Below are 144179 nucleotides of genomic sequence, written 5' to 3'. Positions count from 1 at the left end.
GTATACCCAATAACCGCAAGAGCTCACGGATTAATCGGCTCTCGAAGTCTCGTCCTTGGTCAGAATGTATTCTGGCAGGCAATCCATAGTGCACAAAATATTTGTCCACCAACACTTTGGCAACCGTGGTGGCTTTTTGGTTTTTGGTGGGGAAAGCCTGTGCGTACCGGGTAAAATGGTCAGTTACCACCAAAACATTACCTATCCCCTTGGAGTCTGGCTCCATAGACAGAAAATCCATGCAAACCAAGTCCATGGGACCCTTCCTGCTGATCTGGTGCAAAAACGCTGCTCTCTTGTAGGGTATTTTATGGGTGACACATACCCCACAGTTTTTGACATACTGCTCCACATCATTTGCCATTTTCGGCCAATAAAACCTATCTCTCAGAAGGTCAGTGGCTCTTTCTATTCCTAAATGTCCCATATCATCATGAGCAGACCGCAATACCTGTTCTCTGTATTGAGAAGGCAACACAAGCTGGTACAGCTCATCCCCGGACTGCTTCCGGGTTGTCCTGTAAAGTAACCCATCTCTCATGACAAGTTTGCTGGCCTCCCGCCTCATTAACACAAACTCTGGGTCAGATTGGGTACCTTTTGGCCAAGTACCAGTGTTCAACGCATCAATCACTCTGCCTAGGGCATGGTCTGTTCTTTGAGCTTGTCGCAACTCTGGCCTTGACACCTGCCCTACTGCTGGCAGACTTAACTGAGTAGCATACACAGCTGGAACACACTTGGGAGGTGCCCCCAACTGATCGATGTATCTCGCATTGGTCTCAGTTGCATCATCAAAGCATATTCTCTTACAAATAGACTTTACGCCACTTTGAGAGACCTGATCCCATTCAGTCTCCTTCAAGTCATCAACCATGTTTCTCGATAGCAAATCAGCATCTATATTAGTCTTGCCAGACCGATACTGAAGATCAAAGTCATAACTAGCTAGAGCCGCGAGCCATCGGTGCCCTGTTGCATTTAGCTTTGCGGTGGTAAGGACATACGTCAGCGGGTTGTTATCAGTGCGCACTGTAAACTTTGTGCCATACAAATAGTCATGGAATTTGTCTACGACGGCCCACTTCAAAGCCAGGAAATCTAACTGGTGCACTGGGTACCGCTGTTCGGAGCAGCTCAATTTCCGGCTGGCAAAAGCCACGGGCCGCAGCCCCTGGGGGTGCTCTTGGTACAACACGGCCCCAAGACCTTTCAGACTGGCATCCACATGAAGGGTGTATGGCTTGTTTACCTCTGCAAAGGCTAGCACAGGGGCAGTGGTCAGACACTGAATGATGTGGTGAAAAGCATCAACACACGACTGATCCCATCTACTCCCAAAGGGCTCTGATTCCTTCAAGTAGGTCTTTCCCTGTCCTGCCTGGCCTTTCTTACTGCGCTGCGTAGGGGCATAGCCTTTGGTGAGTTCGGTGAGTGGCCTTACGATGGAAGCATAGTTAGCTATGAAGCGGCGATAGTAGCCGCAGAACCCCAGGAAAGATCGCAAGGATTTCAAATCTGTGGGCACCGGCCATTTAGTAACCGCTTCTACTTTACTCGGATCAGGGGCAACACCCTCCGCAGACACAATGTGTCCCACGTACTTCACCTTCGGCTGACAGAACTGGCACTTATCCAATGAGAGTTTTAATCCCACTTCTTCCAGTCTGTCTAGCACCTTCAGAAGTCACTCCTCATGTTCCTCCAGTGACCTGCCAAAGACTATTAGGTCATCGAGGTACACTAGTACCTGCAGGAGGTTCATGTCCCCCACCGCCTTCTCCATCAATCTCTGGAAAGTGGCGGGTGCCCCTGTGATACCTTGGGGCATTCTCTCGAACTGATAGAAACCCAACGGACAAATGAATGCGGTCTTTTCTTTGTCCTCCTCCGCCATGGGTATCTGGTAATAGCCACTGCGAAGGTCCAGGACAGAGAACCACTTACTCCCTGACAAACAATCAAGCGCATCATCGATGCGGGGAGTGGTGTACTGGTCAGGAATGGTACGTCGATTTAGTGTTCGATAGTCAATGCACATCCTGATACTGCCATTTTTCTGACTGCGAGATTCCTTAATAATGCCAGCTTGTAATAGGTCTTGTATATGTCTACGCACATCGTCAATGTCAGATGGTGCAAGACGCCGTGACCGTTCGCGGAAAGGTCTGGAGTCTGACATCCGAATGTGATGCTCTACCCCCTTTTTCCAGACCGACATCCCACTCACTGAGGGAAAACACATTAGCCCTCTTGGACAACTTCTGTTGGAGCCGCTCTTTCCATTCATTTGGCAAAGGTGAGTCACCAAAATTTATGAGAAGGAGATCTAGCTCTCTCTGATCTTTCCCCTTTTGTGGACAAACTTCAACTGTTGCAGTTACAGTATCAACCATACACAACTGACCCATAACGGTCCCTTCCGGGAGAATGATATCCCGGGAGGACTGATTTTGCACTGCCACAACAAAATGGTCTACCTCCAAAGCAGAGCTAGGCAACACCATGGGCTGCAGCAGCACGCCAGCTGGCAACGGAATGGTTGGGGATGCTCCCACCATTAATATGCCTTTGCTGAGTGGTTCTTCTAGCTCCACCCGGCATATAGCATGGCAGCTTCGCCCTGCCGGGAGTGACAAGGAGCTGGGCCCAACCCACTTCACCCAGCCTACTCCACCCTCATCCTCTACAGGGATCTCCACAGGGGCTGGTGGGGTTAAAACTCCAGCTGTTTGGCTTACAGTCTGCACGCTACTCACCCCTACGGTTTCCTGGCACAAGGTGGCCAATCTCTGGAAAAGGGAGGCATTGGTGCCTATGATCATGGGGGTCTGGTCCGGACCTCTGGAGTCAGGACAAATCAAAGCTAAGACCGAAATGGTCTCGTGACCTCCTTTGACTTGCTCAGGAAATTCCACATCCACAACGACATAGCCGAGATAAGGGTAACTAGAATCACTCAAACCCCAGATGGCCAGACCTGAAACTGGGTAAATTGGGACACCTGATAAGTGCTCCTTATACCAGTTCTCAAAAATGATGGTTACTCTTGACCCACTGTCTAACAAAGCATTGCACGGTTCACCGTTCACTCTGACTTGCTTTACATTAGATGGACCTATCAAACCTTTAGGGATCCCTCTGTCCTCTAGCATGACTACTTCACTCCTCTTAACTGAACACACGGTATCACCTCCATCAGTGGGTTTGGGATATGACTCCCGTCGTTTGGGTTTTTTCCGTGACTGAATGAACCTCTGGATAACCTTGGCCTGGTTTGCGGCATTTCCACACTCACTAGCAAAATGCCCATTTTCTCCGCAGCGGTAACAAAAGTTGCTTTCTTTATCACTGGGGCTACCTGTCTGTGCAGAGTTCTGATCAGACCTGGACGGCTCCACTCTCAAAACTGGAGAGGACACAACAGACCTTTGCTCTCTAGCATCCAGCTTCTGCTGCAACCTTTTAACCCGTTTTCTCAGAGCGACCACTTCGCCATCTGCAGAACTCTCTACACCGCTCTATCAACACGGTGGGCTTCAATTCCACCACAATTGGTGGAATTAGAGCGACTGCTCTAATCGCCTCAGAAAGTCGGATAGTTTTTCCTGCGGTTGCTGTTGTAGTAACCGAAAAGCAAAGTACAAATCCTCACCCGTCGCAGCACTGCCAAAAGCTTTTTAACAGCTTCTAGACATTGTTCTGGGCTAATATCAGGGTCAGCTGTCCTCAAAGCTTTCAACACAGCTAGTGCTGGACCTTTAAGACTCTCAATGATTCTGCGCCTCTTTTCTTTAGCAGAACTGTCACTCTCCTCCACCATTAGGTGTGCTTGTTCAACCCACTGTTCGAATGCCTCTTCTCCAACCGGGGTTGGTACTGTGCCTGAGAACATTCTGAGTCTATGATAACTACTGCCTTCACTGGAGGGTCTCTCCATCTTTGCCAACAAATCCCCTACAGCACGGATTATCGACTCCGCAGAGTTACCATTCTCCTGTGCCTCTGCCCCGCGTTTCGATTTACTCTGGGAAAAATCCTCACGAGGCGAAGCTTCAGCTGTCACTATGATGGACCATGGCTCACCAGCCCCCATAGGATACACTTCAGGTGGGATTCTTGTGGCATCTACTTTCTCTTTGGTTTCACACAGGACAGTTAGCCTATCAAGCGCTTTGTTGTATCTCCGGCCTCTCACCCAGACTCGACCCAAAGCTTTAACACTCTCTAGCGTTTGTTCTATTTGGTCTATTTCCACTCCTTCGGGAGTAAGCACCATCAATGTGTGAGCCTCATCTAAGGTCTCTCCACGACTCCATTCCTGAAGCTCCTCGACCAACTCAGAGTGCATAGCTTGAATATCCATGACCAAACGATATCAAAGTTACTGCTTTTATCTCAAAATACACGTGCTTGGGAACTTCAGACTGAAACAACAAAATATCCCAGCGGTGCCTCCATTTTATGTAGCGCCCCGGACTGTGTACTCCACTATAGCCGGGTGCGCCCTGAGTTCTAATTATCATCGACAAGAAAACAAAATGGTGCTCCTACCTGGAAACCTTAGTCTTTTGTCCACAATACACTCACGGCACGCCGAGAGGTCCGTCCCTTAGGTCACCGAGCTGCACGCTTACTCCTTTTAAGCAGCAAACCTGATCGGCCCGCCTTGGCAGTCAGTAGCCTCCCACTCCGTGCAGGTCAGGTGACGCCCAGCGAAGTTTTGGTGATCGGCCCGAGTTTGGCCTTCATCGTGCGTCGTGCATCGTGTAGTATACGTGGGGTAACGAGAAGCGATTAACACCTCACGACCAGCTCCCGATCATAAATCGCTTGGTCGACCGTCGTGAGGGTGTCACCGCAGCCGCTCACACTGCGCACGCGCAAACACACAAACGTCGGTGAAAAAGACGGAGTAGCACAGCAGTGCAGCGTGTGAGCTGGACACAAGCAATGGAGGCACTTGTAGAACTTTGGAAAGCTCATCCGAGCCTTTTCGATGTGGCCTCACAAAATTATCACGACCACAACAACCGTGAAAATAGTTGGATTTACATTCCTGCTCAGTCACAGCTGCCTGATCAGTGTTTTTCTTTAGCAATTTAGCAAAGTTGATGGTGGTGGTGTGCGTGTCTGTGTGAGTGAAAGACAGAGAGGGAGAGCGAGCGTACGGTGTACATTTTAGGACATCGTCAGGTCTCAGGAAAAAAGTTGTCAGGTATCAGGTCTCAGACAAAAAAATGTCAGTTATCAGGAAAAAAGTCGCCAGGTATCAGGCAAAAAAATGCCAGGTGTCAGTCTCAGACAAAAAAATGTCAGGTGTCAGTCTCAGACAAAAAAATATCAGGTGTCAGTCTCAGACAAAAAAATGTCAGGTCTCAGTTCTCAGGAAAAAAAGTCGTCAGGTCTCAGAACACAAGGTATCAGACAGAGAGAAAATCTTCCTGCAGGTGGCGCTGTTGTCATGTCCCACCCAATGACTGTAGTGACAGCTGCAGTCATGGAGAAACTTGCGTATCTCTGTTCGGGAATAGCAGATAGAGCGTAGGCTCTGAGAGGAGGGCCAGCGTTTACGCTATGAAAACACGACCGAGTGTTTTAACCTGACAGCCTGAGGTGTTCTTCAGTAAACTGGACTATCTGACAGAAGGACCCAAGGCCCCGCTGCACTTTTTCGGTAAGTTAAACGTGTTTGTAAGCTAATCCGTAACTACCGTCCTTAGCTAGGTCCTGAGACCTAGCTAGATAAAATGAGCACTCGGCTGTCAGGGTTCGTTTAGCTAATCTGTGCAGGTGAATGAATTTACTAAAGAAATCAAGAGAAACGCCCCGGGCTACTCAGTCACTAATTACTGTTACTGTACTTTTATTACAAGTATTATACTGTAAAAGCAACAGGCTGCACCCTGCTTCAGCTCCTGTGCAGAGCTGAATATTAAATATGTGCAAACAACAGCATGTTTTCAGTCTCTTGCCACATCTGTAAAGACAGTAACATCTTTTTTAAAAGCTTGTACTTCAGTAACTCCTCATTAATCAGGAACTATGGATTGAAGTACTGTAGTGTACTGTAATACTGAAAAAATGTAAGAAAAGAACTTCAGATCCTGAGTGTGTGAGGACAGAAGAATCAGCTTTATTTCAATTTTGAGGGATAAAATTTATATCAGAGTTTGATGGTTCTGTTCTCTTTGTGATTACAGGGGCTGCCCTCAGATTCAGACCTCAGCCCCATCGAGTGACAGCAGACAGATCATCCAACATGTTCACATGTTAACTGCAAAATGAACTGATGAAAACAGTACAAAGGTTAAAGTACCACATGTGCTGTAGTGAAGGCTGCAGCTTTATTGATAAAGTTAAAGACAAAAAAACAAAGGGATTAATCACTCATGTAACTGTGTCACTATATATCAGCATTAACAGGACCTCAGTTTGTATCTCAGACCTGCACAGCTTCCGTTTTAAACACTTGATGTACTCAGCTGCATGAAGAGCATATGAGATTTTGTCTAACACAATTAAATAAAACCTGATGAAGGTCAAAGGTCGTCACTTGTATGTTGAACTACAAACTTGTCATCTGGAATTCTTTCACAGTTTTTTGCAGATAGTGTGTTATTTACCATAAAGTGATTCAGAGTTATTCATACCAGAGTAACCAGAGAGGATCATATCTTTTTAAATATATAACTTTCTACAGGACTGAATATAATATCTTTATGTAAAAGTCTGGAGCCTCTGGGGAGTATCCGAGTACTTATAACATTACACAAAGCAAAGGTCTCCATCACAGTGTTCATGAAATGCTGGGTTTATCCATCTCCTGGGGTGGGCCTACGGAGGAGTGCTGAAGATTTCCCTGTGAGGGAGCTGCTGGTGAAGATCATGAGTCCTGCTTGATCAATGCGATGAGCTTCAGTGTTCCTGGTGTTTCTTAAATGATGCCTTTTTGAGTGGGTCAACAGAACTTCTGGCACAGGACAGCTGTGATGAAAGAAAGGGAAGAAGTTTCTCCAAACCTCTGGACCCAGGAAACCCAGCTTGGTCCTGATGGTCTCCCTCACTAGTTTCTCTCCAGGGTGTATGTAGCTGTGGATATAATATGGACTCTATTATTAAATGAAAAGAACAAATTAGACTGCATTACTGAAACGTTCTGCTGATGTTTTTAAAGTTTCCATGTTACCAGGATGTAGAGGGCTCTGAAGATGTAAACAGTTTTAGATCCATTACACTCACAGTCTTATGTTAAAATCTCAAAGGACAGCATTATATTTTTGATATTAACAGTAACTCTGGGCTTCTGTAGAGTGTGCAGATGATCTCATCCCTGTCTAAAAATGGATAAAAAAAAACATAAGAAGTGCTGAATCCTTCAATAACACAGACTATTAGAGTAGCAGGTGTGTAGCATCGCTAACTAGCTAGCAACAAGCCTCCAACACAGTGCGTATGCTAGCGGCTAATCTAGCTAACGAATTAACAACAGAGTGATTTTAGAACTATAAGATGATAAGCTGTGTGTCTTTTTTTATAACAGTGACATGGTTGTATTTACCTTAATTAAACGAGTCGTCAGTCGTGGTAAACCAGCAAAAAAACTCGAGCAGCCGGGCTACGTAAAAAGTGTAGGGGGGCGTGTTTGCGGTCACGTCCAGCGGGTGTGTGGGCAGGAGCGTTACACAGTCGCTCCACCTCAAGTCACTACTGCGCAGACTCTGGCTCCAAATTTGCAAGATGGCAGCCTCCACAAGCGGGATATTTTGGCTTCATTTTTGCACAATGGGAGGAGGCGGTGTGGCGTCGTCCATCTTTTATACAGTCATTGGTGGGACATGACAACAGCGCCACCTGCAGGAATATTTTCTCTCTGTCTGATACCTTGTGTTCTGAGACCTGACGACTTTTTTCCTGAGAACTGAGACCTGACATTTTTTTGTCTGAGACTGACACCTGACATTTTTTTGTCTGAGACTGACACCTGGCATTTTTTTGCCTGATACCTGACGACTTTTTTCCTGATAACTGACATTTTTTTGTCTGAGACCTGATACCTGACAACTTTTTTCCTGAGACCTGACGATGTCCTAAAATGTACACCGTACGAGCGACAGGTTTTCTGTTATAACCTTCATTTTTATGGACGCACAGTGTGAGCTCTCGGGTCGCATCAGAGCATCGGGCCGTATAGTGTGACACCCTGCATCGTGACCTACGAACTTCTAACCCCTGTGACTCAATCGTGCAGTTTGAGCAGAAGCTGAATAATATGGGCTCAAAATGTGGTCATAAATATTTTGTACTCGTAAATCAGTTTTGTACTTGTAAATCAGGATTTGTATGTGTAAAAAGAATTTGTGTGTGTAAAAAAGATGTGTGTGTAAAAAAGATTTGTATGTGTAAAAAAGATTTGTGTGTGTGTAAAAAAGATTTGTATGTGTAAAAAGAATTTGTGTGTGCGTAAAAAAGATTTGTATGTGTAAAAAAGATTTGTGTGTGTAAAAAGAATTTGTGTGTGCGTAAAAACGATTTGTGTGTGAACTTAGCCAAAAAAAACCCCTGCAAGTTACAAGTACGAGTTTTGACCCTATTTTTCTTCCTTTCATCTGATTGGTCAATGTCATGTCAATCACAAATGTAACAATCCAATCAGAGAACAGATGGGTTTGGCTGTCGGAGGGGCGCTTTTTTGAACTGCAGGTCCTTGAAGGGTAATACAGTTTGAAGCTGGAGGATCTCTATAGAAATATCCGATAGCAGCTAGGTCCCCTAACTTTCAGCAGCTGTTGAAAGGATAAAGTTGTGGTATGTCAGTGGTTAGAAATACCATTATTACTTTAGGATTAGTTTAACACAAAGTCAGGGCTGACCCGGGACCATTGCTGTGAGTCACAGTGCGCAGCATAAAAGTCCTTTCACATCGGACGCAGGATGTGCTGCTAATGCTAACTAAAAGCAAAGGATCCAGAATTTGTTGCACTGGCTGCTGGGCTCTGTGGGTTTTTGCAGCAGCTCTACCTGTACTAGATGCACCTGCTCCTTGTCGTTTCTATCTCTGACTTTATGTCCTCTACAAGAGTTTCTGTTTTTTTTGCTAGTTCTTCAAATGTTCAATAAAAACATGTACGCTAATTCATAACGAAGAAAGCTTTGTAATGAAGACTATCATTTCCAAAACACTGCCTGCACTGCACTGTTGAAAAGGCTGTGGAAGTCCCTGTATTAAACACGTAGACCTGTGACACAAAAATCACCAAACTCGGACGACCACAGACTGTTTTCCTTCGTGGTGATGAAGGAAAACGCTGGGTTGGCATGTAAAAGGGCATTTATTCCCTTCAAAGACCTGCAGTTCAAAAAAAGCGCCCCTCCGACAGCCAAACCCATCTGTTCTCTGATTGGATTGTTACATTTGTGATTGACATGACATTGACCAATCAGATGAAAGGAAGAAAAATAGGGTCAAAATTCGTACTTGTAACAAGTACGAATTTTGACCAGGGTTTTTTTTTGGCTAAGTCCACACACAAATCTTTTTTACGCACACACAAATTCTTTTTACACATACAAATCTTTTTTACACACACACACAAATCTTTTTTACACATACAAATCTTTTTTACGCACACACAAATTCTTTTTACACATACAAATCTTTTTTTACACACACACACACAAATCTTTTTTACGCACACACAAAAATCTTTTTTACGCACACACAAATTCTTTTTACACACACACACAAATCTTTTTTTACACATACAAATCTTTTTTACACATACAAATCTTTTTTACGCACACACAAATTCTTTTTACACATACAAATCTTTTTTACACACACACAAATCTTTTTACACACACACAAATTCTTTTTACACATACAAATCCTGATTTACAAGTACAAAACTGATTTACAAGTACAAAATATTTATGACCACATTTTGAACCCATAGAATAACGCAACTGAAAAAATCGCACAGTCTATGCCCAGCTTTAGGGCTAATTCCGATTAGCCAAGTTAGCACGCCGCCAACTAGGGATATTTCGAGGCAACAGTGCAAACCAGTCCGGGCCGCACCACCTCACAGTCACGCTTTGTTACTCAGCCGTCGGCGTGGGATGTTTTATCCTCGCTGTCCATTGGGAAAAGTCTCTGTAGACCAGGGGTGTCAAACTCATTTTGGTCTGGGGGCCGCATACAGCTTAATCTGATCTCAAGGGGGCCAGACCAGTAAACTCATTCCAAAATTACATAGAACTAACAGTAAGTCCACTTTTTTTTCTTTGTATTAGTGCAATGAAATAAATTATAAAAATCTTTACATTAAATTAATTGTCCTTTTACACTTTTACTCAGTTTAACATTTATTTAAGTGCATTATACATAAAAATCTGATCACAGTGATTGTACAATGTTTTAAAACATTTAGTCAACAAACAGTTTTGTGGAACTTAAAAACACTGCCCTGCATTTAAAATACATCAAACACATCTAAATTGAGAAATGAATGAATTTAAAATCCATTTACTGTCACGGCGAGTGAGATGAGCCGTGTGGAAAATAAGGGAGGATCCAAATGCAGGCACTTGTACAGGTGAGAGGGTGGTTTATTAAACACAAAATGAAATGGACAAAACAGCAACACGGGACCGAAACTAACTAAACTGAGAACAACTAGACTACAGACAAAAACCAGGACCTGAACATGAAGGAAGATGAGCGGAGGTGGCAAGCGACGGACAGCAGGGAGACACACAGAATGGAGCAGGGTGGATACACAGACGGACCAGCAACTACAATGACTGAAGACATGACTTAAATACACAGAGAAACACAGGGAGATTACACACAGGTGGTGGACACAGCTGGGAGTAATTAATGAGACGAGACAAGAGGTAAAACTGAACACACTCACATGACGCAGACCTTCACAATAAAACAGGAAACAAGAACACTACACCAAGACGCAGACCTGACACTGAGAACAGAAAATGACACATGGAACTAAACCCACACAAAACATGAGAACACAAATCCTAAATACCAATAAACAGAAACATGGAACTCAACAATAATCATCATCACCATCATCACAAATTGAGGAAACAATCCAACACCAAGATAACTGAAACACAAAGTGCCAGAGAAACATAAAGAACAATCCATAATGCAAAAGTAAACCAAAACATAATAAACTCAAAATACTGGGTCCAACGGACCCAGAACCGTGACAGTACCCCCCCTCTAAGGGCTGGCTCCCGACAGCCACAAACAAAAAAACAGAACGAAACATGAGCACCAAACCAGGGCGGGCGGAGGGGGTCCAGGAAGGAGGGACAGAAACCAAACAAAAAACAAGGAGCACAAGAGTCCAAACAGCACAGGGAAACACATCAAAACCAGAAACCAAACAAGAGCTCAACAAGAGTCCACAAACAGTTCAGGGGGTCGACCCGGAGGTCGGCCATACAGGAGCCAAAACAGGTCAGGGGGCCGGCCATGCACACGGCAACGGGCAAACAGTTCAGGGGGCCGACCGTGCACACAGCAACGGCGGCGACGGGCAAACAGGTCTGGTGGCCGACCGTGCACACGGCAACGGCGGCGACGGGCAAACAGGTCTGGTGGCCGGCCACGTGGAAGGCAGTGGCGGCCACTGAGCAGATCCGGAGGTCGGCTGCGATGCCAGCAGCGGCGACGATCCCTCCCAGGAGGCCGGCCACGACGGCCACGACGGCCACGACGCCCAATTAGAGGCCTGGAATGCGGCCGGCAGAGGCGAAGCGGAACAGGAGGGGTCGGGTTACATGACGGCTTGGCAACCGCAGGGCCAGACGATGGCGGGCCAGGCGTGGACGAAGACACAGAGGCCGGGCCAGGCGTGGACGAAGACACAGAGGCCGGGCCAGGCGTGGACGAAGACACACAGGCCGGGCCAGGCGTGGACGAAGACACACAGGCCGGGCCAGGCGTGGACGAAGACACACAGGCCGGGCCAGGCGTGGACGAAGGCGGAGCCGAAGCCGGACCAGGCGTAGGCGGAGCGGCTGCGGAACCAGAGGGCAGCGAGACGGCTGCGGAACCAGAGGGCAGCGAGACGGCTGCGGAACCAGAGGGCAGCGGGACGGCTGCGGAACCTGACGGCAGCGGGACGGCTGCGGAACCTGACGGCAGCGGGACGGCTGCGGAACCTGACGGCAGCGGGACGGCTGCAGGCGTGGATGAAGCTGCGGATGCTGCAGGCGTGGATGAAGCTGCGGCTGCTGCAGGCGTGGATGAAGCTGCGGCTGCTGCAGGCGTGGATGAAGCTGCGGCTGCTGCAGGCGTGGATGAAGCTGCGGCTGCTGCAGGCGTGGATGAAGCTGCGGCTGCTGCAGGCGTGGATGAAGCTGCAGGCGGCGATGATGATGATGATGTGGGTGACGGCTGGACAGCCCTCCCCGGACCGCCAGCAGACGGAAGGGTGTGCTGTCTGGGACCTCCAGGACCCTCAGCTAAAGAGGTGTGGTGCTGGGTGGGCTCCTCGGACCCACCAGCAGACGTGGCATAAGGCTGGACGGGCGACTCGGGCCCACCAGCAGACGTGGCATAAGGCTGGACGGGCGACTCGGGCCCACCAGCAGACGTGGCATAAGGCTGGACGGGCGACTCGGGCCCTCCAGCTGACGACACTTGAGGCTGGCTGGGTTCTCCCGAACCCCCAGCTGACGACACTTGAGGCTGGCTGGGTTCTCCCGAACCCCCAGCTGACGACACTTGAGGCTGGCTGGGTTCTCCCGAACCCCCAGCTGACGACACTTGAGGCTGGCTGGGTTCTCCCGAACCCCCAGCTGACGACACTTGAGGCTGGACGGGCTCCTCGGGCCCTCCAGCTGACGAAACCTGAGGCTGGCTGGGTTCACCTGAACCCCCAGCTGACGACACTTGAAGCTGGCTGGGCTCCTCCGAACCCCCAGCTGACGACACTTGAAGCTGGCTGGGTTCTCCCGAACCCCCAGCAGACGACACTTGAAGCTGGTTGGGCTCCTCCGAACCCCCAGCTAACGTGGCTTGAGACTGGACGGGCTCCTCGGGCCCTCCAGTGGAAACAGACACTGAGGCAGCAGGTACGCAGACCTCTGCCGGTGTGGACACTGGTTGGAACTGAGCAGCACAGTGGCTAGACTCAGGCAGCAGCAGTGGGATGCAGTCCTCAGAGGGCTGAAAGTGTTCCCCAACACACTCAGCAGAGGACGGAGGCGGACGGGTGAACTCACTTGAGCTCTCAGGGGGTGCTGAGAGCTGAGACTGCTCTGGTGAGTTCCCCGGTGAAACTGCTGGAGCTGGCGTCTTGACCTCTAGGGGTCCAGAGTCAGCTGGTGAACGACACCCAGCCTCTGGGGAGGCCCTAGAGGGAGTAACGGTCTCTGAGGTGGCCAGCTTAAGAGAACCAGCAGATGTTGTGGTGAAGTGTGTTCCCTGCTTAGAATGAGACGGTGAGGATGGTGACTGAATGAACGGGTGGGTAGGCTGCTGAACTGGTGGTAACTGAGCTACAAGTAGCGAAGTTGTAACAGGTGGTGGAGTGGCAGACTGAACTGAGGGCAGCGCGGCTGCTGACTGAACTGAGGGCAGCGCGGCTGCTGACTGAACTGAGGGCAGCGCGGCTGCTGACTGAACTGCTAACTGTCCTGCTAGCTGTGTTACAGACCCCACATTAGACTGTGGTGAAAGTGTGGATGGGAAAACATGGTCAGGAAGCACTGTTCCAGTGAGGTTTACAGCTTCCCCTGAATAGACCAGTGCAGATGAAAAAGAGTCCAAAACATTTTCCTTCTCTACACTCATAGTCTTAAACTCAGTAACCCCAGGCTTAGAAACAACAGTGTGAACACAGTCATTAACACAAAACGTAGGCTCAGAAAAGGCGGTCTGTGGCACAATGGCCATGGGTGAGACAGAAAAATCATTGTTAGCGTCAGAAGGCACACAAAAAATAGCTCCAGAAAACACAGTCACTGAATCTGACGCAGCAGAAAAAGTGTCCCTTTCACTCACCACAGCCGACTGCTTACATGTCCTTACATCCGGCTGTGGGGTGCCGCGCCGGAGGCGCGAACGTCGCTTCCTTCTTGGAGACTGCTCCGACGGACCGGGTAATTCCTCGTCCGGCCGGTCGGACGGCACGTCCTCCATTGAAGCGAGTGGGCGAGCGGCAGCGGCGGGAGGGTGAAGGTGAAGCTCGTAAAGAACAAAATTCTGTACGAGCGGGTGCAATGAGTCCAATAACCAGGGGTAACTGGAAATAAGGTGTTGTAGGTCGGCTTCCACAGTGTAAAGAGAGGCTTCTCCCTCATGCTCTAACAACTGGTAAATTAATATAGAAGCAGAGTTGATAACGGCCTCCTGAAGCTCCCTCGGTGGACTGAATGCCGCTGGATCCATATCTGGCTGGTCCGTACTGTCACGGCGAGTGAGATGAGCCGTGTGGAAAATAAGGGAGGATCCAAATGCAGGCACTTGTACAGGTGAGAGGGTGGTTTATTAAACACAAAATGAAATGGACAAAACAGCAACACGGGACCGAAACTAACTAAACTGAGAACAACTAGACTACAGACAAAAACCAGGACCTGAACATGAAGGAAGATGAGCGGAGGTGGCAAGCGACGGACAGCAGGGAGACACACAGAATGGAGCAGGGTGGATACACAGACGGACCAGCAACTACAATGACTGAAGACATGACTTAAATACACAGAGAAACACAGGGAGATTACACACAGGTGGTGGACACAGCTGGGAGTAATTAATGAGACGAGACAAGAGGTAAAACTGAACACACTCACATGACGCAGACCTTCACAATAAAACAGGAAACAAGAACACTACACCAAGACGCAGACCTGACACTGAGAACAGAAAATGACACATGGAACTAAACCCACACAAAACATGAGAACACAAATCCTAAATACCAATAAACAGAAACATGGAACTCAACAATAATCATCATCACCATCATCACAAAATGAGGAAACAATCCAACACCAAGATAACTGAAACACAAAGTGCCAGAGAAACATAAAGAACAATCCATAATGCAAAAGTAAACCAAAACATAATAAACTCAAAATACTGGGTCCAACGGACCCAGAACCGTGACATTTTCCACATCTAGGAAGCAATTCTGAACACATAAATTGAGGCCACACACTTGAAATCTTAAGTGGTAGCTGTTTTAAACAGACATTTGATGAAGTAAATTTGGCCCCTTCCTTGTTAATGCATAAAATGTAAACAAAAAAAAAAAACTCACATAGATAACATATGTGGCATGCATAAGACATAATAATTTACTTAACAATAGTCTTCTCTTGTAAATCTGTTTCTGACTACCACTGACTTTCACAGCAATTACTAGAGCAAATATTCACATTTGTTTATGTAATACTCTGATAAATATCAGTGGTATTTATTTTGTATTTTTTTTCCATGGGAATAAGTTAAAGATAAAATTACAGTTCCTGGTGAAGCTAAAATTTGCATAAATATTTGATATAAATAAATGTGTTAAAATGCATAAATAGTTGTGTTTAAAATCAGTTACTTTAAAACATAATTTCATGGAATGTGAATGTCTTTAAAAAGAGAAGAGGTTTAAAAAATTATTTTCTTACGCTATGTTACAGGAGTTCATGACCTTGAGGTTTTTTTCACTTCCGGGGGAAGACTCGAAAACAAGAGAGGAGAAAAGGAGTAATGTGAAAAATGGCGTAGACAGAGCAAAGACTCCGGGACTGCGTATGTCGCCAATGTTGAGGTTGTTCAGCAACAACAAAACAACAGACTGTGGACTCTCTGGTAACTATTCGGAGCGTTTGAGTTGGATTTTCCGTATCCATTTGTGTTTGGTGAACACGAGGCACGCTTGGTTACGTTAGCTAGCCGGAGCTAGGCTAACGCCCCGGTCCTTGCTGAAGGAGATGCCGCCTGAACGGACGGAAGGAGTTTTTTTGAGAGTCGTCTCGGGAGAGAGTCGTTGACGGAGGACGATTCGCTACTACCGAGGGAACCGGAGATTCGTTGCCAGCTGCTGCGAGCGGAGACGGTTGCTACCGCAACGAGCGAGTGATTCATCGGATGCGGCTGAGACTTGCGGGGGTTCTATTTTATTTTCTATATTCGTTCTTCTTCATAAACAAAGGGTTTGAATGTGAGTTTCCTGCAAATGTTTAATATCGTGTTGGTTTTATTGCATGGTGTTTTAACATTTAAGTATTCAGATACATAAGCGTTTACAGGTCAAGTGTATTTCTCATAGCCTGCAACTGATTATTTAAACGTGAGAATCATACGATACCCTAGACTGATATTTACTTTTCGAGATGTATCTTTTATCACAGAATGTTTAACCAGGGTTAAGACTTCACCCGAAGGCATAAGGTGGGTTTTATTACACGAGCCGGTGGTAAAAGTGTTACATTTTTGGGGGCTCGTCCGGGATTGATGTATTTTTGTTATGACTGACCTGGTTTTCCTTTATTCAACAAAGAGAGGGAATTAATTTCTAATTTTTTTTTTGAGATTGCTAAGGAAATTATTTTCATTGCTAATAACAGGGAATTGTCAAGTGTGGTTACATTTATTGTGAGATCTTTTACTGTTCGAGCTAAAAAGAAAAATGGAAGCCGTTGAAATTGAAGCCTGGTGCAAAAAGAAGCAGTTAGCTTATGAACATGCAGTTGTCTTGAGTGATGTGGACCCAGATGTCATAGATGCAGTTCTGCTATCAGCTTTGAGTCAGGTCAAAGTATTTGGGAAATCTGAGATAGTTGACCGTTGTCTTGACGTAGCTTCTAAGACACAGTTTGTACTGATAAAGACTTCAACTGACTTGACCAATCAAACCTTACCTGGTGTTGTTGGACTTCCTGGGGAGGCCGGTCCATGGCCAGCTCATGTGCTCACTGTTCCTACAGATAATGACGGGTTTCAGTCTAAGCTAATGTTATTCCTGAAGACTGAAGGTAAAACTCTTACTGATGTTAGTGGCTTACTTCAGCCCTCACCCCTTGACATGAACACTGCCCTGATACATGCCATCAGTTCCTTAGTGGATAAATGTAACACCACATCTGTTGATTCTCAGAGCTATCGTAAGCTGCGCATGTTCTCTGGTGTGAAACCTACGCCCAACGGGGAGGAAGAGTATGATGCCTGGGCAGAGCAGACAACACATCTGCTAGAAGAGTGGCAGTGCAGTGACAATATAAAGAAACAGAGGATAGTGGAAAGTCTGAAAGGTCCAGCTGCTGACATTGTAAGATTCCTAAGAGTGCAGAAGCCCACTGCAACTTCATATGACTACATGCAAGTTTTGGAGACAGCTTTTGGAACAACTGAGAGTGCATCTGATCTTCTGGTGAAGTTTAGACATACATACCAAAATGTTGGCGAAAGACTGTCTACTTACCTGTTGAGGCTGGATAAACTGCTGCACTGTATTTTCAGAAAAGGAGGCGTGGCACTGTCTGACATGAATCGATTACGGATGGAGCAGGTTGTGAGAGGAGCACTGCAACAAGACATGATTGCACTTCGTCTTCGTATGACTCACAAGCTGCGAGAACCCCCTTCTTTCAGTGAGTTGCTAAAAGAAGTAAGGGAGGAAGAGGATATGCTCCAAAGCAGAAACGATATTAAGAACCCAGTAATGTCACAGTCTGTAACTCCTGTTTCTAAGTCGGCACCTGAACAAGAAGTCGATCCTGAAGTAGCAAAGCTGAAAAAAGAGATAAGTGTCATGAAAGCTGAGATGCTTAGTCTTAAAGCTGCTACAGTTGCATCACATCCAGACACCCAGATTCCACATCTAGAAATCCCTGCCAAGACACCTTACAAAAAAATGCTACCCCACAAAGGTCTGGCTATCAGGAGGATAAACCCGGAATATTTTGCTATAGATGTGGGGAGGATGGACATTTTAAGAGAGAATGTGAAGGTGAAGAAAACCTACTCAAAGTCAATAAGCGCCTCATTAAACTGACAAAGAAATCGGGAAACTACCGCGGGATCCAGTAGAGGAACGACCTGGCATCCCGGTGGTTGTAAAGCGTTCCACCAAGTGCAGCAACTTAGATGGAAAAGTGAACGACACTGTACCTGCAGGCTTAGTGGGCCCTAGCTCTGTAGTGTCAGTACAGATCGAAGGCATCTACTCTAAAGCCATACTCGATTCTGGTTCTCAAGTAACCCTGCTGTACAGATCCTTCTACGACAGATATTTGACACACCTGCCATTGACGTCTATCGACACTTTGGCGATATGGGGTCTTAGTTCTGCCGAGTACCCTTATGATGGCTATTTGTCACTTAGGCTGGAGTTTTTGGAAGCAGACGTAGGCGTGAGTGAGACCATTGATGCACTTGTGTTGGTATGTCCCGACCCAGTTGTGAGAGGTGAAGCTTCCCTGCTTGCTGGCACAAACACACCCACTGTGAGGCGATTGCTTAGCCACTGCAGGGAAAAGGGAGGAGAAAACTTTGTGAGATCCATGCACATTCACCCAGTCTTCAGAAAAGTTTTCAGTGAGATCTCAGTTCTACCACCTGATACTGACAATGACCAGAGAGGAACTGTGTGGTTCACTCAAACCAAACCTGTCACCATACGGCCTGGGGGAGTCGCCAAAGTGACTGGGGCACCAAAGTTTCAGGGAGCGCTGAGCACTCAGACAATCCTTGTAGACTCACCTGATGACCCTGCGAATGAGTCACGGTTTCCTGATGGACTCCTGGTGAGACCAGAGTTGCAGACCTCCGCTGGTGTGACGGCTAAAAGAATCACTGTTCTAGTTAGAAACATGTCAGCGCGGGAAATTACCTTGACCAGAGGTACGCCAGTAGCTCATCTGTTTCCCGTCGACGTTGTGTCATCTCCACCTGGGAAGGAAGAGTCTGAAGTTGAGTCACCTGGAAAGTTGAGCTCCTCTTCTTTCAACTTTGGAGACTCACCAGTTCCTAAGGAGTGGAAAGAAAGATTGGTGACAAAAATGATGGAACGGAGTGAGGTTTTCTCTCTGCATGAGTTTGATGTAGGATGCAGTAAGAGCACCCAGCACACTATCAAAACCACAGAGGACAAACCATTTCGTGAGAGGTCTCGTCGGCTGCCGCCAGCAGACGTGGAGGCATTGAGACAGCATCTATCGCAGCTAAAAAACGCTGGTGTTGTTACAGAGTCACGCAGTCCTTATGCCTCACCCATTGTGGTCGTGAGAAAAAAGAATGGGAAAATAAGGATGTGTGTGGATTTCCGGACTCTAAACCGCCGCACTGTCCCAGACCAATACACGGTGCCAAGAATTGAAGATGCTTTGGCCTGTCTCAGTGGAAGCAAGTGGTTTAGTGTGCTTGATCTTCGGAGTGGATATTATCAAGTGCCTATGGCAGACTCCGACAAAGACAAGACAGCATTCATTTGCCCGGCTGGATTCTTCCAATTTGAAAGAATGCCACAGGGAGTGACAGGGGCTCCTGCTACGTTTCAGCGGGTAATGGAACAGACTGTTGGAGACATGAACTTGCTTGAGGTATTGGTTTATCTCGATGATCTCATCGTGTTTGGAGCAACGCTTGAGGAGCATGAGACCAGGTTGCTAAAGGTGCTTGACCGTTTAAGGGACGAAGGACTGAAGCTGTCACTGGATAAGTGCCAGTTTTGTCAGCCATCAGTAACTTATGTTGGACACATTATATCTCAAGATGGGGTATCTACCGATCCAAAGAAGACTGAAGCTGTAACCACATGGCCGAGACCCAACACTGTGACTGCATTGCGGTCATTTCTTGGATTCTGTGGGTACTACAGGCGCTTCGTGAAGGATTATTCCAAGGTAGCTCACCCATTGAACCAACTGTTGTCCGGTTACCCCCCAGCTGCAAAGAAGAAAGCACAGGAAAAGCGGGATAGCACTTACCTTAACCCCTCAGAGCCTTTTGGTAGTCGATGGAGTGAAGAATGTGAAGCAGCCTTCGAGGAGCTGAAGCGACGACTTACCCAAGCTCCTGTGTTGGCTTTTGCGAATCCTCAGCTACCTTATGTGCTACATGTAGACGCTAGCCGGGAAGGGCTAGGAGGAGTGTTGTACCAGGATCAAGGTGAAGGATTGAGACCTGTGGCTTTCGTCAGTCGGAGTTTGACTCCTTCAGAGAAGAATTACCCAGCCCATAAATTGGAATTTTTGGCGCTGAAGTGGGCGGTAGTGGACAAACTGCATGACTATCTGTATGGGACCAAGTTTGAGGTGAGGACAGACAACAACCCTCTGACATATGTGCTAACGTCTGCCAAGCTAGACGCGACGGGTCACCGTTGGCTTGCTGCCCTATCTACATATGACTTCAGTCTCAAGTACAGATCAGGAGTCCAAAACATTGATGCCGACGCTCTCTTTCGCCGCCCACATCCGAGTTCAATAAACAAGTCAGAGTGGAACGACATTCCTGCAGCAGGCGTGAGAGCCATGTGTCAAATGTCTGTGGTGATAAAGCACAGAAATCCACACTCTGGAAGAGCCATTGACCCTTTGGGCACTTCTCCACAAGCTATCCCACAAGCTTATTGCAATCTGGCTTCTTTGAGTGTTAAAAATATGCCCTTTGTGAGTCTTACTGAGTTGTCAACCGTTCAGCGGGAAGATCCTGGCATAGGACAAGTGTGGTCAGCTCTGAGTAATGGCGATAGCAACCAAGTTGACAAGACCAAGCATCCAACTTGCTCTTTGCTGTTGAGAGAGTGGGACAGGTTAAAGATGCAGAAAGGAGTGATGTATCGCATTGTAACTCCTCCAGGTAAATCACGCTGTTCTCAGTTGGTACTACCAGAAAAGTACAGAACCACTGTACTGAAATCACTGCACGATGACTCAGGTCATTTGGGCCTCGACAAGACATACGGCCTGATTAAAGATCGGTTTTACTGGCCTCGGATGAAGTCAGAGATTGAAGAGTATTGCAAGTATTGTGAGAGGTGCATAAAAAGAAAGACTCTACCCAAGAGAGTTGCACCTTTGTCGCATTTGCAAAGTGATGGACCGTTTGACCTCGTTTGTATGGACTTTCTGTCCATTGAACCTGATTCGAGCAACACAGAAAATGTTCTGGTCATTACTGATCACTACACTCGCTATGCTCAAGCTTTTCCAACAAAAGACCAGAAAGCCTCTACAGTTGCAAAAGTGTTGCTGGAGAAGTATTTTGTTCATTATGGATTGCCACAGAGGATGCACAGTGATCAGGGCAGAGATTTTGAAAGTCGTCTTGTCCATGAAGTTTTGAGTTCACTGGGAGTTGAAAAATCAAGAACGACGCCCTATCATCCTCAAGGAGACCCCCAACCTGAGAGGTTTAATAGGACATTGTTGGACATGTTAGGGACTCTGGAACCGAACAAAAAGAAAAAATGGAGTCAGCACATTGTTCATTTGGTACATGCTTATAATTGCACTCCTAATGAAGCTACAGGATTCTCTCCCTATTTTCTTATGTTTGGGCGTGAAGCCAGATTACCTGTGGATCTATGTTTTGAGACTTCCAGTGATGGCACACAACAGAAAACTTACCTCAAGTACGTTTCTGACATGAGGAAGGAGTTAAAGGCTGCCTATGAACTAGCAGAGTCCGTTGCTGCCAAGCAAAATGATAACAATAAGCAGAGGTATGACAAAAGAATCAGATTCACACAGTTGTTACCTGGAGACAGAGTCTTGCTACGAAACCTCGGCTTACAAGGGAAGCATAAACTGGCCGATCGCTGGGCGTCAAGACCATATGTTGTGGAAAGCAAGATGCCGAACCTACCAGTGTTCCGGCTGAAACCTGAAGATGGTGGTGGACCAATCAAGATCCTCCATCGAAATCACCTACTGCCTCTTGGGAAGAGGATATGTCTAGATCCTGAATCCCATACGGATCTTACACCTACAAGGAGAGTTCTTCGACGGAGTAAACAGAAAGAACGCACAGACAAGCCTGAAAAGGAAAAGACATTATCACAGAAAACGCCAGATAAAGACTCTGAAAGGGAAGGAGTTACACCCCGTGATCAAGTCGGAAAAGAGTACACTGACTCAGAGGATGAAGACTATGGACTTTGGTATGATTCAACTGTTGAACCTCTCAGAAACAACATGGATGATGATACTCTGGAACCATTCAGTCTGGATTTGGATATTTCCTTAAGCGGCTTGACTGAACGACCAAAGACAGTTGAGCTGGGAGTAACGCAGGAATGTGTGGAGGAACCTGAGATGGACAGTGTAAATGAATTTGAGTCTACTGAGACAACCAAAACTGAACTACCAGAGACTTGCGAGAATCACGAAGAGACTGACAAAGACAAAACACTGACTGAAGACATTCTCTTACCAGAAGAAGACACTGAACTTAACTCTGAGACTAATCCTGACTTTGACATTAAGGCCAGACCTCAGAGGTTAAGGAGGGCTCCTTTAAGGTTAACTTATGATGAACCAGGTCATTCCAGTGTTGTAGCAGCCCCTACAGTGAAATATGTCTCTTGTATTTACAAATGGATAGGTACACCCATCTTTGCTTAGTTGTGTGTTTTACTCACCAGTTGTGCCATAATGGTTTATGTTTTCAAGGTGCAAAGTCATGAGGGCATGCTTTTATTTGGTGGGGGGAGAGTGTAATACTCTGATAAATATCAGTGGTATTTATTTTGTATTTTTTTTCCATGGGAATAAGTTAAAGATAAAATTACAGTTCCTGGTGAAGCTAAAATTTGCATAAATATTTGATATAAATAAATGTGTTAAAATGCATAAATAGTTGTGTTTAAAATCAGTTACTTTAAAACATAATTTCATGGAATGTGAATGTCTTTAAAAAGAGAAGAGGTTTAAAAAATTATTTTCTTACGCTATGTTACGGGAGTTCATGACCTTGAGTTTTTTTTCACTTCCGGGGGAAGACTCGAAAACAAGAGAGGAGAAAAGGAGTAATGTGAAAAATGGCGTAGACAGAGCAAAGACTCCGGGACTGTGTATGTCGCCAATGTTGAGGTTGTTCAGCAACAACAAAACAACAGACTGTGGACTCTCTGGTAACTATTCGGAGCGTTTGAGTTGGATTTTCCGTATCCATTTGTGTTTGGTGAACACGAGGCAAGCTTGGTTACGTTAGCTAGCCGGAGCTAGGCTAACGCCCCGGTCCTTGCTGAAGGAGATGCCGCCTGAACGGACGGAAGGAGTTTTTTTGAGAGTCGTCTCGGGAGAGAGTCGTTGACGGAGGACGATTCGCTACTACCGAGGGAACCGGAGATTCGTTGCCAGCTGCTGCGAGCGGAGACGGTTGCTACCGCAACGAGCAAGTGATTCATCGGATGCGGCTGAGACTTCATGGATACACGGAGGTATCGTTATTAAAAAGAGCTCCAACTAAAGCGCGCCAACCAAAAATAGACTAAGAGTGCACTCAAAATAACATTAGACAGTTTGAAAAAGAAAGACTAAAACCTATCCCCCGGGGGTTCTATTTTATTTTCTATATTCGTTCTTCTTCATAAACAAAGGGTTTGAATGTGAGTTTCCTGCAAATGTTTAATACATTTTTCTAAAACTGAGATCTCGTGTTGGTTTTATTGCATGGTGTTTTAACATTTAAGTATTCAGATTGTTACGGGCCCCAGGAATGGTGCCACAATAACAAAGAAGAAATCCCTGCAAATACAGGTAAAGTTCAGGAGCAATGAAGACAGTGCACTCGGTTTGCCTCTCAGATTGCATCTCTTATTCAAGTTTCAATAAACATGAACAACATTAACAATATTCATGTGTGCATGACTCTTTCAGTCCCAGTGTCCATATCTGTCCATTTTCCAAAGTCACAAGCATAAACATAAATGGATTCACACTCTACACGTTCCAGCATTTTTCATGTACTTCATAGGATCGCTCAGTGAAAGCAAAACAAAAAGTACACACACGCTCTAGCTTAAGCGATTAAAAGCCACTGTAATCTACAGTGAATTTACAGCAATATTCAACTGTATCTAAAGCAAACCACACTCTTATCTGGCTGAAATTAAAGTGGACAACTGTACCGGTTCTGAATACTGAAACTGAGCAAAAATAAACACACATCATTTACAGCACACTGAAGATGAAACTCACTTTTGCATAACATGGGCAACTTCCTTCTACTTCCCCTGTCATTAACACTCACATATTAAACAGCTTTATACTTTTCAAACATCAATGACACTTAAGCAATAAAACATCTTTGTATCATAAACTTTATATAAAATAGTAAAGTGTGCGGGAGTACCAACCTTCATATTGAAAAGAAAATAAATCTATATGAATGACCTTCCTTCAAGACAATGCTCTGGGCGCTACGACCCACAATAACAAAACATTACCGCGACGTTTCTGCTAGCGGCCTGCGCAGCCTGACCCCGCTGTCTCAGACTGATGCGAGCCAAACGCGCGGCTGTGCCCATAAGTGTTACAGGTAACGTCTTACTTCCCTAAAACTTAGCATGGAGATGAAACATTTCTATGTAACAAACAGTGGTAGTATTTTTACCAGGTACTAACCTGCAAATACAGGTAAAGTTCAGGAGCAATGAAGACAGTGCACTCGGTTTGCCTCTCAGATTGCATCTGAATAGTGGGCGGAAGTCCATCCCCCTAAAGCAACTGGGGTGCACCGGCCTTGAAATAATAGTTCCACCTGAGGTGTTGCTCCATTTTTTCCTGTCCTTCTGTACAGTCCATGTGACAAAATAATATACTGCATAAATTGGTCATGTTTCCAAAATCATTTTGAATATTCATAGTCACAGAAAATAAATAAACAAATTCAATTAGATGATTAACACAAAAGTGGTCACACATTTTGGGTGTGCCACACATTCCCCTACAAACAAAAGTGGCTCCCGACACTTGCAATCAACAGTCCACACTTGCATTAAGTTTCAACTCTTCACTCAATATACACACATATTACAAATACATATGGGTGTGCTCCAATTTTGTCCATTTTCCGCATACCCAACACTATATAAGCACAAGGTCTGTCCGATGTCTGTCTTAAACTTAACAGCAGACAGGGTAAGTGACAGCTGAGTGTACACCAGGCATCATATGGATGGGTTGGACTGAATGCCAGTACGATTGTGGATACTGGTGCATATAAAACACTGGCCGTACACCTATAGAACTAACAGCAAGACGTGGCTGATACGTTGGCTGACCAAGGGAAGCATAGGTCAGTATCTGGCCAGGTCTTCTCTCCCTTGTAGATCTCCTTAGTGCAGGCTGAGGTTCAGGTTGAAACCCCTGAATGTTTTCACTGGAGTCACTGGTCTGGGGCGCCAGCTGCTCTTCGCAAAACTCTGGTTCCTCAACAGAGGGTGAAATGTCATTCTCTCTCTCTTGCTCCATCTCTCCTACACTCACTCGGTCAGACTCTGATCCCATAGGAACATCTCCACCCGGCATGCCTCCAGGTGTTTCAGGACTAACCAGTGGCCCACTCACTGGAACCTGATTAGAAATGTCCCGATTGGTCCTTGATGGCTCCCTGGGTACCCGCAGCCAGTAACAAGGTGCCTCCTCATCTGTTTCAGATCCACTCACATCACCATTCTCTCTTTGCTCGACCGTTTCACAGGGCTGATTTGACTTTCCTTTTGCCCTTGGTGGCCTATCAGGCATGGAAACATCTGGAATGTCTACTGGTAGATCATTAACTTGAAGCAACAAATTTCTGTGGAGGGTGCGAGTGTGGTGACTTCTGTTCTCAGGGCTGACTTTATAAACTGGGTTGTCACCAACCTGCTCTCTGACAATGTAGATGGTTTTCTCCCAATAGGGTTTTAGTTTGCAAGGACCTCCCCTTTCTGCAAGGTTGCGAACAAGAACCCTGTCACCTGGTTGTAGGGTTACACCCCTGTTTCGTTTGTCATAATAGTGCTTGCCTTTGGCACTCGAATGTTGGCTGTTCGTGCTGGCTATCTTGTATGCTTCGATCATTTTCTCCTTCCATCGTTTTACATATCCACTTGGAGTGTCGGCCTCGTCCTCAGCTACCAATCCAAAGAGGAGATCAACGGGGAGACGTGGATGGCGACCATAAAGGAGGTAATATGGAGAAAACCCAGTAGACTCATGTTTGGTGCAATTGTATGCATGAACAACGTGAGACAGGTGATCTTTCCAGTTCTCTCTCTCTTTCTCGCCCAACGTCCTGAGCATTTGTAGCAAAGTTCGATTGAACCTCTCGGCAGGGTTGCCCTGTGGATGGTATGGGGAAGTTCTAGAATGGTTTACACCGGACAGTTGTCTGAGAGCCCTAAACAACTCATTCTCAAACTCCCGGCCTTGATCATGGTGAAGCTTAGCTGGATACCCAAACCGCAGGATGAAGTCACCGAAGATTCGATCTGCAGCCGTCTTTCCAGCCTTGTTTTTAGTGGGATATGCCTGTGCGAATCTGGTGAAGTGGTCGACTACAACCAGTATATATTCATACCCCCCCCGGCTGGTCTCAAGGTGCAGAAAGTCAATGCATACGAGCTCTAGGGGTGAGCTCGATGTAAGGCTCCCCATAGGTGCTCTGTCAGGTAAGGCTGGCTTTTTTTGCTTAATACAACGACATCGTCTGGTGATATATTCCTCAACCTCTCTCTTCATAAAGGGCCAATAAAAGCGATCTCTTACTAGGCTAAGGACTCTTTCCACGCCAACATGCCCCATGTTGTCATGTAGGTGTGAGAGGACAGTTTGTTTGTAAATGGCAGGCAGGACTAGCTGCTTTCGGCTGGGAGTCTTCCTATAGAGTAGGCCATTTTCCACCTGCAGCCTGCTCCATTCTCGTGACAATTTCCTTGTGGGCTTGTCAAATGTTCTACGAACCTCATCAGTTAGATCTCTGTTATTCTCCTTTAACTCTAACAACTTCCTGATAACAGGATCTTTCTGCTGCTCATCTGAAAGCTCTTTGCGGCTGATGACTGAAAATGCTTCAGTGTCTGCATGTGTCTGGTGTTGTGATGTTATGTTGAGGGCCGCCACCCATGCCACATCCCCTTTTTTGGCCGTCCTGGTTCCCTCCCAAGTGGCACACACTGCCTCTTCTGGTAGTCTTTCTGAGCACTTATCCATAAAGGCACTGATGTCAAGTGGACAGCGTGAAAGGGTGTCTGCATCAATGTTCTGTTTGCCTGGCCGATATCTGATTTCAAAATGGAAGTCGGCGAGCTGCCCCACCCAACGATGACCTACAGCATTGAGCTTGGCTGTGCTCATAATGTAGGTCAGGGGATTGTTGTCTGTGAAGACCGTGAAATGGGGCGCATAGTATAAGTAATCGACAAATTTGTCACATACTGCCCATTTCAAGGCCAAAAACTCCAGTTTCCCACTATGGAGGTGGTAATTCTGTTCTGCTGGAGTCAGTGTGCGTGACCCATAACCTATCACCCTCATCTTATCATCTTGCTTTTGGTACAGGACCGCCCCCAGACCCTGTTGGGACGCGTCTGTGTGCAGTATAAAAGGGCAATCAAAGTCTGGGTAGGCTAGCACTGGTGGGCTAGTTAGAATGTCTATGAGACGCTCAAGGATCTGTTGGTGTTGACTGCTCCATTCTACTGGGGTCCGTGAAGATAACTGCGGCCCCTTCTTTTTGTCTCTTACAAGTTTAATTAGAGGTGGGCTGGGGTTTGTCTGGAGCAATTCGTAAAGTGGTCTGGCTATGCGGGAAAAGTCCTGCACATAAGCCCGGTAGTAGCTCAGAAAACCCAATAGCCGCCTGACATCCCCGACTGTTTGGGGGGTTTTCTGCTTTAGTGCCTGTACTGCCTCAAGGTCCTTCGGATCTATCCTCACTCCATCTGCAGACACCAAGCGGCCTACATACCTGACCTCTTTGCGGAGAATCTCACATTTCTCAGGTCGGAGCTTAACTCCATGACGTTGCAGAGCTTGAAGTACACGCCGCAAGACCTCAACGTGTTCTTCAAAAGACCTGGAGAAACACAGCACATCATCCAGATAAGGGATGCAACACTCATCTCTGAGTGTGTCCAGCATTTCCTCCATGCTTCTTTGGAATGCTGCTGGCGCATTAGAAAGGCCAAACGGGATCCTGACCCATTCATATAAGCCCCATGGGGTGTTGAATGCAGTCAGGTGCCTGCACCCCTCCGCGATAAAGCCTTGGTGGTAAGCCTTACCCTGATCTAAGATGGAAAACCATCTGTAGCCTCCGAGCGAGTCAATCAGGTCCTGTATGCGGGGGAGGGGGTGCCGATCTGGCACAGTCTTTTTGTTGAGGAGCCGGTAATCAATGCACAGGCGCAATGATCCGTCTTTTTTCCTCACACAAACAATAGGGGCAGCATATGGTGAGTGTGATTTTACAATCCACCCCTTCACAAGCAGCTCCTGTATATATTCTTTCACCTCCCTGTACAATGGCTTCGGGACTGACGCATAAGCTTTTTGGACCGGGGTGTCATCTTTGAGTCTAATTGACATTTGGAGAGAGGGAATACAGCCAATGTCACTACTGTCCCTTGCAAAAGCAGCCGATTCCTCATTCAGCATCTTCTCGACTATTCTCTGTTGTTCCAAACTAAGGTGACTGAGGTCAACCGGTGGCTGCCACGAGTCAGCACAGGGAGTACCAGGAGAGGCCACATTAACTTTAGCCTTCACTACACTAGCTTGTGTTGGACTCCCTTCTCCAATGTCCTGCTCACCTAGGTCAAGAACTTTGGCAACATGCTGAATGCAGCCAAGTTGGGACCTCTTTGGCAGAGTGATTACTTGGTTAGTGTGGTTGGAAATTGGCACTCTAACAAATGGTTGCTTGTTGTTACTGACTTCTAGCAATCCTTCTCCCACACTAAGCTGCTCTAGCGTGGCACTATCCTCTAGTGGCTCATACAGGACAACAGGGTTGGAAATGTCAAAGGTAGATGGTACTTTACATCGCACATTTACTGTTTTACCAGGTGGAACATAAACATTTTCCTTCCCTACCCTAATGGTGGTTATACTGTGGTGTGACTCTTTCTGTAGATTGATAAAGTTGACCATCGCTCTTGCCTGTTCTTCCTCCACTCCTAGGGCTTTACGGAGAAGGCTGAGGATCATAGTGTGTGCATCTGCGTCACACTTATGACTATTAAACATCCCTTGGAGGACATTGGCTCCCAGTAGTGGCTGGGGGAGGGGGAGCTGGCTGATTAGGAAGGGTACTTCCATTGTAAGGTTGGGATCGGTGTTCCCCGGGAGATTAACTGTTAGCTCCACCCACCCATCATATGGGATTGGCTGTCCATTTGCTGCACACAGGTCAAGGCTTTCCCCAGGATCAAGAAGTTCTTGTAAGGGCCTCACTGCATATTGGGGAATGAACGTCTCCTTCCAGGATCTATCAATGATGCTCACTTGCGAGCCAGTATCAAATAGTACTGTCACAGCATAGCCGTTGACAAAACAATTTAGAAGGCTCTTTTTACCAATCAATGGCACTGTTCGGGCTGTACTGTCAGTAACTGCTTGGCTTTTTGGTGGGGAGGGCTGGCTTTCTTTCTTGCGGCGTTTTTTTCCCTTCCCCTTCAGATGTCTCAGTTTGCTAGTGGGCACTACTGAGTGGGACTGGGGATTTGGGATGGTCTCTGTCTGTCCCTCAACAGAGACCGGCTCCCGTTTCCCGGCTGGTTGGTTCGTTTTAAACAGCCAATTGCCCTATGCCCGGCATCCCCACACACAAAGCAGTGATTACAGTTTTCTGAGCCTTGCTGCATACATTTGGTGCAACTGGGTATTTTACCTCTCCTTGCAGCTGAAGGTTGACTTGGTGGAGTAGTGGGTGCCTGGTTAACAAGAGGTTGGGTGCCATGGAATTGGTCCTGGCCTGGCGTTTGGACAGGTGCAGTCTTTGATTGGGTTGTTTGAATAACTGCCGCTTGTTGGCCCATTAAAGTCGCAACCATGTTAGTCAAAGCCTCTACTTGTACACTAAGCTGTTGGATCGCATCATTATCCCCACTGTTTGCACTCACATCTCCTCCTTCCACCTGGACACTATGTGTATGTGTTGTTTTTTGACGGGGGGCATGACCTAGCCTACGCTGGTGTTCATTTTCATCGCTAATCATCTTCATAACCTGGCTGAGAATCTCCTCATCAGTGACGTCGCTGTTTGAAAGGAGTGGCCTTAGTTGCTGTCTGATGTCAGTATGTTTTGTGCCCAGACCTTGGTAGATACTGTGAAGAAAGACTTCCTGAATAGTTTTGGGTTCATAACGAATGTCTGTACTGACCTGTTTTGATTGGAACAGGATCTTCTGTTTGAGTCCAATCATGCGGTACAAGAACTGTTGTGGGGTTTCTTGTTCACTCTGTCTTGCACACATAAGCTCTTGGAACAATTCAGTGCTGGCCTTTTCACCCAGGTGTGATCTGAGAAAGCCCTTGAGTTCATTCACAGTGATTTCATCTTTGTTGATGAGCATATCCTTGAAGACACCTGGCTTTACAATTCTCAATACACCCCGGATAACCTCAGTCTCTGTGAAACCCTCTTTAATGCCTTCATCTATCTGTTTACACATGCTGCTATAAGTTATGTCAGCATTGTGGTCCCCAATCTGGCCACCATGTACCTTAAATTCCCTCCTTTGAAGGTAAGACAGGTCCTTTAAGGAAACCATTCTCTCAGCGGTTACATGTGATGAGGGGTGAGATATTGCTGCATGTGTTACTGTAGTGCGCTCGACTGTCTTAGCACTAACAACTGGTGGCTCCAGTGGCTGCGCCACCCCATTAGCAGTGTTCAATAGGCCACGATTCTCAACCATACTGCATGCAAGATCATTTAGCACCAGCAACTGACTCATTCCCTCATCCTCAGAATTTAACAGAGCATCTGACTGCATATAGTTGATAATGCAATCCACACAACCTTCTTCATCAGTGGACTCTAATTCACTACTCTGGCTGTCTGTGACTAGGTCCCTTGCGAGCTGATAGGCTTCTGCACCTGAAAGCTTATACAGGTTCTTTTTGATGCTCCAAACCAGCTCCTTGCGCGCTGCTGCCATGACGAGCTTCGACTAATGAGACACAGAGGTGCAGTTCCGTTGGTGGAGTGAAGACCCTCGTACAGATCTTGACTTCTCTTTGTGGACACCCACCAGCTGTCGTCTCGGCTACAGCGATGCCATCTCGCGTTGACTTTATGGTTCTAGTATACTGGACCCTCTTCCTTAGAAGATTCAACAGGAAGTGGATCCCGGACGAGCCCCCACAATTTGTTACGGGCCCCAGGAATGGTGCCACAATAACAAAGAAGAAATCCCTGCAAATACAGGTAAAGTTCAGGAGCAATGAAGACAGTGCACTCGGTTTGCCTCTCAGATTGCATCTCTTATTCAAGTTTCAATAAACATGAACAACATTAACAATATTCATGTGTGCATGACTCTTTCAGTCCCAGTGTCCATATCTGTCCATTTTCCAAAGTCACAAGCATAAACATAAATGGATTCACACTCTACACGTTCCAGCATTTTTCATGTACTTCATAGGATCGCTCAGTGAAAGCAAAACAAAAAGTACACACACGCTCTAGCTTAAGCGATTAAAAGCCACTGTAATCTACAGTGAATTTACAGCAATATTCAACTGTATCTAAAGCAAACCACACTCTTATCTGGTTGAAATTAAAGTGGACAACTGTACCGGTTCTGAATACTGAAACTGAGCAAAAATAAACACACATCATTTACAGCACACTGAAGATGAAACTCACTTTTGCATAACATGGGCAACTTCCTTCTACTTCCCCTGTCATTAACACTCACATATTAAACAGCTTTATACTTTTCAAACATCAATGACACTTAAGCAATAAAACATCTTTGTATCATAAACTTTATATAAAATAGTAAAGTGTGCGGGAGTACCAACCTTCATATTGAAAAGAAAATAAATCTATATGAATGACCTTCCTTCAAGACAATGCTCTGGGCGCTACGACCCACAATAACAAAACATTACCGCGACGTTTCTGCTAGCGGCCTGCGCAGCCTGACCCCGCTGTCTCAGACTGATGCGAGCCAAACGCGCGGCTGTGCCCATAAGTGTTACAGGTAACGTCTTACTTCCCTAAAACTTAGCATGGAGATGAAACATTGCTATGTAACAAACAGTGGTAGTATTTTTACCAGGTACTAACCTGCAAATACAGGTAAAGTTCAGGAGCAATGAAGACAGTGCACTCGGTTTGCCTCTCAGATTGCATCTGAATAGTGGGCGGAAGTCCATCCCCCTAAAGCAACTGGGGTGCACCGGCCTTGAAATAATAGTTCCACCTGAGGTGTTGCTCCATTTTTTCCTGTCCTTCTGTACAGTCCATGTGACAAAATAATATACTGCATAAATTGGTCATGTTTCCAAAATCATTTTGAATATTCATAGTCACAGAAAATAAATAAACAAATTCAATTAGATGATTAACACAAAAGTGGTCACACATTTTGGGTGTGCCACAAGATACATAAGCGTTTACAGGTCAAGTGTATTTCTCATAGCCTCCAACTGATTATTTAAACGTGAGAATCATACGATACCCTAGACTGATATTTACTTTTCGAGATGTATCTTTTATCACAGAATGTTTAACCAGGGTTAAGACTTCACCCGAAGGCATAAGGTGGGTTTTATTACACGAGCCGGTGGTAAAAGTGTTACATTTATTTTATAGTGCAACGTTCAAAGCAGCATTCCATAGAATTTAGTCTTGCTCAGTATTTGCCCCTGAAACTTGGCATCTTTTAGCCTGCACAAGTGCATCAATATCAGGCATCATATCCTGAGTAGCAGCCAGTTTCAGAATCTCATTTAAGTGCTTATGTGTGAGCTTTGAGCGTAGCTTAGTTTTATTACTGGTCATGAGTGAGAAAACTTGCTCACAAAGGTAGGTAGTCCCAAACATGGACAACATTTTTGCAGCCAGTGCTGTCACTTTAGGATAGCGTGGTAGGAGATACTTGTAAAATGTGTCCAAGCCCACAGAGGCAAATTTGTCCTTCAATTCTACATCACACTGCAAATCAATGATTTCAAGTTGCATGTCAACAGGCACATCAGAAGCTCTGACTGTGAATGGTGAGCGAAAAACTGCGAATTCTGTCTCGAGTTCGCTAAAGACCTGAAATCGTTTCTCAAATTCCCTCAGCAGCCCTGAAATCTTGTCTTTGTACTGTTTCACGTCAGGATTAACACTTGCTGCGCACACATCTCGGAGACAGGGAAAATGAGCAGGGTCTCCGCTTGCTATCTGCGTCTCCCATAACGTGAGCTTTAACTTGAATGCATGTATGCTGTCATAATACTGTGTTACAATTTTTTTGCGTCCCTGCAACATTCTGTTCAGATTATTCAAGTGCTCTGTAATATCAACCATAAATGCAAGGTCCTGCAGCCAAAGTGGGCACTGTAATTCCTTAACAGGTTTTCCTTTTTTCTCCATAAATTGTCCGATTTCCCCACGTAGATCAAAGAAGCGCTTCAGCACAGCACCTCTGCTTAACCATCTTACCTCAGTGTGGTATGGCAGACCATGGGTAATGTTACAGTCACTGAGAAGGCTGTCAAACTGACGATGATTGAGACCTCTGGCTCGGATGAAATTAACAGTTCGGACAACCACCTCCATGACGTGATCCATTTTTAAGGACTTGCAGCATAATGTCTCCTGATGCAAAATGCAATGAAATGTCCAAAAATCACCCCCTCTGTTTGCAGGTTGTACTTTCTCTCTGAACTTGGTCACAACACCTGCTTTTTTCCCCATCATTGACGGCGCACCATCAGTGGCCACGCTTACGGCGCGGGACCAGTCCGCCCCGACCCTGTCCAGTGCTCCAACTATGGAGCGGAAAATGTCCTCAGCTGTTGTGGTGTCGGTCATAGGCACCAACTCGAGAAACTCCTCTGTGACAGTCAAAGTATCATCAACTCCACGAATAAATATGGCCAGTTGAGCGACGTCTGTAATATCAGTACTCTCATCAATTGCAACAGAAAATGCCAGAAATGACTCCACTTTGCGTTTCAGTTGGCTGTCCAAATCTGCCGATTGTTCCGAAATCCTGTCTGCCACGGTATTTCTCGTCAAGCTAATATTGGCAAAAGCTTGTCGCTTCTCAGGACACACAATTTCAGCAGCCTTCAGCATGCAGTTTTTGACGAACTCCCCCTCAGAGTACGGCTTTGATGCTAATGCTACTTGGCTAGCAATTACGTAGCTGGCTTTCACCGCAGCATCACTGACCTCTCGGCTCCGGGTGAAAACAGATTGCTGTTTCCTCAGACCAACCAACATTTCATTTACCTTCTGTTTTCTCAGTTCTCCGTGCAAGCTGTTGTATTTTTCACCATGTTGAGTTTCATAGTGGCGCCGAATATTGTACTCCTTAAGCACCGAAACTTGCCGCATGCACACTAGGCACACGGGTTTCCCATTCACCTCCGTGAACATATAGGAAGAAGTCCATTTTTCTTGAAAAATCCGACACTCTGTGTCCACTTTTCTCTTTTTTGATAAAGACATTTCGCTGATGAGGGTGCCGATTCAAAGAGAAAAAGCGGGTAAAGCGATTGAACTGACTAAAACACAGCGCCCCTAGCGAACAACATAGGAACTGCAGATTTTAAAGAAAATGAAGTTTATTCTTTTTTTTTTTTTAATAATGCAAATTTATCCCCGGGCCAGACTAAACCCCCTGGCGGGCCGGTTCCGGCCCGCGGGCCGTATGTTTGACACCCCTGCTGTAGACGCTAGCTGCATCTCGCGCACGCTTTTCTCTCTGCTCTCTCGTGGCTGCACTCCGCTCCTCCGTCTCTCCTTCCGCTCCCCTCCTTTCAAAGTAAAAGCACCTAAACACACTTCCTTACCACTACTACCAACACAGTAAAATAAACAACAGAACTATTCAGATATATCCAACTGGAAATAAAACTTAGCCCCATAAAATATACCCGGGCTACATAAGCAAAAGAAACCTAGTTTGGACCCGGGAGGGTACAGAAATCCTTTTGGGGTTGTAAGGTAAAAAATCGACAAGCTCAATCATGTGGAGCTACGCACTGTGGTGACCCCTTGTGTATGATGGAGCAGTTGCTTTAATAACAATAAAATTGTCATTGGAGAGCCCTTGCAACTAATGTAATGTAACAGTTTCTAGACTGTGCACATTGAAACATGGCCTGTAGTTTATTTTCTGCACTGGTATTAAGCTTTTTTTTTTTATCCTTTTGGTTTGTCACATTGGGAAAATTGTACCCCATTCAAATTACCTAAGGAATATCAAGACCTTGAAATTAAAACATTCAAAGGGAATTCTCCCATCACCATTACAGCTTTCCCACTGTGATGTGTCAAGCAGCAGATGAATCTGCTGTGAAGTTTTCCTTTTGGGAGATATGACTTCCAAATTAGAAAGTGAACTGGCCCGCTGTGGCATACAAGGCTTAGTATTAAATCCTTCACGCAGAAATACTGGGGAATCATCCCTCTATGTGTCTCTCTCGCTTACTCAGTGCGCTTGGCTCCATGCTGCAGTGGCTCCTCCGGACTCATAGAGAGCGCTGTGCTGCAGGCAGGGTCTGACAAGCGCAGTGTAGGGGTTTTGTTCCCAGAGCTCCTTGGTGCGCTGTCCACTTCAGCACCACAAAGCCGAGCGGAGGCAGCGGGCTAGCTAACACGGGTGGGACTGAAGATACGGCTCAACATCAGCACCAGCGCCAACCCGAGTCCCAGATACAGAAAATACTGAAAATTAGCCAGCGATATTCGACAGAAACACCGACAGCAAGGAGGCAAGCGACTACAAAAAAGGTAAGAGTTTTCGAAGAAGCTCAAATAAGATCAAGTTGGTGGATAATAACGGGCATCCCAGAAGAAAAACACGCTCCCCTTCCCTTCCTGCTTCATAAATACTGCATGACCTTATTAAGGCGGTGTTTACGTTAGCTTCTAGTCCTGTTTGCACAGCACATATTCGTCTTATTGCGAGTTTGTTAGACACAAAGAGGGACACTTCAGTGGTATAAAGCTGTAGGGTGACCGTGTGGGCAGCCTCTCCTCGCTTTGCAGATGGTGCTGTTTTATAACTCGTCGATTTCCGCCCGCTTGCTACCCTGTGACCAGCTGCTGTTTTCCTTTTATTCCCCTCTGTCCTGGCTGCGGGACATTTAATATCTCCGCTACCGTTTTGTGAACCGAGTGGCGTGTTATGTGGTTAAACCGCCTCCGTCAGTATTACCGCTGTTCTACCGCTGTTCATTTGCGGAATTAGCCAAGATTGACACAGCAGCAAATTTATCTGTCAAGCTCTGGTTACATATGTGCATTTGGGTTAAAGGAAATATGTGTAAGAGTGTATGTTTTACTAGTGGATACTTAAAGCTTTCCTATGGGACACCTTATCAGTGATTGTGAATACTTTATGAAAGATATCTATCTATCTATCTATCTATCTATCTATCTATCTATCTATCTATCTATCTATAGCACTGTAAAGCTAACGTGTATTGCTGTGCTATATGTGTGCAAATGAACTGTGCGGTAGGAAAGACCTAGAGAAGAATCAGAGTTGAAGCAGATCCCATAGGGATTAGTGTTTGGTTTTTTTTTTTTTTTTTTTTAAAAACATGTTTTAAAAGCATTTATATAATATAAAAGACAGTATTGTGAATATCATTATACATTTTAATGTATGATGGTTTCATCACCTTTTCCAGGTGATGTCAAATCCCCCTGTGTAATGGAGCAAATGTCACAACAGTTCTTCTTCATAATAGTGATATATGTTTAGATATTACAGAGTGAATACAGCATAATATACTCTCACTGAAATCCCTTCCGTGATAGTCTGGTGACTGTTGCAGAATTTCCCCCTCCTGCTTCCTTAATCCATGAAATTGAAATGTTATAATGTGACACTGGAAATGAGCCAAAGACTTGGTGGTTCCAGCTTTAAATGTGTGGACGTGTTGCTTTTCTCTTATACATGGTTGTAAATTCTATATTTTACAACTGCTTGTCAGACAAAATCATCTCTCTGAAGATGTCCCCTTGGGCTTTGGAAAAATGTCACAGACATCTTTCTGTGCTTGCTAAACCAAACAATTAAATAATTGAGGAATATGATCTAATGGCAAAAACTTACAATCCATCATACTGCTGCTTAATTACATTGCGATATGCAGCTCCTGGGCAAAACTCACAAATCCCTCTGCTCTCCGTGCCCACATGGCAAATCACTGTTTGCCTCAGTCCTTATGAAAACCCCATGAATCAGTAATTAGTGCTCTCTTCGTGATCGGGCGAAAAGAAAAAGCCAGCAGGAGTCGAGTGAGTGACAGGACATTGGCGGTGCTGACCTGATACTCCGTTACATAGGACTTGGAGCGGCGCCTTGCTGGCCCGGCCAAACAAAAATACTGACTGTATCTCTGAAAGCAGGAGGCTTCCATTTTGCCACAGTGCTGCCGTCGGTGAGATAGGCCCAGGTGAGGTAAGAGGCTGATAGAGGGATTAGCTAGTATTAGGATGTGGCTGCTCATAGTGGTGTGAGAGAAATGTCACTCACTCGCGCTCTATCTTCCCCTGCCGTCTGTCTCTCTGCCTCCTCTGTCTCCACAAAGCATCTGTCTCCTGCTTGCTCTACATTCACATTGATCCTAGATGAGCAGTGATACCCCACCGCTGTCGTCCCCACCTACCCTCTCTCCGCCAGCACCACAACCACTCTGCAGCATCTCAGTGGTTCTCCTCACTGTCCCTCATCGCCACATGCCGCTTCATGCCTCCCTGCACTCTCCTCTCATGGAGACACACACACACGCCTGCTGCTGTCCTGATTCCTCCTCCTCTTTCTGCTCTCCCGAAGAGCCAAAACTCTGAGAGTAGAAACAGGATAGGGTAAGTAGCATTGAAGCAAAACAACCAGACTTTGTCTCACGCAGTCATCTGATGATATTTATAAAGAGACTTAAAGCACAACTGGAGGCATGCCAAATAATTTTTAGTCAGAAGAAGCAGGAAAAATCAGCCCGATACGTCACTCTCTGATTCTCCTTGAATCTGCTTATCCTGCTTTAGTTGGCGGATAAGGGCCTGGCAGTGTGACTGCAGGTGGTAACGCTTAATGTTTTATTTAAAAGCCTCATCAGTCTTAGTTACTGTCTTAAATCTGCATCCACTTATTTGTAGCTAAAGAGTTCACTTTCACAGCCTCACTATGTGGGCATGGTGAATGCTAAGACACCTCTTTAAAAAAACTTATGTTTTCTTCTGAGCACGTGAAGCTAGCTTACATAATCTGTAAAGTTCTGATGAAATGAGTGGTTGATCAAATGGTGGAAAAATTAGACCCACCCACCATATCACCACTTATCACAAAGATATCATAGGCAGCTCATTACTCAGAAGAGGCTTAAATGGTGCAATTACATGACACCGCATTGGTTTTCATTCCATCACTATCTTCATTCACTGTGTGTTGACCCTTCTCACTATTCTGCAGCTTTCCATTTTCTCCTTAGTTAGTGTGTTCATAATGACAAGCTGTAAAAGATGCAACAGATGTGTGAACAAAGCAAATAAAGTGCTGGTAACAAATTGAATCCCTGCTATTATCCCTCTTTAGAGTAACTAAGACAATGCACAAATCTAACAAAAGTACCAGACAGCCATGGCTTGAAGTAAACGCTGCATAATTTGAGAAGTTTTTGCCACACAGAAAATCTGCATGTGAATTTGGAATGGTTTAATTTTATTCTGATTATTTAATTAAAGTAGAGCAATACTTTAATGTGCTTCCTTTGGGAGATAAAAGCCACATTCCCTATCCTATGTTAAGTTTTTTTTTAATTCAGTATTTAATATGGGGCTTCAGCACTTTCAGTTAGTGGATATTTTCCAAAGTATGGTCCCACTTTTTGTTTCCCCAGACGGTGTTTAATTGCTGAGGTGTAGTGGAAGGAAAGTAGCCCACTTGACTTATTTAACACGGACTGCTGAAGCCTCAGATCAGCATCAGATAAACTTTGGAATTCACTTTTACTCAGAACGAGGCTAGTTGGTAAATTACTACTTGCAAAGAGGGGAGGTTTCATACAGTGACCAGCATACACAAGCGGAATCCTTACATCAAGCAACAATGCTCACGTGGCCGCATGGATACTGTTTGAAGACAGGCTTGAAAAGCTGAAACCTTTTATTTGTCTAATGATTACAGAAACTCTGTATGTGTGTCCATCAGCCTGTCTGTCCATCTGTGCTCCATAGTGATTAATCCAGTCCACTTTACATTTGCTATCAGTGGCTCCCCTTAACTGACTGCTGTTTGTGCCACTCAATGTGTGTGTGTAAAGGTGTGGAGCACAGACACACACACACAAGGATTCCCAAACCTCTGAACCCAAAGTTTCACATTACATCCTAAATTGGTCCATTGTACTCACTGTATCGGTCTTGTTATACCCAAAAACTGACGTTACCACAGCTCCATAGTGTTTATACCCACACAGGGCGCAAGTATTGGCTACAGTATGATAGGTGTCACCAGGTAGATAGGTGCCTGCGTGAGATGGGGTAAGTCGATAGCGTGGGTTTTCAGGCAACTCACAATCTTACAGGTTAATACAGACAAAACAGTTTGTATGAAAAATAAATTATACATTTGACTTCTTCTTGTGTTTGAAGAAGAATCTGATATGATAGCCAGTATACGCTACACTGGCTGCAGTCCTTGAAAGGCTATCATCGACTTGATGCGGTGTGTTGTTGCCATCATGAAAGCCTGCAGTAGCCCACTGGTAAGCAGAATGCAGCACCTTCCTCACTTCTGTTAAGATTACCTGAGATTAATTCTCCCCCGTAAGCAAATCCCCTCTCCCGCCCTCTGGCCTCGCAGCAGGGCCTATGCCACGGCGCTCAGGTTGACAAAATAGCATGCCGCTCTTCCCACGTTAAAAGCACATCCATTTTTAATCCTCCCCCTCTGAGTACACACACACCCAAACAGATACATTATCTCCCTGTCTGTGTGACTGATTCTTCCAGGAGTTTGCTTTTGATATTTTATCTCTTTCTCTTTACAATGTTGCAGCAGAGCACATGTACCATCATGTGCAGTTTGTTTTGTATATTTCCAATGCTACTCTCTATGGGAGATTGTATTATTTTTGTTCCATTCTGCTTCCTCTAAGGTAGCTCGCACTGCATCCACAACAACAACAACAACAATCTTTATTTATAGAGCACATTTAAAAACCAACGGTATACCAAAGTGCTTAACATAAAACAAGGAAATAACACGAGTATTATAAGGCCTTAATAAAAGTGTGAAATTATGTTCACAAGAAAATGCCACCAATACACAATGGTAATATAACATACACATCACAAATAAAAGCATAATAAAACACCAGTCAAAAAATGAGTAGGAAAATTAAAAGAATAAATCTATGCAACAAATGCAAGCATTAACAGGTAGAAAAGGCAAGATTAAACAAATACGTTTTAAGCCGTGATTTAAAAGATTGAATAGAATCAGACACCCGGATCCCAATCGGAAGGTTGTTCCACAACTCTGGTGCAGCCAGGGCAAACGCCCGGTCACCTCTAGACTTCAGCCGAGATCTAGGCTGCACCAATAGTAACTGAGTAGATGATCTTAATATTGGAGCAGGCTTGTGCAGATATAGAGTGTGACTCACACTGACAACAAAATCAGAATGGGAATCTCTTGTGTATTGCTGAAGATGCCGAGGTTAGGCTTACAGCATCAGTTTGCAGTTCTTTCTCTTGTAATGTTCTCTTGAAATCACACTTGACATTGAGAAGTGATTAAGTTTTCCGTGTAGTGGTTTGGATTCAAAATCAGTATGTCTGCAATGTAACTTCAGGTTTGAGGTCAGCCTCCCACTGTGAAAAGCATTTAGGTAACTTGGAAGATCAAGAGAACGCCTGCTTCATCTTCCTGATCGAAGAGAACTTAGCACCAGATTCATCCTCATCAAGAAGCAAAAAAACACTGGATACAATTTAAATCAAGGAGTAAAATCTGAATCTGAATAATTCAACCCAGGCTTCTTTTTTTCTGTGAAAATTGAGAGGGGTTTGGGGTGGGGGTGTATTTCCCAGTGCTTCCTGCAGAAGTTCTCTGATGACTCTGCTATAGTCGGCCTCATCACTGATGGGGACGACAAGGAGTACAGAGGACTGACTCAGGAGTTTGTGGACTGGTGCCAGCTGAACTACCTCCAGATCAATGCCAGTAAAACAAAGGAGCTGGTGGTAGACTTCCGCAGGCACAAACATCCTCCACTGCAACCACTGAACATCCAAGGTATGGACATTGAGGCTGTGGACAGCTACAGGTACCTTGGTGTTCATCTGAACAGCAAACTGGACTGGACTCATAACTCAGACGCCCTCTACAGGAAAGGGCAGAGCAGACTGTACCTGCTGCGGAGACTCAGGTCGTTTGGAGTGGAGGGCCCACTCCTGAAGACCTTCTATGACTCTGTGGTGGCCTCAGCCATCTTTTATGGTGTGGTCTGCTGGGGCGGCAGCATCTCTTCTGGGGACAGGAAGAGACTGAACAGGTTGATCCGAAGGGCCAGCTCTGTTCTAGGATGCCCTCTGGACCCAGTGGAGGTGGTGAGTGACAGGAGAATGGTGGCTAAGCTGTCATCCCTGTTGGACAACATCTCCCACCCCATGCATGAGACTGTGACAGCACTGAGCAGCTCCTTCAGTGGGAGACTGCGGCACCCACGGTGTGGGACGGAGAGATTTCGCAGGTCTTTCCTCCCCACTGCTGTCAGACTGCACAACAAAGACTCCAACTGATCAACACACACATCCACAAATGTGCAATAACACAAATGTGCAATAATCTTTTCCGGCATCGTTGTATTTTTACACAGTTGTATATAGCATTTTTATTTTATCTTATTGTATATTTTATTCTATTTTATTCTAGTGTATATAGTATTCTATTTTATTCTATTCTGTACAGTTGTGTACTGTATTTATTCTTATTTTATTTTATTCTAATTTTTGCTTCATAACTTTTGCACTGTCCACTTCCTGCTGTGACAAAACAAATTTCCCACGTGTGGGACTAATAAAGGTTATCTTATCTTATCTTATCTTATCTTATCTTATCTTATATTATCTTATCTAATGAACTTGGTCCCTCACAGAGTGATAACTGCTGAATAAGAGAATGTTTTATTTATTAGTTTCCATCTGAAGTATTGCTAATAAATTTAGAAATTAGCAGGATTATTATCCATAAGAATCAGTGCATTCTTTTGCACCAGATTTTGAGAGCGGGCATGTACATGTCAGCATTTGTGTGAGAGACACAGAGAGATGTGATAAAACAGGCACATGAAACTGGATTATTGAAGTCAATACTGTCTTGAAAAATGGCCACACTCTTTTCGATTCGGGCCCGTTTGAGGTTGTCACACGCTAACTGCTCAAAGGGCACTATGTGACTGCTTGTTAGCCATCTTTGGGCTCTCTCTGTGTGAACTCTGTGTGTGTGTGTGTGTGCGCGCGTCGGGGGGGGGGGGGTTCTGTCCCCTAGGGATCCCCTTCCTCTATCCCACTGACTTCAGAGCTGCTTTGAAGTTCCTTCTCAGAGGAGAGGTGAAGGGGAGAGAAGTGAGACAGGCAGTGAGGGGGGAGAGCCTGACACAAAGATGGTCACTGGGAGGGGAGAGTAGTTAAAAATGCTTCATTTTTATTTCTGCACTCGCTCTGCTCGTCGCTTAGCCCTTTATTCCTTTCGTAATTTGAGAATGATGTCATCGTCCACATGGCGCTCTTTGTATGACAAACTAGAACTGTGTTGCAGAGGCGAGTGCAAAACCAGAACTCAGTTAGAAAGCGAGTAAAGCCAGGGTAGCACTGTGTTAGGAATTTACAGCATATTAGGGTGGTCATGTAGCTGCACTCAGTCAGCCGATGAATAATGGAGGGGATCAGTGTCTAGTTCCGTCAGGTGATCCTGGTGTATTTTTCAGGAGCACTGTATGTGTTTATGTGCATGTGTGTGTGTTTGTGTGTGTGTTTGTGTGTGTGGGTGGGTGTGATGGTGAGAAGAATGGAAAGAGGCGCAGTGAGAGCAGCTGCTGCTCTCCCAGCACACCCTCCACACAAAACCATCTGCCGTGCTGACTCCAGAGAAAACACACACACACACACACACACACACACACACACACACACACACACACACACACACACACACACACACACACATACACACACACACACGCACGCCTTATTGTCTTCACTAAACACAAACTACACATACAAAGAAAAGTACACTCTATCTGTCTAATATTTTATTATTGTAGATCAGATTCATTTCAGATTATTTTTATTATGATTTTTTTTACTATTACTATTTTACAAACTCACTATTTCTTGCACAGTGTATGCATAGTGTAGATGACAAAGAAAGATTTCCTAGTTATCCTCCGATGCGTGAAAAATATTGATTGAACTTTGAACATGTAAATTAGCACACCAAAGCTACACCTCAGCTATTTAGCTCTGCTACATGTCACTCAATTCAAAACACACACACACACTGTAAATGTGCTATTGATGATGATGTTTTACTGCACACAGCCCATGCAGTGACAGCATGTAATTGTTTGTATTTCTTAGTGTTCCTCAGAAGGCTCACTAAACCCAACCTCTGTGATAGATAATGTAGATAACACATAAGTGCGAGTGGGAGAAATTATCCTCTCAGCAGCCCATCCAGTGCTGTCATAATCCTGAGTGGATAAATCGGTGGAGAGGATCGGGCAAAGATAAGATGATGACTCAGGGAGAAGCCATCACTTGAGGAAATGACACAGAGCCTCAATAATGGCTCGTTTGGCAAATTGCTAACCTCCGTGTCTCACCCATTAAAAAACAGTATTTACAAGGGTAAACTAATAAACCCCCCCACTAGACCCAGCTTGCGGTTCATATAGTTTATTTACATAATATTGTATCCTGGTAATAATTATTTGCATCATGTACAGGCCTTTTTAATAAACACGAGTTTAATTGCTCTGGAGAAACAGCATTATGAGCGTGTGCAATGAGTGACAGTGGTTTACTGTGAGTGAAAGCAGCAGACCGCAGCGGATGACAAAATGTCATCAGCGCTGAGCTGCACAGTGTGGCAGAATTCCATTTATTTACCCCAGAGAGACAAGAAAAAGGCCAAGGACGTGGAGGAATAAAAGCAGGAAAAGGTGATGCTGCGAGCAAAAACTGTGCTGAAAAGATGAATGCAGGCTCTGACCTTTCCTATCTTTTCGTTCAGAGCATACTGGGAATTCATATCGATGCTGCCTGCTGCAGTCACCGTGCTGCTTTCGCTATTTAGAGCAGGTCACACCTAAAATAACTGTGATTCCTTTATCCTCAACTTATAGCTGGTGTACACTGCTAGAAGTGAATAGTAGATTGACCTCAGTGTAAAATGAGCCCCAGCTCAGTTTAGAGCTGGATTGCTTACTTTGTGTCCTGGTCATAGTGGTGTGTGTTCACTGCATATTCACTGCAGCTCATAAGATTACTCGTCTATATAGCTGTAATGGGGGAGGGGTGAATCACTCTTTGATGATGTGAAACTGTGTGTATGTGTCTAAGGTAAGACTAAAACTAAGTTACTTTTTTTAGAAATCAATCCTGTTTCTCCCTCCAAGTGAGAAAACACTTGCACCTGCACCCGCACCTGCCCACTACCTAAAGAGGTTGGATACTGTCTACCATTGTGCTTTACGTTTTATTACTGGCTATGGAAATCATGTACATCATTGTTCTTTGTATGCTGCTGGTAAATGTCCATCTTTGTATATTCGCAGACTTTCCCATTGGTTGGTCTTTATCTATAAATCTCTCCTTGGGCTGGTTCCCTCTTATTTATGTGTTTATATGTGTAAAAACCACAACCAATACATTCTCACAATATCATACAAATGATTATCCCAAAAATCAGAACAGAATTAGGGAAAAAGGCTTTTAAATATGCTGCCCCTGCTTCCTGCAGAGGGAACTGAAATGATCAGAATTGGTTACCTTGGGGGAGTTTAAGTCCATCTTAAAGGAACGAGAGAATAACTCTTTTACTCAGTGTGATTGTTTTTAATGTCGCTCTCAATTGATCTGTTATTGTATAGTTTTCACATGTTCGTACGGGATATTGTATTTGTTTTAAATGTACTTATGTGGTACATGTATTTTGACTTTTGTTGCCATGATGCCAGGTCTCTCTTGGAAATGAGATTTTTAATCTCAATGAGATTTTTTTACCTGGATAAAAAAAGGACTAATAATTTTTTTTTAAATGTGTGTGCATATATGCATGCAGTGGAAAATACATAGTTGTGCATGTGTGAGACTGAATGATCATCTGTAGTCAGACTAACAAGCAAATGGCTCTTGTAAATAATAAATAGCCTGTTTAACAGAAAGGTCTGCATGTGCATGTGTGTGTATTATTCAGAGCTACTTCCCAGCAGCTTTTCTTTTTGATTGCTTTCATAACTCGGATTACAGGTTACTTAATGAAACCTGGTCACTATTTATTTATTTTTTATCTACACACAGGGGTTAAAGTGGTAAACCGTGTTTGAGCACGTTCAGTTACTCAATAATAAAATTTGATAGACAAATTAATGCTTAGTGCCGAATGAGTTCATATTTTGTGACGGCATTAAGAGGCTCAGAAATAAGAAAATAAGTGCATCCTTACACTTCGACTCTCAGCACATCCTTTTTTCCTCTCATCCTTGCGATGCATTCATGGTGAAGATGTAAAATTGCTGTCGGTGTTTCAACATCTAGCTAGTGCTACAGAAGAGCAGCAGGCATAAACAGTAACAGTTTTTTAAGTGGGAGGTAATTTAAAATGCAGCTTTTAGAGAAGTTTAACAAATATCAGTAAACATACAGACTCTTTCTATGCAGTTTGCCACAACATGTGTCTCCATCTTTACAGTTGTTTTATTTGTTAATGTTCAACACTTAGAGAGATATGTGTGTGTATATATAAGAATGATCAACAAACAAAATTTACAATCCTTTAAAGCCCCCAAAAAGTTGGGAAGCTGTATAAACTGTAAACAGAATGCATTCATTCACATATATATATTTGTCTTTATGCATGACAGAAGCAATGCGCAGAATTGCCAATAGGTAATAGTTCAGCACCCGGCGTCTTCTTCTATGGAGCCATGTTGTTGTAATAGCTGCAGATTGTATTTCAGTATTGTATTCATTGTATTCATGAAAAGGCATTATCTGGATCGGAGCATATGTTGCTCTAAAACCTGTGTACACCTTTCAGCGCTTGTGGTGGTTTTCTAGATGTGAAACCTTGCATTTTCATAAGCACTGATATATCACTATACAATCAGAATTACAGGCTTTTGAAAGCTCAATAAGAAAAGCCCTATCCTTGTTAGTCCAGAGAATGCAGTGTTCATGGTTTCCAAAGAGATTTTCAAATTTGAATTCATCTGACCACCAAACAATTTTGCGCATTTCCTCAGTCTATTTTAAATGAACTAGAATGATGGCATTTCTGGATCATGTTCACATGTGGTTACGTCTTTGCATGATAGCGCATTCACAAACAATGATATCTGAATTCCTGAGCCTATGCAGTGATTTCAGTGACTGTCCTGATTAAGAGCCTGAAGATCACAGGCATTGATTTTGGGGTTTGTCCCTTAAGATAAGATAAGATAAGATAAGATAAGATAAGATAAGATAAGATAACCTTTATTAGTCCCACATGTGGGAAATTTGTTTTGTCACAGCAGGAAGTGGACAGTGCAAAAGTTATGAAGCAAAAATTAGAATACAATAAGAATAAATACAGTACACAACTGTACAGAATAGAATAAAATAAAATACTATATACAGTAGAATAAAATAGAATAAAATATACAATAAGATAAAAATAGAATACAAATGCTATATACAACTGAGTAAAAATACAATGATGCCAGAAAAGATTATTGCACACTTACGTGCAGAGACAACTCCAAATTGTCAGAATGTTTTCATCATATTAAACATTGTGTGATGTGTGATAGGGCTGTTTGATATAACGATATATATCGGATGACGATATAAAAACATCTATCGTTTCATTTTACGCTATCGTTTGTTTCGTGGTGTGGCAAAATAAACTGTTTATGGCAATCTCCAAAGGTTGATTCTGTTCATCTGGACGTAGCGTTTTGTGGGAGAAACGTTTCGGGAGGTCAGTTCCTTAATCTTAATTATGCAAATTCTCATGACCATTGATCAACAACCACTGACCAAAACCCACTGATCAAAGACCACTGCTCAATGGCCATGAGTACCATTCACAGAGAGTTGGGGAACTGCTGCATTGTAAGATGGCGAAAGATGTACCCTTAGGCCCCCTCCTCGATTCAGAGATGGTCTTTCCCTTTTCACGTAAATGGCCCCCTTGACTGTGTTTGTGTGTGTGTTTGTGTGAGATGAAGGCCTAAGAAGGCTAACCTGCCACTTTTCATATCCTCCCTGGTGAATTTGTTGTGTTGGTCCACCGAGTTAATGTGATCCGTGAAATGTGGTACGTCCTGAGATTTGATTTTCACCCAGGTGTCATCCACATATCTGAACCAATGGCTTGGTGGTGTTCCAGGGTAGGATAGCAAAGCCCTCTTTTCCACTTCTTCCATGTACAAATTGGCCACGATGGGTGAAACTGGGGAGCCCATGGCACACCCATGTTTCTGCCTGAAGAACTGACCTTTGTATGTGAAGTAGGTGGAATGAAGACACAGTTCCAAAAGCAAACACACTTGGTCGAAACGTTTCTCCCACAAAACGCTACGTCCAGATGAACAGAATCAACCTTTGGAGATTTACTTACCTGGATGATTGAGCATGCATCAAGATGTTTATGGCAATATTTTTTCAGCGTTTTGATGGTGGCTGTAGTGGCTATATTAATTTCTTAAAGTTCTCTCTTTCTCTTATATTTAATATAACCACACTACGGACGGACAAGCACCTGTTTTTATGTGTTGTTGTTAACAACAATGACGGTAAAACCATTGCTTGTCCGCTTGTTTATTTTCCACATAAACCTTTCACAATAAAGCTCAAGATCCTGTTGAGACTTTTCAAAATAAACTGAATCATGTGAAAAAGTATGTAGAGTATTTACGGATGAGAAGCAATAAAGAGCCGGCAGGTGCTAAAAAATAAACCTTAGACTCAAACGTTAGAACAGGCTTTTCCCCGCAGCACGCCGTATAACACTCGACTCCAGGTACACGACGTCCAGCTGGAAGATACGATAGATAGATGTCTTATGTCGGGATATGAGATTTTGGTCATATCGCACAGCCCTAATGTGTGATATTGTGTGTGATGAAATATTCAATGTGTTCACAATTTTACATTGAGAACTTTTTCTGAAATTGTTCTATTTACTGTTTATAAACAGTTTTCTTTTTAAATTATTAAACCTCTGCCCAGTTTTACCTCTGAGAAACTCTACCTCTCTTTTTATACCCAGTCATGTTACTAACCTGGCAATTAACCTGAAGTATTCCTCCAGCTTATTTTTGGTACTACACCAGCCTTTTGAGACCTGTTGGTGAGATCAAATTCAAAATGAGCTGATATTGTCTATGAAATAATAATTTGAGATATTTGATTTATTTACTAAGTTCTGTTATGACTAATATGGGTTTATGATATTTAGAAATTTGCACATTCTGTTTTTATTTACATTTTTATATATATAAATGTGTGTGTGTATATATATATATATATATATATATATATATACATACACACACACACTACTGGTCAAAAGTTTAAGAGCACACAAATTTTTCAATTTTATTATTGCAGTTTAATTCCTTGTTGCACTCTGAAATGAAAGCATTGTACAAATAAGCAATTGGAATTGAAAAAGAAATCATGGAGTCAATTTGTAGACCAAAATGTATTCTAAACTTTTGAGTCATCAAAGTAGCCACCTTTGGCAGATATAAGAGTTGAACACACTCCTGGCAGTCTTCCTACAATAGAAATCAAATATTCTTCAGAAAGTTCTTCCCATACCTGTCGCAGAAGTTCCGATAAATATGCGTCACTTGTAGGTTGCTTTGCTTTCACTCTTCTGTTCAGTTCATCCCAAACCAGGTCAATGGGGTTTAAGTCTGGAGACTGTGCTGCCACTACATGTTTTCAAGCTTACCATCTTGTTCTTTTTTCCTGAGGTAGTTCTGGAATAGCTTGGACTTATGTTTTGGGTTATTATCTTCCTGTAGGATGAACCCCTGACCAACTAGGCGCATACCAACTATGGCATGTAGGCTGTATCCCAATTCAGGGTCTGTAGCCTTAAAGTACGCAGCCTTAATGGTTCACAAGGGCCGCGTACTCAAAGACCGCTAAGGCCGGAAGTGCGAGGCTTGTAGGTTTGTGAAATGGGACGGTCTAGCCTCCGTTGCGCTGCCTAGGTTGCCTAGCAACCATGATACTATCCGCTGGAAAAGTTTCATACAGCATTGTTTGACAGAAATGAAGGAGAAAATATTTTGTTCATTTGTTTGTTTGTTTTTACATGAGCTCTGATTGATTTGTTGAGTATCTGAGGCTGAGACCACGTGACTGTAAAAACATGATTGTTGGGCTTCATTTCTGTACTGAACAGTCATTTTAAGATTAGCTAGTAAATAACAATTAGCTAATGTTGTTCATGAGACTAAAGTCATCTCACTTTGGTAATGTAAATATAATATGGCCAATATTAAAGTTATTATTATATTAATTATGATTTATTACAGCAGTGAGCTTGAACTGTGTCACATACTGAGCTTCAGTAAAGATTCAAGTTCCAGTTATTTATATTTCCTATCACCTTAAATCGTCACTCAAAGACAAGTATCTTTGACAGTGTATATGTAGATGTATTATATATAAGAGACAAATATTGTTCTTTTAATATGTTGGGATTACTAAATTTAGCTCAGTGCTTACAAATGTGTGTATTAAGAAAATGTACGAGCTATGATAACTGTTTCTGATAAAATGAAGAGTAGACTGATATATTAAATATTCCTTTATTGGATGAGAAAATCATACCATGTCATAACTCCTTATGTCATACAGAATAGATATCAGAGCCTTAAACAGGCTGACTTCTGCTAAAAGGGACAAACTGGGCAGAAAGTATACAAACACATAACATCCTTATAGAATATGATGTAACACTATAGATCAACTTACCTCAGAATATATTAAGCATATAAACAATTACAGCAATATGATACAACAAACACAGCAGTACTACTAATCCAAAAATACTCAAAGCTTCATAGAACTGAAACAAACATGGACATTTATTTTTAGGTCCATTCTGCTGCTGATACATACTTTAGGTTTCTGAATATTAAACTTGTTGCTGCCTTTCATATTATTTAACTTGAAGGCCCTGAGTACCACACTGAAAACACTGGAATGATAAAAATTATTTGAACATTACCTAATAAGACTGATTCAGGAGAGACAATTAGTTATTTTAAACTTTTCTAGTAGTCCTTCACAAACAGGGAATAGTCTGTCTATTCTCTCCATCTGTCAGCTAGTGCTGGCTCCTCCTCCTCCGCTTCCTCACACACTGCTGAGTTTGTCCTGGTGGATCATCAGGGGTGCAAAGCCTCACAGATGATGTGCAGCAGTGGGTCCCTCAGTCTGTCCTCACTCTGGACACTTGCAGTTGTCACACATGGAAATCAAATGTGTGATAAGCTACAGGAGTCAACCACAAGTGTAACTTATAAATACATGTTCATACTTTTATTACACAATCAGAGAGAAAGAAAAAGAGAGAGAGTGCAATACAGACAGACAGGTGACAGTCTCAGGTGTATACACTGCTACAAAACAGCACAGGAGAAGGAGGATTTAGTGTTTGTGTTATTACGAGTGCTAAACCAGAAGAGTTCCCAGATGGTACAGTGGACACATGTGTGACTCCTGTGATTAAAGCATCTTTCTTTCAGCTTAACGAGTGAACCGTCAGCTCATTCAAATAAACGTTAAAGTCCGTCTGGCTCGACACCACCGAACAGAGGCAGCAATATAACATAGCTAACATTAACAGTGCAGTGAATCCTGCTTGTGCCGTGATATTCAGGACTGCAAACCGAGCAGCATTCACTGACTTTCAGCTTGTTGTGTTTGTGGATATTTTACCGACTTTAATTATCCATAAAATCATCACATTCTCTGTAAGATTAAGGTCAACTATTGAACGGCGTATATTTTAAAGTAAAGGTTTTAAAACCAAGTCATCGCTGAAAGTACTAACATCACTAATGTCACATAACTTTGCTGACATGTGACCAACAGTCATGTTTTAATGTTCTTCGTTATTAAACATTTGCACATAAATAAGTGGCATAATATTCAGTACTTACTTTTAAAAGTTTACTCTTCAGCCGTCCGCCGTTTTTCGGCAAAATTATCCACACCCACCGCCGCTCTATGAATTGTGGGATAGGTTGGGCCATGGAGGATACACCGACCCATCCTTAAAATTCAGGGAAATGAAGGATGCATTTGAGGACCGCATTTCGAGCAGCCTTTGAATTGGGACAGCCTTCGTCACGTCGCTTTGACGTAATCGGCCTTAAAATGCGGCCTTTAAGGCTGCAGACCCTGAATTGGGATACAGCCGTAGAATGCTGTGGCAGCCATTTTGGTTCAGGGTGCCTCTCACTCTGTATAAGGCTGTGTCCCAATTCAGGGTATGCACGCTTGAAGTACGCATTTCAAGTGCGAATACGTCACCGCCACGCGACGACGGCTGTCCCAATTCAAAGTGTACTTCAAATGCATACTTGATGGGACAAGATGGCGGCGCGCACGGGTGCAGCGGCTCTTAGCTCTCCAGTTTGGTGCTCGTTTTTACTTTTACTGTGTGTATTTTTAAATGTTTGCAACGCCGCCATCTCTTACAGTCGCCAGAACCTAATTGACCTAGGTTTCAAATATAGTTTGTCTGTTTCTGGCGATTATCAGCGAACACACAACATCCTGGAAGAGATAGCGAGACCGCCAGGGTCACCGTGGATGGTCTGCCCGCCCAGCAAGCGTAGGAGGCGACGGAGGGAGAGAAAGCAGAAGAGGGGATGCCGGTCGGGCTCAGATGCTAGGCTACGCAAACAACCACACTGGCCAGCACTTCCGAGCCTTTTCGTATCGAACGCCAGATCCATCACCCACAAATTGGACGAATTGGAGCTACAGATAGCCACCACGAGCTTTGCACGCAACTGCAGCATTATTCTTATCACGGAGTCGTGGCTTCACCCGCTGATTCCCGACGCTGCAGTCGAGTTAGCAGGCCGCACGCTACACCGGCACGACAGAACCAGCAACTCAGGTAAAAGCAGAGGAGGGGGGCTATGTGTTTACGTGCATAACGAGTGGTGTTGTAACAGCAGGATCATTCACACACACTGTTCTCCTGATTTGGAGGTTCTGGCAGTCTCGTGCAGACCTTTTTATATCCCGAGGGAGTTTACTGTAGTGATTGTGATAGCTGTTTACATACCGCCGGATGCTAACGTTAGCACGGCTCTCAGCCTCTTGCTTAACACCATTAACAAACAACAGCTTGCCCACCCCGATGGGGTTTTTATTGTCGCCGGCGACTTTAACAAAGCGTGCCTAAAGACTGTGCTTCCTAAATTTGTCCAGTTTGTGGACTTTGCTACGAGAGGTGAACACACTTTGGACCGTGTCTATTCAAACATCAGGCATGCTTTCAGAGCGACACCCCTCCCCCACCTGGCTGGATCTGACCACCTCTGCATGTCCCTCACCCCCACCTACACCCCCCTGCTGAGAAAAACAAAGCCCCAGACAAAGACAATAAAAACCTGGCCTGAAGGAGCCCTCTCTCAACTGCAGGACTGCTTCTCATCTACTGTATGGGATTTATTCTCCAGCCACAACCTCCAGGAGTACACGGACACTGTACTCTCCTACATCAGGAACTGTGTTGATAATGTCACCGTCAACAAAAGGGTCAGGGTGTTTCCAAACCAAAAACCCTGGATGAACAGCGAAGTGCAGTCCCTCCTAAAAAGCCGCAACACTGCCTTCAAGTCAGGGGACAGGGCAGCGTACAGGGCGGCCAGGGCAGACCTGAGCAGAGGGATCAGGAAAGCTAAGGCTGCCTATAGAAGGAGGATTGAAGATCACTTTGCTGACAACGACCCCAGAAAAATGTGGCAGGGGATCAATCACATTACCAACTACAGAAGCAATAACCAGGCGACAGCTAGGACTGATGCCTCGCTGGCTGAGGATCTAAATCGTTTCTTCGCCCGCTTTGAGACGACCAGGCCCTCAGCTGTCACACCACTTCCACCCGCCCCCAGCACCGGCACACTAACACTTAGGGAACATCAAGTGAGGTGTGTTCTAAGGTCAGTGAATCCCAGGAAGGCGGCAGGTCCTGATGGAATACATGGAAAGGTTCTCAGAGCATGTGCTGACGAACTGACCGGAGTCTTCACTAAAATCTTCAACCTTTCCTTGTCATTAAACACCGTCCCGCCCTGCCTCAAAACCTCCACCATCATCCCCATCGCCAAGAAGACAGCTGTGGTCAGCCCAAATGACTACAGGCCTGTTGCACTTACGCCTGTAGTGATGAAGTGCTTTGAGAGACTGATCTGTCAGCACATCAGGGCCAGTCTGCCTCCCACTTTGGACCCCCACCAATTTGCCTACAGGACTAATCGATCCACCGAGGACGCTATCACCATAGCGCTCCACACTGCGCTGAGTCACCTGGAGCACAGAGGAAGCTATGTAAGAATGCTCTTTCTGGACTTCAGCTCAGCATTCAATCATATCATCCCGGAGATCCTGGTCCAGAAACTGTCTCACCTGGGACTCTCCACCCCCATCTGCCTCTGGATCAAGGACTTCCTGACAAACAGACCTCAGTCTGTCAGACTCGGCCCCCACCTGTCCAGCACCATCACACTCAGCACCGGGTCTCCACAAGGATGCGTTCTGAGTCCCCTCCTGTTTACACTCTACACATCCGACTGCTCCCCTACCCATCTCTCAAACACCATCATAAAGTTTGCGGATGACACCACTGTGGTTGGACTCATCTCAAGGGGGGATGAGTCAGACTACAGAGATGAGGTCAACAGACTGACTGAGTGGTGTTCAGTTAACAACCTCCAACTGAACACCACAAAAACTAAAGAACTCATCTTGGACTTTAGGCAGGGAAGAGCAGACCCGGCCCCACTTTACATTCACGGGAACTGTGTGGAGAGGGTACACTCCATGAGGTTTCTGGGCGTGCAGATCTCTGATGATCTCTCCTGGACTGCAAATACCACGGCGGTGGTAAAAAAGGCCCAGCAGCGTCTCCACTTTCTGAGAGTGCTCAGGAGGAACAACCTGGAGGAGAGGCTGCTGGTGACATTCTACAGAGCCACCATAGAGAGCATCCTAACGTACAGCATAACAACATGGTATGCAGGGTGCTCAGCTGCAGACAGGAAAGCACTGCAGAGGGTCATCAACACAGCCCAGAAGATCACTGGCTGCTCTCTGCCCAGCCTGGAGGTCATTGCAAACTCTCGATACCTCAGCAGAGCTGGCAATATCATCAAGGACCATTCTCACCCCAGCAATCAACTGTTTGAACTACTACCGTCAGGCAGACGGTACAGGTCACATAAAACCAGAACAAACAGATTCAGGGATAGCTTCTTTCCCAGAGCTATCACCATTGCAAATAAGCACAAAAACAATTGAACCTGATTAGCCATACCATATTGTCACTGCCATTATATTATGCTATTATTATTATGCTGCTATTCATACTGTCATACTGTCATTATATTAATGCTGCTATCCTGTAAATATCATACTTACTTTTGTTTGAGTACTTATGTTTGTTTTATTGTACCTTTTATATCTTACTATTTTTTTATTATATTTATTATTGCATTTTGCACCAAGGGAGTGGCACTCCAATTTCGTTGTACCCTGTACAATGACAATAAAGGCTATTCTATTCTAAATGCGCCGTCAATTTCCCCAAATATCAAGCGTGGTCCGGTGCACGCTTCGTGGTCCCATATATCCCACAATTCATAGCACAACGGTGGGTGTGGATAATTTTGCCGCAAAATACGGCAGAAGGGAGCGGCTGAAGAGTGAACTGGCAAAAGTAAGTACTGAATATTATGTCACTTATTTATGTGCGAATGTTGAATAATGAAGAACATTAAAACATTACTGTTGGCCACATGTCGGCAAAGTTATGTGACATTAGTGATGTTTGTACTAACTTGGTTTTAAAGTCTTTACTTTCAAATATACGGCGTTCAATAGTCGACCTTAATCTTACAGAGAATGTGATGATTTTATGGATAATTAAAGTCAGTCATATATCCACAAACACAACAAGCTGAAAGTCAGTGAATGCTGCTCGGTTTGCAGTCCTGAATATCACGGCACAAGCAGGATTCACTGCACTGTTAATGTTAGCTATGTTATATTGCTGCCTCTGTTCGGTGGTGTCGAGCCAAACGGACTTTAACGTGTGTTTGAACGAGCTGACGGTTCACTCGTTAAGCTGAAAGAAAGATGCTTTAATCACAGGAGTCACACATGTGTCCACTGTACCATCTGGGAACTCTTCTTGTTTAGCACTCGTAATAACACAAACACTAAATCCTCCTTCTCTTGTGCTGTTTTGTAGCAGTGTGTACACCTGAGACTGTCACCTGTCTGTCTGTATTGCACTCTCTCTCTTTTTCTTTCTCTCTGATTGTGTAATAAAAGTATGAACATGTATTTATAAGTTACACTTGTGGTTGACTCCTGCAGCTTATCACACATTTGATTTCCATGTGTGACAACTGCAAGTGTCAAGAGTGAGGACAGACTGAGGGACCCACTGCTGCACATCATCTGTGAGGCTTTGCACCCCTGATGATCCACCAGGACAAACTCAGCAGTGTGTGAGGAAGAGGAGGAGGAAGAGCCAGCAGCAGCTGACAGATGGAGAGAATAGACAGACTGTTCCCTGTTTGTGAAGGACTGCTAGGAAATTTTTAAATAACTAATTGTCTGTCCTGAATCAGTCTTATTAGGTAATGTTCAAATAATTTTTATCATTCCAGTGTTTTCAGTGTGGGAGAAAGTACTCAGGGCCTTCAAGTTACACACTATGAAAGGCAGCAACAAGTTTAATATTCAGAAACCTAAAGTATGTATCAGCAGCAGAATGGAGCTAAAAATAAATGTTTGTTTCAGTTCTATGAAGCTTTGAGTATTTTGGATTAGTAGTACTGCTGTGTTTGTTGCATCATATTGCTGTAATTGTTTATATGCTTAATATATTCTGAGGTAAGTTGCTCTATAGTGTTACATCATATTCTATAAGGATGTTATGTGTTTGTATACTTTCTGCCCAGTTTGACCCATTTAGCAGAAGTCAGCCTGTTTAAGGCTCTGATATCTATTCTGTATGACTTAAAGCAGTTATGACATGGTCTGATTTTCTCACCCAATAAAGGAATATTTAATATATCAGTCTACTCTTCATTCTATCAGCAACAGTTATCACAGCTCGTACATTTTGTTTTTACACATATATGTAAGCATTGAGCTTATATATATATATATATATATATATATATATATATATATATATATATATATATATATATATATATATATATATAAATATATATATATGTACCATAATAATCTGACAATACATATAATATTGGCCATATTATATTTACATTACCACAGTGAGATGATTTTAGTCTCATGAACAACATTAGCTGATTGTTATTTACTAACTAATATTGAAATGACTGTTCAGTACAGAAATGAAGCCCAACAATCATGTTTTACAGTCCTGTGGTCTCAGCCTCAGATACTCAACTAATCAAAGTGATGTCATGACAAAAATGTAGGACCAACAGAACATTTTTTCTCCTTCATTTCTGTCACACAAAGCTGTATGACACGTTTCTCGCGGTTAGTATCATGGTTGCTAGGCAACCTGAACAGCGCGACGAAGGCTAGACCGTCCCATTTCACAAGCCTCTCACTTCCGCACTTCCCGTACTTATAGTACGCACCGTCCGTAGTACGCGTAGTGTGCGTACTTCAAGCGTGCAGACCCTGAATTGGGATACAGCCGTAGAATGCTGTGGCAGCCATTTTGGTTCAGGGTGCCTCTCACTCTGTATAAGTCACCGACCCTGGATCCAGCAAAACAGCCCCAGACCATCACACTTCTCCTCCATGATTGACAGTTAATGCCACACACTGTGGAACCTTCCTTTCGCCTTGCTTGACGGTGTATAAAGCTCCTGCGTGATTTCAAATTTTGATTCATCAGTTGATAACACCTTCTTCCAGTATTCAGTAGTCCAGTGGCAGTGTTTGAAAAATCATAGTGGCACATTATACAAAATCATTGTGGACTTGTGTTAGATTAAGAACACAGTCTTTTCTCTCCATCCTTAACCCAAGAAACCTGCCAGGTATGTGAGTTAACAGCATTTTCTCATTATATGTTGATGGAAAAAACAAGCCCCGGTTTCGTGAAAAAAAATAAAAATTCTTAGAAATGTCATTTCTAAGAAATGTGCATCAGCTCATAGAGTTTCATTGAGCCTGTGATTGTACAGCTACTAAAAACAAGATGAAAACAAGCCACAGTTTCTGTGTTATATTGTTCAAACAACTGCGGTTTCACAGTTGCGTGCTTGTTTGCGCAAGTCAGTTGCTTTAAACTACAAGGTGCCATGCTGTGTGTGAATAATCATATAGGATCCAAACTTATTCTTACAATAGCATCCTTAGACAGACTGTCAGCAGTGTAGAATTAAACTAGACAAAAAAGAAAAAGAAAAAAGAAATCATTCACAACAGATACATAAAAAGGAAGGACAACAAACAGCAAAGAACTTGCTCATAACCCATGTCTGTAAAGGTAAACAGTAAGAGCCCAATAAGTCTGTGTAGCTCAAACAGAAAGAAAACCTGCTTGTGTCTGTGGTAACTACCCTCTTCTGAGAAAGAGTTTACACGTAATTTCCATCGATAGTGGATCGTAAATTATTTAAGAGCTCTATCAGACAGGTTCTGCCAGACGTAGTCCCAGGCTGTGAATTCAAACCTGATACAGGACTGATATGTGAGGAAAGAGATATGTAAGGTGTAAGCCCCCACCGAGCCCTCTATCTGCTGTTCAGCAGACACCCTGAGTGGAAAATCCACAAGTTATTTTTGTGACTGAGTAGTAAGAACGGATCAGTTTGAAGTAACATGCACTGTTTATTAGAAATATTGTAAAGAATGTTATCTTTTAAGAAAATTGTTTACTGTCATTTATAGCCAGTCTTCCACACAATGGAACCTCGTGGTTACAGTCTTTTATTGCAGTGATTGGGAATCATTGGGAATCGGGCCCTGAATTAAAATCTGTGGGCATTTACATGTAGTGTGACGGGTTGAGTGAGGGCTATGATATCAGATGTGCTGTCAGTACTCTGCAGGCATGTTTGAGCTTCTAAGTGGTACATAGCATGCCGAAGTAAGACATTACTGCTGCCAACAATGGTCATCTTCCTAACACCTCACACTGTCAACTCCATTTATGTCTCCAAGCCTATGTGTCACTTTGATCAGGCAACCACAAGCAATTACTTAGACTAATTGTAATTAATTTACAGAATGAAAATGTTGGTCACACAGGAGGCGTCTTTATTAGACATTAGAAAAGCCCATATCACCTAGTATCACATTTTACGGATAGAAAGTACCTGTGAATGTGCAATTCTGAGTTACTTGTCAGTAACTCAGAATTGCACAGAATGTATTTACATTTATTTGACACATAGTAATTTTAGTATAAGTAAGAATATAAGTAGGGATGGATGAGCCTCAAAATGTGCACAATCATGATATGTCAAGGAAATCTGCAATAACGATATTTATGTTAAAATAAAAATATATATACTAACATTTTATTTTCCCTGGAAATTTTAAGTAAAAGTGTAACATAACTTCTTAACAGATGAAGAAAAAACTAACTTTAACAGTAACAGCTTGCGCAGTATTATCACATAAAAACAATTAAATGTAATTTGCTCACACTGCCTTGCTTATCGCTAATACATTCATTAAATTGCAAGATTTCACCCGTTTACTGTGAGAAGGTACCTGATGTTTCTTTATTAAAGGCATTAATGCATGGCAGTGTGGGGAAGTTACATTTAGGAAATATAAAAGCACGACATCTCTGTATCGGCAATAACATGATACGACATTTTTATGTCACGTACAAGTTTTTACTGGTATTATTGTGAATGACACAATATTGTGCAGCCCTGTTACTAAGCTTGTGTCGTATTGTTACAGATTTTGCAGTCCTAAAAGTCAGTGTCCTTGGATGACTGAATCAGTATTTCACAGTAAAAGTGAAAACTGGGGAAAACATTTGTATTGCATCAACCGTAAAAACACTTTTGCAAAAGTGTCCTCGCCAAGAAAAGCTGCAGCTCAGTCAGCAGTGGGTACACATATTATATAATTAAATATTAACATATAAATATAATTAAGTTAATCATTCCATTTCAACAAGGAGATATCTTTAGTATTGAAGTATTTGAACATGATTTACTGATATACAGAATTCAGTTACGCTATTTGGCGATTAGACTCTGAAGGCCCATCACAGCCAAATAAAATCCCAACATTGACAGGAATTAGGGCAGGACCCTCCAGAGTCTAAATGCTGGTGGTTGTGATGAACATAAGCTGGAGGCTTGGATGAAGTGACTTGCGTGAGGCAGAGATGAGGAGGAGGTAGGTCGCACAAAGGCATCTGCAAGGGGAATGAAAGAAGAGCAGTGCAGAGGCTGATTGGCTTGAAGAAGGTGGGGCGATAGATGATTGGTTTGCAGCGATTATCTCTGCATTGAGTTTTACAGTGTGCCAAAGTGGAAGGGATGTAATGAGTAGACTACCAGCCAAACACTTGGGAAACCAGGCAAATGAGTGAATATAGACCTTCATATTGAGTGTATGCGCACGCTTCATATATGATAATATACCAGCTGTTTCTTGATTTTAACAGAATGAGTATTTACCTGTAATATCTGTTAAATTGGCTATAATACTTGATAGCAGAATGTGGTTCTTCTGTCTTTTAATTTGCGTTTTTATTACATTACCTCAGGATGTGACGGTGCAATTGGAGTAACTACGCAACGCCAGAAGTGTTGTCAGACCTGGGCAGGTGTTGCTTAAACTGGAATCTAGCCGGCGGATCATTCTGTTTATTTCTTTTTGTTTTCCCATGTGTGTACCCTCATAAACAAAGGACTTAATTGTATTGTTTCAGCTCTGGGCTTACAGCTTTACAAACAAAGCAAACATAAAAACTATTTCTTATATTTGCAGATGAAAAAAAGCTATCCTGAAAACCATTATGTGATCTGAATTCGCAAAATGTAACAACTGAATTTTGCTATTGGATCACATTTCATTTCTCTTCTCGATTGCCCAAAGTATTTATAGTAGTCATTCCATATTACATTATTGATTTGTAACCTTTTGATTTCTAATCAATGCTGAGTAGTGAACTAATAAACACTTTTAATAAGCACAGATTTTAGCACAGCCAATGCAACAGTTAAACAATATAAGATTTCTTCAGAATTAGACCAGCAGGTTGTATTTCCTTTAATTTTCCAGTTATGATTCTGCTTATACAATACATTCTTACGTCCAAATAAAATGAACATTAGCTGAATTGTATGCTCCTTTGTAGTGATTTTTGTGCCATGGTCTAGTCAAAGTTTCTTACTTTTGGCAGCGTTTTAAACTTCTGCAATCAGTGGAATTTCCACTTCAGTCATAAGCGAAATTATGCCATTTCCAGTGCTTTATGCTAATAAGGCGTATTATGCCAGATGAAATACATTTCTGGTAGAAATTCTTTCTGTATTGTTAAAATGGAGCTGAATAAAGTTCAGCTTTATCTACATACATTAGACCCAAGAGAGTACAAGGCAAAAAGAAAAGAGAGGTCATAATGAGCTAGCCAACTGCAGAGTCTTACACAAAGACACTGCAGTTGAAATAATGAAGACAAAAACACCTGTACAGTAGAGCAGAGCAGTGAGGCCAAACACGAACAGCAGACTGCAGCAATTCATGCAGCAGAGAGCCCGGGAACATCTATGGATCCTGGCTGACAGTTTCTTTTTGGAGGGAATGTTTGGCTTCATTTCTCCCCTGTGGATCTTTCCTGGTAGAATTAGAAATGGGTATGTTTTTGTCAGCGCCAGACGCAGAGGTACGAGGCAGGAGGATGTCGGCGACACTGCGCTCCTCTGAGGCTGCCACTTCACCCTTGTTAAGTTATGCAGGCCATGAAAGCAGAAGGGGGCTTCAGCAAAGAAGATGGAGATAAAGTGGGACATTTTACTACTGCTGTAGTGTTTGAGTCAGAGCATTTGACTCTGGCAATACTTGGCTGCTATTTACCACAGGGACCCACTTATATTAGCCAATCTGATAAAAGAGACACACTGACAGCTCTTCTATCTCTCAGGCTCCTGGTAGCCATAAAAGGGCTTTTGTTGACTCACATTTTGAGCAGGTGTTATTGTGAAGACTGGCTTTCTCAGCAGTTGGACCTTACAGGCTTTATAGTGTTCTCACATCAGCAGCATAGACCTTATGGTCCTTTGATACTCTGTAGTGCTGTTATTGGCTGATAATTGTTTTGTAGAAGAGAGAATGTGAGGCTGGTACCACCGAAGACACCGAGTTCATCGATTCAAGAGGGGGATCAGAAAGAAATCTATCTGTGTGTCTGAGAGAAGCTATTAATTATTTCTTAAAGAACTATCTATCGCGTTGATGGCAGGGTTTAGTGGGAATGGGTAGGGTTAGGATTTTCTCATAACAATTTAGCTTATAGCCAGTGCCGATACTGATGGGGTTTTTTCAGTTTTATTGCATTTGTTGTAATTTATTTTGAGGGAAATAAGTAATTTTTTGAAATGATATTGAATAGCACAACGTTTTAGATGTTTTTTTCTAGCTCTTCATCACATTGAACACAAGCATTTGCCTGTATCACTAAATAAGGCCTAATATCAGTGAATCTCTATAAATGATGATTTTCTGTAGCCTTTTCTTCCAGCAGAAAAAACTGAATGCAAACAGTCGAGTATGTTTCATATAGTTTATAATGCAAATACGGTTTCTCTCTCTTTCTTTGATACAATGCCATCCTCTGGGGCTGCACTGCAGGAAGTGTCTGACCTTTACTCGCTCAGTGAGGGCAAGTGACTGGTGGGTGCCAGACATAGTGCTGAATGAATGCCAGTGCCCACCAAACAGCATGCTTTTTCTTTTGCTCGTTTTTTTTTCTTTTTGTCTGTTTCCTCAAAAAGAAAACTTGCAATTCCAGAGACAATGCCAATGAGCAGATCTCGCAGCCAGGAAAAACAGGCATGAAGCACAAAATGAAAATTAGGTTTTTCAGAGAGCTGTCAGATGGTGGAGGTGGAGGAGTTGGGCTTCTCATGTCTCTTTCCTCTTCCTTACATCTGACTCTCATCTGTATTCTAGCATCCGTCCTCCAGCCTTACTGATTAACCCTACAGTGTAGAATAGATCTTTTGCCGGGTTTAAAGGAATTAGGTGTCAAGGCAAATTTCATGCCCTAGCCTTTTCCATTAGGGAGAAACTGGAGAATCCACCTCCTTGGGGGCATGCATCTAAAAGTTATGGACCATGAATGCTCTAGGCCCTTTTAAAAGATCACATTATGAATCAGAACTCAAGCAAGGGGGTGCAGCTCACTAGAGGCAGATAGAAAGGAACATAAGGTTCTGTGTTCCCCACATCTGGAACTCAGTGATGAAAATATAGTCCAAGGTGCTTTAACGAACTAAAGGCTTTCTAGGAGCCCTTTAGATGTTAAAACGGTAGGGTTTCCGAAGATGTCAGCCATTTATTCAGTGGCAGCAAATATGATTACTCGACAGAAAGTGGGAAATTTGAGAAGGACAAAATTAAAGTGAGTGAAGTGAAGAAAGAAATGTATGTGTGATCCAGTTATTGTCAGGGTAAATGTGTTAGAATCGGACACTGAATACATGCTGCAGGTTGACTGCAACAAGGGAAAGTGAGCATTGACTTGATTGGTTGGTGATATTACACCACCGTGTGGACTAGATTGACATTTTAAGGATGTTAAAATGACAGTTTACTATTTTACAGGGAATCATTTTCCTGACTATTTCTAGCTGACATTCCAGTTTTTCTCTTACTACTGCCCTCCCATCCCCACCCCAAAAAAGCAAACATAACATTGCCTTACACCATGTATGTGCCACTGTTTCTTTTCAGCTCAGTCAAGTGCATGCGGTCATTTATTTAAATATTAGTTTTTCTAATAGTCTGTCTCCTTTGTGCCTCATTGCATGAGTTAGAGGGATTTGTTTGGCCTCAGAAACCAGTCACTCGGCAAACTCTGGTCACTAGCAGATTGCTGTGGTTGCCCATAGCTTACATGGAAAAACTAACAACTGTATTTAAACTGGAAAAAGGTTTACTTTGATGCAAATGATGCCCGTTTCCAGCTTGCATCACACTCTTCACATTTTCACAACTACTTAGCAAGTAGTTGGTGAGTGTTTGCGGAGAAGTTGACTTCTGACATGCAAACTACTGGTGAAGGATGCTACATCATTATGCACTTGGCAAGTGTGCACTGTAGCTGAGAGAACATTCAAATAAAAAAATGTATTAATAATTCGACACAGATCTACAAATCCACAGCTGAGCTTCACACCTCTACAAGCACGAGGGGGACAGCCACTGTAACTGCAGTATTATATGCTAAGTATAGAGATTGTGTATAAATGTCCCCCATGCAAAGCAGTCCAATACATTCATTAATCATTTGTGTATAAATAGCATCTAATATCTCACATATAATTTTGATGTGTTTCAGTTGCATTATATAAAAATAGCTCTGCGTGTACAGCTTGTGCCTCACGACGCAGTTATCCTAGGGGAAAGCCTACATTAAAGGAATTTATTTATATATCCCTCCACAAATTCACCACTTAGTTTGTTGACATACAGTGTTGTATTTAGAGGAGTTATTAGGCTAGCTATTTTCCCACTTATTCCAGTCTGTGCACCAAGTTAAAAAGATGGAAAAAAGCTACTTATGTCACTTCTGTTGCTTTAATTAACTGCAAGAACCACATCTTGCTTGTCAGTGCTTTCTCAAACACTAAAGCCTGTTCCCAAAACACAAGTAACATGGGCTGGAGGATTTACTGAAATATGTACTTCACTGCAGAGGAGAGCTGAGGGGAAAGCCATGAGTTGAGATTAGAGGATATGCAGTGTGCTAGTTTCAAAGCCTGGAATCTGAAATGACCAGAGCACAGCCCGCTGTGATGGAGTGGACCAAAAGAAGTATGGGGAGAAAGAGAGGGGAATTATTTGCATTCAAGGAGCAAACCTACAAACTTTCCTCAATTTCTAAGGAAATACTTACAACAAAGACTTGTAAATGTTATAAAGCTGATTTGATTGTGACATGAAAACCATTTTTTTAAACTAACATTTTATAACTAACACTAAAAATTGAACTGAGTCACTAAGCACAACTTTCATTTATCCTAGAGTTTCATATTCTGACCTGAGGATTTTACATTTAGATGTCACAGAGGCTGATTGGATGAAAATAGGAGAGACAGAGGCTCAGGGAGGATTTAAGCCAGAGTGCTTGGCAGGGGACAGATGGTGCTGGTGGAGGCACTGGGGATGGGCAGTGTGCAGATAAACAGAGAGCCAGGCCAGAGGATATTACAACTAGCCTGGGAACACTCATCCTCTGTCCCATGCCTCCCAGAGGATTAATAATCCCTTCATACTGCTGCACATACAGGGAGCCTCAGAGGGGATGTGACACAGAGGGGGTGATTCTGTACCTAGTTAGCCATTTTGTTTTCTAAGGTTTTGTAGCCATTTTTCTGATGCAGATGTTGCAGTCACTTTGCTTATAATAGACGACAGGAAGAGAGCCAGACAGAGGTGAGGGCTTTGTCTTGGCACACTGAGAACACTCATTTGGGTTATTTTTACACCAGCTAATCCAAACAGGTGGCCATGCTTATTACTGGCAGAAAAACAAGAAAGGCCATTCCTTATTACTTGTATAACAGGGGCTTCGCAGAAGGCCTGCAAGTTGACCGAAATGACTTTGTAGCAAATACTCTTTCTGTGTAGCTGCTGCTGTTTGAGTATTGACTTTCTCTGGAGCTCTGTTGGTGTGGGTGACATTTATTGTATTCTCACTTCACCTCTGGTGCGGCCGAGGGCTCTTTCTAACCTTTGAGGTGCCACTGGAAGAACGGATACCAGCTCACCTGACCTTTATATGTGCTCCCTCCTCTTTTTGTGTCTTTCTAGCTAGCTCTCAGTGCGCTGGCTCCACCACACCCTGTTTTCTGATGCTGACAAGCGGGATTTGCTGCTGTCCTCATCTCCCCAGAGATCTGGCTGGCCTCCATAGCCTGTCTCTAGGTATAGCTTTGCAGACGAGGACGGTAAAGGAGAGCAGACAGTGCAACTCGACTTCCAGACAGGGAAGATGGCGTTACTGCAAATAGACCAGGGACTCCTCTCCACTGGGCTGTGCTCCATATCACTGACACATTGTGTGTCTGTGTGAGTTTGTGTGCGCATAACCCATCAAAACTACTCTCAAACATTTGTCTTGATGAGGTAGCAATCATTTTAATAAGCTATGAATTCCTAGATTTGCACTGTGACAACATTTTTTTGTAAAAAAGGATCTTCATCATAGCATGGACGGTACCGGTTGTTACTCAATTGAACTGTCAAATTAGTCTCAAAAAAAAGGTGACCTTTGGTCACAGCCATCACTGCATATCATGGTACTGGGTCGCTGACCCAGTGTTCTGTGTTTTGGACCTTTTGAGTCTTGTTAAATTCATTTTTTGATTTTGAGAAGTGGACCTATTTTCTGCATTTCCTTATTTTGGGGTTTTCTTGTTTAGTTCGTGTGACCAGAAATGATAGAGTTTGGTAATCCCTGGTAATTTCCCTGCTGTATTATTAGAGGTCTCTAGTTTAGTTTGAAGTTAATTTAGGGTTATCAGTTTATGTTCCCGCTCCCTTGGTTTGGTCTCTGTGTTTTGTTCCTTGCCGCCCCCTTCTGTTGGTCATGTCTCTCACCCTCTCTCTCTGTCCCCCGTTATCTCTCTGTACTCTGTCTCCATGTTCTTCTCCCTGTGTTTCATCCTTTATCTCCCCCGGTCTGTCGTGTGTTTCCATGTTCGCGTATGCCTGTTTTGGTGTCAAGCCTGAGTGTCCTTGTCTTAGTGTGCGTGCACAGTGGTTAGTTTTGTCCAGTTCAGTTAGTATAGTCTGAGTCTCTTTTTGCCTTTTGCTTTGTATTCTTGTTTGGTTTTTTCTCCCGGCCTAAATAAATGTATCGCTTTTCATTAAGTCCAGTTGTGTCTACACGTCTGCTTTTGGGCCTTTCCCCAACACGATCTGCGCCTGCAGAGCATGACACGCAGGGTCCTGTGGATGGGATGAAAATCCACAATAATGATAAATAACAGCCTCACAGCTTGCCAACTGAATAAACTTTTAACAATTAACAACCCCATGACGGAGGATCCAGTAAATTCGCTTCATTAGGACGTGAATGGCCGATAAAAATGCTCTCTGATTTTCCTGGAAAGAAATTTTTGAACCTCACTCCACATCACACCCATAACAAAGAAGGCTTTAATATTATTCCGATAAATTCTTTGGAGGGAATGTTTCCTACAGATTTACTTTCACCGCTCCTTCCACTTTTTTCTTCACTTTGCATCAGTTCATGTCATCCACAGAAATCATCCACAACACACTTCTTAGCCTGTGTATGAATATACAAACTGTTGTTTATGTTGAGGTTGTGGATTAGAGTAGTGCGCCTCCCCTGAAAGGTGCCGTAATCATGCTCCCAGCTTGCAGATTAGAAGCGTCTCCCTTTTGAAGATTTTGCCCAATACCAGCAGGCATGTAAACACATTTTAACACTGATTAGGCCTCAAACAGAGCTTTGGACACCCCCCCCCCCCCGCCAACCCTTTTAGATATCAAAGGAATTATCACACTCATACATGCATGTATCTTCTCTGGGGCGGTGCAGCGGAGCCTGCATTAATACTGGAATGTCTTCATGCCGCTTCATAGCCCACTAGCACGTAGCCCTTTCTGACAGATGGCCAGGGGAGATTTGAAATCTGAGCAAGCAGAGAGAGGTGGGATGTCCATTATGGCATCATGGTTTGTCTCATGTTATCTCCCTTCTGCCATGACCCGGGCGTTTCACGCGCTGTCTCCGATGCAGAAACACTGCGGATTGAAATGTAAAAGAAAAACCCAGACACGGGTAGGTGGGTGTGGTGACCGATCTGACCTTGACAGTTTGAGGGAAGCTGCTGAAATATGTTTTTTTTACTGATCCCTCTCTGGCTGCACAGTGCGTATGTGCATGCACGTACGACCCATCGGCATGTCTCTCCACAGGGCAGTTAGGTGTGCGAGCAGCTGATGACAGAAGGTCATCATCACTGTCACCAACATGTCTGTCAGCATGTCCTACTTTCCGCCTCGATCATCCTCTCATGGGTGCTGTTTTTTTCTATCTACCTCTCTATGACCTTTCTTTTTTTCTTTTTTCTTTTTAAGGATGGGTTTGAGGTCACAGATCAGAGATGATAGGGGTGACCTCTCTGTTGTCTCAGTCCTTCGTCACTCAGTGTGTTTCTTTTTCGCAGCTCCCTCCCTGTTTGACATTCTCTCTAAGCCTTTCTCTTTCTGGCTTCTACAGTTCCAGCTTTCAACCAGTCAATATCAGTGCCAGATAAATTTTGTCCTCATCCATCCTTGCCTTCAGTGGCTGTTTTGTGTGTAGTTTTTTTCTTTTCTTTTCTTTTCTTTTCTGTTTTTTTTTTTTTTTTTTTTGCCTGGACTGTCCACAGCTTGTCAGCGCAAGTGATAAGTCCTGTCAAAACGGGGTTTTTTGCAGTGACCTTGATTTAGTGGAAGCTATCTGTCCTCTGTTGTTAGTTAATCACTGTGCTTCTTCTCGCTATGAAAAGATTGCTTCCTTATTGTGACAGCCAGCGGATCTCTCAATGATTGTACATAGAAAAAATAAAAACAAAAAAACAACTAAGGCCCAAAAATATCAGGAAAAATGACAGAACTTCACCTAATCTCTTTCCTGTGGTGCAGCGCGAGACAGCATTTGTATGCCGGCAATCTCAAGTGCGGTCCCAGTGGATGTGCTCCACCCTCCACCTCCTCACATGCATAGGAGATATGCATGTACACAACACAACAGCAGAGAACACACGAGGGCTGTTATTTGTGTTTTTCTGTGTCATGATGAGTAGAGGGCAACACGGCATACTGCCGCTGAAACCCCCCCCCCAGTGACACCTGTTTCTCTCTCATATCTCGTCTGGTCCATTGTTGTCATAAAAGCTGGACTTTATTCACAATATCACCAGCCATCATCTCTAATTGGAGTGTGCAATGCAAATTAAACCCCTGTTTATTCTTATAGGCGATTACATCCATATGCATCCAAGCGTGAAATACAAACCTTTCTGCTACAAGGTCAAGCTAGTCATCTTGGGAGAATTTCAGTGGATAGGTGTCACTCTGTGTTTATTACACAGTGTATGACCAACACACAGGCAAGGTGTACCTGTTCACACAGAGATACTACTACAGCAGAGGAGGAAAGAACTGCAGCAGGTACTACACAAGTATTTTTTTTTTGCCATCATCATCAAACAACCACAATCAAATAAATGAGAGCCGCAGCCACATTCAGATGAGCCCCTCGTGATTTCAAGAGGCACACAGTGTAGCACCCTCTCTAACAGGCTGACATTTTTGTCCTGTGTCTTTCTCACTGCCTTTGAGATGGAATGAAGCCGCTGCTGTGGGCTCGATTTATAAAAGTGCTACTGTCCAAATTAATTTGAAATAGAACATCAGGGTTGCCTTGGAGACACACTCAGGTGGATGCTTGCCATTGTAACTTACATGGGCGGTCGCGGGAAAAGGCCACCTCTGCATTTTAAGAAACAAAATAGTGATTTTATTGTTGGTTGCAGTGGCGGGGGTGAATAATAATGGGAAGTGGTTTGGATTTGTGGTTGGCATTGATTTGTCAAGGTCCGTGTGCGTTCGCAGCTTCTGCTGCGCAAAGCACAGAGGCTACACACCTACTCAGACACACACCTTCTGCAGTTTAACAAAACACATCATTAGACTGTGTTTAAAGACCTTGAAAACTTAGTCTATCAGTTGATTTTCTTTTTTTTACTGTGACGTCTACATCATCAGATTTCTTCTTAATGGTTAGAAGAGGGCAGGTATCAGTCAGAAAAAGATGACATACTCTGATATTCACCAATCAGCAACATTTCAGTCAGAATCACCTGATAGGTTGTTTATTTTCTTTGCCAGTTATAACATTACAGGTTCTCATAGTACATGATGATTTCATTAAATGTATCATTTTATCCATGCTGTTATTTGAAATTCAACAAACCATGCGATGATAGACCATATGAGGCAGAGCCCATTTAGCTCTGTTCTCCACTATGGAATACTAACTGGACTGGTTCTTATATATTGCTTGTCTACTCCACATGAGCTCTTTTTAATTAGCACTGCAGCCTGTGCTTTCTATCTAACATACACTCACACTAATGGCTGAATATAGCTGAATACTGAAATCAAGTTTTACCCCTCAAAAGCCTATGAGGAGAAACCCCTGACGCTCTTTTCTGAACTCAGTGGTTTCTGTCATATTTCAAGCCTGCTTATAGAACACAATGACTGGGTGTGCATCGGAAGTTAGTGAGGGTGGTCTCTGCCTGTGCAGAAAAACCCAGAATTTGTTCTAATGATATTGAAACCACATCTTTATTAATAAACTCCTCATTAAGGGTACAGGAGAGGTCATCAAATGCCATCTCCATGCATATCTTTCAGAATTACTGGTATGTTTCAACTGACACTTAGTGCTATACCATCCTGTTCCTGATCCTGGCACAAGATGAAGTTATAGAATCCTTAAGATCGGCATTAATTATTTCAGCATCACAATTTTAACATCTTTCTGGAATTTAAGCACTGTACTTGCAGTTTGGGCCGGTCAACATCTGATGAGAAACTGCTGAAAGTTACAGATCTGCTTTAGGTATGGATGAATCGGGTTATGCTAGCAAGAAGCAACTGTTTCTATATCAAAAACTTCATACTGCTGTTTACAGACATGCTTAATATATGTAGCTCGCCCAACTGAAGCTCTCCATCTAAGCTATCTGATGTGTTGAGCTTTTTCTGGTTGTTTTTTATAACAACTAAAACCATGCTAATGCTGTCTAAGTTTTTGACACTTTTTCATTGATAATATGAATAGAAGCCAACAGCCACATACTAGAAATGTAAACAATCTGTAAGCATTTAGTTCTTTAAGAAGCTAAATGAATTCATTTGGGCTTCCCTTGTCCAATGTGCTGATCAAGGAGGTCTGCCTTATGAATCATATAGCTCATTCCAATGAGCTTACTTAGCAGCACTGTTTTTCTTTAGCCTACTATTTTCTCAAGTTTTGTGCTGAAAAACCCCCCAAAACTTTCTTCTCATTAAGGGGAAATGTGAGTTCAGCAAGAAAGAAAGAAAGCACCAGTCCCGTTCTTTCTATAGCAGCTAGCTGGTGTTCTAGATGTCACTGGTGCTTTTCCAACCTTACCTTGACATGCTGAGCATTTTGTGTGTAGCTGTCCCTGCCTTACTGGCTTGTCTCACTGTTACCCAATTAACTAGCTGTCAAGGCAACACCACTAGTGCTCGACATGTTAGCTTTAGCGCTGACAGCTGCTGGTTAATTGTAAAAGGCATTATGTGAACTTTGCCTGTCAATACAAGAGAGCAGCAATTGGGCTCTCTGAAGGGATTCCAGTTAAAAACAATGGCCTTTACTTGATTCACTCTTTTGCTTCAATTGACAATTCTGCTTTCTTTCTTTTGCTATTAAATTGTTCCATCTTGTGCAGGAAAATCTGGTAGAGCCAACTTTTCTTTTCGCTCTCTCTCACTTGCGGTCATTTAGGAACTCGTCCAGTCTCTTCTGTTTCTAGAAAAGCCTAGAAGACCATTTAATTTCCAGCTTTGTGTTTCTAGCCAGTGTCACCCTAACCTTTGAAATACCCACTTTTATCTCCTGCTTTTTTTGGTTGCATTTTTGGTTTCAAAGATGGTAGCCACCTTTACATACAAACCAGAGGAGTGACCACTGCATCTGATTTGTGTGCATTTTCATGGTCCAAGAGCCCTTGGCTAGCAGCTGTGAATGCAATGACTCAGAGGACAAGGCAGCAGCTCATGAGTGTCATGTCATCCGATGTTACCCAGCACCAGGGTGTGTGTGTGCCTGTAATGAAATGAATGGTGTTTCAGTAATAGAATAGACCATTAATGTTAATAATGTTGATTGAAATGGTCTTTCCCTCAGTACCACTTACTACATTGTTTACTGTATTTCTGCAAAACACCATGATGGCCTTGGGGGGAAAATGTATTTACAGCAAAAGCAAACATGAAAATATTTGAAAAGAAAAATCCACTCGTGCAGTTGTAGTGCTTTGCACATGCTTTATATTGACACTAATTATTTTATTACCATAGAAACTGATGCACAGAATTTAATTTCAAAGCATTGTCGGATCCTTGTCGAATCCTTTCATCACTCCTCAGTTAAGAAAAAAAATCAATTAATCAAATCTGTTCTTTTCTTCACCACCTGTCTGTCTACTTAGTCTGTCTTTTTCATACTAAAGTGGAGATATAGTCCTTTCTCTTTTAAAATTTGGCAGTACAAGCATCCAGAAAAGCACTTTCTTAACCTTCACAGACTGTCTGGTGATAAATGGTGTGTGGTTGCCCCTGTCTAACCTGAAATCTACCATCCATATTTCTTTCTTTTCCCTCTGACTCTTATTTTGTTGTTGTGGAGCACTGTTGTGGCTTGTTTTTGTGCCTTATGGACCCAATGACTACAAAGCAGAACCAGATGAATTTTATATGTAGTTCATAGTGTGGCTATAGAAGGAGTAAATAACAATGCAACCACTTGATATTCCCCACTGTGTATATTTTAGGTTCAGTACTGATCAACAACAAACCAATGGACATCATGGGCCTCACACATGCAGTAAATTGTCAAGGATGAATTAAAACACTCTGCAATAGCCTTACAGTGAATGGGTCCCCTTCTCAACCCAGTGAACTAAATTGGTATCCTGCTTGCTAACCATGTTTCCTAGTATGAGCTGATAACTTAAAACTCAACCCCCTCATGATTGAGGTAACATCTGGGTCCAAAAAAACCCCAATATGGCATTGCCCAAAAAAGTAATGTTGAAGTTTCAGAATGGGTGACATGGTAATGGTAATAACAGGAATTTTTTCTAAATACAGTGGGTAGCACAACACAGATCTATGACCATAACTGTAATGTTACTGTCTAGAACTGAAACTACTAAAAAAATATTTATCATGTAAGTTACATTTCAAAAACACAAAAACAGCAGCACTGCTAAGACTTAACAGGTGACTAAATTTATATAAAGGTAATAAGGCAACTGAATAAAGTCATTTTATTGAAGCATGGAACAGTCTGATAAATGGCTAATTTTACACTGGTAAACAAGAAATGTGAGGGATCGGCATTTAGTTTAACTAAAACAAACAAAAATGGGTGTTATCACGTCAGGAACTAATAACAAGATCTTTTGGTTCATTTGCCAGCAGCTAAATGAGCCTAAGTCCAAAGCGTAATTAAACTGAGATTTGAGCTCATGACTCATCTGCCTCCGTGAATTTTGGTATGCATAAAGCTGTGTGATAGCAGTAGAGGCCCGCTGGCTTCTGGTGATTATGCTCCTGCAAAGGTGTAGGCAGCAAACCTGTATTTATAATCAACCCTTTGGCTGCACAGAGCAGTTCTACTGTAAACTCCTGACACCTTTTAATCCTGTGAAAAATGAAAAGGGGCATTGTCTGAAAGCTTGAAGGATTGTGTTGTTGTTTTGCTACGGCAGGTGGTGGTTGGGATAAAAGTGGGTGCACTTGGAGGAAGTGAAGGCACTTTTGTTGCAGAGGTCTCCTAGGGATGTTCCCACAGTCCAGGGATGATTGCAGTCAGGGAATGAACATTTGCTGCTAACTGACAGACATCTTTTTATATCAGGAGGGTGATCACTCTGGGCTCCTGAGTGCTGTGTCAATTAAACAACAGTGGCCCAGGCAGGTGGAAAGGAGGACAGGCTAATTTCTGTGCTGCAGCAGTCTGGAGATTGGTTTCAGATTGCTGCAGGCGCTGACTCTATTCAGCCAACTCTCACTTTGACTGGTTCAATCACCCATACACAGCAGGCAGGTGGATAAGAGAAAGATTTCAGTCATATCAATACCAGGTGGTCTTCAAAGTGTACAGCGTTCAAACGTGATGAAACGGTGGGACACTCTGGGCTGTTTTGAGAATTCGTCACAGCAGTTTTTAATTACAGACTGAAATCTGAGCCGGAAAGCCAACTGCAATGAAAAGTTATTTGTGTGCATTCCTGTAGAACAAGATTTTCAAAGTCTGAAAGTTTGTTGTCTATCCAGAGTCATGAAAAATATTATTTGACCCCCTACTGATATTGTCTGTTTTGCTGTGTATCTCATACTAAACCGTGTCAGACCTTCAAACAAAGTTAACTCTAAAAGTTTTCAGACCCTGCTGCCACAGCATTTCTGTGGGTTCAGATCCAGGCTAGGTTCACTAGGCCTCTCTAAATTGTTAATTTTATTCCTTTGAGACATTTAGAGATGGACTGACTCTTGCAGTTGTGCTTGGGCTTCACCTCACAGACTGACTGAATGGCGTTCTTCTTTTCTGTCACAGAGCAGCATTTTCTTCCTCAGTTATTGCTAGGTGCACTGCCCCTGTAGTAGCAAAGCATTGCTAAAATCTAGCACTTCTACCTCCACAGATTTCTGTAGTTTCTTTGTAGTACTTTATTTGATTTATAGTAGATATAAAAGTACACAAAGCTAGTTTTAGCCACTCCCTTATTCAGAAGGGGGTACCACAACAGGTAGTTCCACGTGTTTGATTTCGCAGATTTTTATCCCAAATGCTCTTTGGAATACAGGGGGTTTGTGTCTCCTCCAGGGATCAAACCAGGGATTTTTAACTGGTTAGCTGAATATGGAAACGACGACACTATCGAGTCACTGGCTTTGGATTCAACAGTCCATGCAACATTTTTCGAGTTATCAAGCTTTGTGTGACAAAATATGTGTGAACGTTAATGTTCTTCTGAATTCTCTCAGCAGTAGTTTTTGGTATCCACTCTGACATGAAGGCCACTTTTCTTATGCTTTTTGTTTTCAGATCGAAGATTAATGATCTCTGACCTTTACTGAGTTAAGAGAAGGTGACAGTTCTTGGAAGTTTTCTTGCATCTTCCTAGATAAATCATGTAGTTTGCATTATCAGTCGTCTCTGGGAAGGCTCGGTATTGTTCCAAGCCTTCTCCATTTGTAGAAATTCTCCTCACTGAAGATCCATGAAGTCCAGGAGCCTTAGGGATAGCTTTGTATTATGCAAAAGGATAATACACAGTTCAAGTTTGTCTCTGAGAAGAAGAATTTTTTTTTAATGCAGATTCCAGCAATCATCCAGTAAGTGTTTAAAAGAAATGGATAGCCTCCTAGCCTCCTTTTACTTCAAGCAGTCTCTTTTGAAGTTTGGAGACCTGTTCTCTGAGTTGTAATCTTCTGTGCTCACAATGTGACACTGATGACTCCTCTGTGAACCCGGAGGAACGAGGAGGGACTTCTGCCACTTTTAAGCTACCCTATACTCAGAGAATGCAGTTTCCACCAACTTTTTAAATAAGATTTTTTTTTCTTTGAAGCTCAGTATGCCATGGAAGTTAGTGCTCTGGGATCCTTGCCTTCTTTGAGAAATAGTATATTCAAAGTTTCCTGTTATGTGTGAGCCAGAAGTTGTGGCTCATTTTGATCATTAGCATGCAGAACAGAGATAATTTCATGGAAATATTTATGGATGAACTTAATTGTGGCTGATGAGTTTTGTGAACTACAGGCATTGGGAAATAGAGAGGATGAGTATACATGAAAATTAAAATAATGATGTTGGGAGATGAGGGCAGAGCAATTGACTGCACACACAGAAGCCCTTGCTTGTATAGTGATGAGTACATTAAGTGAAGTATTAATAATTCCTATAGCGGGCATTTGGTTTGGACAGAGAGTGCATGGGGCAGGCTAATCTCCCGATGGCTCTCTAACATTCCAGGCATTAGAAAGAGGCTGGGAGGAAGGGAAGGCGCAGTTGAGGAAATTGCTATTATCTCCATCCTTGGATGAAAGAATTATTTTTATATTCCACTGTTCAATCTCCAATGCCCTTTAGGTAAAATGAATCACACAGAAGAGATTAAAGTTTTGTTTGCATTATTTACCCTTTAAGACTCGATTCTTGGTTGCACTTAAGAAGAGAAAGTAGTAAATTATTCTTATTCCTAAAATCCAATTAGAGCTTACAGTGTGAAACATTAAACACGACTCATGTCTTCTGAGCAAACAAGGACACATGATAGAGGCTAAATCCGTTAATATTACTCAACATGGGCTGTAATAACTGAAATGTCATCTCACAGAAAAGCCTTCTGGTTTTGTGACTTATTTACATCCTCAGCCCTGTGCATGTATCTGAGAGGAAAAGTCACTTGGCACTTTTAATGAGATCTGCTCACGTTCATGTAAATTGTCCTCCAGGGACTGCAGGGTTATTATTCTGCAATGTAAGTGGCTGTGTGGCAAATTTAGAGAAGTCAGTAGCTGAGGCGCTACAGAGACATCATACATGGGCTTTTACTGTAACCCACATCCATGGATGCACTTGAAAATAAAATTAGTGAGTCAATGGCTGAAGCTTTTGGCTGAAATGTAAGTTTTATACTAGATCTGCTGTTAGCTTTGAGCATATTTAAGCCATATCACATTAGTGGAAGCGTTGCTGTGCTGCATATCAGTGCAGCTGTGATTTGGTTGCAGATCATTTCCAGGCATCCTTAATGCCCTTCATGCTCTTCTGGAGACTATTTGTGGTGTGCGGCCTGTGAGTTAGTTCAGGCAGTCAAGTTAAAATGGTACAAAATGTATACAACAGAAAATTTTCTCATAAGCACATTTTTCAACACCGCTGAGGGATAAGCGTGTCTATCATGTCGGTTTGATGCATCGGGGAACATTTTCATTGCAAAGTGCTCTCTGCATTTTAAACATTGTGTGTCTGGTTGTTTTTTTTCTATATTCTGTAATTTTTTTTTATCTCTAGCTGATGTACCTGTGTGGTCAAATTAGTGAAGATGTTTTCTTACTTTGCTTGTACTCCATCTAAAGTTCCAGCTGAACTCTCAGGGCCACTGTACAACAAGCTTTAAACACTCCCAAACACTAGACTTTTACACATGAAATCATCTTTGCTGTTGCAGACAGTATCTTTGACTACAAAGCCAAATCTGGATCTTTGTAAACCAGTCACATGCTGCATGAGGCATCCAAGGTCATGTCCCTGTCATGCTGAAGAGATTAGAGAGGCAATTAAAGATGATCTGGAATTAATAATCAGCCTCGTGTTTGCATGGCACGATCTTTTCTGCCAGCGCGCTGAAGATGTGTTGTAGTGTTTGCTGTTCTGACAGTCATAGACTGACTCAGGCACGCAGACCGGAGCCCGCCTGTGGTCACCTGCCGCTAACCCTGCTAATCACATCAGAAGCACTCCTATGTGAATCATTTCTTCCTGCACATGGCAGCACAGTGGAGTTTGTAGCTGTAGCTTAAACCTACTGTTACAGTCAAGGAGAGAATTTTTAAAAAGCACGGTTTGATCCCCGAGGATCAAAAAAGGAGGGAAACTAGTCCAAGCCTTGATCTGAGGTCGGGCTCGTATTCCTCCAGATTGTCAACCCACAGCTGAACCGGGTGCCTGGGATGAACCCAGATGTCACCCTTACAGACGGCATCTCTTTCTTCCTCTGAAGTGAGACTCAATATTTTTCTCTGTATTGAAAATGGGATAGCGGTGGTTTATTTCTGTCACACTGCGCCTTTGAGGTTGCCAAGGATGTCTCTCCACCAGAGGCCAAAGATTTTTAGCTGCCTTCTCATTTCACCTCGCTATGCCTCTCATGCCACTCATTAATTCACAGTTTGTTGCTGTTGTCACTGCTGTCACAAGTTGTATTGTGTTAAATCTTTGCTAAACATGATTCTTCAGCTGCATCAAACAGCCTCCTGCAGTCACCCCCCCCCCCCCCCCACCCCCCTCCCCGTGCCTTCACCCTCTCTTTCTCCCCGCTAGAATCTCTGTGGTCTTCAGTCAAAATTCACACTCTTATTTCACTTCCAAATCGACAGCACAAAAGTGAGTGAAGTACGTCACAGAAATTCTCACTCACAGCCTGTGCCTTCTTAGTAAAGGCAGTTGAACAGTGGGCTGTATCTATCCATGACATAAACAAATCAGAGAGGCTGTTTTATGAGCTTTGGTATGTGGCAGTGAATAAGAAGTGACATGTATCCAAACTTAAGATTCAGAAAACAAAACAGGGCCACAGTGCGCACCTGCCTCTGGCCTTATAACCTCTGCTTCCTATTTTGCATGCACCTTCCATCCTACTCTGACTAAAAACGAAAAAATGGAAAATGGAAAAAAAAAAGTTGAGGCCGCTTGTTTTCCAGCATCCAACAGCAAACCAACGTGTCTGGAATCAAGACAGCTGACCTTTGGGAAGCTGAACACATCCTCTGGGTGCCAAAGTGCTAAAAACAAACCAGAAGCTTCCAGACACGGGGCAGATTATTTTAGAAGGAGGGAAAGCATGATGGAAAACAGCACTTACTTAGATATGTGCACAGAAAATGCATCCAGAAGGAGACAGCCACCCAGGGTGTGTTTTTGTCTTTTTTTCCAGCTACTCTCTGCCATTCTCCGTCAAGGTCAGGCCCCCTGTTACTGCCACCCTATAATCATGACTGAGGTGCATCCGCTGAGTGAGATCCAATCATTGGTGCCATTGTGGACAACATACAGTGACCTGGCATGCTCTGAGAAAGGGGTGATGGGTTAGAGAGTGTTGGCTTTTAGAGAGAAAGTGGCTCCAAGGAGACCAGTACCACCTCTCAGAATTTTTTTTCTTTTATTTTTGTACCCACTGAGATGGAAAGTACTTAAACAACCCTGATACACAATGCAAATTGAAGCCCACTGTCTTATTGTGTTTGCATGGAGGACTTCCGGATGTGCTTCGCCGTGTGAAGACGTGCGTGCGGAGGCTCCATGTAAAAGTAGTCAAAAATAGTAATATCGCCAGTTTGCTACCATTTTGAGGAAGCTCGTTTAATACGATTCGTGCTTTGGAGTGACCGAGTGTGCTCACGGGGCAATTCATGACCGAAAATGTCCAACCGACAGACCCGTGCCGGCGTAGAAAAGTTGCACGCGGATAGCAACCCTGCCGCCGCAGCTAGCAAAGCTAATGCTAGCCCAGCACACGCCGACAACATGCCTCAGTGGGCCCAAGACATGATGTCCGAGATCAAAAAAACGAATGCTGGGATCACAAAATACAGAGAGGAGACGAAAACCGAGATCATGAGATGCAAAGAAGAAATAGAAAAAGGAAGAAAAGAGTCCAAAGCCGAGATGGAAAAGTGGGCTAAGAGTGTGGAAGATAACACTAAAGCTCAGTTTGAGTTGCTACGTGAGGAGGTGAGGCTGATAAGCGAGACGACCATCAGTCTGGCTAACGAGATGGAAGCGCGGAAAAAAGAAGTGGATGACACGCTGAACGACCAGTCTGACAGTATAACCAGCATGGAGACGAAACTGAAAGAAATGGAGAAGGAGATGCTGAAGCTGAGGAGACGAAGTGAAGACCTCGAGGCGAGATCACGACGCAACAACATACACATCGTGGGGGTAAGAGAAGGGGCTGAGACAGGCAAGAAGCCGCCGGAGTTCATAGCTGGACTGCTGAAAGAAAAGCTGGGGCTATCAGTGACACCGACGCTTGATCGAGCACACCGAACACTCGGCGCGAGACGAGACGGAGCCGGTGCTCCACCGAGAGCGTTCGTGGTGAGATGCCACTACTATACAGAGAAGGAGGAGATACTGAAGAAGGCGAGGGAAATGGAGAGAACGCCAGAAGGTCGGAATGGACGGATTCACATCTTCCCAGACTACACCCAGGAAGTAAACAATAAGAGAGCAGCCTTCAAAGAAGCAAGGAGCCTCCTGCGTACCTGCGGGGGGGTCAGATATGGGCTCCGTTACCCGGCAACGCTGGTGATTACACCAGAAGGAGGACAAACAAAAACCTTCGAGAGCCCAAAGGACGCCATGGAGTTTATCAAGAAGACATTGAACCCCGGGTGAAGTGTATGGGCTGGTCTGAGTTTGTATAAGGGCTACACTGGTGTAGGGACTTGAATGTCTCAGGAAAGATATTGTTGATTGGATTTTACAATACTGACAAAGTAATATCTCATTTTATTGTTTTGTATTTGAATATTTTATTTAAGAAATACTGTGGCCCTGCTTCATACTACTTACACATTATTTTTGTATTACTGTATTTTGTTTTCAAAGATCTTTTTGCTACAAGCTTCCCCTACTGGTTTTTTTTTTTTTTTTTTTTTTTTTTTTTCCCTCCTTTTAGGAGGTGCATAGATTGGAGGGGTGATATTATATTTTTAGAACCATGGGATATTTTGCACGGAGCCGCACACGGTAGGCTTGGCGTGTAGGAGATGGTGGACCGGTTGGCCACGAGAGTGCTTGTTAAAGAGCACTGTGTTTGGGTTCATGTTCATATATGCAATGTGTTGTGTGTTACTTGTGTATGTGTGTGTGTTGCTTCCTCGTTTTTTCCCAGACACCGCCCCTTTATTTTTTCTGTTTTTGCTGCCAGATCTTCAGGGTGTGATCCAGATAGTGGACGGCGTAGGAGCGTAGTGGGCATGTTGGGCTGTGGACTCCTGGCATGGCACCAAACATGGCTGTGAGCAGAATGGGCACAAATTTGATGAGCTGGAACGTAAGGGCGATCAATAAACCGGCTAAACGGAGTAAGATCTTTTCCCATTTAAGAGACCAGGGAGCAGAGATAGTATATTTGCAAGAGACACATTTGTTAAACAGGGACCACCTCAAACTGTGTAGGGGGGGATTTAACCAGATCTATCATTCAAATTTTGATAGTAAGAGTCGAGGAGTGGCCATCCTTATACACAGGAATGTACAATTCATAGAAACAACTGCCATAAAAGACAAACATGATCGATACGTTATTGTAGCTGGGAAATTATTCAATATGCCAGTGGTGTTGGCGAATGTATACGCATCCAATTGGGATAATGTTCAATTTTTTAAAGATTTGTTTTCATTACTACCTAATTTGGACACGCACAATTTGATTTTGGGGGGAGACTTGAATTGTGTCCTAGATTTAACTCTGGACCGCTCTAGCCCAACACCTAGTGTGCTAAGTAAATCTGCTCAATGCGTTAACTCCTTTTGTAAAACTTATGGTATATTCGATCCATGGAGATATGCAAATCCGACTACCAGGCAGTACTCCTTTTATTCCCCACCACACCAAACTTATACTAGAATTGATTATCTTTTGTTAGACAATAAATTGACCCCTATGGTAATGAATGTAGAATACCCTGGTATAGTACTATCTGACCATAGCCCGGTCACACTGACACTTAAATTCCCTGACTATACACCACCTCAGAGGATGTGGCGTCTTAATAGTAGATTATTGGCTGATGATGATTTTAAAGAATTCATTAATTCGCAAATAGTTTTTTTCTTGGATCTTAATGATACTCCTGATATAAGTAGTGGCACTTTATGGGAGTCATTAAAAGCGTATATATGCGGACAAATCATTTCATACAGTGCTGGTGAAAGGAAAAGAAAAATGAAACGTACTATAGAATTAATGAAAGCAATAAAAGAAGTTGATCTGGCAAATTCTATGACTCCATCTGAGGAGTTGCATAGAAAAAGGATTTTGCTTCAGACTGAATATGACATCCTGACAAGTCAGCGTGAGGAGGATTTATATCTTAGGTCAAGACAAGATCTCTATGAACATGGTGAGCGCGCTGGTAAACTCCTGAGCTACCAGCTAAAACAATCAGCAGCTGCTGGTATGATAGTAGAGATAGGAGATAATATGGGTAATAAAATTATAGATCAGAAGGGTATTAACAATCAATTTAAATCTTTTTATGAGGACTTGTATACCTCAGAAATAAATGATAGGGACCGAGCGAAGGATTTTTTTGACAACCTTGAAATACCACCACTAGAGGCAGCAGATAGAGATAGGTTAGAGGGACCCATATCTGCCACGGAGATAGACAAAGCAATTCGGAATATGAAGACAGGAAAAGCGCCGGGCCTTGATGGGTACCCAAATGAGTTTTATAAAACATTTGCTCCCAGACTGATACCCCTGCTTTGCAGAGTATTTAAGGAAGCTCTTGATAAAAAAGCTCTGCCCCAAACAATGTCACGGGCCTTGATCTCTGTACTCCTTAAGAAGAATAAGGACCCACTTAAATGTGAGTCATATCGCCCAGTAAGTTTACTTGGATGTGATTATAAAATACTGACCAAAGTACTGGCAGCTAGAATTGAGCTTGTTATAAGTAAGATAATACATCCTGATCAGACAGGGTTTGTTGCAGGTAGACAACTCTCCAGCAATCTCCGCCGTCTGTTCAATGTACTATATACTGCTGAAGATAACATTATGCCAGAGGTTGTGATATCCATAGATGCCCACAAAGCCTTCGATAGAATAGAGTATTACTATCTATTTACGGCCCTCGAGAGATTCGGCTTTGGTCCAACATTTTGCTCGTGGATTAAAATAATTTATTCGAGCCCCCAGGCTGTGGTAAGAACAAATAATATCATATCTGAACCCTTCTCTCTATTCCGGGGAACGAGACAGGGGTGCCCTTTGTCACCCCTGCTCTTTGATGTGGCAATTGAACCCCTTGCGATAATGCTAAGACAGGCTGCTGAATTGGTAGGGATACAAAGGGACACAAAACCATAGGCTGTCCTTATATGCTGACGATCTCCTCCTTTTCCTGTCAAACCCTGCCATTAGTATCCCGGTGGCCCTTGGTATTGTCAAAGATTTTGGGAGGGTGTCGGGCTATAAAATTAATTTAGACAAAAGTGTTCTTTTCCCCATTAATAAACAGGCGAGGAAACTTTCTTTCCGGGCCTATCCCTTTGCAATACATAAGGATAAATTTACATATTTAGGTGTTGATGTAACTAGTAAATATAAAGATTTACTGGACAATAACTTTAAAGTAACACTGGACAAAGCAAAATTAGATATGGAAAGGTGGGCATCGCTCCCCTTATCATTAGCAGGGAAGATAAATTCTGTTAAAATGAATATAATGCCACGGTTCCTCTATTTGTTCCAGACGATACCAATTTTTATTCCTAAATCATTTTTTAAGGAATTGAACAAATGTACATCTGCCTTTATTTGGAATAAAAAAGTCCCCAGGATAAGAAGAGAGTTTCTTTTTTTTTTTTTTTTTGTCTGTCCCATTTGGTTCTTTAGCCGTCAGAATTGTTGTCTGAAGACCAACAAGGATACCAAATGGATTTATTTTGCCAAATGGATCATCATGGCATTGCCGTATTGGTCCATTTGATCAACTTTTGTTGTTATTATTTATTTTATTTTCAGTAGTTACAGATGAGACAGACATGATTGGGGGATAGGAAAGGGAGAAAGAAAGAGAGGAAGGAAAAGAAAAACAGAAGGGAAGAGGGACAGTGAGAAAGGGCACTTATAAAGACAAAGAGAAAAAAAAAATCTCCTGGATCACCTGTTGAGAGAAAAAGAATAGAAAACAAGCAAAAAAAAAAACAAAGCAACATACTAAACACAACACCATCATGTTAATCTAGCTAAGTGTAAACAGCAATAAATACTAAATATTGAATGTTGTTGTGCAGCACAGACAGCGCACAATGTGCTTTGAAGTAGCAGCTAAGAAAGGTGTAGTTTATGTCTACGAACAGTGAACACCCATGTGCACACCCGTGTGGATCAGCGCGCTTGTATACAGAAGGTTTCCCCATGTAACGGTCTGCTAGAGGGTGTGGAGGGCCATAGCCCCGTCCCCCAGGGCATGAAGCAGGCATGGAGGAGATCCAGGCTCCAGACATCCAGGTTCCCCAGAGTGCGAGAGCCCAAGGAGTACCACCGGAGGGGCATCCGTGCCACCCTCCTGGGAAGGGCTGAGGAGATCCCCAGACGAGGGGTCACCCAGTAGCCACGGAGCAGAAGCCAGAGGGGGCTGCACTGGCGCGCCCGCCGGCTCTGCCGGCAGCCAGCTGTGCCAGAGTGAACCGAGCTGCAGGCCCCGAGGCTGGAGGTTTGAGGGCCCCCTTTGCCCCGGAAGAGGCCTGACCGAGCGAAGAAGAGAGTTTCTTGAGAGACAGAAAGAAGAGGGAGGCCTGGCTCTGCCGAACTATATGCACTATTATTTTGCTGCTAATATACATAAGTTGTTATTTTGGGTCAGAGAGTTAGATGAGGATGAAACCCCAATATGGGTTCATATGGAAAGGTATGTCTCTAGCCCAGTGTCCCTGCGCTCCCTGGTCTGCGCTCCTCTACCCTTGAGCAAACATCTTTACACAAACAACCCGGTGGTATCTAATTCTTTGAAAATTTGGACTCAATTCAGATCACATTTTAAAAACAGAAACGCCCTCCTATCTGCTCCCATCTATGGAAATCACTTGTTTTCCCCAGCCCTCGGGGGAACAGCCTTTAGGGAATGGCATAGAGCTGGGGTGGAATGTGTCAAACATCTGTTTAAAAATGGTACTTTTATGTCTGCTGCTCAACTGGAAAAGGATTATGGAATCTCCTCCAAGACTAATTATTTTAGATATTTCCAGGTTGTGAAAAAGTCATTCAGCCCCTCCCTCGAGCTTCCACAAAGCGGATGGATAGACAAGCTGATGGACACAGATCCGACTGCTAAGGGGACAATCTCCACGCTATATGCAAATATTCAGAAGGTGGCTTCCCCCTCCCTGGACAATGTAAGAAGGAAATGGGAGGAAGAATTGGGGCTGGACATTTCAGAGGTTGACTGGGGAGGGGCAGTGGATCTAGTACACTCTGCTTCTGTATGTGTGAGACACGGATTGATACAGTTCAAGGTGTTACACAGACTCCACTGGTCAAGGGAGAAACTGGCAAGAATGTACCAGGGGGCCGATCCGACCTGCCCCAGATGTAAACAGGTGCCAGCCAACTTATGCCACATGTTCTGGTCTTGTTACAGGCTGAAAGACTTTTGGACTAACATCTTTAGAACATTCTCATTCATTTATAATAAAGATGTGGAACCAATGCCTCTGACAGCCATCTTTGGGGTGGCACCGAGGGAAACTCAACTAACAGCCTCTCAGAGGAAGGCAATAGCATTCACCTCATTGTTGGCTAGGAGACTGATTCTATTTAATTGGATAAAGGCAACACCGCCATCCCATAAACGCTGGGTGGAAGAGGTGATGGCACACCTCAAATTAGAGCATCTCAGATTTACTATACAGGGCAACACCAAGAAATTCTTTAAGGTCTGGCAGCCTTTCATTTCCTATTTTGAAAATGAGTTTCCGTCTACTCCATAACTGGCAACTTTTTACCCCCCCCCCCCCCCCCCCCTCTTTTTTTTTTTTTTTTTTTTTTGGTCCTGTCTGGGTATAGTTTTGTCTTACATTGTGTTGTAGGACTTGAGTTCGAGTTTTTCTGTATGAATGATATGCTTTTTGAAAACTCAATAAAAACACTTTGATTATTATTATTATTGTGTTTGCATGTTTTTCCTCTAGAGCTACAAAGCCAGCCCGATTAACCTATCAACAGACAGAGATTAGACACTCAGGAAGTGAAGATAGCAGAAGATAAATCTAAAAGGATTTCTAATATGTAGCTGGATCACTGTAGAGGCCAGTAATTCAGCAGTGCCTAACCTACATTTTACGCCCTTATTGATTTCATGTCAGTGTTATAGGTGACATGTCTAATAATTTATTGCTGAAACAAATATTATCATCTCGTCCCTGTTCTGGTTCAGTTTATTCTTCTCTGTCCTAATAATATAGAGCAATTATCTGCAATGTTTGCATGAAAAGGTCTGTCAAGATAGTGTACAGATGGCCCCACATATGTTCTGTGTTCAGAGAGCTCTGGTGTAGCATACAAACTGCAAAAATAATCCTATAGTCAGATATAGAAAACATATTGCATATTGCAGGAGCTCCACATTTCCCACCAGCTTTGGTGGAACCAATCCATAAGTGAAAAAAAAAATAACAGAGGCCATGAAAAAGAAAGTACTCAACTCTTGATTGCATATATGTTGATGCCATGTTACAAAGGTGCACTTGTTTTAATTTGAAGAGATCTACCTACCTGCTATACAATGCCTCTGTTTGGGGGGGGGGGGCAGCCAATGGGGAGACAGCTGGCTGAAAAGGAGATTAGCTAAAACATCTTGTTACAGCCAGTGGATAAGTGGAAAAATCTGCAGAAAGCATAAGACAGGAATGGGATCATTTTGAACTGTAAGTCAAGAATCAAAGTATGGAGCAGGAAATTGATATCATCAATCCCCTTTAACTCCATTTCTTGAAAATCTGCAAATGAATGCGCATTTTCACCTGAAAATGATGCAACTGGAACGCAATTCAAACTGCTGGGCAAACTTTTGATGACAGAAAATCAGGCAGAAATACGGCATTTGTGTGTATTTCATGTTTTCATTTGAGGAAGGTTACAGTGTCCTCATTGCTCTGTGCTTTTCAAATCTCTCCAGTAACAAGTGACCTTTAAGTCACATGCAAATATGACTTAAACCCCCAAAAACTTATTATTTCAGTCTGGGCAGTGTCCTCTGAAATATCTCATTAGCTTAATATAACATTAGATTCCTAATGAGAAAGAGATTTTTTTTTCACTGTGTGGCCACTTTGTGAATGTTATCCTTATTAATTGAGCTTTAAGTGCGTGATCCATCCGCTGCATGCATTGATGAGTCAGCCTTGGATGGGTTGCCAGCAGTGTTGGTCAAGTTACTTGAAAAAAGTAATCGGATTACAGTGCTGCCCATCTCTGGTTGCCAGCGACAATTTAACTCAGAGATCACAATGCTTGCATGGAAATAATGGCAATCTTTCAGCATTTAGTGATGAGCGGTACCTTGCATGGCAGCCGTGTGTGGATATCGTTTTCCGCTGTGGGCTTGCTTTGTTGCATGTTGCATAATGTCAGCAGAAGACAGGCTGCAGTGTAGACACAGCAGAGGCCTCCCCAGCGGCAACGTCCAATCAAGCAGACAGCACAGGAAAACCACTGACAGAGGTTAAGGACACAGCAGTGCAGCCTTCTTTCTTCTCTTTCTAAAGAAATGGCACGAGTCACAGGCTCTGGAGCAGAGTATTGAATGTCCAAGTGTGTGTTAATCTGTTTGGGATTTGAAATAATTGATGGTGGCGCTTTGTGCTTGCGGCTAAACAACTTCACTTAGCACATGACTAATTACAGACAGTGTTTGTCGGGATGTGACAGTCTTATACGCCTTTGCAATAATAGCAGAAGAGGTCAGTGCCAGCATTAATACAGCAGCTAGAGATAACCTTCAGTCCCTGCAGAGGACTCGCACACAATTAGCTGTGTGCTCTGCTGCCTTATCGGCTCAATGACAAGTCTCCCTTTCTGCTCTGACTTTTTCTTTTTATTACACAATTAAATAATTTAGTTGTTTAACTTGAAAGAAAACAGATTCTCTGCCCATCCCATCTCCCCGGGAACAAAAGGAATGATGCATTAATATAATGAGGAGGCTCCAGTTTAATGTAACGACAGATGTGGGCCAGGCTCTACATCTGGTGAAGAATTTAATTTGGAATGGGAGGGTCCTTTTGCTCTGATTTTCAGATGTTATCATTTCATTTAACCTTGCTGAGAATGAGCCTGCCTTTAATGTTGGGATGTGTGCATGTTGTGACATTTATGGGGAGGGCTCATGGATCTCTTGTAGGCCAAGACAGGACTTCCAGAATAAACCACAGCCTGTATATGAGAGAGAAGAGAAGCTGATGGCGAATTTTAATGATCCACAGGGTGTGGATTCTCTGGGAGCAAAAAGAAGTCCAGTCCTACAAGAAAATAATCGTACCGCTCAGGTTATGATCCCAACTACTAGATTCAAGTCCTGTTAAATATCACATGATGGGATATGATTTGTAATTTGTGGTCACAATAAAGCAGGGTATACTTTAGTGTGGTCTAACCCTAACCCCTGTATTTCTCAGTCTGATCCACCTTCTTTATAACATCAGCTTTCAAAACACAAAGATAGTGATTCTTCAGCTCAAGGCTTCAAATCAAGACCTCACAGTGGCAGCATCTATCTTTTATACACAGTCTACAGCACATATGCCGTTATCCATAGTGCTCCCCTAAGTGCATCTCCAAACCCACAACCCTGCTATCTTTGTAGCCAAAGAGCTATGCAAATTAACATAAACGGCACATAAGCCCTGACCAGCTGTCCGCATTAAACAAACACTTCTCAAAAATTATGTGTTGCTGCAGTGGTGTGTCCTTTAAATATCTACAGGATAAAAGCTAGTTTGTTTGTTTTTTACTTAAGATGCAGGTTGCTTCATTTTTCTCTTGTCATTTAATAATTAAGTCCTTTAAATTTAATGTTCCATAAGGGCATGTGAATTCTTGCTTGTGCTTTTGTTGAATCTGTGGGATGCATGAATGTAAATTACTCTGTAAGCACACAAATACACGCACATTAAGTTACATTTCATTTCAAATCTAAATGAACTGTCTGTTGTTCACAGAGTGATTCATATATCACATATTCCTGTCTTTTCACCGGTTGTGTGTTGCTGCTGTCTACCTGAATGTCATTTTAAACACCATTTTTAAAGATGAGAGCTTTTCTCCTTACCATCTTCTGCAGGCGAGCGTGTGCAGATGAGAGATTACTGTCATGGAATATCAAGCGCTGATTTACTGTATAATAGATTCAGAGATGATGCCTCCTGCTGTCCTGCCACCTGTTCTGTCACCCGAGAGCCGTGTCGCTACGCACACATCCACGGCTTGTTTACCAGTACACGGCACTCCAGAACACAAGCACATCCCTATTAACCAGTCAAAGACTACCAGGAGCAGCTCAAATGCACAAAAGCGCGAGATGGCACAACATTAGCTTGTTCGCACACTCCCTGTGATTAGATAAAAGAAAAGGGAATGGCTTGTGACTGTAGCTCTGAGAGTCTGTCCATCCAGCTTCAGTATCAACCTGTCTTGAGTCCTCAATGTGTGGCAGTGATGAAGTACCTCAGCCGGCCTTCTGTGCCTCCGCACTGAAAAATGAAGTCATTAGTTGTAGAGGGAGAGGAGCTTAGGCTCGCGGGCACGCTATAAGCCCTTCCACTCTTCCCGTGCGCTCAGCACTGGCCTTAAAAGAACGGTCTGTCTTAATTAGAGTCCAGTCCACACAACACTTCCACCAGATGCTTTTTTATTAACAAAATGACAATCTCACCATTTCATGAGTAAATGAGGCAGAAAGAGAAAAGATAAAGGAAGTCAAAATCAAACAGGGCATTCAGTTTCTTCTCACACTAACCTTTGTCACTCATTTCTGTCTTTAAGCTGCTTATTGTCCATCACTCCCATTGTTTTTTCCCTGTCACGTCATATGTTTTTTATATGACCTTTACAGTTTACAGCTTTAGTTTGCTCCACTAGATACGAGAGTGTAGAAGAGGAAGCACTCTGTCTCCTAACCTGCCTTTAGGCACTACTTAGTTGTTGACTCACAGAGCTGAAGTTACTTCCAGTTCTCTCTCTGGCTGTACATGTCCACATGTACCCAAGATCCAAATTGTGTGTGTGTACGTGCGTGGGTGCAGTATATTGGTGTGAGTGTGTGCAAGCGTACTGCTCAGTTCAGGCAGAAATGCTGCAGCCTGTCCAAAGATATTAACATCAAATGAAGCGCTCACCTTTCAGTTTCAGAATGTTTGTGGCTTACTGCTGGTTCAGATAGTGTGATGTACTGACAACATTTAGAGATGTATATGTGGGAAAGATTTGCTGTCAGTTGGCAGCTTTGTGGTTGTCAAAGAGGATCTGGGTACAAAATGGTCTTTGATGGGGATTTTTTTTACTAAATGTATAAAGATTACTCCCACTGAGTGAGAACCTCCCAAAACAAGGGAAAGATCTGACATTAAATCATTAATGTGAGTGAGACCCACAAGTGACAGCTTCTCTCATCCCCTCTCTCCGTTGACCTTTGGTCTCTTCATCTCTGTCTCGACAGATTCAGTAATCATGTATGATGCAACAAGGGTGCCGTCTCCGAAAGATGGTGCAAACGGTTTGGCCCAGCCGGTTGTCCCCGGAGCAGGAGCGGGAACAGCTGTAGGATCTGGAGGGCCAACTGCAACTACAGTGCTGCAAGCTAAAACTGAAGAGGGGCAGCCAGTTAAGGAGGAGGAGGAGGAGCCCAAAGCAGAGCCTGTCCTGGTGAAGAAGCCCCACAGAGAGATTCTGGACCATGAGAGGAAGAGGAGGGTGGAGCTCAAATGTATGGAGCTCCAAGAGATGATGGAGGAGCAAGGGTAAGTAAAGAACAAATAGTAAAAAGACAATAGATAAGATAACAGTACTAAGTTGGTCGAAAATAACTTGATTATTGACCCTGAGGGAATGATTATATAGGGTGCAATGATAGTCCTGAGTGTTATATTATTATAGTCCTTTATTTAAAATTTAATTTGTTTGGAGACCTTTTTTAAGTTATTTGAAGAGCTGAGTAAGTTTAGGTTGCCATGGTAAACACTAAAGTAATTTTTAGACAGCACAGATTACACAGATTACAAAACAGAAGATAGAAATAAGGTTAAATAAATAAGGTGAGGGGTAAGAATGTGCTTGGATTCATAGTTAGTCGTATGTGTAGCATGAATAAAACCAGAGTTGTCGAGGCAACTAGATTTATTAAACTAGACAGGGAGCTGTTTTGCTAGGCTTACAGTGCCTTAAGCATTTACAGAGTTGCATTAATAAAGAAATAACTCAAGCTAAACCTAATCAAAGAGAAGTTTAATAGTTTGGTCTATTAATTTGCACTGGGCTTATTTGTTATAAGGTTCAGTCGTTAGTAAGAAAATTCCCCAAGGAAGCCATCTGTTGAAGTCAAACTAAAATATTACCTGCAGAAGAGTTACAGTTTCAGTGGTAAGGCACAACTTTGACTTTGAGGGAAAATTGTTCCCACTTCCAGCTTGCATTGCACTTCTTTCAAGTTTTACTACTGCTCATTGGTCAGTTAGCTTAGTGCTCATTGGTCAGTTAGTGTTTGTAGGAACGTTGCCATCTTTATTGCAAACTGCAGGCAACTGTGGCAATCTCCTTATGAGCAAACTAATTTGTGAAAGGCAGCAGTCACTTGCCAACCAATATAAATATAATTTTTCCCTAGTGATGGTTGCTATGCACTCTATGTGACTGGGGCCAAAAAATATCATAGAGCTATTAGATGGGAGAATACTACACTGTAGTTGATATTTTTTTTTCAGTTCAATACATGTTTTTCTTGGACAATTTTCTTACTAATGGCTGAAATTTAAAACAAATTAATTTTTTAAGACCAAGAGCAGAGATTGCCAAGAGGTCTCTAGGCCTGTGTGGCTGAAGCCTTACCCCTTGAATCTAACAATCTAGCGCCTAAGTCATACATTGATCCAAGTTTTCTTTTTTTAAATGATCTCCCTTCGTGTTGAAGCATTTCTTTATTATTTCTGCAACAGTACTTTGCTGCTCTTGTTCTTGGCTGCTATTTTTTTTCCAAGTCCTGTAATTTGACTCGATATGCTGGCAGCAGGTTGGCAATATGAGCTATGTCTTCTAAATCATGGGAGACAATTTTGTGAGCTAAACTCACAAATGGAAGTGGAACTGCTAGCCTCATAGAGCATCTCGGCTCTTGATTCAGCTGAGCGAAAGGTTGTGTTTGGCTTTGTAAGGAAGCCCACATGTGATGCATGTGTATTCAAACTAGAGTCCAATCTGAAATGCTTGCGTAGGCAAGTCGGATGGAAAAAAAAGAGTTGCTCTTGGGTTTTGATGTCAACTGACATTACCTTTTTCAGAGAAACGGTAGTTGTTTATCTGTTTTTCACAATGCAGTTATTGGGATGCCGGTTGTGAGTGCAAGCCATAAAGGCTTGTGTAGCACAGAGCCTGACATTGACAGGTGTGTACCTGTAGGGGTGCTGAGTTCACAAGCTGCACCAGAACATTACATTCAGACACCGTAACCTGCCAGAAGTCATTTTCATCATATTATTGGGAGGATGAAAAAGAAAAAAAACCTATTCTCTCTGGAAGAGTGGAGTAAACTTAAGGAGCTGTGTTTTTGTGAGGAAATGGTGCATAACAATGTGTTTTTATACTTTTATCAGCATGCTTTGGAAATGTTATCAGTCACAGTGCTCTGTCATGACACAATTGAATCATATTATTCTTTTATTCTCATTTTTAAAACAGGCATTATTGTGAGACACTGAATTAAACTGCAGTCCTTCTTGTAGGAGGTTGCTCTGAAACCTGTAAAGATAGAGCTAAAGATAACTGTTTCTTGGCATAAGAAGGGTTCAGTGTCAGGTGAAGGACAGGACACTACAAATGCTATTTTGGCAAAGACCTGGGTGCTTCCTGATTGGCCGGGTGCCCCAGTTAACATAATTGGCAGCACTGACAATCAGTAGCCCAGCGAAGAATTATGTATTTGCTTTAAGGTCTCCTGCTTTCTGGTTGGGTGCCTGTGGAGACACAGGGAGGTGTTGAAGGGCCTTGTCATGGGTGTCATAGGATTGTACACTGTTCCCAAGCCAACAGTGGGAGTTAGTTAGGGAAGGTAATCATGCATGCATATAGAGATGTAGCAATTCAATCATCGGCGCCACCCATTTCTGCTTCCCAATGTTGCCACTGACTTGAATTTTACTCAGCTAAATGTGTTACAGCCATAGGGATAGTCAGCTCAGAACGCAGGACAGCCCACCCGAGTCCATTTCATTAGTATCCAGCACAAAGTTAGGAAGAACCATGGAAACTGTAGAGATGGCAGTCAGTCCTTATCCACAATCTCAGTGCTTCTCCCTGGCATGTTTGCTCACACACGCACACACATACTGTACACACATGCACACTGCTGCTTGAATAACCACAGCTCGCAGCCAAACTCCAGGCGAGCTCGTCATAATTAATGATGAGCTCTGTGATCCTGTGTCAGTGCAGAGAAAACTCACTTTCCCGCTGATACCTCGTGACATTTTACTCACATCACATTTGTCATTTACAGAAAGCTGACTAATCCATGATGTATTAGGGGAGAGTGATCCAATTGAATGAAAGGCAATCTAGTTAGAGAGGGATTTTTGGGGGGGGGGGGTTAGTGTTGGTATGAGAGGTGGCAGGCACATTTGAATGCTAGAGTGAGGAATCTTTTACCTGGCTGAGTATTTAGATGAATTAAATCAATGCGCTGGGTGTTTTTTTTAAGGTGAAGCTGGATTGTACTTCCACTCATTTTTGTGCTCGTCCCTCGTTCCCTGAGCGTGACTGCTCTTGTCAGCCCGCGAGGTCTCATTAAGTCTGTAGGGTAATAGTAGAGCCACAGCAGATTGATGAAGCTGAAGGACAGCTACTGAGGATAGACAGAGGGGGTTACACACTTGCCATCTGTCAAGGTCTACTCATCTCCTGGCCTGGAGAAGATGTAATAGGTCCTGGTTTGAGAAAAGAGCCACGATGTCTACAGGAGTGGTGTAGTGGCACGCAGCAGCTTGGCTAATGATGACAGAACGCAAGAAGACAAGACTTTCGCACTGACGGGCTCCACTGTGCTCGTCTGACTGCACGGCCTCGGCTGGCACACGGTCGCACATGAAGGATGGCGACCACTCAGCTGAATGTTAAAGCAAGCCCTGGACGGACTCAACTCATCTTGTTAAGCTATAATAAAAGGAGAATCCCATTTGGCAGCTTGGCTCAGCACAGCTACCCGTGCCTTTTCCAATTTCTAATGTGCCTCTTTAAATGAGAGAGCGTGTGTGCAGGATTAAGGGATAGAGCGGGGGATGAAACACAGGGATAGAGAGGCAGAGCAATGCCACGCATTAGACACAATTAAGATGGTGGCTGGAGTCTGTTTTCATTTGTAGTGGATTTAAGCCAGGGGACTCCACGTCACCCTCGAATCCTGGTTTTGACTGAGGACGGGGTGAAGGATTAGGCTCAGAGGAAGGTTGGATGGCAGCGCAACACCCCCCCCCCCCCCCCCCCCCCCCAATTTCCCTAGCTTTGCCAGCACATGGCAAGACACTCCCCTCCTCCCTTTACACACAGCCCCCCAACTCCTCTCCAAAGATAAAACCAGGATAAATGGTCTGTTGTGAGTGATGGCCTCACCCCTGGAGCCAATTAGACAGGCTCAGCAATTAAAGGAGTGCATTCATTTAGCTATCCAAGGCTTGGCAGCGTCTCGCATTTATTGGTACATTGAGTGCTCCATCACTGCATGGTGCATCGCCTTTTCATGTATATGAGATGGGCTAGAGGTTACATATATCATATATGTGACATATGTCTGGAAGAGCACAAGAGGCACAGTCTGTTAGAGTAGCTCCTGTAGGCCATAGAACATAACTTAAGCTCTATCAGCATCCCATCCATCTCCCATCAAAGAATATTGATGTACTGAATATGTCAAACAAATGCGTAGTGTCTACTTCTAATCAGCTCTAGGTGCCTCATAATAATACGCCTGGCTGAATGATTTTGATCACAGTGGCTGCTCTGTATGCAAGGGTCCAGACTCTATTTCAGGGGTGTTTTTCCATGCTAACCGAGGCATAATAATCATGCATGGTTTGAACTCCTGTGGTGTCTGAGCCTTTAATGAGCTCTCTTCACAGGCTTCACTCAGACTACATGCCCCCCCCCCCCCCCCCCCACCCCACCCAAAAAACCCACACAGGAGCTCCATACATGTGTCAGTACATATGAATGTTGGGATACACCAAGATAATGTTGAAAGTGTGTGCTAGGCTTGTGCATGCACCAAGATGCCGGTGCACAGCACTACGAGCCTTTTAAAAAGGAGACAAGAACCGCTTCGCCAAGCAGAAACAATAGATGCGCTTGTGTATTGAAAAATGAATATCTGTTTTAAAGTCAAGTAGAGAGGTCTGGTCCCACATAAACAAAATAAGGAACAACACAGCTAAATTTGAGTATTATATGTTGATACAGGCATACAAGTGACCCAAGGCAGAACAGAAAGAAGAGGAAGCTTTATATTAGCTGAGAGCGAACTTGGAGCGTTTTGGCTGCTTCCATTGTGATGTAACATCTACAGTGACACTTTTTTAATTGCAAGAGATGTGAGCAGCCCGGATCTTATTAAGAGAGCTTCTCTCAGAGCCTTTGAGGCCAGAGCAAATAATTCTCTCTCTCTGCTCTGATGGAGCTTTTCCTGCAAGCCTAAGCCTACGTCATAAGACACAAGACGATAAGTGTGTGTCCTGGAAGACCAAAAAATAAAACACTGGATGGGAAAACATCTCAGGGTGAATGGCCCATTTTATAAATTGTAACAAGAGGGCCTCTCAAGGCAATAAAGAAGGTCTGTGCTAGACAAAACAACTTCAAAACCTGTTGTTGTAGAAAGTCTTAGAGAAGATGAGCAATCAGAAATGGTGGATTGTGCTGCTCCAGCCATTGAGCTGCTTACACTGTGGAGGAGGTGAAGAGGGCAGCTTTATAAAGTGGGAAAAAGGTGTACTTGTTCTTTGCTGCCCATTCTCTCTGGTTTATGTTGAATCTGTTATCTAACAGAAAATTTATGGCTGCAGAGATCATCAATTGAAAAGCCTCTCCACTTGAGAGTTAAACTATTTCACTGTGGCACTCCGTAGGTCATTTTAATTCTACCCCTGAAATAGAAATGTGGGGGTGTTCAGGTTTGGCTTCCCATGTTCCCAGAGCCATTCAATCTTACTAACTGCACTGGCATCGCTTTTTTTTCTGTACCTTTGCATCAGAATTGATGGCTGCGAAGTTTCATAGGCATATAGCAGCGCCTGGGGACGACTTGTAGAGAAAAGCTCTTCAGATATCAAAGTCGGAGACATTGCCAGCAGTCAGGAATGAGAACACGGGCACTTCATGCAAAGGCACTCCTCATCAAATCGATGACTATCAGCATAAGGACAGTCTAGGGGCCAGAGCTATTCATTTTCCAGGAACGTGAGTTAATGAGTGAAATCTGTAAGTGCTCAGAGCTGTCTAATCACTCTAATCAAGTTCTTTAATCGTGGTGATTTTTTTATTGTTGGGTGGCGGGCAGGCCCCTCGCTCTGATCGATGTCCCCTGTCTCTTTCCGCCCAAATCACTGGAAGTTTGCATGCCATAGGCAATGGGCCTTCACTAAATGGCCTTCGTTTGCATCCACTTGGCTAACTGGCTCCTGGACAGTCTCACCTCATACTCATATATGCAGAGAGATGAAAATACACAAGCGACATGCTCAGTTAAACAGTCATTTGAATTCAGTGTTGCTCAGCCTGGCTGGGAGTGACCAGCCGTTGCTCAGCACTGTGTCAGAACAGATGGTGTGTGAGGAAGAAATCAGCTACACCTTTACAGCTGCAAGAAGGGCTAATTGTGTGTAGAGAAGGAATGTGTTGTTTCAGTCTGCTTAATCTAAAAGCTTTTGACAAACATCCAGTAAGTAGCCGTTTACGCTGATTGATCTGAGCTCACAATAGATTTTTGTCTGTCTCTTGAAATGCAGCACAGAAGTCTGGTAATTTAAAAAGGAGAAGTTTTTAACTTCTTTCTTTAAGCACCCACCACTCACTAGTTTCCAGGAGGGATTCAGGTGCTGTGTGATTCAGGTGCTGTCTGAGATTCTGCACGCCCCTACTTCTAAAATATCAGGCTCTTTGTTAAAGCATCACCACTGCTGTGTACACACCCTCAGACTTTGGTTCGTAAGCTAGACCGATCAAACATTGCCTAACTTTGCTGTGCTTCATACTGTGAAGCTGCACTGAGCTTCAGAATAGAGCAATTCAGCAGGAGGAAAGAGAAGGTGTGGGGGGGAGCAGAGAGGGAAGCAGAGGGTCTGCAGGTTTTTCATTTCTTTATATTTTACTAGAAAAATTGGAAATAGGTTAAACGATTTATTGAAACATGCAAACATAAATGGAATTACATAGTATGTACAGTTGTGAGAAGTTATCCAGTCCAACCCTCAGACTTTTTCCTGTTTCCTGTTTATGGGCTCAAAGGCAATTTCAAAAAAAGACCTGCTCCTTGGTAGCAAAATATAAAGAAATGTAAGGTGGGTCAAGACTTTTGCACAGTACTGTATGTCATTAAGCACTTCAGCTTGATGAGTTCAAACTATTATTTTATTGCTTGAGCTAAGGTACCTGAGTAGCATCAGTAGCATCATCACCAATATGATCAGCGCAATATGAAGGAGAATGGCTTACTTTGGCTGTGGCCTTTTTTTGGGCCAGCACACATTCACTCTCCCCACCACGCTTATACACTTTTCTTCAATCTGCAGCAGACAGCTGGGAGAACACTGGGACTGCTGTAGAGTTGTCACGTAGTGGCTAATGTATGGTGATGGATCCGGAGCCATGAATGGAAAGCCATGAATATAAACTGTATGTTTGTGGCCTCCATTGTGCTGAGTTGACAGCTGCTGGGTTGACAGATTGCCGTACAGCAGGACCTGATGGCGCTGTCACACCGGCTGGCTTCTTCTCTGCTGGGCCATCTTCCAGCTATTTCAGCTCTCCATCGCACTTTTCCTAATCTCATTCTCCGCACCATCAGGGCACTGATAGCAAGTGGCTCAGAATACATGGCGTTGGCAGCTATATTTAATCTGAGAACGCAAACACTCATCTGATTAATGCTGTTTCCACGCTGAAATGAGCCACTGAATCCTTTTACAATCCAGCTTGGGAAAATGGTTCTGCCACAAGATGCATTTGAGGCAAAGATGAATCTATTTCTCTTACGGAGGTCCATATCTGTAAAAAAAATAATTCTAATGGAAGACCTGAGGACAGCAGAGAATGTTAATACTTTTAAAGCCAAACTTAAAGCGCTATCTCTACCCTTTTACTTCGGCTCACACCTTTTAGGTGTTTTTTTTACCCTGTTTTATTTATATATTGTGCTTTGTTATCTTATGTCTTTAGTTATACATTAGCAGTCTATAAACAGTGACAAATACCACTGGATTGCATTCAGCTTCAAAAAAAAAGAAAAGAAGAAATATTACCTATTTTATTCTGTGATTTCTGTGTGGATTAATGAATGCATGCAACTGCAGAAAGTCGTAAGTCATACCACAGTTTGTACCGTCCCTTTATTGTATCAGCCAATATCGGTGCTCAAACTTACAAAAAGCAGCAAATAGTAGCAATTTCTGATATATGGGCATGCTGAAACTCTACAAAAGAATCCTTTGAAATTTTATTTTTAGATTTTAAATACACTGATCTAACAGCTTTCATTGGTGCAAATTATGATTTTTGTAAACTCCTGCATAAGGGGTGGTATTACGTTTTTGAAATGTGCTTATTTGCTTTCTTGCACACAAACATGAGAAGAATGATAAAATATCAATATGTTGCATACAAAGATAGGTAGGCCAACAATGTTGGCATCATCCATCTATCCATCTTTTTCCGCTTTATCCGGGGCCAGGTCGCGGGGGCAGCAGCCTAAGCAGAGAAGCCCAGACCTCCCTCTCCCCAGCCACCTCCTCTAGGTTATCCGGGGGAACACCAGGCCAGCCGAGAGATATAATCTCTCCAGCGTGTCCTGGGTCTGCCCCGGGGCCTCCTCACAGTGGGACATGCCCAGAACACCTCACCCAGGAGGCACCCAGGAGGCATCCTTGTCAGATGCCCGAACCACCTCAGCTGGCTCTTTTCGATTTGGCATCATTACTAAAATAAATATTGTATTACACATTACCCGTTACTTTTCTTAAAACTAATGCACTACGTTACTTAATTACTCACTGGAGAAAAAACCTTAGGAATGGAGTGAGGCACATTGTCTCCTTAGTTTCCTAATGAGGATACATATATGAAGGTTTCAAGCCTGACTGCTCATCACTGCTTCTGTTACCTGTTGAAGTTCAGGCTCGTTTTGGCATCCACAGCTATATAGCTGTGGATGCCAAAGTAGCATCATATGATCAGTAGCATCATATGATCACCTGTGCAGATGCTTGCAAAGAGCCAAAGCTCTGATGCCAGCATAATGCTATTGTTTCTGTACTGGGCGTAGTTTCTGTGCTACCATCTCTCTCTCATCCTTTCATACAATAAAATAAAAGTAATGTCCATATGTCCACTCCACAGTGACTTCCTAAGGCTGGTTAGGGATGTGGCTGCTTTGATTTCCTGTGCCATCACAGCAGGTTGAAGCTGATTACTGGTAGGCTTCACTTATTCTAATTGAAATCAATTAATCTATTGATTTCTATTGAGCTGCTTCCATCCTCAAAGACCCCACATACCCTCAACACGGACTGTTCACACTTCTGCCCTCGAGACGAAGGTTTAGAAGTGTGAAATCCAGAACGTCCCGGCTCAACAACTCCTTCCCCACTGCTATCAGACTCTTGAACAGCTGACCTACCTCAATTGCAATTTGCACATACCTCACTTGTCTTTACTTACTTATTTTTGTACTTATTTATTTATCTTTCATTATTTTTATGCTTATTTTTTTTTTTATCTTTTTTTATCTTAATGTCTTGTCTTATTTTATCCTTATTTATCTTGTTGTCTACCCAACTTGGCATTTGTGTATGGACAGCAAAGGAAGAATTTCATTGCACAGAGAAATGCTATTTCTTCTGTACACATTACAATAAACACTTTGAATCTTGAATCTTTGAATCTATTATCTTTGTGCTGTTGGTGCCTTTTGGAGCATTTTATCTTACAAATAATATGGCTTGCAGTGTGGTACAGACCATCTGCAGGAAGGTTGTCCTTTAGTTTTCAGGAGTGAAATTCTAGTATTGTATTAGTCTGTTACTTAGCACTAATTGGCCGATCACCAAATGTGAAAACACCACACACCAGTAGGTTTAGATTCAAAGACACAATGAATGCAGTTTTACGGTCAAGACAGGTATCTGTGTTTTTAGCTGTGTGGTAAATCTCGGTGGATTTCTGTGTGAGCACAGTGCTGGATCTCTTTCATTGTTCAATGTGACATAAACATTACAGTTGCTTATTAATACCAGTGGGTCCCAGTCAGTCTTCCTCTGTGATGTTTGGCTCTTGGCCACCATTTCACAGCTTTATTAATTCTCTCCCTTTTCCCTCCCACCTCCAGCCTTCTCTCTGGCTCTATAACTCATTACAGCTCATTACCACAGCCCGAGCTGAACTTGGAGAAGCCATGTCCTGTCAAGCACATGTTCTTGCACGGCTGAACTATGAGTATCTGTAGATTAAAACGGGACTTGTTCAGACAGGCTAGTTGAATTATTACTGTCTCCACTGCAGAGCTGTCACTGCTCCTACAGAGGCAGCCTGTAGTGCTACTGTGGCTGCTGCTTGTGAAATTTACAGACTGGGAGGATGTAGCCAAAAGCTGTATGCATAAACAGTTTTGCCTTTCTGATTTACTCTGTACATTTCGTATTGTTACATTCACAATGAAATTAGAGCGTCATTACAGCACTGATCATTTTGCTCCTCTTCTTTTGCCCCTACTAACAGCCACAGCCATCTAAAAAAAAAGCCAAATATGTTAGATTAAAAAATATGAATACAAATCTACAATATGACCGAGACAGTAATTGATTTTTCTGTGCCTCTGCAGAGATCCTCATTATTCTGTCTGTGTCAGCTGATAGAGAGCTCCACAAGCTGCTCGCAGTTACTCTCAGCTCAGTTGCGAGTCACGGTGCTCACTTGCAGAATAAAACATGCAGTACCGGCCCGCCTGGGACCAGAGCGGTTGACGGTGAATCATCAGAATGTGCATCATTTGGCTGAGTGTAATTTTTGGTCAGGATGCGGTCAGAAGACAGTCTTTGCCATTTTTTCTGACTCTGTGTGATAGCGGGGCACAACACGCCTCCTACGCGAGCTTCTGGCAGTTATGACAGATAACAGTTAGTTTTGGCAGTTCCTCTGCTGCAATCGGTGCTGTTATTAAAGGCTGCCATGTCAGTGTTCACAGGCCTCCACATAGACTCTGGTTAACACTGAGAAGAATTCAGATTCATCCTTGTTCGCTGACTGCTGAACCCGCTATTCAAAGCTGCGGATTACTGATGAACATGTGTTTGCTTCTCTGTTAACTGTTGTGTTTTCTTATCCTCAGGTACACAGAAGAAGAAATCCAACAGAAAGTAAGCACATTCAGACAAATGCTGATGGACAAAGAAGGCGTTATCACCAGAGAAGGCTCCCACACACAACCAATGTAAGTTACGTCGTCAGCTTTGATATGTGTGACACGTGCATTAGAAAATCTACCACTGAAGGTCAGATTTCCTAGTGGTGCACACTAGTTTAAAATCATCAGTCAGCTGCATCTGCATTTATAACCACCGATAAATGCAAATGTAAAAAGTAAGGAAGAGAAGGGAGAAACGCCCTTCAGCCATGGTATGAGTGTTGATGTTACACAGTTTGACCACTATGTGAATTTGGTCACCACTTTTGAGTAGTGACCATAAGAACGATACCTAAGATGCAAACGACAGAAATGAGCTTTCTCTGAAAAGTAGCTGGCCTCTCTCTGAGAGATTGAGTGAGTTCAGTCATTCAAGAGGGGCTCAGAGTAGAGGCCCTACTCCTCCACATTTAATGGACCCAGTTGAGGTGGTTCAGATATCTGACAAGAATGATGCCTCTTGGGCGTCTCCTGGGTGAGGTGTCCCACCGGGTGGAGGCCTGGGGGCGCATAGACCCAGGACCAGAAACACTTCAGTGTTCCCTGGATAAGCAGGAGGCGGTGGCTAGGCAGAGGGAGGATTAGGCTTTTCTGCTTAGGCTGCTGCCCCCACAACCCGGCTCTGGATAAGTGGAAGAAAGTGGATGGATAAATGGCCTGAGGGCAGTCTGCAACTACACTGCTGGCAACATCTTGTTTGGAATGGCACAAGCACAACAACCTGCAGAGTCAGGCAGAGCATAAACAGGTAACTTGTTGTGCCAATTTTTGCAACATTATCATATTATCTTAGTAAAGAATCGTAAGTGCAGTAACTACACCTAATAAATGTTAAACCCGTTTATGCTTTATGTGTGACAGAAAAATAACGGTATCGGTCTTCAAAATCCCAAAAATGAAGCCCAGTGATGCCCTAACTGTTCATGTCTGGCACTACCTAAAATCCTCTTCTAGTGTTTATTAAATGGGATGTTTATTAAAGAGACTCGACCCGAAAGACTCGACCTCCAAGACCCCACGCACACAGTACCCACCCAGTTCTGATAGATCTGTTTTGCTCCTCTCTCTGTAGAGAGACTTTGTACATTTTCATAAATTAGGCCACTGTCCATAAATTATAAGCAGAATTTTCTCCTCTCATCAATTTTATGCAATTCTGGTTGTCTTGCATTGTAAATTTGCCCTTAAGCTATAAGTCTTTGTCTTTGTACAATATTGTTTAACAGCTGCTTGTGCCAGTCGGGTCAGAGAAGAAGAGAGGAGAGGGGTGAATATTTCTGCATAAAATTTATATATTTCATTGTTTTTTTCAGAGGATTGTCCATGCATAACCAAAGAATGTATTTATATTCTTTCACAGCCTATCTCACCTCCATTTTTTGTTCTCGCAAACACATTGTTAGCAAAGTCATTAGGCATCATCCTTGATGATAAATTGATTAGAAAATGAATGCAGATGCTTCATAATAAATGAAACTAATATAACTAGGCAGCAATAAATAGCAAATGCTAACAGAAATTGATTTTAAAAGAGGCCATGAGAAATGGCCTGCAACTCAAATAATACCTTGAAGCTGTCGGTTCCAAAGAACGTGGACCGTAATTGCAAAACTGCAATAAATTTTAATTTGAATCCCTGGCTTTTGACTGGCACTGCCTTTATGTGAATACACAGGGAATAGTTAAAACCCTGGTGCTTTGAAAATAATCAGTAGCATTTTAAAGTCTATTCCAAACTCTGCTGGAAGCCAATGAGGCGAAGATTGGCATGATAATTGTCAATTTGTTTAGTGCTAAGCCTCGTTCAAGCTTTAAGCGCAAGGTGGGAGGGAGAGTGCCTCTTCTGAGGCAAGCAAAGATGGAATTAAAGCAATCAAAACGAATGAATGTGTAAAAAGACTGTCCACGTCACAGAAAGACACAATCACAAAGGCTGGAACCTTGAAATACGGGAGGAATGGCAACAGCAGGATGTGGGTGTGGTGGCGTTCCTGACTCAGTGTTCTGAACCTGTGAGTGATGGAGAGAGGCGGCATGGTGGTGGTGGCAACCTGTCCTGCTGTCTCTGAACTAATGACTGTTAATGACGCTCATGCTTCCTGTCTCGCAGTCGCGACTAATGATTCTCCCTCCTCTGCATGTCAGCTGTTGTCTGACGTTTAACTAAACCACAGTGAAATGAAGAAGAAGGCTGGGAAGGAGGAGTTACCCACAGCCGTGATGTACAGTAAGATGAATGAGATAAACCTTTATGGTCCAAAGACGGCAAACTATAAAGACACAGGAAGCTCTGCATGCTTTGCTTTTCACATTAGTTCACTCTCAAGGGCACTTGTGAGTCAGGTCAATTTAGGATGTCTGTGCTCGCCTGAAATTCTGCAACATTCCCTCTCTACAAAGGCCTTGATGTGGAAAATTGAAGAAGCTTGTAATTTGCAGGGTTGTTATCCTCCCACTCTTCCTTATCCTTTTCGCTCACCCAGGATTTAAAAGAAATAAACGCAAGCAGACCTCTGTGTGAAGTAAGCTGAAGTGAAATGCCTCTTTAGACATTAAGCATGCCTTAATTAATCTGTAGGTTGACCCCCATTGATACTAACCACTAATAAAAAGCAGATCAGAAATACCCTGTATTAAAGTTATAACGTTAATACAGTCACATCAGTCACAGTGATAAACAGCCAGCACGGACTTGCTAGAGTAGTATACATAACTCTTCCTGTGTCCTGTGTTAAACATGTGTGGTGTGTCCTCTCCATTAACGACATCTGCCTCTGTCCTTCCTAGCCAATATGCGTTATAAAAAGGGAGAAAAAGAAAAAAGCTACATTTTGCAGAATATTCAATCATTTTAACCTTGTTATTTTAGACTGAAGTTATAACCACAGCCTCCGAGTTAGTTTTCCTTGAATATGAGAGAGGAGGCATCTAATGCAGCTTTTTTGTTGAATTTTGGTGGAGCTGCTACCACTGAAGCCCAGTGATGCCCTAACTGTTCATGTCTGCTATTATAAAACTATTATTGGGGCTAACCAATAGAAGTACACCCCTCAAAGCCTCCAGTGTTAATCATGAACAATTAGCAGATCAAGTCAGCTTACAGATTTGAGATGATGTGACTAGTTGATAGCTGAGCTGTGATATGCAAACTGTTGCAAAGTTTACAGTGCACTTTTTGGCCATTTTTTGTAACAGCATGCAGTCACACTGGTGACTTCTTTGACACGGTCTGTAAAATGCTTTGCAGATGCTGCTGAGTAAAAGTTCAGTAAATGTAAACAATCATTAAGCTTACTGTTTCCTTTAGGTTTCTCTACAACTATAGCTGTTATAATAATCTAGTGCAGACATCCCTTCTGCAAAACCCCATCTGACTACTTTATGGAAGCAATATCAGCCCACAAATAAGAGCTTGGCTGTATGAGTGCATGCTAACCAAAAACAAAATCAACCATGCTACTAAACTGAAAGGGTAATAAGACAATCCTGCTAAATACCAGCATGTTAGAAATGCTGTCATGAGCATGTTAGGGTGCCAGTGCAGGCTAACAAAGCCAGAAGCATAGCTGCAGACTCCTCAATTAGATATGTTGGTTGGATTGAGAAAAGGTATTACAAATGTATAAGAGATACAGGAAATCTGAGGAAAGAAAATGACAGAATGTGATAAATCAGTATAAGGCAAATAATCTAGGTAGAAGCTGATTGTAACTTGAAGAAAGAACAGAAATATATAAATATAGATGCACATAGGCTAAATGAATGCTTCTCTAATGGTTGTACAAACAGAAATATGCTACTGCCTTCAGAGTGTTTGATTTTGCTTAGCTGGGAGGTTTTATTCACATGCCATCTTTTCCTCAGGGACAAGAATTATTGACAGGCTAGGCCTCTCAGCTGTAGCTTAATACACTGGCAATAAACAGCCAGCAGTAAGCATGGATGTGCTACCTCATAACTCTGTTTACTGGTGTCCCACATTGATTTCCTGAAGAATGGATGGGAACGTGGAGCGAGACAAGGAATGCAGCATGTAAAGCCTCTCAGAGCCTTTCGTGCTTACTTACCGAGGCTGCCCCCCGGTTTCAGATAGCAGTTCAATATCTGATGTAATACCCGAGACCAGCCTTCCCTTATTAGGAAACAGAAATATATCTTATTTTGTATAGAAGTGGTTATACCTTATCTAAACATTGTGCATCCACAAGATCAAGGTTTTTCCCCGACGACCATCTAATCAATCAGCTCGGCTTATAGAAATCCCAGCACAGTAAACTTTTCATCTCAATATGACAACTCTAAAGTCTCTGTAGTTTGCCCCCATACATATAATGAAGAGTAATCCATACAGCCACCACCTGCCTCCTCCCTAGAATAACAAACTATAACTCTCTGCAGCAACAGAAACATGTGCAGGACTTCACGAGCAGAGTGGTTGTCTGAAAGAGGATATGAATGAGTTGCACTACTTGGTGCTACAGCCCTAGGGAGACCCTTGGCCATAGTCCATCACTGCCAAGTCTCAGGGACAGTGGCTGAATTAGAGAGGCTCTTACCTCACCAGGTCAGCAGAGACACTCACTCATCTGCCTAATAGGAACGCTGTCTGGACTGGACAGATGTCGCCAGCATAATGGAGCATAGTATAAATTAGGAAACTAGAGACAGGATGGGGAATTGGTTGATTTGTCACTAATGACTAAGCATGGGGACCACTAGATTGTTTAAATTGTTGTTAATTGCTCTTTTTGGCAGCAAGTTTCTTTTCCTGCCCTGTGGGGGCAACACCTTCAGCTAAAGCAACAATTTCTTTTTGTTTTGTTTTGAAAAAACTAAATCAAGACATTAAATGTAAAGTCAGCAAGTAATGCTGAAGTCGCATGCTGTTATGAATCTTTCACAATTATTTACATTTTAATGTCCCTGTTGTTTAAAAGAATCTAAAGCAACATCAGCTAACTGAGTCAGCACAATGCAGGGTCATGGGTAAAGTCTGTGAATCCCATTAGAGATGTTTTTTCATCATTTTTTTTTAGAAGTAATAAATTTGTCAAGTGAATAGCACAAACAGTTAGAACTGCTGTGTTATTAACACATCCTACTATTCTCCAAAAGTTGAATCTGTTCATCTGGACGTAGCGTTTTGTGAGAGAAACGTTTCGTCACTCATCCAAGTGACTTCTTCAGTCTCAGCTGACTGCAGGTTTCCCCAATCTTATAAACAGTTGCATACTGACTGAAACCAGCCCACTGAAGGAACAATGGGCTGGGAGGTCAGTTCCTTCATCATAATTATGCAAATTCTCATGACCATTGATCAACAACCACTGACCAAAACCCACTGATCAAAGACCACTGATCAATGGCCATGAGTACCATTCACAGAGAGTTGGGGAATGGCTGCAATCACAGCATTGTAAGATGGCGAAAGATGTACCCTTAGGCCCCCTCCTCGATTCAGAGATGGTCTTTCCCTTTTCACGTAAATGGCCTCCTTGACTCCGCGCTCAAACCAGCGTTCTTCCCTGTCCAGGATGTGTACATCCTCATCATTGAAAGAGTGTCCACTGGCCTGTAGGTGTAAATAGACTGCAGAGTCCTGGCCTGACGAGGTAGCTCTTCTGTGTTGTGCCATCCGCTTCGCCAGAGGTTGTTTGGTTTCCCCTTTTAAACCCCAAAACACGCTGCACCAAAAATTGGTCCACCCCAAGGATCGGGTCCCCCGACACAAACAGAGTAACATAGTGTACGCTGTTAAGTGCCAGGAGGATTGCCAGGATTTATACATCGGGGAAACCAAACAACCTCTGGCGAAGCAGATGGCACAACACAGAAGAGCTACCTTGTCAGGCCAGGACTCTGCAGTCTATTTACACCTACAGGCCAGTGGACACTCTTTCAATGATGAGGATGTACACATCCTGGACAGGGAAGAACGCTGGTTTGAGCGCGGAGACAAGGAGGCCATTTACGTGAAAAGGGAAAGACCATCTCTGAATCGAGGAGGGGGCCTAAGGGTACATCTTTCGCCATCTTACAATGCTGTGATTGCAGCCATTCCCCAGCTCTCTGTGAATGGTACTCATGGCCATTGATCAGTGGTCTTTGATCAGTGGGTTTTGGTCAGTGGTTGTTGATCAATGGTCATGAGAATTTGCATAATTATGATTAAGGAACTGACCTCCCAGCCCATTGTTCCTTCAGTGGGCTGGTTTCAGTCATTATGCAACTGTTTATAAGATTGGGGAAACCTGCAGTCAGCTGAGACTGAAGAAGTCACTTGGATGAGTGACGAAACATTTCTCCCACAAAACGCTACGTCCAGATGAACAGATTCAACTTTTGGAGATTTACTTTCCTGGATGATTGAGAATGCATCAAGACATCCTACTATTAATACATCCGACTTTAAATCACAGTGCAGATGTTGTTAATCGAGATCTGGCTTTGTAATAGATAATTAGTGCATATTAGGTTATTAGCTAATGTTAGCAAACTTGCTTATCAAGATGACTCCATTGACTGCATGGATGCACTGCAAAGAGAACTGTTACTTTGTGATAAGTAAAAAAAAAAAAAATGAAAGAAAATGGAAAAAAGAGAAAAGTAGAATTTCACTTACCTGGATTGCAAAGTTTTCGATCAAGCTTTTAGTACAATAAACCACATTCCAATCTGAATTGGTAAGGTAACTCCATTAAAATGCTGTAACATGACCAATGGGTCCAGTCCAATTACTCAAATTAGCAGAGGCAGTACTTAGCATTCAGCGATCATCTACAGCGGACCTCATTTAAGCCTTAAAAGTGTGAAATTAATCAGTTACAAAAAAACAGTCACCCCCATACAGCTGTTATGAAGGTGAGCCAAGATCTTTTTTTCCCCCCACTGTGCTGTAAACATGTCAGTTTCATCACTTCAGTTGGACATTTTAACATGAGCGTCGGTGTGAATTGACTCACTTTTACAGCCAGCTTAAAGTGGCTCTAAGAGAAACTCTAGTTTTTTGGCTTTATTTCTCTTTCCCAGAGGTTTCTACCTAATACAGCCATGCTAAATATTTTGTATTTGGCTGATGTTGAGTGATGGCATTTTTTTAGAAAAATATTTATGGTAAGGAAGAGATTATGCAGCTGCTTCTGAATGTGCACAAGCCTCATCTCAGAGTTAAAATGTGAGTTATTTTGCCTTTTTGCAGTGACAGTGTGAGTGCCATCAACATGCGGTGCTTACTTGAAATATCATCTATAGTCTATATTCCCTCGCAAACTTTCAACTTCACTTTCTAATACAAACATCTAAGTCGTCTGACACCCACGCTGCCTTATGTCTCTCCTCACTTAATTCTGCTGTTTGCGGCAGATGTTTTTGTTGCGCGAGTTCCAATTAAGTTGATTTTTGTAATGCATGTTCATCACAGATGTAATTCTGCTGGTTCTTAGCATCCTTGCTGTGCCTAGTGGTGCTCAGCCAATTAAGGGCCAAAGTCTTCTCAGCTAACCACCAGACCGCATTCCCTGTTCTTATTGGCGCCACTCTCTCCTTCCAGATACTTGACACAACTTATTTGTTTTTTTCTTCTACATCACTGTTCCGTTTTATCCAAATTTATATCACACCTTTGTCTGATTATACATTCCTTTTTTATCTCTTACCTATTAATAAAGGAGGCATGGTGTCGCGCTGAGAACCTATCTGTTGTCTTCGCTAAAGACAGTGCTCCCATGTGTTACATATGTGTGTAGGGGGGGAAGCGTCATAACACCCAGAATATGACATGCTGAGTGTGTTATAATAGTTTGAGCTGATAAACTCTGGGAGGTGTGACAGCATGAGGGAAAAAAACAGTCAGTATGGTGTGGTTTGTTTTTTTAACGTCACACGTAGTAGGCAAGGTCACATTTGGCAGACCAGAAGAGGCACCTAAGAGGGAAGAGAGTAGTGAGGCCAAGAGGAAGAAAGGAGGCTCCGGCCATCTGTCAATACATACAATGCAATGTGTGATAAACAAGTCTGAAGATATGAATCCCACAAGCTGGTCTGTAAGAGATTGAGAGCTAATGATATTCTCATTGCTGCAGTGAGGGAAAATTGCAACTGTCGGTATAGAACTCAAGCTGTATTCGATTTTTTTTTTTTTTTTTTTTTTTGTCGTGTAATAGAGTCGTTCTATTTTTCTTGCTTTTGTTTTTGTTCCTTTAAAATTTAATGCTATTTACCATGTGGGTAGGTGGAATGTTTCTAGCCTCACCAAAGGACGGCACCATTGATCTGTCATCTGGGTCATTTTTATAAATGAGCATTAGATTAGAATGAAATTTTTGTACATCTGTTCATGGCTTCTAGAGGATGAACACCGTTGACTTCTCTCTAGCGGTAGCCTGACATTTATGGTTTTTTGAGAGGGAATGCATTGGTATAAAACTTCCTATACAGTTGTTGTTTCATCAGGATTTATTAGGCTATAAATACCCCCTGACTTTCTGTCTAACACTGTAAGGGCTTAAAATAAGGGCTTCCCTTAAGACTTTCTACTTGCAATAAGGCTATGTTAAAAATCAGTCGGGCCATGCCTGTAAAGCTAATTTTCATTCATCTTAGTGTTACTTTGTGATCAGAGCATTTTACCAATTTGAGCTGAACCCATAAATCCAAGATATGATTAATACATTCAGAAAATTTAATAAATAATTTAGCATTTTCTTTCTGCTGCTACCTTATTTCCAACTGGGTTACCAGAGTGGAAGATCCACGTCTATGATTTGGTACAGATTTTACACCAGATGTCATTTTAATTTCCATATGCTACACTTGTGTTGCATAATTTCTTAACACAGAGCCACTAAATACAGTAAATCATTTAGAAAAACTGTCACATTTCACCAATTGTCCTCTAGAGGGCGCTGATGAGTGGCTGTTTTACCAGCATAATGTCCCTCTTACTGTGTTTGTTGGTCACAATTAAAGTTTCTCTTGGCTGTCCATGTACAGTGAAGCATTCCTACTATTTGATAAATAAAATGTCTGCTATACTTCAGTAATCGCCATTTTTATGTATAACAATGACATTGGGTTTTTTCCCTTTGGCTCCGACTACAATCTCTTTGAAGGTAAAAAAAAAAAAAATCTCTTTGCAAGAAAATCCCTAAACAAATGTGATAATTGTATTAAAAATGTAAGGTTCTCTAATATTGACATCAGATTAGTATAGTATGGTAGTATGATAGTCTGCAGACTTGTTACTCCTCTTTCCTGAGGTTCTTTCAAACAGTGAGCAGCTGCCATCATCAACGTTCTCTCAGCTTCCTTCAACCCTGGCAGCCTGCACACCACATGCTGCTGCTATCCACTATCCACCTGGTATAAATCTATCACTTGGCTAAATTGATTAGGTTGTATGTTTAAAAAAATATTTATAAATATGACACAAGTCTGCTTTGTTTATTTTAATTGTTTAATGTCCCCACATGCTGAAAATGATGTTGCTCAGTTCTTCTTTTCATCCTTTTTCATTCTGCTGATGAAGATGTGAGTCATATAGGTGCCTGTATTGTTTCCCCCTCAGTAGTGTCTGTGGTTGCCATGGTCACACACACCCGGCTAAGATGGCAAATATAAAAAGTTAATTATGAAGAAGCCCCACACAGATGTTGCTGTTGTTTGTCTGCATGTTTTCACTGAAAACAATGAAGACACACTGTTCACCACAATCTCTTCATGTGTTTTCAGGGTCAACCACCTGCACTATCCCCCTGATGGGTATGAAGAGGACCCTGAAGTGATTGGCTATGAAGATGGAGATTATGGGCATGACTACCATGGTGACAACAGGTATGTCCAAGGATGTGTTAAATCAGCTGTCTGTCGTCCCTGTCACATGGCTTGTGGGTGTTTCCTCCAAATGTAAACACAAAAAAATCTTAAAATATCACCCACAGTGCATGTGTGCATGCAGAGGTAGGCAGCAATTATTATTTATATATGAAAACTGTCACATAGATGGTCATTTAGACTCTGTGTGTGTGCCGCTTCATAGACAAGATTAAGTGTCATTTCCTCAAAGTGATTTCCTGTTTCCATGGTAAGATGTATTGTATGGATATTGTGTTATGAATGAAATGAGGAAATGAGAAAATATACACTTATCATTCCTGTTATCGGCAAAGCATCGGCAAATAACTGTAATCAGAAATTGAAAACTGGAGATGATTATATTAGCAATCACTTGTAAATGATTTATGCTCCCCCTAACTCTCTTGATGCGGCCAATTCAGGGTGAAGAGGAAATCAAGCAGCTCACCTTCCCCTCGTCCAAAGAAAAGGAAGAAGAAGAAATCTGGCCGTCGAAGGAGTCGGTAAGTGGAAACAGCTTCCACTGATCGCTGATGAAGTGGTTCGATTTTGGTCTGTTTTCCTTTTTTTTTTTCCTTTCGCCAGCTCCGCTGACAGAATAATTACACTGGTGGTTTTGTAAAACGAAATTCCAATTATTTTGGTGTGAGTATCACAAATGAGCCATCAGATACCGCGACTGTGCGTGGGGGTGGGGAGCAATTAGCAAAGCATACCCTCATCTCCCATTTTCTTTTGACAAGGTCAGAAAAAGAGGGGGAGCAAGAGATTGAAAAGAAGAGACACAGAGGCATTAGAGAGCAGCCACAATAAAAGGAGAAAGGCAGAGGGATGAATAGAGCTGGGTACAAAGAGAGCTGAGAGAGAAATCAGCTGAGCCACTATAAGATGATACCTTTGCTCATAATGATCCTATCTGAGGGGTAATGTAATGCAGTCGAGTGAAAAGCCACAGTTTACCATCTATCTGAGGTTCACTTAGCAGTCACGTCATACATCCTTCTCTCCATCAACAGGTTTGGCAGCTCCTCACCCACTCACAGAGAGAAGAAGAAAAAGAGTGGGAAGAAACACAAACGAGACAGGTGAGTGCGCACATGCGCGCGCGTGTGTGTGTGCGTGTGTGTGTGCGTGTGTGTGTGCGTGTGTGTGTGCGTGTGTGTGTGCGTGTGTGCAAAGGTAAAGAATCTGGATTTTGAAGGCTTTGATCAACAGTTCGCCTTGTGGTGAAGCATTTTCAGCACTGTAGTTCATTTATCCGAAATATTAAAAAATAAACGGACCATAGAAAATGAGTAAATAATGACCTTTTTACATTACATTTTATTGTAATTATTGTTTTTTTCGCAGTGGAAGTAATTCAATTATTTCTAACTCAATTGTTATTGAGGAAGAAAGGGAAGATAGCAAGTACGAGGAAATGAAAGAAAGGATGCAAGGAACATGTTAAAGGATAAAGGACAGAAACGCACAAAGATTAAGGAAGGAAAGGAGGAAGGCAATAAAAGAGCAATGAACAAAAGAAGCAAAAGACAAAATGAAAACAGGAAAAGAAAGAAATGTGGGATGACAGGAAGAAGATGAGGAGGAGGAGAAAGAAAAAAATGACAAAAGAGGGAAAAGGAAAGAAGAAATGACTAGATTCAAAGGCGGGAAAGAGCAGACAAGATTAAAAGGGAAGAAAATGAGGAAAAGAGGAATCCTGAAAGGAAACCAATGAAAAGACAGACCAGGATGAATTATCCTAATAGGAAATGATAGCAGGAAAAATTAAACTAGAAAAGAAAGTATAAAATGAACTGAAGATGAACAGGATCTAAAGGAAGTCAGCCTGGGAAAAGGGGGCAAAGGAAAGGAAAGGAAACAGTAAAGGAAATACAGAAAAGAGAAACATTAAAAACTAAGGTAGGAAGATAAAATTGAGGAAACAGGGGAAGTAGAGGAGAAAACTAGGAAGAAAATAGCAAGGTTCTAAAAAAGAAAAAAATGAGAGGATTTATAGGCAAAGGTTAAGGGCTAAAAAGAAGTTGGAGAAGAAAGGATGATAGTAACTGGGAGAAGGTAAGCGCTCCACACATGTAGATGGAAAGAATGAAAACAGCAAAGGGAAGAAAATGAAATTAAAAGCAGGAAAGACAAATGGGATAAGCGAAAGGTGAAAATGAGGCTTGGAAGAGACCCCAAAAGCAAGAGCTTATCAACAAAAACTCTAGGTGCCTTGGAATATCATAACAGCAATAAGCAGTGGTAGAGTGGCCTCGTCCTCCTCTGGTTTCCCTCATTCTCTGCCTGACTCAAGGGGAAATGGGCTAAATGTGTTGCTGTAATAACCCAGTCTGTATGACGGGGCACACAACTCAAGAAAAATGAGCCTCTTACTAAATTGCTGAGCATCACTGCGCTGCCCTGCTCTGCTTTCCCTCCTCCATCCATCCACTCTCATCCCATTTCCCCCATGTCCTCTCTACTCATTGCCGCGCCTCCTTTTCAGCCTCACAGCAAGGATGTTCTGCATTGCAGGTGCTGCTGATATCAGAATGTCTAGAACAAGGAAGCAGGAGGGCGGCATACAACGTTCCTCCAAAGAGACATCCTCCTCTGATGCTCTTCTTTAAGATGCAGATTAAGAAGGGGAGGAGGGATATTATACGCAGTCCTGTCCTGCTAACATTTCGCTGGTCTTTGTTTCTTTAAAATAGCAGCGGGTTGATCTCAGGCCATTTGGGTGCATATTCGTCTCATAGCTATACTGTTTATGCCCTTGTGATAAAAGTTGTGCCGTGGCGAGGGATTCAGCTGTCACCAGAGCTTGTGACAGAGAAGGAGAAGAATGTCCTCTCCAGAATAACACCTCATACACAACAGTCCCTACCTGAGGCCCTCCGGTGCGGACGTATGGGCTGTCATGAGGGCCACAGCTCTCAGTCACATACCAGCCACATACATTACTGTGACAGCTTTATTACTCCTCTTTTTTCAGAGCATCAACAAAGTGCTCCCTCCCACTTTGTGCTGCATGCTGTAGGTGTGTAAAACAGCATGGGAGATGTAGGGCTCTTCAGGAAAATAACTCGCACAGGCCGGCCTGACTAATCACCATGGAAACTGCAATGAGGGTGAAAAGTGATAGGAAGGTGATGTGTCAGTCCTGTGCTGAAGACTGAGGAATAGCCCATATCCTGCTTATTATGTTAAAGGGGTTTGGCCAATAAGTGTGGCTTTATTGCAGGGAGCAGCATGTTCTACTGGCAGAAATATGTTTTTAAAAATGAAGTGTGATGACCAACACATGTAAAGTACAGAACTGCTGTTAGAGCTCCCTGCAGATGTTGCTGCACATATAGATGCATGTGATTCAGAGTGCATTGTTTGCCGTTGGAAGAGTAGAAATACATGCTGAAATATCCCACCCCTTACCTTCCAGGAACAGTTTTTTGTTGGTAAAGTTGATAAAACCAGGCCTGACATCACTCCCCCTGCCTTTGATCCCTCTGTCCCACATTTTCTGCTGTTTTTGACCACTTCTTTCTTTCTCTGCTTTGGCTGAAGTGAAGCCCAGTCTGTGGTCCTGAAACAACCATTCAAAGAGGTCTTTGACACTTGGGCCTAGTGTGCTATTCATAATTAACAGCTGTCTACTGGCAGCCAGTTTTATTTTATTTATTTATTTTTTGATAACTTTATTTATGATTTTCCAATGTGACAAAAATACAGAAATATATAACTGGAATTGCAATTACAAACATTGCCATTGTGAAACTGGTTGTGCCACACAGGAAAATGTATAATCTATGGACACAAACAAGAAATACTACCATGTGAACAAGGCAGAAAACACCAAAAAACAAACAAACAAACAAAAATAAAATAAAATAAATAAGGGGGGCGGGGGGGGGGGGGGGCTGGCAGACCCGAATCCTTTCATTTAAGAAGAATTAGCCTGCGTGCCAGGAGAGATGAGAAAGCCACTGCATACATTTGATAAGAAGCTATACCGTGTTGGTTTGGGAGGACACCAAATATGTGTTTCATATGTGTTTTCCCGCACACATATGAAAAAGCTTTAAAAATTAATTCCCAGAACCGGTTCAAATCAGAGCAGGTCCAGAACATATGGCTCATAGTGGCGGGTGATTGCTTGCACCTCGGGCATCCATCATCAGAGGTATTGTATATTTTGACTAGTTTAGCTTTGGTTACGTATGCCCAGTGAAGGATTTTAAACTGTATTATACAATGCCATATACAGATTGAGGATTCATGGATCCTGCTAACACTAAGGTCCCATAGGTCGTCTGAGATCTGGAGGTTTAAGTCCAGTTCCCATGCGTTTCTGGCTTTGGACACAGAGTCTGCCTTTGTATGCTGCAATGTGCTATATATTTGAGAGATATGGCCTCTAGCAATAGGTCAAAATTGCAGACAGTCCTCAAAGTGGACAGTCAGTAGGTAGACTTGGATAAGAAGTGAAGTGTTTAACTGCAAAGCTACGGGCGTGTAAGTATCTAAAGAAGTGAGTCTATGGGATTCCAAAATCTTTAGATAATGTTTCAAAGGATTAAAAATGACCCTTTAACAAACAGATCCAAGAAACAGATAATTCCCCTGCTGTACCAAACCTTGAACCCTGCATCGCTCAGATCTGGTAAAAAAAAAAAAAAAAAAAGATGATTTGACGCAATAGGGGAGCAGACAAGCGACCGCCTCAGCCCGAAATGTCGTTGACACTGAAACCAAACATTAAGAGAGTTCTTAACCACAGGATTTTTAAAATTAACATTGCGACTGACTGGTAGACTTGAACACATTATTGTAACAGGGGATATATGTTAGTCCAATAATCACACAACTGGCATAGTAACTCCAACTTTAATGGTCGCCTTCTTTCGTACAATCACAGAAAAACTGACCCTCCAAACTTCTACTCCCCCTTTCCCTCCTGCGCGTAGCCATGCCAACCCCCCCACTGGACACTTGCGCAGTAGGACACATACATCTTAACAATCTCCCCTTTTTCTTTTAAGGAAAAGAAAACAGATTAAAACAATTTCTTCTTTTTTTTTTGAACAATATAACAGCTTAACATAATATAACACTCCAAACTAGTGTTTTAAAAAAAAACATTTTTTTATGTGTTATTTTTTATTTTTAGTCATTAGTCTTTCAGTTTTTCAGTTGCCATTCCCCTTCTCTCAGGGCTCTTAGCAGTCCAAGTGCTGATGTTCCCATTTTTGTCAGGCAGTTAGCGAGCTGCTCTTTGGCAGATGTCCATATGATGTGCTGAATAGTCCCTGTGTGCAATGTTCCCTCTAATTTTTAATGTGTCTGAGCGAACACACTAACTCCCTGAGCGATCCCTTGGACCACTGTGAGCGACATCAGACGTGTGCACTGTGGTCACGCCAGCATCGAATCCATCCAAGTTTCATGGTTTATTAAGATAATCAAATTACAGCATTTACATTTATGTTAGACTACTTTTAATTAACTGCTTTAGCCCACTTACAATGAAAATGTAAAACAAAAATGTAGTCATTGACCTGTGTAGGTTAACACTATTGGAAGTAAAAATAACTTGAACTCCAATTTTGAAAACACAACTTTCTTCTTTTTTTTTTAATAAAGCTCTGACTTTTATTATAAATCTGAGTCTGTGGTCTGGGAGAGAGTCCTGTAACTCTGTATGCAAAATACAGTATATAATGACCAATGCTGGGCAATTAATTATATAGTTTTGCAAACAACAAAGTTTTTTTTGCAGCCAAGGTTGGTTTTTTAAATAAACATTTCAAACTATTTACAGAACAATCAGCTGTTCTGCATCAAATCTGATGCCACACAAATTATTTTTGCCACTCCAAAACACAATTTCTGTCCACTATGAGATAAAGGAGAACAACAGCCTGATACCTGCAGGCCTGACAGCAGGAGATGTATCACTCCTGTAACACCTGTAACATTCAGCAGTTGCCTCATTGTTCTGACACACACAACAAAACTAATGACTACACTACACACTAACTACACAAGATTTGCGCTAAACGTCGCAAATCTCTCACATCTTAAAACACCGCCATCACTCCTAAAACTTCCCCCCATTTCTTAACAACTTGCCATATCATTTTTTGATTGGTCGACATGGTACTTTTTTTCGACCAATAGGAAAGGGTGGGGGTGTTTTTGGTTTTGTCTTTGCTCACAGGCGGAGAGTGCTTTCGAGCCTTTCTTCTTATAAAACGCAGTTTTTACCGTTTCTTCGGGCAGTAAGTATGAACAAAGATAGTATTCAGGAAGAAAACCAAACATTGCAGATATTTTTATCATAACTCTAGTTTTACGTGGCCTATCAACACAATTTAAAAACTGTTATAAAGTCCACACTTTTTCCGTCAATTGTTCCGTCTGTCCTGCTCACCTCTCCAATGGTTGTACACGTTGTCATTAACGTGGCTTCACTCCACATCAGCCACGCCGCTTTGCTCGCTAAAACACCGGTGTCGGCACATAAGGACGCTGTCATAGCCTGTCAACCACATTGATTAGCTGCGTATATCATTGGCTGGACTATGGGATAAGGTGGCATCGTTCTAATCCCATACGGGAGCAGCCAGTCACTTACTGACTAACACTGCAAAACAGAATTGTTGAAGTTTTAATTTTAATTTCAATTCAGGTTAGATTTTTTTTTTGTGCGCAACACAGATTTTCTGTGCGCAGAGACCGTGCCAGCAGTGCGCAATTGCGCACGTGCGCAGCTTAGAGGGAACATTGCCTGTGTGCATAAGTTCTTTGATGCTACTGATGTCGAGCCGAAGCCTCTTCTCAGTTACAGATTTTGTGGACTTGACAGCATCAAGAAGGGAATGGTTGTCTGTTACACAGACGATTGGCAAGATGTTGTGTGTACCATCACCAGTGGTGAGCTCAGAATAGAGTGCAGCCAGAAAAACAGCACTGTCGATCCCATCTGCAAGGGCCAAAGTCTCTCCTGCTAGTGTACTCCGTACCACCCTCCTGATCTGTTTCGACTGCCAACATATGGGCGAAAAATTTCCACCTTCTCCCATCAACATGATAAAGTGTCCACCTTGTGTGCCTCAGTCTGAGAGGTTTCCCATCGAGGAATCACTAAACACCACTAATTTGAGGGATTTGCTTTCACCCAAGAACTGAAACCTCAGCGTAACCTCCTCTGATTTAAGTTTTCTGATCAGTTTGTGCAGTGCAGTGCATTGTCTGAATAGTAGCATGTTTTGTGTTTGATGCCAAGATGGAAATGTCACACATGATGTCGGGTCTGCTCTGTCTTGCTACCCACAGTATCTGTCCAATCTTGGATTTTAACATGTCCATCTCTGTATCTGTTAAAGGAGCCTCCCGCTGTGGTGCCCTGGTGGGATCAATAGGAATAGGCTGTAGGTTTTTTATGTACATATCTTGTTGTACTTGTATTTCATTCTGAAGAGAGTGAACCTCCATCCCAATGTAGTTGAAGCTGTTATGTTCTTCTCGTCCAACTTGAAAAGCAGCTTTCAGTTTGGGGATAACTACTGTGGAGAACATGTCTGAACCACCCCACATAAAGTCATCTACATGACATGCAAGTACCCCTGTCACTTTACAGAGATCATCTAGCCAGTAGAAGACAGCTGGATCAACTTTTGACACTGTGCCCCCCAGCTTCTGCATGGTTTCTTTCACCTTGTTGTACCAGCATAATGAAGCATCTGCCAGGCCATAAACACATTTATTCAACTTCCATATAGTTCCTTTGCTCTGAGCTTCTTCAGGTGGTCGGATGTACACGTCTCGGGTTAAATCTTTACCTTGCAGAAAAGCTGCTTTAATGTCCATAGAGTTCAGTTTCCATTGATTTTGACATATGACTGCTATGACCATCTTCAGGGACTCGGAGGAACATGTCGGTGAGTCTTTGGAAAGTTCTTGAGTGTTTATTTCTTCAAAGCCTCTTGCAACCAGTCTAGCTTTGGGAACAATGCCCCCTGGTGTTTCCTTGAGTGTGCACACCCACCTTGTTGATATACATTTCTGACCTTTATCTTTCTCCACTTCAAACACATTGTTTCTTTTCCAGTTGTCAAGTTCAGTTTGTTTGGCTTGTGAGAAGATGTCTTCCTTCACCACTAATATTTCATATCTGGTTTTGTCGGTGCATGACTTGGCATCTTCAGACCGTGTCACTTGAAGGTTGTTTACTTGCTCCACATTAATGGAACCCATGGATCCAGCAATTTCCTCTGGCTCACTGTATTCCACGTTGTACCACTTTCTGTTTTTCCCAGTGGCTTTTCCTGCTCGACTGATTATTTTTCCAGCACATGTTTGACCTGTTTCTTTGTCTGTGTATTTAATTATTTGTCCAACTTTAAGTTTTAATCCTTCTATATCTGTGGTTGAGTGAGACAGTGTGGGATCTCTTTCTCCAGGTCGTATTGGATCACAGGACTCGCTGTTTTCTGCAGTACCGAGCGGTTCATTTTCTGCACTGCCAAGTGATTCACTGTTTGTTGGTGCCATCTCCCCATTTTCGTTTTCAAAATCGTGTTCTTCACCAAGTACTGCTGCTGGGGTCTTTAAAAGATTTTCATCTGTTTTAATCTGATTTTCCTCTTCAGTTTCTTCCATGTTCACTTGTGGTTCATCCACTTTTCTGAGCCTAGACTGGTGTACTCTGACATAGGTTCCTCCATGCCTGACAAATATTACTACACCATCTTGGCCAATGACCACACCTGGACCTTTCCACTCATGACAGTCTGTCCTTTTATTTAAAAGAAGCTAATAGATTATGTGACGAACGTTGAGTTTTAATCAAAACTTTTTAATCTGTATTCGCTGAATATGTGTATGTATATCATTTCTCCGTTTTTGTCCCCCATTTCATATTTGTCATCAATGGATCGCAGCTGTTTGCGAAGGGCTCTTCGTATCCTCTCAGAGCATTCAGCCTCTGTAAAAGCTCGTCTCATGGCATGTAACGTTGCAGTGTGCTGGGCTATCCATGTACTCACTTCAGTTTCCAAAGCTGGGGGTCTGTCAGTAAGGACTGAAGGCAGATTTGGATTTTGTCCAAAGACAAGTTGGTAGGGACTGTAGCCATGTACATTGTGCATACAGTTCTTTGCCATCAAAGCCCAGTCCAGAGCAGTTTTCCAGTCACACTCATTGTCTCTCTTTACCTTCGTTAACATTTCAGTGAGGATTTGATTGTGCCTTTCAAGCAAGCCATTGCTCCACGGACTGTACCCTGCAGTGGTTTTAACCTCAATGTTAAATTTCTCCACCATGTCTCTTATTTCTTCATTATTAAATTCACCGCCATTGTCACTGAATAGTCTGCGCGGTGGACCATGAATGCTTATCCAGCAGTGGACAAAGTGCTTCACTATCTCCCTGGGTCTTTTTTGTGGTGATGATACTTCCTGCACTGAATCTTGTGAAATGGTCAATGGCATGTAGATACCACAGTCCTGGCTCAAGCTCATGCAGGTTCACTGCAACAGTTTCATTGTATGTTGAAGCCATGGGTAAACCCACTGCAGGCTTATGTTTTGGTTTACTGTATCGGATGCATGTTTCACAGTTTTTTGTAATATTCTTCAGGATTGTAATGCTTTCATCATCACTATTGCCTGAGCAAGACAGGAGTTTTTGCAGTCTGTCAACTGATGCATGTCCAAATTGTTTGTGTAGTTTAAGAAGGACTGTCTTTTTCTCCTTTGTTGTCATGTTTGAGAATTTCATCTTCATCACTAGGTGTCTCACTTTTCTCTAGCTGGCTTTTATTAAGGTTGCTCTCATTTCTCAAGTTTACACAATAGTGTCCAGAAGATGTCAGTTCAAGTTTTACAGGTTGATCAAACATTGTTGCTTTGTCTTGAGCAATGTCCAAGACTGCACTTGCTCTCTTTAATGAAGTCTTGCTTAAAAGCATCGGTATATCTGCTGGAACAACTTCTGTTTATATCTTGCATCTAGTTTGTCCTGTTTTTGCTGGAATTGTCACTTTCCTTGTGGATTGAACAATTTTTCCATCACCAAAGCAGAACGGTCTTGTGCTCTTTTCATCTTTTATTTTTTGCAACTCTTTCTGAGGTAACTCACTTACATAATCTGCGAGCCATTTTTCTCCACACACAGTTCTTGTACAAGCAGTGTCAATTACGGCAGACCCTAAAGCTTCCATCATGAAGATTTGTGTATCAGAGGGTGATTCTTTTGAAAACAGAGTAATATTACATTCTTCAACATCACTCTTTGAGCCCACAGCTTTTGCTAACTTCTCATGTTCTGTTTTGTTAGGGCAGTCTTTTACCCAGTGATAAGTGCTTTGGCATACTGCACATCTTGTTCTCCTCCCGTATTTGTCAAGTGGATTAGTCCCTGCAGCTATTCTTTGGGGTTGCTCTGAGTTTGAACTACGTTCACGCTTGCCTGTGTACTTTGTGAAGTAAGCGGAGTCGCCCTCTTGTAGCGAAGAGACGTTATCACCGAAAATCCTTTTCAAGGCTGATTTCATGTTATCAAACGAGATGGTGGAACAAGCGGTAAGTGCAATTGTCTATGGTGTGAAGATACAAGATGTGCAGCACCTGAAACTACGGATACTGGATGCCTGTGCTGGCATTTCTCCTGCCGTGTTGCTATCGGTGTGTGAAGAGTGGGAGAAGAGGGTTGCATTGACAATCCAACACAATGGACAGCACATTGAACACATTTTATAAGTGGTCAGAAACTTGTAAATAACTCATGAAAGAATAAAGTTACGTTGAAACCAAGCACACCATTGTTTTTCTTGTGACATTACCGATAAGTTTGATGTGTCACATGGCCCTCTTCCTATTGAAAAAACAAAAGTTGTATCCAAGATGGCCGACTTCTAAATGGCCACCATGGTCACCACCCATCTTGAGGAGTTTGCCCCCTCACATATACTAATGTGCCACAAACAGGACTTTAATATCACCAACCACTCCCATTTTATTATGATGTATCCATATAAATGGCCCACCCTGTACAATGCCGTATACAGATTGAGCAGTATCTATGTTCCCCAAGAAGGAGTCCAAGTCAGCCTCGGAATAATCAGTGCGGGAAGTATAGAGATCCTGATAAAATAGCTTAATTCTGTCAGGGTGTGTTACCACCTGACCGGAGTATAACTGTATGTCAGGTATAGATTGGGCTGTGGCGGATTGACAAAGCTGATGTGAAAGATATCTACCTGCTTTTTCACCATGCTCGTATATATGATATCTTGATCTAAGTAAGAGCTTCTCAGTTTCTTTAATTGAGAGGGTGTAAAATTCAGACTGCAGCAGTACCTTCTGCTTATATAAATCAGCGGTTGGACAGGTAACATATTGTGTGTCAATGTTTGCTATGAGCTCTGTCAGTTCTCGAAGCTGTTCGTTTCGCTTTTTATTCTTATAAGACAAAAAAGAAATAATTTGGCCCCGCAGATATGCCTTTAGCGACTCCCAAATTATAGATTTTGAAACATCTGGAGTGTTATTCGTTTCTAGAAAAACTTGATGTGGTACTCAATGAACTTGCAAAACTCCTCATCTGACATTAATGCTGAGTCAAATTTCCAGAAACACTGCCTTGCGCACACATTTGAAAATGAGATATCAACCTGTACTGGTGAATGATGTGAAATTACCATTGCATGGTATTTACACATGGTGACCCTTGGGATAAGGAAATTATCCAAAAGAAAATAATCAATCCTCGAATACGAATGATGCACAGAGGAGAAGAAGGGATAGTATTTTGCTAAGGGCTCAGTGATACGCAGTGGATCTGAAATACCATAGTTTTGAAGAAATGTATTCAGAACGGACACTGATCTGGAGGTCCCAGTAGACTGATGTGGCTTAGACCTGTCAAGGTTGGGATCGAATACCAGAGTCAAATCCCCACCCATAATCAGGTGATGCGTATTTAAATCTGGCAGCAGGCCAATCAGTATTATAAAAATTGTGGATTGTCCCAAGTTGGTGCATAAGTATTCACCAAATAACTGGAGTGTTGTGGAGCTTGCCGGTAACTATCAGAAAGCGACCATTTGAAGTGATGAAAGGAAAATGTTTTCTAACAAAAATGGCAACCCACCGTGATTTAGAGTTAAATGCAGAATGGTAGACCTGGGAGACCCAACTTTGTGTCAACCTGTTGCTTTGCGTGGAGCACAGATGTGTCTCCTGTAGAAAGACAATGTCTGGTTTGAAAGTCGACAGATGAGTGAATATCCTTTTACGTTTTTTAAAATTATTCAGACCTTTCACATTCTATGTTATAAATCAGAATCAGGTGTAGTTGCAGCACTTTTGGTTACATAGCCATATTCATACTTTCAAGACAGTCATGACAAGCAAGCCGAATAATAATTTGGGGTAAGTATACACACAAAACTGCAGCCAACAAGAAAAAAAAAGTAAAAGTAAAAACCCAGAGTAACTATAAACGTAACTCCCACAAACCAGGAGCAAGCTACACCCTCCCCCCCAAAAGAGCTTATATCCAACATGTCTCTTCACTCCCTAAAACAGATGTTGCCCCTAACAGGGAACGCCAACTATAACATAATTTTTAGACATCTGGCAGATTGGAAAGGCACACGTGACTTCTCTTGGTTGTTTACATTGCTCAGTGATAAACAAGTATATGAAGACCTATTAAATTATAAATAAAGAAGCAAAAGTACAAACCTCTATCTAAAGTGCAGTCAGAGTCAGTGAACAATAGAGAGTCAGAGAGCAATTGAGGTAGCACAGTCTACTCAGCCCGTGTCTTGATTCCCACACACAGCCAAGATGCAATTCTTGACATAGTCTTTAGCAGCCATTAGATTGGTGAATATTTCCTCTCCAAGAGGAGAAGAAATCCTCAGCTTCGCTGGGTACAGCATCCCGAATCTCACACCCCGACATCTGTGCAGTAGATCTTTAGCTTCTTTAAAGGCCCCCCGTCTCTTTGCGACTGCAGATGGCAGGTCTGGGAAAATAAGGATTTTGTCTCCATTATGGGTCTGGGGACTGTTTAACGTGGCCCTGCAAAGCACCTCCTTTTTTTGAAAGTAGTGAAATTTGACAATAAGTGGCCTGGGTCTCTGGTCTCTTGCAGGGACGGGCTGTAGGCTGCGATGTACCCGATCCAGTGTCGGAGCGGTATCCAGGCCCAAAACCTCCTTTAGTAGCTGGGCCACAGAGTTGACAGGGCGCGTCCGAGTCTCAAAGTGCTCCCTCACGCCAAGTATTCGAATGTTGCATCTGCGCTGTCTCCCCTCAAGGTCTTCGGTCTTGTCCGAAAGAGCTGATACAATTTCTTTCAGATCATGAACTTGTTTCTCCAAGTCCACAATCCGGTCCGAATACTTGTTTGCAGCTTCTTTCAGGCTAGTTAGCCGGCTATGGTGGTCAGTGAGAGCTTGGCACTTGGTCTTGACTTTTGCTTCCAGCTTAGAAATTTTAGCGACTAAGTTTTTCTCCGAGCTAGCTATGGCAGCCATTAGTGGGGCTGTGTCCGGGGATGTAGCATTGCTATCAATGGCCTTGGCTCCATCAGTCGTTCTGGTATTTTTAGACCCTGACATTGTTGTAAAGACTCTGGGGAAAGTTGTTTTTCATCACCTTCAGGCCTCCCTGAAAACAAATGTTGTCACTGTAATAGTTTGGTTTCAATGCACATCATAGCACGGGATCAGCAATTTTAAAGGTGCTTAATGATCTTTTATTAATTGCAGCTTCAGGGGATTCTGCCATTTTAATACTTTTAGATCTACAATAAATGCTACATTTGATACAGTGGATCATGGCATCATATCCTCTAGGCTGGAGAGCCACGTGGGCAAATTTTTCTGTGGCTTGTTCTCATCACCTGATTCCCTCACATGCAGCTGTCCCCCAAGGAACCATTCTTGGTCCAGTACTCTTTTCCCTTTATATGTTCCTATTAAGATCAAAAGATCAAAAATAAGGAGTTTCATGTCACCATTATGCATGCTGATGATTCACAAATCCATGCCCCTCTCAAAAAGAAATACTGCAGTCTTTTTGAAATGCTTACTTTAGTGTCTTACTGACATAAAAATATAAATATAAATAGATAACATCAAACTTCTTGAACCTTAATAAGCAAAAAAAAAAACAAAACAAGCAGTAGTACTTGATCTTAGTCCTTCAAAAACAGCCTTTGTAAAAATCTCTGGGTCATTTTTGAGAGCAGCTTCACATTTGATAAACAAATAAATGCTGTTTTTAGAGCCAGTTTCCATTGTAAAGGTGTCATCCAGGCTAGATTGTAACAACAGTCTTTATTTGAGCATTAACCAGGTATTTGTTGTCTGTTCTGAAACTTGTCCAAAATTCTGCAGCTCGACTCCCATGAGACGCTGCCCCCAAGCGCACAAATACATTTCAAAATGTTATTGCTTGCTTTTAAGTTTCATTAAATGGGTTAGCACCTCCTCTGATCTTTTAACAAATGATCACAGAGAACAGCTGACCAGATGTTTCTCATTATACTGACAAGCAGAATATCGGGCCTTTGCTGTAGCTACACCTATATTTTGGAACAGTGTTCCCCTTCATATCACCACCTCACCAACACTGAACATCTAAACTCTTTTTAAAATGTATTTTTATTCCTCGGCATTTAAACCATACCAAGTCTTGATATTTGTTTTTCAATTTTCCATTGTTCTCTTTTGTATTGTTTTTTATTGCTTTTATTGTTTTATTCTTTTAGTTGTACAGCACTTTTTTATACTTGAATAATTCATAGGTTTGTGTTAAATGGCTTAACAAATAAACACAAAAAAAGAAGAAAAACTTTGAGAGCCCTTCAGCAAGCCTGGAGAATTATTGCTCAAGAAAGCTTTAAAAAATTTGAAGGAAGAAGAAAAAGGAGGCCTGGGTTGCTCTCAAAAAATGAAAATGTGGTACACAGTCTCACAAAATGTATATGTAAAAAATATATAAATATGTAAAATGTGTTTTAAAAAAAGATACTGTGTTCTGCATATGAATTATTCATGTCAATATTTCGTGAAGTTGCTGACCTAGCGCTGACATTACAATGGCTTTGTTTTTGTAGATCTGCATCTGGCTCCAGGAAAAAGAGAAGACACAGGTTTGTACGGCAGATAATAATGTCCTTCAGTATGTGAACGTCCATATATGTAACCTGTGTGCTTGCGTTCAATTTGTGTCTTTTACACAATTGACTACTTTTTCAAATGACAGTAGAATAGTCCATTTAGGCAAGTGATGCATGGAATTCTCTACTCTCTGTGAATGCAGATTCATTATTGTTGGGGTGGTTTTTTCAGGTCGGGAAGCCCAAAGAACAAACATAAAGACAAGAACAAACAGAAAAAGAGGTGAGAGAATCGCTACCTGTAAATTCTTTAATCCATGTAAATGTAGAGCAGATAGTCTGCATGTCTCATAAGAGAGTAGCCAAGTTTCATTCATTACCAGTAACATTTAATGCACATTTCCTCAGTTCCCAGTAAAACAAACAGTGAACAACAGTCTTAACTCCTCAACAATAGGTAGGAGTCACATTGAGCCTACTCATGAATTTATATTGGCACTTTACAGCCATTATCTCAGGCTTAGACTCACACGGAATGTGAACAAGTGTAAAAGAATTGAGAGCATCTTCTAAGCAAAGCGTGTGAGTTCAGCACAATTTCTGGGCTGTACCCTGCTCTCTCTCTCTCTCTTGCTATACACACACACACACACACACACACACACATGTGTATATATATATATATATATATATATATATATATATATATATATATATATGTATCCTCCTCAATATATATATTGAAAGTATTTTGCAGTGCATCGCCTGTTTTACATATCATGAGATTGACTACTGAGCTCGCTGTGACCTGTGTGTCCCCATGATGTATGCATGCATACACGTGGCTTTATGGATGTGTGTACATGTGTGTGCGTGGTATGTTTGTCCATTGGCTGTCATCTGTCAGGTCCCCTGATGAAACACCCAGCAGGAGTTCACAGCGTCAAGGCAGCTGCTGCAGCTCTCGAAGTCCCTCCTTGTCTTCCATCAGGAGCGCCTCCAGATCACCCACCAGGTAGCCCTCCCCCATCGCACACACACACACACACACACACACACACGCACACAGACAGTAAGTCTTCCCATCATTTACTCTTGACCCCCAGGGCGATAGATTGGGATACAAATGGGGCTCGCCTGCATTTCTTAAACTAGCCCTGCTAAACGGTTGTGATATCTCACTCTGCCCTCATGTTCAGTTAGATGAGAAAGCATTCATTGTTTATTCAGTTCATGGGGCATTTATCTTTTTATTCTGTAGTTATGTATTATAGTTCAGCCTTTTGCATTACTTATAAATGCCCTTGAATAATTAAGAGTCACTCTCGAGGGATCACATGACTCATAATGTTCATTAACAGATCAGCAAGTCAGAAAAAAAGTTTTACTCTCTACCTGTCTAAGCTAAACTGTAGGGAAACATTATGCAGAGTTCTATATAAACGTTATTTGTGCGAAGCCTCTTTTTGTGTGTAAAAATAAGCAAAATGCAAAGTGAATTGGAATAGCAAACAAAATTCAATATTCCTGAAGCAGCAAATGAGATAAACAAGAATAATCAGAGAAATAGAATGTACTAGCTTGCTTCTACTGGATTGCACCCAAGTTAGAGTAAAGTGGTGTGCCCTGCTGTTCCAGATTAAACTCCAAACACAAGACGGACGGTCAAAAGATGTCTGACACCCCACAGTCCCCGGCCCCCGAGAGTCCCACCACTTGGCACAACGGGGACCACACCCAGCGAAGCCGCAACGGCAAGGCCGGCAGACTCAACCACACCGATGGCGAGAAAGGGAACGATGTATGTAATCTCCTCTATTTTGTTTCCGCACACACACACCACCCCCTCCCACCCGGCCTCCCTCCGGTGGTATTTGCCACAGCCCCCTGCGAATGAGTTTTAACTTGCTCTCTTGTGTTGGTTCAGATGAATTCTCATCTAAGACACTGAAAGGTTTGTGTTCTTTTATTAGTTTTTCCTAGGTCATAGCTCAGTTATTATTATTATAATTACTATTATTAATGGTATTATTTTCAACATGTCAAAGACAAACCTCTTCGTAAAACTCGCCGCTCCTGCTGCTTTGTTTCTGGCTCTCTTTGACTCCTGTCATCTTGTGTTTCTTTTTTAAAAAATTATTTTCTTTTCTTTTCTTTTCTTTTGTTTGTTTGTTTTTTGCTTTTGTTCTTGTTATTTGCCAGTAATACAGGGAGGGAGCAAAGAGAAGAAAAGTTTAAGTGTTTCCGTTCAAGTATATACTCTCTGAGTCACACAGCATTAGCGTACCACACCTCGGATGGGGATCCGATCCACACTGGTGCACAAAGTCTCCAAACGAAGGAGCGGAAAATGATATGTTGTGGAGTTGTGTGATTTTCTCTCCGTCACAAGGCCCAAACCTGCAAAGAAATATCAACCCAGGAGTGATAAGTTTTACGCCAGATAAAGACTTAATTAATCAGCATTAAAAGAGCCGCAATCTGATTTCTGACAGTGCTATAAAGTGATAGCAATCTGCAAATTCTCCTCAAACAGAATAATCCTATTACTTACTGGAAAGTCTTGATCCAAGCAGGCCAGAATGAGTTATAGCAAACTTTTAAGTGGTAGCTGAGTATCCTGGCACATATGGAAGATTACAAAAAAAAAAAAAGGAAAGAAGGAAGAAGAAATAAAGGGAAATGCAAACATGGATTTGCTGTGTCATAATTAAAAAGGTAAGAAAAATGACCTTATGACTTATTTATCGAAACAATTTTTTAGACATAAAAGTCAGTGAAGCTGAAGTGAGGATATCTTTAACGTAATTAAAAATCAGTGCCCAAGTAATTACAAATCAGAAAGTTTGCTCTCAAAAATGAGCACTCAAAGACTTTTGATTTAAAAGCTTTGGGTATTTATCATTTTATTATTACTTATTTTGGGGTGACTATTGCATTTTTTTAAATTAATCAGATCTGACTGGTGATCTAAACAGTTAAAGACAATTTTGATAATATTTAAAATTGACTTTTACATCTTTCTTTGATACAGTGACTGTATTAAAGCACAGGATTCAATGATGAGGTAATAAACAGACGAGTGATTAGTAACACTTTCAAAGTTGACACCCTTTTGCATGATTTAAATGAGTAGAAAATGTATGTCATGTCAATATCTTTTGAATTTTAAAAAGCTGTCGATAACTGCTTTTTATTTACATGTGGGTGGCCTCACTACATTTTCATGAACAGTGTGAGGGAGGCTTTCCTTTATTTAGACTGGGAGACATCACATATGCCAGAAATGAAAAGAAATCAACTGGCCAATCACAGTGTCATTTTTTTCTTTAGGCTCGCCAGCTGCAGGGACGCTACATTTGACTTTATATTTACATTTTTGATTGTGGATGCTAATAACAGTCAAACACAAGAGATAAATAACGGTATTTTTAACACATGTGTTTCATGTAAATATGACACCGCAAGTTTGTTTTGGCTCAAGGTTCTTTAAATCTTCCATACATGTCTAAATCCTGCACTGCATTAAAAGTGAGTTATAACCACAGCTCCAAAAAACTTAAGATTCTGTGTAAATGTAAATAAAAACAGAGGGTGATTATTTGCAAATATCATAAATACATATTTTATTCACAATAGAAAACAAAAAATGTACCAAATGTATAAACTGAGAACATAAAAAAAAGTTACTTTGAATTTGATGACAGCAACATATCTCAAAAAACTGGGAATAGGGCCATGCTTGAGGAGACCAGCTGCTGGACTTTTGGGAGAGCAATGTTGTCCCATTCTTGTCTGTTGGATTACGGCTGCTCAACAGTTCTGGGTCTTCTTTTTCTTACCGTTATTTTCATTATGTGCCTTGTGTGTTCAGTTAGTGAAAGGTCTGGACTACAGGAAGGCCAGTTCATCACCCCAACTCTTCTACTATAAAGTCATACTGTTGTAATAAATTAGATACACCATGTGGTTTAGCATCACTTTGATGAGATATGTGAGTTCTCTAAACCCTGTATGTAAATTATAAAACTCATTGTGCTTTTCACAATGTGCAAACTCACTTCCATAGGCACTAATGCACCCCCATACCATCAGAGATGCAGACTTCTAAGCAAGAGCTAACAACAAGTTGGATGCTCCTTCTCCTCTTTAGCCCAGATGCAATGCCCATGTTTTCCAAAAAGAATGGCTTTTTTTTTCTCTGATTCTTTTGGTGGTACTATGTACTGTAGATGATGAGATCTTCTAAACTATATGTTGATGGGCCTTATTCTGAAATTCTTTCACAATTTATAGATGCTGTGTTTTTGCAGCCTGGTGAACATTTGATATGTGTTGCTGCCATCAAATTCAGAAGAGGCTAATGAGTCAAATGTCTTAGTTTAAACATTTGATATAGCTTCTGTGTTTTCTGCTGTTAATAAAATATGGGTTTGTGAGATTTGAAAATCATTGCATTCTGTTTTTATCAAAAATTTTAGACAGCTACTCGGTATTTTTGAAATCGGATTTGCATAAAAACATGTCACTCGACAGGTCCTTTAAGGAATGATGGGTTAATTACTCTGTTCTTCAAATGAAAAACTCCACTGCAAGCTCACAGTAGACTGACAGAGGATAACATGGTATAAATCATAAATGTAGTCCTCCCTGTCTGTTCAGGCTGAAGCTGCTCGTCGTTTGTTTTGGTATTTTCGAACATTACCATGTTTATGAGCCCCTGATTACCTGAAGACAAAGACAAACCCTTTGATGAGCTTTAAATTACTTACTGCTATTATGGAAGCATCCCTGCTCCTCCATACTGTAAATGGGTCATTAGAGCTGTGGTTCGATGAGTGATTACACTAAAATTAAATAAAACACACCACTTAGACAAAGGGGATCACCTGTGAAATCAGCAAGCTCTGATAAATATGAGTTTAAATGGGCTGCAAACACTCACTCCTGAGAACTGACACCTTCTATTTCCTACTTCAGCTTGCATGTGTCTCTACGGGGTCTCATCTGATCTCTTTCTCTCTTTCTCTCTCTGCTTATTTCATTCATTACTTTGTTTTCCTTATCAATTTAAGTGGTGAATAAATGAATAAATGCCCAAATCTTTCTGTCTCGTTTATATAAAAAGCACTCAAATGCTTTGGAACTGGACCAAGTAGGTTAACTGGGTATGTGTTACAGTTTCTTTTTGTCAATACAATTGTCTTTCTTCTCAAGCACATGCTCTGCTCAGTGATAGATCCTCTTCTCCTCCAGGCGTCTAACAGCTCCTGCCAAACCACCAGGGGTTAAGGAGATGCTCCTCTCTGTTGCTTTACTTCACCATGTCGATGTGCATGAGGCCCCTAAGAGGCAGTATCTCTTCTGTTCCTGCCTTTTTTGTTTATACTTAATCTGGACAATGCCAAGCAAGCTCTCTTTGGTCATGTACATTTGAGCCATTCTGTTGGGAAATAGTAAAAGAGGAGCGTGTAATTGGTTCACATTTTCTAAAGCAGCATCTTTGTGGCACATAAACTACCACTCTTTTTAATCTCCACCAAAAGCTCAAATATTTGAAAAATATCAAAGTGGAACATTGCACAGGAGGATGGTTATGAGTGACAGATCCTGGATCTAACTGAAGTCTGATTTTACTGCAGCAGTTGTGTGACTAAGCAAATGTTCTGCATAGCAGCTCTGGTTTTACTATCTATCATCTCAGTTTGTGTTTCTGTAGCCATCCTGTAGCTCTGTTTGAAGCAGTCTTATTCACTGTGTGGGAGGGAGTCCCTCAGATGTCCCAGAGGAAAGCTCAGAGTAACAGCTCTGTGCTGTTAAGCTGCTGTTGGGCCAAACTAACCAGTCAGTCCATCCGTCCAAAGCCTTCTCTCTGGAAAAACACAGCATGCAGTTTGAAAATCATTCTAATTCAAGATAAATTTTACTTTTATTTGCTCTTTACTGCTCCTTGTTGCCACTGGAGAAAACACCCACTACAACAGTGGCTATTTTTTGTTTGGAATTTTCTTCAAGATGAGCATTTCCTAACTGTTTGTGGGTAATGGAAATTCAAATCAACTCTATTTCATTTTAGCTCAATTCCAGATATTTTATTTATATAGTACCAAATCACAGAAACGGTCACCTCAAGGTGCTTTATATTGTAAGGTAAAGATCCTACAATAATACAGAGCATGACCCACTATGAGCAAGCACTTGGCGACAGTGGGAAGGAAAAACTCCCTTTTAACAGGAAGAAACCTTCATCAGAACCAGACTCAGGGAGGGGCGGGCCATCTGCTGCAACCAGCTACAGATCAGAGGAGGGAAACAGGAAGAAGACACAATACAAATAAGCAGTTTATCTGTATTTATTTATTTGCTAATAGAATAATTACATTGTATTTATTACAAATTTAACTGCAAACAGATTTTTACCAAACTACCCTTTGAAAACCACTTGTGAGGATCTCACCATTTTGTTTGGATAAATTGGATTAACACAATGTGTTCCCTAAAACTGTGCAATGTGTGGGTCTCCTCAAGGTCAGTTTATGGCATCATATCTCAAAAATGACAAAATCTAAATACAAAATGCCAAAAGTGAGAAATACACTAATACAGCTTGCAGTCTAGTCTGCAGAAGTTGGAGATAAAGAAAAAAGAAAGCAACAAAGGCGACTTTGTTTAATTCTATCATGCCACAGGGGGGGCAGTAATGAGCCAATCTGAGCTAGGCTCATCAGATTTAATCAAACAACAAGAAATGACAATAAAGACAAACTATTTATAATTTATCTAACTATACTGTTTTTTTTTCCAGAGGTAAGGCTTCTACTAACTGATCCATCCTGCAGCATCCCTAGGCTTTTCTATGGGAAGCATCCATTTCTGCCTCCTCCACAGTGGATGAAACGGTCCCAAAAGGGCTAATTTCTTCCTGCGCATTATTAATGGATATCTTTAAACACGATTACATGGACTTTTGAAAATAGTTCGGACAACTCACACCTTAATTAACATGATTTTTTTTTTTAAAGGGACTCAAGCCATTTTGATTGAAAGCTCTCTGTACACACTAACAGTTTAAACAGCAGCTCAGAAAAGCTCCTTAAGGCACCCTCTTGTTGTACCTGTGTTTATGGTGATAAACACAAAGGAATGCCTGGAAGAAAGCTGGGCTGACGTCCAAAAATAAAGTACAGAGTAGACCAGTGCTGTTCCTACTGTTGCTGGAGAAGACCCAGGCCAAAATGTGACTGGGGTCCCTTTCAGATGTGCTGAGTCTTTAGTTTGTCAATCTTAGCAGTGACTGCTCCCCTCCAGCACTCTTTTTAAGCCCCTCCTCTTCTTTCCTACCCGATCATCTGTGTCCTGTGTGACTCACATCTCACTCTCGTTGTTCTGCCATTTTTCTTCCCGCCAGCTCTGCATGACCCCCCCCCCCTTCCTATTCCTCCTCCTTCTTCTCCTCCTCCTCTGTCTCCATTTAGCAATTCTACTCTACATGGATGTCCACTAACATTAACTCTGTCCCTCTCTGTCCTCCCTCCCCTGTTTTGATACAAATATGGCTGCATTTGTACAAGCGAAAAAGACAGAGCAAATCATGTAGTTTATAGATTCATCCTTTGTTTTGAATTTGAATTTGATTTTGAATTCCATCTGATTTTGATTTTTACTTTCCCCCCTCTATTTTTCTTTCTTTTTTTTCCTTTTTTTGTTTTTGTTTGGTTTAATTTATTCTCAGTCTCTGGACTAAATATGTAGCGTTGATACTAAAAGAGGTCATTGTCTTTTTCCCATTTTCGCTGCGGAGAACATTCCTTTCTCCTCTTTTTTTTCCTTTTTTTCTTTCTTTCCTGTTTTTTGTTGATATTGCATACGTGTCACTGATTGAAATGGAAGGTAGGTAATGCTTTGCCTACGCACGTGATCTTTATGCAGATGAGAATGTGACAAGCACCCTAGCCTGAGTGACGTCAATGTTTCTCTCTCTCTCTCTCTTTCTCTCTCTCTCTTTCTGTTGTTTACCAATGGTCTTTAACCAAATTAATTTGACTTCATCAATTATGATTTGACTCTTAAAAGATTGGATTACGTAGCGCTCTGGTTTTTCTCTTTCCTGCTTAATTTCATCCTGAAGTCCAGTATCTAGCTTTATCTTCCAGGTCCATTTCTGTCCATTTTTTTTTCTTTTCTCTCTGTTCTGGTAGAATGCATTCCTGTTTGTCCAGCATCTCTCTGTTTGTCGGTGAATTAGTACATTCGTCTTTTGATTTTCACCATATTGATTTCCTCGACTGTTTCCAATAACTGTCATAAGCACAAGTGGTTGTGTTTTCCTATTATTACGCTTAGTTGTCTCCTCTCTAGTGGAGAACGGTGCTTTTGTTGTATCTTCAGATTTCGAAGCAGCTCAGACAGAACAGGATAATGCATGCGGAAGACCCAGCTGTATTTGCTTTCAGACAAAGCGCCTTTTGGAGATTAACCTTCTTTTTATGGCCTGCTTACAGTGAGCAGTGCATTACTGTGCATCACAAATTTCAGTCCCTAAACTCCCACTGTAATGCTAATTCTATTTTTTGTCCTATGCTTAAAATAGAGGTTCTCTCTACATACTGTTTAAAGGATAAGGATGACAGCACTCTAGTTTTTATTTTATCATGAAATCCCCTGAAAAGACCAAAGCAAACAACATAGGCTGTCTGTCAATACAATTCCTGTACCCAGTCTGTTGTACATTCTTACCGAAGGTGCAATAATTTATGAATGGGGCCCAATAGTTCCATTTCCACAAACAGTTTCATTTGGTAAGACTTTACAACAAAAATCAGTTTTATTTATATGGTACTAGTTCACAGTTAGAATTGTCTTAAGGTCCTTTATGTTGTAAGGTAAAAGAAATCCCCAACAATCAGATGCCTGTGGGCAGCACTTGGTAACTGTAGGGAAGAAAAACTCCCTTTTAACAGTAAGAGACCCCTGACAGAACCAGGTTAAGGGAAAAGAAGCCATTGAAGCTAGACACAAAAGTGAAGTGAAGACATGCTCACAGTAATGATGCTGATGTTTAGTACTTAGCTCTTAGTTTGCTGATTTAACACAAAGTACAGCTGAGGCTGACGGGAATGTTGTAAACTGAAGTATTGGATTGCATTTTAATTTATTTAGGCTTTATCGCTGTCATCAAGTTATCAACCAAATTCCATGACAATCTAGCTAATGACAATACACTGAAACTAGTTGGTGGTGGTTGATAGTGTGCCAGAGAATCTGGGAACTGGAAATATCTAATTTAGAGTTTACATTTTTCTGTCTCGAGCAAAGTGGTAAATGAAGCTGCTATTGCCATCTATAGAGCCATGCTAGTGGCTCTGCGTAGGGGACAGTGCTCTCCTAATATCCTTTCTGGCCATTATAATTTCCAGAGTAAATGTTGCATGTCATAGGAACTATTTTTAACCGTGCGTTAACACACATTTGGTGCACTAGGACCTCTGAAATGCACTGCATGTGAATGTGTGTGCTTTCTCCAAAGTAAACTGCTCGGCCCATTTTCATGCCAATGAAATAAGAGATTACCCAGTGAAGCAACTGAACTGGCTGCCCTGCTAAAATAAATTAAGTGCAGTTTATTCAGGACCACTAAAGTCAGGTGTTATTTCCTTATACACTCATTTATATTTGGCAGCATGTCATTGTTCTGCTCCCCACCCCCACCCCACCCCCCACCCCCCCCCCCCCCCCCCCCACCCCCACACACACACACACACACCCCACCCTTCAAGCTTTACAAGGAAAGCAAGAGGTGGGAAACCCTGGGACAGAACAGCCATTAATGACAAACAGCTGATTTAAACACTGATTTAAAAACAGCATAAAAATGAGGAACTGGGATATAGATGGGTTGCAAAGTGGCTTGCAGATGCAAAGCAACTATGAGCAGAAAAACCCAACCAAAAATTGTTTTGGTCTTTTTGTGGGATTTACAAAAGTGTATGATATTGTCTGCTTTATACCCTTTAAAGCTTTGCCAATTTTTGTTAGCTTCAAGGTCATTCCTGACTCTAAAAAAAATCACTGATTTGGGTAAAATGTGTGGGTTTTTTTAAGCCTAATAATACAGCACTCTCTAATGTAGCAACAACTCCCTGGAACTACATGTAATAGCAAAATCCTGCTAGTGTGAGAACTGTAAGTGTCCCGTATGAAAGAGATGAAAGAGCCCACAAGCACGAACACTGAGATAGTTAACTAGCAAACATGTCAGGCAGTCAAACAGCTGTCTCATTATATAAAGCACACTAAGAGCAAAAAGGTAAAGAAAGTATCTTTAACTCTCACTGACCCGTTGCTCTGTGATGTTTAGGAAGGTGACTGGGCCCAGAGGATTTAACTCTCTGTGTGAGGGACTCCCTGCACATTGTGGTTTTCCTCTTTGCTTTTCAGTTCTTTTCTATTGATTTCCATGCATTGTCTCATGAGTCACTGGCAGGGAAGGGTTTTGTGTCTTTTTCTCTTGCATTTTGTGAATCTAATGATGCACTTATGTTGCCCCACTTTTCCCTTTTCTTCATACCTTACCTACTAAAGGAGGGAATACCACTTTATTGGTAAGTGGATGTTAACCAGAAGGGAGTTAAACACGAGTAACCATTTAAAAAAAACAAAGAAAATGGGTCGCTGTTCACATCTCAGCAATTGTCTTCAGGAAAAAAAATCCAGAAAGAGAAAACTGAGTAGCAGAAGATTTGTTTTCTGATTCGATTGATACAATAATTGTGATCTTTATTTTGTTCCTTCCATTTCTGTGATGTTCCGTCAAGTTGTCTTCTCTTTCTGTTTTGTTTCTTTTTTTTAACCATTACTGAAAAAACTGAAGAAGTCCTGTGTTTCTACTCTACAAAATCTGTAGCTCTCTACTTTCTACCTCTGCTCTTAAACTTATTTGGTTCACAGTTTTGTTTTGTTTCTTTTTTCTACCCTCTCTTCCCCCTCTTCCTAGTTTTTTTTGTTTTGTTTGTTTTTGCGATTATGATTTCTTCAACTCATTATGGTTTTGCATGCCAAGTATTGCATGCGCTGCACCATAGAGGACTATCTATAAGCCATATGGAGAAAACCTAGATCTTTTTCTTTTAGATGTTTACCTTCTTTTGGCAAGTACACCATAGCTCTCAATCACCAACTTGAAAACTCTCTGATGCTATTTTTCTCCTTTTTTTTCTTTTTTCTTTTCTTTTTTTCCCTTTTGTTGGTCATCATTTCTCTACAGAAGTTCCACATGCTGACTGCCAGCTCTGCAATCGTCCAGTCATCTCTGCTGAGAGAGCACAAGATCCACAGCGCCCCTATCAGGAACCAGATGGGAAAGATGTGTGTGGCAGAAGATGCTGGGAGTGTCGATGGCAGGGGCACAGCTATAGGGAGCTCTCTGAGCAAGGCGTCAGGGAGGAGAGGAGGCCAGAGAGGTCAGAATAAGAGCTCCCACTCCCCTGCTCACAGCAGTGATTCGACCCACTCCCATCACAACCATACTTACAGAGGGAGGAGCTCTCGTCACCAGAGAAAGTAAGCCTTCCATTGTAATTGTGCACTTTCAGGCTCTTATCACTGCTGGACCTCACCGCTTTGGCTTTGCAAATGAGAGAGAACTGTTTGACATCTGCTGGATTATACTTCCCATTCCCCCAGGGGAAAAGGTGGCCACTCTTCCAAGAGACACCACCGATCCAGTCGGGGTCAGGCACGCCACCGGAGCACATCAGCGTCTCCAGGGCACCAATCACACACGTCAGCCAACAAAGTCGGGAGCAAGGCAAACCTCCGACAGCGCAGCAGCTCCTGGAGCAGCGGGCGTTCATCCTCGCCCTCTGCCTCCAAAGACAGAGGACCCAGCAAGGCCAAGTCCCCACACAACAGGCAGAACGCCTCCAGGTGAGCCGCTGTCTGATGTATAGTAGATTTATAATATGCTCCCATTGTTTGATGTCATTGCTGGTGTGACTGATTTGTGTGTCACACAGGGACAGGGAGAGTGCCAACCGCTCTGACACTGACAGCCGAGCTCGCCGCCGTTCACGCAGCTACTCACCTATCCGCAAAAGAAGAAGAGATTCACCCAGCTTCATGGAGGCTCGCAGGATCACCAGGTAACGCCACATGATTAAACACACTTCTCCTCCACATTGTGTGTGTGTTTCAGCTCTTCCCTGCGAGGACCGAGCCCCGGAATAACACAGCCATGTATCTTGTTCTTTCTCACAGGCCTGAGTGGCTCTTAAATATGAGACACTTTAATGCGTTACACTTAAAGCATGTCCCATGATTTGGCAGGATGGTACTCATGCTGCGGCAAAAGTCATTCTTTCATAGCTTCAAATTACAACAAAGGCAGGCAAAAGAAATAAAGAGAAGGGATTTTGCTTCTGTTTCAACTCACGACTGGTAATTTTTAAGAAACCCATTAAGAGCCATTAAATCCTTTATGTGGAATAAAAATGAAAAACCACAGGCATAAATGGATGCAGTCATTATAAGGGTGGAGCTCTGGTAGACAGAAAATGTTACCTCCTGCTTTTAAACATCTATTTCAGACTTTCTATGGGCATCATGAGGGACATAAAGTGGTCACTGTCCTTTATGTTTGGGTTTTTACTCTGCCATCATGTTTCATTTCCTTTAGAGATGACATACCATGTGTAATAGTGTTGTACTTTCATTTACTGCACTGTCCCTCACTAAACAAGTTTTTATTATTGCCTAACTATAGCACTAGAGAATTGAAATACTGTATGAATTAAAAGCAAACATGCTACCAACAAAAACTACAAATCATATGGTGTTTCTGAGTCATTTCAGTAGAAAGATTGAACTGAAACTGCAAAAAATGTGCCTTTTGGTGATACCTGGGACCGGATACATACAGCTCTGTGTAGACTTACAACTAAAACTGTGAGTACACAAAAGCAGAAATGCAAGTGAAATTGCCTGTTTTGCTTTATAGTAAATTCCACTTTGGTTTGACTTGCCAACATCCAAATATCAGTTTGAGTGTTTATGTATCAGGCCTAGTAATCTTAATGTCTAGTTCATGAAAACAAATGAAAACCTGCAATGACCGTGGGCAATGTCTGCCCACGGTCCCACTGAGACAGGGATAGTGTCTCCCACACCTGAATCAATGAACTTGTGTAAAGTCAAGTCCAGGAACAGCATAAAGTCTGACACCGTCTGAGGATTTGATCCTCGTACCTAAAAGCAGTCAGGGTGCACTGGGTTAACCCTGTAACGCCAAGTGGATCATATTTGATACATGAGTTTTTTACCTTAAAAACCTGACACACACAATCAGATACACACAGTGTTACTGCGAACAAACTGCACAATATAGCAAAAATGACACAAATTGAAACATAAATTATATTATGATATATTATGATCTTATTTTTTGTTATTTGTTAGAAGGTTCAATAAACACTTGAATTTGAATTTTCTGGCAAGTATTTCATTGTTCAGGCTTTAGAGGGTCAACACATGGAAGTCTGTGTGACCCCTCCAAAGATATGCATCCCCAGACCATCACCGTCCCACTGCCACACCAGTCATGCTGGATGATGCTGTAAATGTATAACATCTGCCACAGACTCCAGACTGTTTCATGTTTCCACATGTACTCAGTGTGAACCAGCTCTTATCTGTGACGAGAACAGAGCAGCAGTGGGGGGACCTGCCAGTTCTGCAGTTTACAGGTGAAGTCTAGTTGAGCTGTATGATGGTGAACAGTGAGCACAGGTCCCACTAAAGGACATCAGGACCTCACGCCGCCCTCATAGAGTCTGTTTCTGACAGTTTTGTCAGAAACATGCACATGAGTAGACCACTGAAGGTCATTTTGTATTGGTCATGGTGCTGGCTCCTCGTACATATGACCTCTGCACATATGATCATGCCTTCCTGGAGGAGTTGAAAAGTTATGCAGCCTCAATGAGGTGCACGTAGTGACTACCAGTAGTGACAAGGACAGTAGCAAAAAGCATAAATATAGAAAAACCAGTCGGGGGGGATAAGGAAAGAGCATTGGTCTATAGCAAAATTATCCCCTTTTGGGGGGGAATTGCCTTGTTGGTGCCCCTCCAGTCTACTTATTGTCGCTTTTATTTACACCAAAGCAGGTGAAATTGATTCACCATGGTTTATACTTTCTAATTGGACATGTTGACAGCTGAAGTTTGACTGTCTGTTATACTGTGATGATCAAGTCTTCCTTTTTTGAGCAGTGTAAATATGATACAAGAAAAGTCCTTTATTCAATTTCTCTCTTAAATTCACGTGTTTGCTTAGTGCAAATCATCCACACATAAGTTAACTCTGTGTGCTGTAGACATTATTATTTTAATCAATCAATCAATCAATACCATTACACGGATAGAAGTGTACATCTCAGAAAGTATGTAAATATGAGATCTGAGGACCTGAAAGTGTAGAGCTAGTCACTTAAATTGATAAATGTTTTCAGTTATTGCCCTTATTTATTTTAATATTGAGTGATTTGTGACCAAAGTGCTTCAATACGAGATATAAAATAAGACGTAAGAATGAGGATGTAAAATGAAGAATAACTGAACTGAGCAAAAGATTTCATTGGTTAATTTAGTTGTTCCAGTTGTTCTATTCCATTTTAATGAGTCTCTTTAAAACCATTTATTAGACTCATCCACATATTTGTTTCCTGCTTACTTCTTAGACTTCTTAATTTATTCTCATATGATCGTTTCATTGTTACCAATAGAAATGCTTTTAGGTGCAGTTAATTATTCAGACAAACAGAAGAAGAAGAAAGTCCCACCTGCAGATGAAATGTGTTTCAGCCTCTCCCTGTGTTACCTCTGCAACCTTCTCGTTCAAGTGTAAATAGCCATCGGTGAAATGTGTGTACTTTGTTATCTTTCACTTCAGTCCTTAAAGGTCCCGACACCAGGACAACGGGCTGCTGCTGAACCCGACTGCTGCCGGCTAGTTACCCCGGTAACAGTTGCCGTGCAGCAGTACCCCGATACCGTGACTTCTGAAGTTTGGCCGAGCAGCAAATCATCAGAGCTCCCATGAGTAAACCGGGCTTCCTCCTCTGTCCTTTCTCTGCTTCTTCATCTCTTTCCTGAAACTCACTCCGACTCTAGAGCCGCACCCTGCTGTGTTTCTGCACTAATGTTGTAACACAAAGGATGCAAAGATTAAAGCGCTATCAAGGTTTATTAGAGTGAAAGCCCCCCTCTTTCCCCCACACACCTTATTGCTCACACTGTTGATTGCCACAGCCAATGTAGAAGACAAAAGCTGGGGTTGAGTTATCTACAGCGCTTTAAATGCACCTCGTAGCAGCAGGGATACCTTGATAGCGTTTATCTCTCCCTGCACCACTGACTCTTGATTTTTATTTTCTGGGTGTTGCCCTCCACTGAGAAGATGAGGTTCTTTAGGGAACTAACGGCTAATTACTTTACAGGAAGTACTTCCAGGGTGGCTATTAACAAGGCAATCTAAGCTTGAACTTCAACTAAACACATGCATTTTTCTGCTATATGTTTGTGTATGTGTGTGTGTGTGTGTTTGTGTGTGTGTGAGGCTGAAGAGCTTCTTTTTAACTGCTCTCTTTCAGATCCTGTACTAATTACACGTCACCACTCTGAGACCTAACACTGATTGCCTTAATCTTGCTTTAACATCAGATTTAACAGTCTAACCATAGGAAATAGGACTAGGACATAGGACTAACTGTTCAAACCCTTATTTTTCTCCCTCCTCCAGTGCTCGGAAGCGGCCGATCCCATACTACCGGCCCAGTCCTTCATCTTCCAGCTACGACAGCAGCCCGTCACGATCCAGCCGCAGCCACAGCCACAGCTACAGCAGCTACAGCCGCAGCAGAAGTCACAGCAGGAGCCACAGCAGGAGCCGCAGCCAGAGCTGGAGCCGCAGCCACAGCTGGAGTCGCAGCCAAAGCCGGAGCTGGAGTCGCAGCAGGAGCCGCTCCCGCAGCCACCACAGTTATTACAGCCGCAGCAGCTATGACAGCCCGGGGTTCTGATGGCAACCAGCAGAACGAGAACGACAAAAAAAAAAAAAAAAAAAAAAAAAAAACAGGAACAAAAGGAGAAGTGCTGTTAAACCTGCTGCACCCCGGTAGATTCATTACGTATCCTTAGCAAGTCCTCGGCAGGGGCCGCACAGCTGTACAGCCCGGGATCCAAATTCCTTCACCATGGACCATTCTATCTCTAACACAGAGCCTGGATCAAAGAGAGGAAAATGTATTTTGATATAGCACATTACCATGAAATTGGCTGTCACTGTTCATGTCTTCTCACACATTCAAGGAAAGGTTTTTTCTTTTTTACATGTCTAAAATGAATTGGCTGAGCCCAAAGAACAAATGTATGTTAGCACTTTCCTTCTCATCTTCCACACAGCTACCAAAAATACATTCAATAACAGTTAATAACAGTTATATAAGTATATATATATAGATATATATCAAATATATCCTGAAAAGAGGGGCTGAGTAGAAGACGAAAAGAAGGCAGAAACATCGAAATCACACAGCTTACTGTACATTTCACAGAATCACTTTGTTTACTCTCATCATGTAATCATCAACCCCAAAGACTTCCAGTTCATCCAAGCACACAGATCAACAAAAAGAGAACAAAAGAGAAGTCAGAGGATGAATCAGGAAAAGAAATAAAAATAACTTTTTTTTTTTGTTTTTTTAGGAGAAAACTGTATTGCATAGATTTGTCTGTACAGATGTAAACTCTCTTAAGTTTGGCTTTGTAAACTATGCACTGTATATTCCATATAGTTTGAAGAGGTATGTTCAGCATGATGCATCAGGAGAGACTCAAGGGACCTGATGGAAATGAGATGTGCCAGCAGGGTGAATCTGCCTTCCCCCTTCCCCCTGACCTGCAAACAGAGGTGAATGAAACGGGGGGGGGGGGGGGGGCGCGGGGGGGGGGGGGGGGGGGGCGCACTGTATGTGTTACAGACTTTTACTCTCCTGCCTGTTTAAGTAATTACGTTCGTTATGCTAATCCTGTGCAAGAGTGTGTGAGTGTGTGTATGTATGTGTGAGTGTGAACCTCCTTTGCAAAGATCAACGAGGTAATGATTTACATGAGCTGCTGTATGGTACCGTACTGCAAAAAGTCTCCATGCACATTTGTGAGTTGATCTCAGCTATTTATGAAACTCGCTGTATTTATTCATTTATTTATTGGGTTATTTATTGTTTAATGTATTTATCATTTTGCTGTGAAGCAGTTGGATCATGGTTTGGAGATGGGTTTGCTGCAGATGTGAGAAAAGTACTGTAAATGTCCAAGTTATGATACAGAATCGGTTTCTCGTTGCAAAGGTTCGCTCCTGTTATCAGATCAACAAGCAGTGCACAGATTCACTGCTATGTGTTTAAGGAGCTCTGATTTTTGAGCCAGTTGAACTGAGCATTCACCCACAGTTACTCCCACGACTGCCATTATCGCGTCCCCGGCCGATGTAATGACTCATGGTAACGCGGGGCTGCTGTGGCTCTGCCTGTGCCGAGGGAGGAAGATGACTCGGCCTGAAGCAGCCTGAAGAATCTATTACTCTGCTCTACTGTACATTTCCAGTCACTCCATATTTCAGTCCCATGTATAATTGGCCACACAATTCTAGCAGAGGTCTCCCCAGTTGCTGGGCAACAAAAGATAATGAGCGATGGCTTGGCAGGCACGGCAGCAGGCTGTGTCTGCACCTCCATGAGGGTGGTTAACAAACAGGTGATACAATCAGGGATCAGCCTAAGTCTTCCTTACCATTCACCCGGTCTCATGACATGCATTTCCAGTGTAACCACACTTATCCCAGCTATGATGCTCTGCAGCCTGACCATTTATTCCAAGTATAACATCGCCACTTTGATTCTACAAATCATTCTTTGTATTGTACAAGTTATTATACCTGACAATAAACAGAAACAAATGGGGAAATGATCCTGTTTTTGAGTTCTTCTTTCTGC

At 42.6% G+C, this 144179-nt stretch overlaps 1 protein-coding gene across 2 annotated transcripts; it reads left to right on the top strand.

Moving 5' to 3' along the window:
- The first annotated feature begins 35746 nt into the window (after nt 1–35746).
- Nucleotides 35747–143126, top strand: srrm3 (serine/arginine repetitive matrix 3). 2 transcript variants are annotated; one of them, XM_063486876.1, is made up of 14 exons: nt 35747–35935; nt 89945–90245; nt 101081–101182; nt 110885–110986; nt 111430–111510; nt 112024–112092; nt 126128–126163; nt 126363–126413; nt 127038–127145; nt 127769–127931; nt 137397–137689; nt 137813–138055; nt 138145–138270; nt 141926–143126. In XM_063486876.1, exons 2-14 carry the CDS (start codon nt 89956–89958, stop codon nt 142203–142205), a joined length of 1944 nt encoding a protein of 647 aa, XP_063342946.1. In that variant the 5' UTR covers nt 35747–35935; nt 89945–89955; the 3' UTR covers nt 142206–143126. The 2 variants fall into 2 exon arrangements, with proteins under 2 accessions (XP_063342946.1, XP_063342945.1); XM_063486875.1 differs by having other exon boundaries at nt 137394–137689.
- Nucleotides 143127–144179: the final 1053 nt, after the last annotated feature.

Source organism: Pelmatolapia mariae, linkage group LG10_11 (genome assembly GCF_036321145.2).
Source record: "Pelmatolapia mariae isolate MD_Pm_ZW linkage group LG10_11, Pm_UMD_F_2, whole genome shotgun sequence".
Classification (NCBI taxonomy): domain Eukaryota; kingdom Metazoa; phylum Chordata; class Actinopteri; order Cichliformes; family Cichlidae; genus Pelmatolapia; species Pelmatolapia mariae.
Note: the sequence above shows the minus strand (reverse complement) of the source record. Positions and strands in the feature narration are given on the sequence as shown.

What these genes read in the sequence shown, in the direction of transcription:
- srrm3 (XM_063486875.1), top strand. Translation starts at nt 89,956, where the DNA reads ATGTATGATGCAACAAGGGTGCCGTCTCCGAAAGATGGTGCAAACGGT. An exon ending in GACTACCATGGTGACAACAG is followed by an intron (nt 110,987 to 111,429) that starts GTATGTCCAAGG and finishes CGGCCAATTCAG; the next exon opens with GGTGAAGAGGAAATCAAGCA. An exon ending in ATGGCGAGAAAGGGAACGAT is followed by an intron (nt 127,932 to 137,393) that starts GTATGTAATCTC and finishes ATTTCTCTACAG; the next exon opens with AAGTTCCACATGCTGACTGC.